Below are 108,245 nucleotides of genomic sequence, written 5' to 3'. Positions count from 1 at the left end.
GCCACCCATAATAAAATTTAGGCTACGTTACTAGAATGCACGCGCACACACACACACACACACACACACACAACAGTGCTGGTAGAATTTCCCATATAACATATTTCGCAATTAATTTTATAGTTTAGCATTAATGCAGCCTCTGTATCAAACAGCCTCAGGCAGTTCCAGTTTTGTAGCAGTAAACATGATCAGAACGTCACCCTCTTACTCTGGCAGCATCAACATAAGCTTAATAACATCAAAGTTGTATGGTATAATGGTATCACTGGCCTATCCATGCTCCACCTTCAAATTCAAATTCGCCCCCCCCAAAGGGGACGGAGGGCAGTTCTAGGCTGGAGGTTAGGGAACCAGCCTTGTGACTAGTAGGTCGCTGGCTCGATCCCCTGAGCCAACAGGACATGATTGTCTGCAAGTTGTTTTTTGGATTCGTGCAAACAAAACAAATGTGGCAGATACAGTCTGTTTTATTAGTCAAGTGCACAAGCAGCTAACAGCTCCCTGAGACTGTCTGATGGGTTTTGAAGTGTTAGATTAATGAGATAATGGACAGAGATGCTCTTTAGGTCTGATTATTATGAAGACACTGTAGCTTCTCTTCACAGCAAACCGCCCCCAGATTTATCAGTGCAGCGTAAAGGAAGACAATAAACTATAATCACAATCTTCACTAAACTGTACTTTCTAATGATTATTTTTAACTGAGATGAAGACGCAGTGCGGTCGTTTAGCCCTGTGTTTGGTCGTGAGTCAAGCTGAGATATTAGAGACCATCACACAATTACAGGAAGAAATGTTTAGCGTTTCAACATCCTCAGATTCTAAACTTTATTTAGATCTAATCTATAAATCTATTAAACTCTCACCATTTGACCTTACGCCACATGAATGTTTCTTTCTTAATGTGAGTTTGTTGAAACGTTGCCGCTGAACAAGCTGGATAAAAGACCTCATGTACAAGACGACAAGAACTCCTCAGTATCTAATGCTGCACCGATTAGCTTCAGAATTTTTCCATTAGGTTGAACTGGATTTTTCCCAACATTATCAGTAAAGTTTGTCCAACCTAGCAGCTATGAAAGAATGCTTCTGTGAGTGGAGCATGTATAGTTAAATTATTATGAGGGATACAATATTAATTTCATTTTTAACAAGAACACTTATTTTATCAGTAGGTTAACACTGAGCAAGTTATGCATAGCTGTGTTAGATTACAATGTAGTTAGAAATATGCAAAGTAACAACTACAACCAGAAATTGTATATAACTGTCCACTGATTGGAACATGATAATCAGCTCCAGCAAAAGAAATGGTGTATAAACAGCACTGGTTAGCAAGGTACTATGGGTGGGATAATGGCCCATTGTGTTTCAACAGGACAGTGGGTGTTAAAGTAATGGTTTGGCAAAGAAAAAAAAAAAAATTCCAAATGTACACAATTCCTCATTTGTAGCTCAGACATGTTTGGTGTTTAAATTTTGCTTCTTCAGTTCTTCACTGGAAATAGCATTTAGTTACACAGTGAAGTCTTGTTTGTTAATGAAGACCTAGATGAGGTTTGAGCAGGTCGATGGAAATTTTAAGGATGTATTTGCAGAAAAGATTTAGGTTACTATTGACTCAAAGTGTTTGTTATCAATGTTAGCCTCACAGCTCCAGTTTAAAACTAAAAGCAAAACTGCTTTAAAAGCAAAATTAGGACACCCAGCATGTCTTGGCTGCCTGACTATTGGGGTAGGTGGAAAATAACGTAGTTTGATTTTTCGCTGGACCATTCCTTTAATAATGGTAATGGTATGAGAGCGCAGTACCCACATATGCACACCAGTGCTAAACGCCTGAGCCTGAGTTACAGGCGGAAAGAAAACCAGTAGAGCGTTTTCCTCATATTCCTATTGTAAATCTACTTGGCTGCTGGGAGTTATGTAGGTCAGAGGCATTGTCATCACACGACAGCCAGGCATGGTAAACAACTTTTCCTCAACAATTTGAAATTAATTGTGTCACTGTTACTTTACATCAGACACCCATATCCTTTTTAATTGGGAGTGCTGTAAAAATACTATGACACTGGAGTTTTAATGAATATAATCATGCTGAGTTAGTGCACATTAGGTGCTGCACAAATACTCAACTAGGTTTCCAAAAAACTAGTCATCATTTACCACAGAAAGAAATGAGAGAGTTCCAAGACTGGTGTTTCAGAATTGGTTCTTTTGAAAACTCACAGCTGAATGTTTCATTTTAAGGTGGTTATGTATAACAATATTTATGTATGAAGTATTTATGGCTCGTGTATGCAACCCTTACTGCACATTTTACCAGTCCGGAATTAACAGACCATCACAGCAGTTCTAGCGCACGCTTAGTCACTGTGGCGGGTGTGGAAGCTCAGGGGGCGAGTCATCATACTGCGGTGGAGGAGTAAGGGGTTCGATGCTGGACACAATGACTTGTGGGGAGTTGCTGGACATCTTCCTGCCCAGCTTTTCAGATTTGATGCGCCTCACTTTAACAGGAAGCAGTTTGAGTCCTGGACGTCCGTTCCGATGGTTCGATCCTGGAGGGTGTGTGTGTGTTGGGTTCGAATCGTCCGCTCCGTTCTGTGTTTGGGTGGGTTGTGTGTGTGCTGGTTCGGGCCCATCCAACCCGCTCTGGGGCGTCTCCATCAGTTCTTCGTAGGCCGGGAGCTGGGTGGTGCTGTCTTGTCGTGCAGTGAACTGTCGAATGGGGTACTGTTCACTGCCAACCACCTCTTCGTAACTGGGCACAGCATAGTGTTCCGGTTGTTCCGCTTGCCTACGTGGAACACAAAAATACAAACATCTTTTAACCTTCTAATCTTTGACATGTGAGAGTATATTACCTTTTCAGAATATGAAACATCTCTTGGGCCTAACTAATTATTAACTAGATCATTCCCTCACACTCGTTTAAAATTCTCCATAAGCTGGAACTATTAGCATGCAAGTAGCTTTGCGCATAACTGAAAGGGAGGAAACCAGCACCCACACCAACAGGATATCAGAAATGCATGTGTAAATTGTGTGTACATGAAATGACTTTTCCTTGTTCTCACTCCCAAGTCCATTAAGTACACATATGGAAACTGAGCTGCAATTTTCATTTTTTCCATTTTTAATTGTGTTTGTAATGCCACGAAAATCAACACATTTACACATATCAGCCTATTCAGATTACAGCATTTTAGCTCCACCCTGTCATGATGAAGTTATACAGCGTTTCAGCCCAGAATGTTTTTTAAAGGGCATAGGGGCAGCCAATCAGAACACAGATAATTTACATTTGTGAGTCTTAATGGCAGTACCAAAAACAGCCTGTTTAATTCTAAAGGACAAAGAGGCGTTGGAAAATCTAAAAATCTAAAAATGAATTATAACTGTTTTTATTTCATATAACCACACATATATTACAAGAAGGACCAAGAAAATGTAACAAAAATGTAAAACATGGGCCCTTTTTAAAAAATGTCAAAAATGAAAAATAAATTTTGAATCGGAAATTGCACTAAACCTGAAAATATGCGAATTGTTCACCCCCCACAGATGAGTGGGTAAAATGACATCTGAACGTGCGTATTCTCACCTCTCTTCCGGCTGGCTTTGGTCTGTCTGTGCGTTTCCATTGGTCTGCTGCTGTCTCTGTGCTCTGCGTTTGTTGCGTATGCCCAGACAGAGGGCAAGCAGCAGCATGGCCACTCCTATACCAAGCATCACAAAGGCTGCTACTGATGTGTTACTACTCGAGCCCAGTCCCTGGCCAGGCCGTGAGCTGTTTCCGACTGAGCCCGCTGGCACCACGGTCCACACGACCATCACGATGCCCAGGGCCACCAGCCCCACACCCAGCGCAGCAGCAGCATATTGGGAAGCAGAGTTAGAGCTGCCTGTGGTATTAGAACTGGGTGGATTATCACCACTGTAGGACATGTTCAGCTTGTCAAGAGAGAACGAGAGCTTATCTCTCACCCCCTCATGAACTCTGTCTTCCGCTCATTCATTCATGCCTCGTCTCTTGCTCAATCACATGCTTACATATTGGCTCCTGCGTTGTTATCCTATGGTGCATTTCTACTCGAAGTGTGGACCTTCTGGCTTGTTGTAAGGAGCGTTTGTGATCTAAAAACAAAGAAGACACAATTGCAGTCACAGTCCAGATCAACATCATCTCAAGTAATCCACTGTGAAACATGAAACCTTCAGCTCACATGAAGACACATTTCTTTTTAGATTGTATTTAATCACAGATAAAGAACATGTCCAAAAGAAACTTGCTCATTCAACATTTCTTCTGAAATCAGGGGTATTGAAAGGGAGTTTGTTCACGCTTCTCTGCATTAACACGTTTCTTCGTCTCTGCTCTTCTGGGAAGACTACAGTAGATGCTGTAACATTTCTGTGCGGATTCACATTCAGCCACAACAGCATTATTGAGGTCAGGGACTGATGTTGGATGCTTAGTTTTGGATCACAAACAGCACTCCATGGTAAACTTATACTCAAGTCCAGTCTCTCCAGAGCATGCCATTCTGTAGGCAACGCTTTTCTATGAAGGTTACACAAGCTGTGTTTGTATTTGAACATCTGTGTCAGCTATGGGTGAGCCTTAGAATAACTGAATTTACTAATTAGAAGGAATGTTTCGATACTTTAGGACAGGGGTGCCCAATCTTATCCACAAAGGGCTGGTGTGGCTGCAGATTTGAATTCTAACAAAGCAGAAGCTCACATGATCAGCTGGAAGGCTGAGCAATTGAGTAAACAAGTGGAATCAGCTGTGCTCCTGCTCGTCTTGAATAAAAAAACCTGCCGCCACATTGCAGATAAGATTGGACACCACCACTTTAGAATGTATACTGCACTTATCTAAGCCAAACGGCTTAAAGCACAAAGGAAATTATGGGGGTGGGAGATTAGAAAAGTTGTTGTGACCAGCACCAATGCCAATAACTGATCATTTATTTTGAATTTTGAAAAAACAAGTTCACACTAATCCATATATGAAGTGCTCTCTCTGTAAGACAGATCAAAACCCTAAAGATAACTGATCATTGATTTTGCATAGCCATGACACAGCTAAATCAGACATGACAATTGTTAGAAAGAAAAAATTGTTAGTGATGTTGATTAACTGACAAACACATAAAATGTTCGACCAATGTTTTTGCTTAAAAAGTTGATTTAATTTCCAGTAAAGAGTTCATATTTGAATAGGCAAGTTTTTGAAAATCACACATAAAGGCACAGGAGTGCAAACTGTTCCGTTAGCCCTGCTTAGTGATGCACAACTCTATAGCAGAGATTAAACCATCTTAAATGTACACTCTTAAAAAAGTGAGTTGTTCAGTAAAGATAATCGTTCTATATTTGCACAATTAAAGGGTTCTTTGCATCATGAAACGGTTCTTTAGATTGATGGATAATGTGCATGAATGCGCTATAGACTGTTCCATATAGAACCTTTTCGAAGTAGGTTCTTCTATTGTTACAAACTTGACACTATAACAATAGAAGAACCCTTTCAGGTGCTATATAGAACCATTATCAAAAAGGTTCTATATAGGACCATTTAACATTCTCCATCAGTCCAAAGTACCCTTTCATGATGCAAAAAACCCTTTTTGACCCTTTTGTCCATGGTTCTATATAGAACTATTTTCTTTACTAAAGAACCCTTAAAGCACCATCTTTGTTAAGAGTGTAGTTTACACTTTTTGAGTAGCTACACAGCGTTATGATGACAATCTATGTTTTTTCGACACCTACTCCCAGAAGCTTGTTGAAGACTGACCCCTGTTCATGTGAATATTTCTCCACTCAAAATTGTCCAGGACACTTAGCCATATGGCACACTGCAAAGGTAGACTACAACTGACTATTTAAAAATGTCATGCTGCTTCTGTTGAGTGAAATTGAGTGTAATCTTAAACTACTGTCTACAAGTATGTTTGCTAGCTAACAGTTAGCCTATGTAGTTAAGCCTAAAAGCTGTGAGCTACCGACTGTTGATTCTTGTTAAAACTATGCATATGAACTTTGTTACTGTCATATCTGTTACACGTAATAAAGCCTAAAGCCTTGTTTATATAAAACGCAGTACTGTGTTTGATGTTTTCATTAATCGTGTCCGTGGTTTTAGGTTTGTCTATTAATAGTTAATTACCAACTAATAACGCTTGATATCAGGCAAAATAATTTGCTGAAATTCGTATCCACCCACATTATTTAGCAGCCAGTCTTTTCCAGAACAACATACAATGATAGAATAAAAACAATTAACAACATGTTTTGGTACATAAACCCCAACAAATATCATAAGTAGACCTCATTTATGTTGTATAAACAAAGTAGGATAAATGTAGGATATGGGACCTGTAATAATGGGCTGTGGTATTATTAATTATACAGTTTATCTGAGTGATTTAAAAAGAATGGAAATGTCTACTAACAGTATTTACAGCATGTGAACTGCCAGTGGATGTGGAAGCTAAAGATAGCATGCAAAATTATTTTTTGTAATTACTGACTATAATTTAAATATCAGACTTATAATAATAATTTAATTTTCCCGTTTATCTGAAAAGCCGTAAGAAGCAGTATCTGCAAACTCTTGCTGGTGAATCGCTGTAGTTCTTGGCTATGGAAAACGGCAGCATCTAGAGTCAAGTCGATTGAAAAGGGGAAAGAAATCAAATATATTTTTCACTATGAAAAGGAAATGACTTTAATAAGATTATCAGACTTAAAATGAAAATTAAGACAATGAATTGAAATATTTATTCATCTACTCCAATTAGAGTTTCTTATAAAACAATGCTGCTTACAAATCAAGATCCTTTTTTCTAAGCATTATATTCCAACATCAGTGACACAATTTCACAGCTGAGGATAAAAACTGTGAAATCACCCTGTCATTAAAGGCTGACCAGATTAAATTTACTAGGGTTTTGTTTCCTCCTCTCCTCCCTGTAAGTGTAGATAAATCTGGTATTTATTAAAAGGTTTCATTCCTTCCTTCATGAACAGAGGCCTTTTTTCTCTCATCCCTAAAGGTAATGGGAAACCATAATCCTTGATAACTTACAGCTGCTTACCTCCTTGAACTCTGACTGTAGGATCTCGGTTTCTATCTTGGCAGAAAGACTGTAACTTACTTTACCAAAGTTACCTGCGAATGCTGTGACTCACTTCCATCTTCTGTAAAAAATAAATGGTCTATATAATGGAAAAACTTTTTTTTAAATAGAAGAGTTTAGAGTTCAATGTTAACATTGCTAAAGTTTCAAAACTGTTCACTCCCCAGTGCAAATATGTATGCTACAATATATTTACAGTACAATCAGCTTCTCTGGTCCTGGCAAAAATTGTGTTAAATGTTGTTTCACATCCGAATCTCTCACTTCAATTCCCTCATACATGCGTTCATACACTCATGCTCACATCTACACTCCCCTGCAAACAAAATGGGCCAAGCCCAAAGTGGCAATAAATTAAGCTCTTAATGTGACATCAAATGTGCTTGTGTGCAGCTACTCAGCCATAGAAACCCAATTCACAAAGCTTACGAAACACAGTTCTTGTGCTGATGTTGCTTTCTGGAACTCTGTAGTGAGTGATGCAACAGAAGATAAGTGATTTTTACGGGCTACTTGCTTCAACCCTCGGTCGCCCTGGGTGGTCTACCGCAACGTGACTGAGCTGTTTTTGCTTCAGACGTTTCCATTTCACAATAATAGCACATACAGTTGACCAGAAGGAATTGACTTGTGGCAGAGGTGGCATCCTGTGACAGACGTTTAGTCACTGAGCTCTTCAGTACAACCCATTCTATAGCCAGTGTATGTCTATGGAGACTGCATGGCTATGTGCTTGTTTTTTCACTCCTGTGAGCAATGGGTGTAGCTGAAACACCTGAACTCAATATTCAGGAGGGGTGTCTACATACTTTTGGTGTCCACATATTGTGGTGTGTATTTCTTTTTAATGTCCGCTCCAGCAAACTGGCACAATTTTTATTTTTTTTTTTTTTTTTTTGACAAACATCTCTGACTCAACTCAACTAAACAGGCTAACTGAAGCATGCTCTGCGCTTTATGTACGCTGCATTATCTGTGCTTGTTTGTAGCATACCAGTATAAAGATTACAGCAAAACTCATATAGTTTTAGAAGAACTTCAACCCACTACGCATATCACCCACGATGAGAAGCCAATTAAAGCCCAAACTTTTTAAATGATGCATAACATAAGGCAGCGATTTAGAATAGAGGTCATTTACATACGTTGGTCTTAAAGGCACAGTGACAAAATTAGTTTAAATCTAAGTGATGAACCAGATGAATGATGTCCAGATGAACTAAGAAACTGAACTAATTATAGCTGTAGAATTACAGTCAATAAAATAAACTTGTCATACAATTGGTCAATACAATAAATAAATAGATATGAAACAGAAAGACAACTCTTCAGACTGGACAGAAGATAACAGTGTTGCCTGCCACTCATCTAAGTTATTCCAAAAATAAGTAACGTTAGTTATCTGGCTTCTTTCTATTTTTTTCTTTTAAAAGTTCCTCTGACCTCGGGAACCAAGGTCTCCTAGTCTTCAAACCTGAAAATCTAACTTTAGAGACTATTGTGGGGGCAAGCAGGTATGTTTTGAACAGCACACACACATCCGTGTACTGCTGATTCACCACTCAAACACACACACAGCTTCGGGAAGGAGAGGTGACTGTAGGCTTTCCCATAAAACAGTTTCCTATGAATTAGTTCTGCTCTCACACCCCTCTCATTCAGAGCACAACTGATCTCTGATCAGCAAGAAAATGTACAGTACATCAGTGCATTTTGGGGCCAGGTCTTTAAAGCTCCTGTAAATGTATATTATACATTTAATGCTGTGAATGACTGGCAACTTTAGGGAATGTCTGCCATGTGCCAGAGTTTTTGTACTTTAGTGTGAGAAGGTATGGTGTCCAACTCTGCCAGGATGGCCTGGAATTTCCTGGCTTTGAATAACTTAAAAGGTGCATACTGACAAGTACTACAGTGCTTTGTCGGATACAATGCAAATTATGGCCCTTAACATCAATGCAAACTTTCCACTGGTGCCTGACATGATGCCCATGTCAGTAAAACCCAAGTACTGACCGACATAACAGCGTGAGTGTGCAGTATGATAAAGTGTAAGAGGACGTGTTGAGAGCACTGAGTAGACTTTATGTAAGATCTGCAATTAACATATACACATGGAGCCTAATTTCCAGACAATAATAAAAAAACACATTTATGAGTGAATTTCGTATGTATGAAATCTGCTTTATTCATTTGCACCCTAAGCTTCCAGCATAAGACCACAAAACATGCCATTTATTTGTGATTTAACTCCTTAAACAAAAGACACCCATTATTCAGTAACTACTATGAATTATTTAGTAATTACTACAAAAGTAGTTAATATGTACATTATGTAGTTATGAGAGTGAGGAATTTAAGTGTCCACATATAGGACGTTGCAGTAAAAGTATAACTTTAAACTCTGAGAACCCAGTAAAATATAGACTGATATGTTCTAAAACTCCTTGTGCACTGAAGTCCAACAAACATCAGCCCAACAAACTCCAACAAGCAGTCATGTTTAGAGAACTGACAAGCCAAATGAACAAGTGTGAATGACCATACCCAGCAGAAAAAAACATTTCTAATTTTACAACACATGATTGCTCACCTTGCGTATAACCGCATAAAAACCACAAGGTCTACTCTTTACAGCACTAGTTGTAGATGTCAAGGGTGAATGGTTAAACAGTGTAGTGTTCTCTGCATTTTATCACAGTATTGAACTATGTTTTCTTTACTACAGCCAACTACAACACATGCTAGCTAAGTAGCCTACAGAAATTAGCAGACCTAATATCCCACGATCAGGATAAATCGTCAAGCCAGCTAATGCTGTATTTTTATGTTGACATTCCATACCTTACTGCAGAATTGGTGTAAAACAAAAATGGTACATGGTCATGTAAACACTGTCATGGTCATAGCGGCTGCCAAAAATTGATGCTCATCTAAAAAGAGCTTTAGCAGTATTATTTAAGGTAGAAAAGGGTACAAGGATGCCAGAACTCATCAACAGAGATTAGACTGTTTAGTTTAACATGATGACTGTTTAGTTTACTGATGGTGTGTCGTTGCAATAGTAATCCTGCCAACACAAGAGGAACCGCAGGTTCAGACATCTGGTGCATGTGCTTGGCTGCACAGCCACTGGTGCAAAGCCACCATCTGTGCAAAAATGACCAAACACCTCTAAGTCAGACTCCTACCTAAATGTAACAATACTGCACCAAAGGATGTTTCCGAATAACGATTTACGTTCATGATCATAACCCTGTTTCGCTTTGTGAGTGTATGCTAATTTATTGATTATGTTATCTTGCTGACTTAGCAAACACACAGGACTTTAGTGTTAACCGTCCAATATAGACCCGTCAGAGACATCTAAGCAACACATGTTTATCATAGACTTAGCATACATATCAGTTTTGTATCATTAGACCAGTGGTCGTCGACCCTGGTCCTGGAGAGCTACCTTCCTGCAGAGTTCAGCTCCAACCTGCATTTAACATGCTGCCCCTCCCTTTCATAACACTAATACATCTGATCCCACTTCTGAAGAAGATAATTAGCTGGAGCAGGTGTGGCAGATTGTGGTTGGAAATAGACACTGCAGGTAGGTCGTTCTCCAGGACCAGGGTTGGAAACCACTGCTTTAGTCTGATTAAAGTCAGAAAACGCAGAGCTCCAAGTTGAAACGTCACCCATGCAGCCTAGTAATTGAATTTTTTTCAAGAGCTTAGCCAAGAACTGACAGCTTCAGTCACAAAATGGATGCAAACATATGTCCGGAGGGCATTTCATGTTTCCAATTAAACTGAAATATAGAAACTAACCAGGTGTTTATTTGCCTATACAATCAAGGGCTTGAAAACATGACTCACTGGAAACCTGGCATCCAATGACGGCACATTTTTTCTTGTTTGTTCACTGTGAAATCACATTAGAAACAACAGAGACAGCGGTGGAGGTTAGGTTAGTGGGTGTGGCTCTAGTTGAGGCACTACTTTGCTGTGACACAGAAATGGGAAGAAAATCCCAAAAACCCCTGTTGAAACCCACATCTTTGGAAAGAAAATATGCCAAAACAGCAGAGACTTCACATTTCAGAATTTCTTAAATGGAATACGCAGTAACGAGTAATGCATTTGTGAACTGGCAAGGAAAATGCAGGTTTGTTTACTTGAGCTTCTTTACATGTGCAGCCTAGTCAAGTTTTGCACTTTTTCCAGGCCTCGACCCCTGCACTTTTCAAAATGCTACACCCACGTCTATGTTTACAAATAAGAAGCCAACTTCAGCTTGCTCAAGCAACCCATGCTGGTTTGTTTACGTGACTATGACCCAGGCTGATGATAAGAAAGTGTTCATATGTTTGTGCTACTATTTAGTAAACTATATAGTTCATCCCTATATAACACAATACTAATGAGATAATAGAGATCAGCGTTTCCCAATTATAAATCACAGGTATGGCACACTAACTGCCTGAACTGGCAACCATCCATGTGAATACATCTTTAGGGAACAGGGCTGAGATACAGAAAGAGACAGGAATAGCTGGAATATCACAGAAGGGAGAACAAGCCTCAGCTTGCAGCAGTACAGAAATGCTGCAAAACAGCTGGAGAATTTGAAGAATGTGCCTCCAAGAGGACAACGATTGTTACCATATATCTGACATTGGGATCTGGAATGCATTTGTTACAGTTATCTTCTCAGTGAACGTCTGCTTTTAACTGGAATTTACTTATTTATGTATTCACTTTTTTATTATATATATATATATATATATATATATGTAAATATAAAAATAGTAGCATTAATAGTAGAGGTAGAAGATAGAAGAACAGCAGTAGTACAAGATTGTTTTGTCAAAAACAAATGAAGAATTCAAATATATTTTCCAATGCATTTATACATCTGGCATAACTGAGAACCTAATTATTAACTGCTGCTCTGCAAACACCCCCACTGCCTCTTCACAGCATTCGCTCTTCAACTGTTCATACTCACTCATTCCACATGAGTTAACATGATGTCAAAGAATAGGGTTTTAATTCTGAGGGTCTTAATCCTTATCCTACACATCATTTACATATTACTGGTTGACGTGAAGATCAGTGTAACTGTTGAAATAGGTAAAACATTTTGTATTATAGTCAATTTAGAATATGTTTCTAAAACACTCTAGGATTAAAATATAAGGGAAATTGAGGAAAAATGTCTCAGTAAATTCCTGTTTACTGTAAAGCCAGATCACATCCATACATTTAGCATGTATAGGACGAGTTTAGCATGTATAGGACGATGAAGTATGATATCCCTGTCAGAACGAAACCATGTATATCCATGTTTGTTTTTACTTTTTTGACAGTTTACATGGTGTGATGCTCACTCACGTCACTCACAACAAGTGGCAGAAAACAGACTAGAACAGCTGCACACTCGTATTACGTGCCGGTGTGTAGACCAGGGGTGGAAAGTAACAAGTATAAGTACTTCGTTACCGTACTTAAGCCAATTTTTTTACGTATCTGTACTTTGTATTCCCCATATTTTTATTTAACTATTCTATTTAGCTTTTTTCTACCATCGCATATTGTACTTTTTTCTGATGCAGATCACAGACTGAGTTAAAAAACGCTCACCTTCAGTGGAAAAGCTCTGCTCGTCATGTGTCACTTTTCATGAGGTAACCAATCAAAAAAGAGGGTGGGTAAAACTGAACCAGAGAGCGAACGTGGGCTGAACAGAACAACAGCTTTGCTTGCATTCACTGGCATATGTACTATCCTCTATATTTCTATCACCAATTTACTAAAAGAACTTGAGAAACTGACTCCAACTACTGCAGCTTGGTGAGTAGTTAACTTTAATGTAGAAATACGGATTTTTGGATTTTTCTGTAACACGTGGTCTGAACACAGCCTAAGTTACAGAACCCAAGCACAGCAATAGTAGCCTGTGCATATTCTGAAATATGTCAGAAATCCATGGCCTTACTTACTAATAATACAACTGGTTGGTTAAAAAATAATTCTTGACTTATGTTATACAAAAACAAATATTAACATACCATACATAATTTATGCTTTATGTCATGGTTGCGTATGTCTAATTAATACTCAGTAAAGAAAATCCTGTTTCAAAAAATGAAACAGAAATAGAAATGATATCTAGGAGCATGTACATTTACACTTTTACCTGAGTAAAAAAATTTAAACCTTACTTCAACTTTTACAAGAGTATATTTTTACCAGAGTACTTGTCCTTTACTTAAGTAAGGAACTTGTGGCCTTCTGCCACTTCTGAACAAACTGTGGCTAGTTCAAACATAGTAGAAACACGACTGCTGCAGATGTTATAAGTTTTCATTTCCACCTTAAAGTAGTTTCACATTGCAGGCATTTAGACCTCTGTGTTACCTTCTGAAAATACTCCTCACTGCTGCAGATCGTGAATTATGTCTGTTCACAGCAGTGAAGTAAACAGAGAGCAAAAACAAAAGAAAGGATTAACCTATGCCTGGGCGTCCCTAACTGTAATACCTCTAATTGTACAATATAAGACATCTTTAGACATTTTCATCTTACATTTGCATGTAATGCTACTGCTACCTAGTCAATAAGCAGTGAACAACTTGTGTTTTCACAATGAAAAACTAACTAATTAGTATATTAGCATCGTGCTAAAGGGGTCCTTTTTCCTCTTGTCTGGAGGACCAAAGGTCCAACATTTTCATTTTCACTTTAAAAGATTTTTTTTTTCTCTTTTTAAAACCAAATAAATTATCTCAACAACCTCCCATAATCATATATTTATATATTTTTTGCACAACTTAATATAAATGCCCAGATCACTATTATCCATAAATGCTTAGAACACTGTTATCCAAAATTACACTAGCTGACCTTAAAGACTTTTCTGTGGGAAAAAAATCTCAGGAATGCGGACATCCAGATAAAATTTCAGAATTAGTTAAGGCATAAACATTTAACAAATGTGCTGAGATTAGATTTGGCCCTATCATTTGACCAGGATGTAAAACTAAGGAGTGGGTGGGACATTACACTAGGGAGCCTCTTCCCTCAAATCACCATAATTTCACATAATTTTATTTGATTCACTAAATTTTTTTTAAAGAGACACTTCAAGGGACATAGTTTTATCGCCTTTAACACATAAGGCCCACACTTTACTTCTTCACTCTCATAACCACACAACTTGCATATTAGTTTCACAGTAATAAGCCTTAAGATTAATAGCTGAATAATAAACCTGGTGCTAAAGAGGTAAATTACCAAATTAAACCATGATGTCATGCATATAATACACTCTGTAAGTAATAAGACAGTTTTGTTGTCTTGACTCTGTATTCTAACAAAACACATTTGAAATGAAGAGAGGCCTCTGAGGTTAAAGTGCAGAATATCAGCTTTAATCTAAAGCTACTCAAGGTGGCTGAATCATACTGTGGGTCACATGTGTCAGACTCCAGTCCCCGTGGGCCAAAACACTGCAGGCTTCAGCATATTGCCACATTAAACACACCTGATTCAGCTCATTAGTTAATCAGCAAGGCCTTCATTAACTGAATTCAGAACATTAGATGAGGGTAAACGCTAATATCCACTGCACTTTGACCCAGAAGGTTCCCAGTTTGACATGCCTGCTCTGGGTAAACCATATAATAAGAATCACATCCTGTTTTATATATAGCCCTTCCCCATTTCAGGGGATCATAAATGATTGGTCACATGGACACGGATAAAATCGTCATATTTAGTACTTAGTTAAAAACTCTTCACCAACAAAGAATGTTTAATGTCTGCAACCCACATATATCACCAGATGCTGGGTATCTTCACTGGCGATACTGGACCAAGCCTGAGATGCAGTTGTTTTCAGTTACTGCCTATTTTGTTGGATTTTTCCCTTCAGTCCTGTCTTCAGCAACTAAAATAAAAGCTCTGTGGACTTCAGGTCAGGTAACTGATTTGGTCAGTTCAAAACTCTCCAGGTTTTTTATCTTTAGCTCTCCACTTACTTTAGCAGGGTAAGGTGCCATCCATTGAAGTTTGAGACATTTGGTAATGTTTGGTAGGATTTGAGCAGGGAATTCCACTGATTTTTCACGATTTCTGCATAATCAAATGGTTACGTTGTAAACTAAGTCCTGGTCTAGTCTGGTAGTGACAGGAAGCAGACATCTGAAGAGTTTAATGACTCAAAAAATAATGTCTAGTGACTGTCTAACATCTGGTACGTTGTTTTATTATACCCTTGAGAAGGTAAAACATATATATTTTTAAAATCCATTCACTGAGGAGGGGTACACGGGAGCTGAGGGTGTGGTTAGGCAAACAGTCCCCAAAAAACTTATTTTTAATATAGATTCATCACTAGTTTACCATTATCACCATTAAATATAAGAACTCAGAAGGCCCCATTACAGCCCCTGGTTCATATCACCACCATTGTGAATAAAATCAGAGAGGATAAGTTTCTCTACAATAAACCATTTCACATCAAAACCTCTCTGAATGACTATGCTCACATCTCGACCACTGAATTTTGAAGAATAAATCGGAGATGTTTTTATAGTTCAGAATAAATCCTACAGGGGTGTGGTGGGTGTCAGACACCTACAGCCAACAACTCAGACATACAATATGGCTATTTTTCCACTTCATCAGTGATTTGCATTTTGTGATGAAATTTCTGAGCTTGTGCTGCTTTATTGTTCTTCTTATGATAGTCTTTTACAAATCAGTGCCTAAAGCCCAGACAGCATTCTTGCTCTGTTTAGAAAAGTATTCTTTGATCATACCGCAGTCAGATGTGATCTGACTGTGCATTCTTGCTACCAAACAGCTCATTTGACATTTTCAGTGCTTTGGCTGCATCTGTGTGTGATTCATTCTTATTTTAGACTAGAACAGCTGCATAGAGTAGCCTTTGATTCCAGAAACAAATGCTACACTACTCTGTTTTTTATCTCTTTTTGCATGAATTAATACTGCAAAGATACACAGCTGGTCAGGAAACAACCAAGCAGCCAAGGCTATATTCAGACTGCCAGCTCAAATCCGATTTTTGCAATGTCCAGGTTGTATCCAGATTGATTTTGATAGTCCGGACAGCTAAAAATAACATGAAATCCGATTTTTGCTAATCAAAAATCAAAACATGAGTTGGAGGTGGTTTGAAATGCGATTTCAATCTGATTTTTACGGACGCGTCTCTGTCTGGACGCTCAAAGCGGATTTCAGAGCGTCCTTTGCGTCACTTGCAACATGACAAACGGAAGTGCTGCGAGAAGAGCGGCAAAGATTCTTGCTTATGCCAGAAAATTCTGAACAGTTTGGAGGGCAAGATGATGCACCTCCATCTCTGCTGCATTGCTGTTTGAAATCCACGTCATCAGTGTAGCTACGTAGTTACTGACACCTACGTCGATACCATGGCAACCCATGCAGATCGGTTGGTGATGTCTGGACACACAAATCTGATCACTTGCAAATAACAGTGCAGACAGTCATCTCAAAAGATCTGATTTGAGTAACAAATCCGATTTGCCTGCAGTCTGAACATAGCCCAACTGTCCAATTACTAATGATTTCACAGAACAGAGATTTTATACAAAAAATTGCTTTGATTCCTTAATGATTCACACAATATAGATGTAAGTAACACTCAACTTGCCATTCTGCACTTTAACTCCATAATTATTGATATATTTCAAGTTTAATCTGCAGGAGAGACAGAAAACAACAAATTATGTCACTGTACAATAACCTACTGACTTACACACTGACTGATCTATAGAAATGATCTCTGTTCTGATGCTTTGTATTGTACTTCAAAAAGCAGCCCAGGCTGAGACACTCCTTCAAAATAGACAGACAAATGTAAATGTGACATCACAAAAACAATTCAATCAAAACAGGCTTAAGTCTAGTTTAGTTTATGGACTGTATGGACACTTTTTGAAACTTTAACAATATCCACATACTATTTTGAAATATTTTACTTCAAAAAGCCAGGGTGAATTAGTTTTTCCTTGGTAAGGACCCTTTAATGTGTAAAAGAGGTCTCTGCAGGTCTGCGTGGTAGAGCTAGACACCCATCACCCATAACATTAAAACCACCTCCTTGTTTCTACACTCATTGTCCTTTTTATCAGCTCCACTTACCATATAGATGCACTTTGTGGTTCTACAATTACAGACTGTAGTACATTTTCTCTGTAGCCCCCTCTTACACTGTTCTTCAATGGTCAGGACCACCACAGACCAGGTATTATTTGGGTGGTGGATCATTCCCAGCACTGCAGTGACACTGATGTTGGTTTGGTTTGTTAGTGTGTGTTGTGCTGGTACGAGTGGATCAGACACAGCAGTGCTCTTGGAGTTTTTAAACACCTCAGTGTCACTGCTGGACTGAGAATAGTCCACCGCTCAGAGGATGACCAACACAAACTGTACAGCAACAGATGAGCTACTGTCTCTGACTTTACATCTACAAGGTGGACTGGCAAGGTAGGAGTGTCTAATAGAGTGGACACAGTATTTAAAAACTCCAGCAGCTCTCTGATTCCACCATGTTAGTGTCACTGCAGTGCTGAGAATGATCCACCACCCAAATTATACCTGCTCTGTGGTGGGCCTGACCACTGAAGAACAGGGAAAAACAGACGGACTGCAGTCTGTAACTGTAGAACTACAAAGTGCCCCTATATGGTAAGTGGAGCTGATAAAATGTACAATGTAGAACAAGGAGGTGGATTTGATGTTATGGCTGATCTGTGAACGCCTACAGCACAACAGGTCTATGAGTTTAGGAGTTTCCACAGTCCTGTCATTGGGGTCGGTTCTAATTATTGTTTATTTTAGTCTCCTGGTGGAAGTAATATTTTACTTAGTGTTTGCTGTGAAGTTTCTTGTGTCCTCAGAAAGCCTTTATTAATCCACCAGCTCAGCTCAGCTGTTATGATACCAACATAATAACGGCTGTGTTTCTTCCGTAAATGATAGTTCCGTGCTGAGAGTAGAGTAACTTCCCACACCCCGGAGTTCAGGTAAGCACAGTCCACAAACGTAGAGACTGAAAATATGAAGCTAGCTGAGCGTAGTAAAACAGTTAACATCACTTTTAGACGAACAAGAGTGCTATAATATTGCTTGGCTAACAAGGCTGAAGTTGGCTTCTATCGCCAGCTTCTTGTTTGAAGTTTCCCGTTCCACCTTAAATGATGCAACAGTTCCATTCTGGCGCCTCAGGCAGACAGGCGCCAAAATATTACTGCAGCGCCATTTAAGGTGGAACGGGGAAAATCGAACAAGAAGCTGGCGACAGAAGCTGACTAACTTAACTAAAACCACCCAACAGTCCTAACTGAATGCAGGAAGAAAGCAAATGGCAAATAGGTGACCAACTCAGTTCCTTCACAACAAGGCTAGGCTAGCAAACGAACTCCACAGACTCCTAATAAGACTTAGGCGACTAACATACCGGCTGTGTTCAACAGGATAATCACGTTACCGAAAACCAAACCGAATCACAGCCACACAGCTGCTGTGCAGGGTCCCAACTGAAGTGGTCAGCTTAACAACATGCAAAACTGACTTGACCGCGAAATATAAGCAAAGAAGTTAGAGTCCGTGTGTTGGTAGATGAACACGGCTAAAGACGTAGCTAAAACGTTGAAGAGAAACTCCTGCAAAGTGAAGAGTCCCTCAAACTACTTAACCTACCTCGTAACCATCGGTTCGGTCAGAATCCGCGGGACTTCACCGAGTCTGTCTGAGCGCCCGGTGGAAGAAAACAGCGCTAAAATACTAGACAACACTTTCACAACAGCCTAATTATAGACTTACACAGGTACAAATAACCTAACACTGCATTTACGCGTTCGTAGGCAGAGAAGACTTGAATTTGTGCAGCTTTTAGCTCAGTCCTGAACAAGACTCATCTTCCTGTCCCCTCCTAGTCAGGCTTTAACCCTTTGGTGTAATAAAGACTCGCTTCAGCCAGTCAGAACAGAAGAGGCCAACCTTATAACAGCTCTTACAGGAATCTACAGCACGATTACTACAGTTTACTACAGGATACCCAAGTGTAGGTATAAAAGAGGGCTACAAAGAGGGGTAATTAAAGAGTTAAAGATTCGCTTAAATATAAAGGTTCTTAAAGGAGAATTCCACCGATTTTTCAAAATTTCTGTATAATTCAGTCATTGAGATGTAAACAAAGTCAGTCAAAGTGGTTTGATGTGAAACGATTAATTGTAGAGAAACATGACGACGGATTTCTTTACAGTGGTGGTGATGGGAACCAGGGACCACTGCTGTTCCCCCCTTAGACCACCCAGATCACTGTCCTGTATATAAGGTCTAATTGGTTTATAATCTCCTCAAACCGGAGAGGCCTAATCTAAAATGATTTTGTTGAAAATGTTGTTGCTGACACTGTGCTGGATTGAATATAGCTTAGTAACTATTAATGATATTGCTATTAAACTCATCTACAAAGGATAATAAAACGAAAGAAATGAAGGAAAAATAAGTAAACTGGACTGTGAAGGGTTAATAAGCGATTACATTGAATAAGTGAAATTTTGTCAAATATTCTGCTTAACAATTAGTGGGCTGCACTGAAAATGCTGAGGGAAAAGCCAGTGGGCTTCCAGCTTTGAAATCAGTGGGCCAGCAGTGGCCTGCTATCTTCTTGCTATCCTTACCTGCTGGATATTGTCTACAATGCAAAAACTGACATTTTATTTACTGTCCAAAAATAGTAAAAAATAGTTTTATGTTGTCTTTAGGAACTATTTTGCATCACAACACCTTACATGTACCCCTCCACCACGAAGGGCTTTTAAAATTATCCTTACCTCAAAACTTTAGTGAAACAATGTCTCAGACATTAGGAAGCTTATTCATAACTACATAAGGCAGTAATGTTTCGTTAGGTAGTTTTTAGAGTCATTAAACACTTAAACACTCTGGTTCTTCACCACCACTGTAGACAAATCTGACTCAGCAAGTTTCTGTAGAATGGATCATTTCACATCAAACCACTCTGAATGACTCTGTTTACATCTTAACCGTTTAATTATGCTCAAATTTTTGTGGATTTTGTGGATATTGTAGTACTGTTATTTTTCTTAGTATAAACATGATTTATTATTTTTCTTTTTCCTACTTTCTTTCTTTCCTTCTCTATAACTCCCACAAAATAAGGTTTTATTGTGTCTAAACTGAGGAAATGATAGTTCACAGAACTGCAGCTCATTGTTTTGGTTACACAACAACAGACCAATTGCCATGAAGCAGTATTATCAGGCTGCTTCTGAAAAATAATGTCCACTAGAGGAACAGAAGCCAAATCATAGCTTTCCCTCAATGCTGGGAATCCTGCAATGTTTAACTAGCTTTATGAGCAGGTGTGGTGTCGCTGGACAGGTGAGTCATATGGGTCTGTACTTGGAGGGCAGAGGTTCTAAAGAGCGATTTCATTTCACTACTGCCAGCATCATTCACAGGGCGGATGGTATCACATGTACATCAGCTGAGACAAATTGTTCCTTTTCTGTTACTGTACTTTTAGATGAACTTCTGTCAGAAAAACTGTCAAAAACACTGTAACACTGAGAAATAGTTGTAAATATCTTTGTGGTTAGAGAGTAAGTTTAGAGAGCTGTTTAAGGGCCCATATCCTATATATTTGTTGTATTTTATTTCTCATCCCTGAGTCCCTCACTATATTTATGAGGGTTTATGTAACAAAAACAATTAAAAACTTTTTACACAACCATTTTCCAACCTCTCTGTGCCTATAAGACAGATATATGTAAATGAGCTCTGTTCTGATCGGCTGCCCTATATTGTAGCTCATTCAAAAAGCAGTCTGGTGTGAAACACTTCATATATAATTTAAATGTGAATGGGCAAAGCTAAACTGCTGTGGGCTGATTAGACATGCAGTCGAAAGCAAAAGTTTTGGCACCCTTGGCTAAATTGCTGTTCATTTGCTGAATTAAACATAGTGGAAAACTTAAAACATAAAATGTGGCCCATGCAAAAATGTACAGCACATTTTTTGTATTTTATCTTTTATATTTTAAAAGAAAAAAAAAACAAAACAAAAAAAAACTAAAAACTAAAATTTGAAGATTTAAGTTTGTTCCCAGTACAGGATGTGTTAACATTTTTGATTTCGAAAATTAAAAGGAATGGTTTTTATGACATTTTAAAATAGGCCACATAGGCAGCTTAGTTTCTGACTGTACAGGCTTGGGAGTGAACAGCACATTTTAAAACTTTAACAATGTTTACATACTGTATCAAACTCTTTTATAAAAAAAAAATGATATGGGCCTTTTAATGTGTTATATGAGGCAAAGATGAGTGAAGCAAGACCATTTATTATGATGTGTAGGACAATGTAGGCTGACACAGCTACTGATTTACGAAACTTTTTCATGGTTTTTCATTCACAGGTTAAGTCTAATCAGCTAACTTTGGACTGATTGTTCATGTGGTCTTGTAAAGGACCCATATCACGTCAAACCAAAGATTCCTTTTGAAAAAATAAAGCAGCAAAAACAGCTTGTTTGAATTCGTTGTTTTTGAGGCAGCACATAGTTATACGGTTTCTACTCAGCCAATCAGAATAGAGATCATTTACATATTTGAGTTGCAGAAGACAGAGTAACAAAAACAGCCTGTTCAATTCAATGGGATTATCAGAGATTAGAAAATGGTAATGTAAAATGAATTAGGCCTGTTTTTAGTACATAAACCCATACAAACATCATAAGTGGGTTCGTAAAACACAAGAAAAATGTTTGGGCCTTTAAGTCTAAGACCAGGCGTATGCTGTGTCTACAGAACCGCCCCTTAGACACACTTTCTGAATGCAGATTAAGAATGGAGTTTGGCTGTGCATTATGTCAAGAAAGAGTCATTATTAGAGAAGATAATCCAGGTTTAGGCTTCTTTATGCAGAATGGTAAACGTAAATATAAATGGTAGCAGGTTCCAAATATTACAATGATTCATAACGTTCAGGTGCATTGTTATTCAAAGTTGATGCATGAAGTTGCTGTGCAACAATTTTTGTGAGAGTCCAATACAAAAATACATTTAACAACATCACAAAAATCGGACAAAAAAAGTGTTTCAACTGGTAAACATAAACTACTGTAAATGTCCACTAGCTCAAAAAGTGCTGTTTCATCAGGAAACGTTCATTTCTTCAATGCTTTGCACAACATCCTGGCCTGTTTCCTTTAAGGTGCAGGGCTTAGACAGTATCAGCATCAGAGGCAGAGAGCTGTCTGGTTGGACTGTTCTCTGGCTGGGCTGGGGCCTCCTCATATCCATCTCTCTGTAATGAAGCAGAGCTTAGAGAACTGATGTCCCTCCCACTGTGGTTCTTCAGACTGAAGCTTACTGGAGGCTGGGGAAAGGAACATAAGACAAACCTTAACTTTCTTCTCAAACTTTTGACCATTAAACATGTGACCTCGGTTGCAGAACAGATTACAGAGGACTGTAATGGCATTCACCACTAGTGGGCAGTAGAGATTAAACAGAAACCTCTTAAATTCTGTGGACCTACTGGAGGAGCCAGGCTTCAATTCCTCACACTTACAACTTTGTTGCCCTTTACACTGGGTACAAATTTTATGATCAATGGCCCAAATGCCTTGGGGGGGGGAAGTCTAGTTCCATTGACTTACATCTAAAATAAAGTATATTCTTCCTTCTCCTGAAAACGTAGCATTTTGGAGATTGTATTCTATGTCTTACAGGGTTCCACTGTAAATGCAACCTTGGTTTCAGTGGGTTATCCTCTCATTTAACCCCCTGAAACTAACTTTAACCCCTAAATAAATATATAATTGTTTTCCATGTAGTTACTGAATAATAAGCCTGAACATGTAATGTGTCTTGGAATTTAAGGGGTTAAAATATAGATGAAAACATATTTTAATCATCACAGTTACTGTTGCAATGTAAGGAATAAGTCAGTGTCACACCTTGGCTGTGAGTTTTCTGAAAGACAGTTGGTCGTCATGGCGACCGATGGTGGAACGTCTCAGAGAACTCTGACGAGACAGAGTGGGCGGAGTTCCCAAAGGCTCGACTTCCTGTTCAATGCCCAATCTGCAGAGACACATAATATGGGACTCTGTGATAGCACCATTCAGACCATATATGCAAGCTCCCTCTCTCTGTCCCTTTGTCTCTCTCTCTCCCTCTCTCTCTCCTTCTGTCTCTCCCTCTCTTTCTCTATTTCTCAGACTCTATCTTCTCTGTTTCCCTCCCTGCCTCTTTCTCTCTCTCGCTCTCTCTCTCTCCCTCTCTCTCTCTATCTTTATCTCTCTCTCTCTCTCCACCCACCCCACCCTATGTCTCCTTTGCTTTCTCTCTCTCTCACCTTGCAGGGCTGAGGAGGGCCTTCATTTCTTCACTCAGGTGTTGACGGACCATATGCTTGTTTCCAGGGATACCTAGAGCCGTTGCCATAGAGTCCGTGGTGAAGGAAGGATCCAGCACCATGACTGCACCATGGACCCCGCTGCTCTGAAGATTGTCAGCAAATTCCTGCAAATGCACACGTTCACATCCGAGACAATTGCTTTTCCCTCTCCACATCTTCATGTATCATCTTTATATTATACTTGCACTTGTTTCTGTAGTTCCTCAGTGTGTATCAATAATGTACCTTCAGGTCGATGTCTCTCAGCCATTTAATGATACGCTGGCAGGTCCACACTAAAGGGTCTGTGTTCTGGCTCTCACAGTCCGCTCGTCTTGCCTGCAGCACCTTCAGCCACATATACAACATGAATCAGCATGGACCACACTGCCATTTTACATGCATTTTAGACCAAAGCTGATAAAAATATGCATATTTGGAAGTTGTGTAGACACTGGCTGCTCTCATTAGAACAAAATACAATTTTGTGCCCGTGTCCTGTATATTATTTGCATTTTACTTTTCCTCTGACGTCCACTTATACCATTTGTGCGGGGTTATGTGCTAAAAACAGTCAACCAACCCCTTTTTAACCCTTAGAATTAAACAGGCTGTGCCTCTAAGACTGATATATGTAAATAACATTTGTTCTGATTGACTACTCTCATTCAAAAAGAAGTCCAGGATAAAACACTACTCATAACTTCAGCATGAATGGTTGGGGCTAAACTGCTGTAGGCTGATTAGGTGGACATATGTTAATTATTTTCTGTGACATCACAGAAACTGTGGAATTTAAAACAGGCTGTTTTTGCAGCTTAGTTTACATGAATGAGCTCAATGGACTGGAAAGTAAATGGTATGTTTTGAAACTTTTACAGTGTTTAAATACTACAACTCTTTTTATTTCATAAAAGTGTGGAAACTTACATCTGTGGTATGAATAGAATCCCAACATTGTAGATTTTATAGGGTATAATAAAGACCTCAACATTTGCTTTTGGTTCCTGAGACAAAGGTTAAGGTTGGGGTAGAAGGTAAGTAGCACAACAGCACTGAGTTGCAGTAACACAGAATGTTCCCAGCTTTATGGAAAAGGCTGTGGACACACATACTAAGACTTATTAGTCAGTAACTACAGGGGCTTCAATGCAAACTAGTTGAGCTATTCTTAGGTTATAGAAGTGTGTGATAAAACTTTGGGCCTGCTGGTGGGCCCTGGCCATGTAAGAGGTTAACACATCCTCTACAGTGAACACACTTCTGAACATTTTAATGCAAATTTAATGTTTATTTGCTGAAATTAATGTATTGGGGAAAAGAATAAACCATAAATTGTGGCCTGTACAAAAGTTAGGGCACATTTTATATGTCATGTTTTATTTTTTTCTCCAACACATTAAGCTCAAAACATATAATTTGACTGGAGGTGTACAAATTTTCCATACTGTATATTTAACATAACCACTAAATGTAATGTCAGTTTTTGCAGTAATTAATATCTGCGCCCTTTGGCTTTAATATAGTTTCCATTCTGTTTGGTAAACTTGCTTTGAGTTTTTCAACGAGATCTGCAGGAATCCCAGAGTTCAGTCTTAGAAGAACACATGAAGTTGGGGTCTGGGTGCTGGGGTGACTGGATTTGCAGAAATATGCCAGATTTAAAAACCAGAAATGCAGCTTTTATCTTAAGTTTCTTTTTGGCTCCTGGGTTTATGGTTGCGTTAGGTGTTGCAGAGCAACATTTAGCTATGGTACCAAGACCCCCACAAAGACAGCAATACAAACTTGTGTGTGCGTGTTTGTGTACCTCTTTGTTGAAGTTGAGCATGTGCAGTAGTTGTATTCCCAGCAGGAGGCTGCTCTGATGGGCTTTTTTGGACACGTGCAGGTGCTTTTCCAGGTCGCTGCGAGTGAGTGTGCTCAACAGGCGTCCATCCACTAGGTGGGTGTGGAAAAACTGGGAGTACTGTGGCAGTCCTACATCACTCAGCCACGCCTGCGCCACCCAGTGGTGGTCCAGATCCGCTGCTTTTGATAGCCTGACAGCAGACACACACAAAAACTTTCTGTTTATCTGCTTTGAACAGGCTTTTATACAAGGTTTGTGTGCTGCCCCTGTTGGGTGCGTACATTTGGAACGTTTTTGTATATTTTATATGTACAGTGGATAACACTGTGGTCAGTCTGGTTGCAGTATGTAGCCTCTTTCTGCAGGCCTTCTAGTGGCCACTTTTGATTAATACAATCAAATATTTGTTTCCTTATTCTGGCATCAGATTAACTAGGACACTGCTGGCTCTCTGTGTGACTCAGGGTTGAGCTGCTAGTGAGCAAAGAGGAGAGAAAGGGGAGGGGTGAGAACCCCCTGCTGTGAAAACAATGCACACCTTTCACCCGCACAACCTCTGCTTTCTTAATATCAAAAAATAGAGTACAACTGCCACAATAAAACAGCATTTTAAGAAATAAAGCATTTTATAAATGTTGAGCTAACAAAAACAATGTGTAAACAAGACAATTACCAATAAAACAGCATTTTTGCACACAATGCAAGAAAGTAGTTTGGACTGGACTTTTGTTTAAGTGTGTATACATCTCACCCATGTCCAGACTCAGCCTGTCTGTAGTCTTCAATGGCCAGGCGCAGTTTCCTGCGATGCATAGAGTTACTGATGCCCAAACCAGCCTCAAGATCTGCATCAGTTAAGGCTAACATCACCTAGCACAAACACAATGATAAACACATGAAAAGTAAGTCACAAGTAGCTATAGAGGTGAGCCATTGTCTGAGATCTGACAATAAGCAGTTTGGTGTAAAAGCTTTCAGTGTAACCAGAGTCATTTCTTGCTAGCAATCACTTAGGGCCCCCAAGCCACATGGGGTCCTGTGAATAATAGGGTCCTGTAAGTATGAAACTCAAGTATTAATTCATATTCAAATAATCAGAGAAGAGGCATTGGTCAAAACAGCAGAATTGCGTAACGTGAAAGTGAACAGTCTCAAAAATCATGGCAGTGTAAACACAGACAAACAACATCGGCAATAATGAACATCAGACACAATCAAAAGCTCATTAAGTGAAAGCAAATCTCTTAACAGACAGGATCATTGCTAAACATAACCTGAGTAATGGAAAACTAGTGATATAGTCTGATGCATCTTCTTCCACCCTTTGTCTACATTTGCAGTCGAAGAGTTTAATTCCAAAATGCTGTATATCCATTTGGAATAATTTTGGACATAATGAGTTCTCAAAAAAAAATAACAGCTGACATGTAATGGAAAACACATTTTTGCTTCTCCAATAAAGGTGGCATCAATCATAATATACCATTGATATTTGTTGTGTGTGTGAAGTATATAACAACATATATAATGAAAAAAAAGCCTTGAAAGTGGTCTATAATGTGTTTTGCAACAAAGCCATTCCGTTATATTTAGAGAATGCTAAAGGATGCCGTCAACCCACAATGCTTGTGGCCACCTCTTTGACATACTGAACATGTAGTGAAATCATACTAAAATATGACTTAATTTCATGATTAGATCTTATGATTGCTCTGTATGACTCTATATGAGACCATTTTACAGAAGCAAGTGCAGCATATGGTATGGACCCTGCTCCCTCACGATGGCCCCATCCAAATGTGTTTTTGATGAAACCAAATTACTTCCATGGCCTCCGCAGTCACCAGATTTAAACATGTGAACTACATTTTCACCTCCTTCATCCCATCAAAACTTCTGTGAGAGCGTTCTCATTCAGTACTGAAACTGGCCTAAATGCAAAGGGTGGCCCTGCTCCTTATAACGTACTTAATATTTGGATATTTTTAGGTCTGTTATGTCCACCACAGCACATGCATACATGTTGTATTGTGTCATATGTCATAATCTTTTCCAGATTTCACTCTAAGCTCTAATAAATAACCATATTACTGTATAATATATTGTGCAGTGCATAGCATATATTGTATAGCATTTTTATACTGTAAAAAAGTAGAATAGGCCACAAATTATCAGCGTTTCTGTTAATATGGCCATCTGCTATGTATATTTCACAAACGTATAACCGCATTATATTGTATATTATATGGAGTGCAGTGCATACTGTTCTGTTTTCATAATACAGTAAGCCTACATATAACGTTGGACTAGTATAGTGTAAGTTAGTTATAGTTTATACGGTATGTTTTCTTTACAGTGTGCGCTGTAGCTGTTCTGGTGTGTTCTCTGACCTTGCCGCTCTTGATGTTGTCTGCACAGGCGCGGATGTACATGGGCATGGCCATGATGACCTCAAGCCAGGCCTGCACAGTGCCCGCTCGCCACCGGGACATGGGCACCGTCCGCGCCAGCTCCACCTGCTGCAGTCTGTCCAGCTGCTCCTCACAATCTGATAGGCTCACACTCAGACGGGCGGGGCTCGAGAGACTGTCTGAGTCTGGATTGGTGGATGTAGGGAGAAAAGGCAGGGCTGTTTGCAAGAGACCTTTAGGGTGTAACTCTGGTCTGAATCCTACTGAACTGTATATAACTACATGCATTTCCTGGGCTGGGTTTAATACCAGAGTTACTACCGCTAGTAGCGCTAGTATCACTTCCATCCACATGCTTACGGTTAATGGTTAAAATAAAGAGGGTGCATATGCTGTTTATGGTGTTTGTGTAGGAATATGTACAAAACCACTCATAATTCATTTCAATGACAATTTTCCGCCATCTCTTTATCCCATGTAAACAAATAGGCTGTCTAATTCTAATGGATGAAGGACTGAAACACTCCTTATAACTTCAGTGTGAATAGGTGGAATAGGTTATATGTAGGCTGAAGATATATTAGTATGGTTTATGGCATCACAAAAACAATGTATTCAAAACAGGCCACAGCTTAATGTCCATATATGGATCACACAGTCTGGAGAATGAATGGCATATTTTGAAGCTTCAACAATGTTTACATACTACTTCAAACTCTTTTATCTGAAAAAATCAACAAATATTTGGTTTTCCATGATATGGGCTCTTTAATTCCACTGATATTTGGAAATGTCTGCTTAAGATATAAACGAAGTCACTTAGAGTGGTTTGATGTGAAATACTCTTCTATTTAAACCTAGTCATGAATTATTTACAGAAATAGTAATACAAACCAAACTAAAACATGCTGCCTGGCACCTGAGACTTTGTTTTATGACAGTTCTGAAATGAGGTGTTGGCCTAAGGCCTAAATCCATTCAAGGTGGAGAGGTACATTCAGGCGTTGAAAGACAAAGCAGCCCCCAAAGAAAGCTAGACCACTTTTGCACATTTTACCACTATCAACATCTCACATAAAACCACAGAAGACACGTGTAGGTTGTTCGGGATAGTGAATAAAATAAATAATATAAATAAAATTTATAGACTCTGGTTCCTTCCACCTCACCATGAAGAAAATTTGAGTCAATAAGTTTATCCACAAATGCACCATTTCACATCAAAACACATCGAATGACTCTGTTTCCATCTCAATTGTTGAATTATGCGTATATTCAGAAAAATCTGAGTTTCCCCCTTTAGGACTAAGAGAAAACTGCACCCCAAGTGGTTTCTGAGGGTGAACCTACGTAATGCCACCAGCAGATGGCAGTATAAATGTATTATTTCCCCACTTCTGGTCCATCAGTTCTCTCTAAAAAGCTGGGCCTGACAGTATCACAGTATGGTACCCTACCAAGGGTAATGTGACATGAGCTCACAGAGGTATTCAAAGTGACTTCTTGTACAGCAATGAATATGTTCCTCCTCTGCTCCCTTTTTAATCTCTAGAAAGTTATTCTAGACATCCTTGTGCAGCTACTACATACTACCCTGAAGACTCATGGAGGTTGTGTGCTGACTCTAACCTTTTGCAGACGTATACTTCGTGGCTGAATTTGATCTTTATCGGTTAATATATAACTGCATAATGTCACAGCTGGCCCCTCCCTTGCCCGCATTAGAAACAAAATAAAACAAACATTTATCTCTATTAGATTTTAGTTGGTTTGTTTTTTCTACACCGTGTGAATGCAGCAGAGCAATAGAAATGCTTTGAAATAACTTGGAATAAAAGATCTTTTCATTAAAAGGAGAATAACTGTTTGGAGGGAGGACTCTATGCCTGAAGCCCCTCCTTCTTCCAATCTAATATCATAAAAATGTCCTGTGACAAAGCTTTTATACCCAAACACCATCTTATCTTCTCCCTGCTCCTCAGTTCTGTCAGTGCTACTTCCATTCATGAAGGTGGGGGGTGGGAGGTGCGGGTCCAGCCTTCTAGCTCAAAGCAGAAGCTGACCAAAACCCCAGACCAAGTTCTCAGAGTTCTCTTCCCTCCTAGAATCACGACCCCCTCTCATACTACCACCATACGTTGAAGACGTGGTCCAAACTCGCAAACTTATATTAAAAGCTAAGAATGTTTTTGCCTTCTCTTGAAAAGTTACTATTCTGGAGATGCATGTTTTGATATGTATGTAACACCTTTGGAATTTGAACTGGAATGTGGAATTTTTTGCTAATCTCTGAAAAAACTACCTGATGAAAGATGACATCAGTGTGTTCACTGGGTGTGAAGATGCCGAGGATGATCACCATCACTGTGCATTCCAGCTTTTTAGCTTCTTGGATTGGTGAGTATCACACAAACACAACAGAAATGTACACAGCATTACCATCACTTGTGTCAGAGTATTAGAGGTGTTCAGGAGGTCAAGAGTTACAGTTAGTCACACAGAGACTCCACTAACTGATGGCAGCTAATTTTCACCTCTAAAGGAGACAACATAGCTGCCGACAGCTCGGGGAGGTGCAGAGCTTTCACACCAGACCACACACATGCAAAGTGCTCTCAGCCTCTTCCACTTGTGGCACTGAATTTATTTCAAAATACTTTATTTATCAATAACTTTAACATTTGTTTCCATGCCATTCAGATCTCTAACATGTAGCTAATCCCAGACAGGCCATACAGAGGTTCTTCACTATTCAAAACTACCTGACTCTTCCACTGACAGTTCAATCAGTACTGTATTCACATTTACACGTTTAAACATGGAATCAAAAAAGAACTTCTGTTTTAAAAAAAAGGGCAAAGAAATAGAAACTGTGGTCACAAGTTCTGAGATGTGGGGCTTTGTTAAAGACAGGCAATTCTACCTCATCTGCAAAGCAGTAAGGACAACGGTTTCCATGACACCCCTCCGTATGCAGGCAGAGGAGAATGGAAGCTTCCCTTAGCTACCGACCTCAGACCAGATTTGTAATTGTGCAGAAAGGACATGAAGGTTATTTGTGCAGCAAAGCTGGTCCTGGATCAGCGTTCAAGGGAAACCTCCTGTCCAAGTGTAAGTGTTTTAGCGGCAGTTCAGAGCGCTCCTGTTGGCATGGCAGGCAATCTCAGCCAGTAAACTCACACTGACTACTGTTTCTATAGCAAACACTGACAAAACTTCTGTAGCAAAAACTTTTGTTTTGAAATGTGGTTGATTTTAATTCCTCAGTATCATAAGAGCAAACCATACATGGCAGTTTCATACATCACTGAGGACTGTACAACTCTGACCACACTGTCTGAATGGTTGTAAAATGTTCTACCTGTGTTATTAATAGGGATAAATGATGATATTGGAATCATATTAATATTGGCAGACTGTACTGTATGTGCAACCCTACAGAAATGACTGTTATCTTTCTCTGTAATGCTCATCAAAGTGTTTCTAGTCCTAATTTCTACTTGTTGTACATGTTTATGAATCAGCATCAGCAGATATGTACATGAAAAATGCTGGATGTCAGCACTGGCCCAAAATTACCATATTTGTGCTTCCCTAGTTATTATATTTGACAACAGCATTTTTTTTTTCATATTATTCTGATGAACAATGGTTACTAAATTACAACAATGGTCGAATGGTTGAGCTGCTGGATATACTTTACTAAGTGGAAGAAATCAGTAAATCATTAAAACACACTACTGTTCAAATATTTTTAATAAAGTAAAACTGATTTTGTCGCAGATATATTTGTAAAAAGTTTCTAATCGGCTAATATTAAATATTCTATGGGTTTTAAACAATTTGTAGCACGCTGTAAACATTAATATTGAAATGAGCTGTAGATGATTTCATAATAAAGGAGAAAGCTGTGCAGCATCCAGAATGAACTTACACTTGAACTTTGATATGATAATTTTGGTGGTTACTAGAGTGTTGCTAGATGGTTGCTATGGTATCCTGGGTGGTTGCTAGTGTGTTGCTAGGTGTTTGCTATTGTATTCCAGGTGGTTGCTAGGGTGCTGCTAGGGGGTTACTATGGTATCCCACATAGTTAATAGGGTGTGGCTAGAGTACTTTTATTGTCATGATATAAGTGAGGTACTTTTGACCACATACTAAGCCTGCCATTCCGCCTGACGAACACTCCGGAGTTAGAATGGTGTCCATATCAAGGGAAAAAGGTTAGAGGACAAAAATCCAGCAGAAAAATAATAACGATAAGAAGAATTATATATGATGAATAACAATAGTGCTGCACATTGCAAATCACGAATAAATATTATATGACAAGTGATTCCAAACTTGCATACTTGCTTTAAATACTCCATCTCATGTTCTGCTGTTTATACATTAATGTTGTTTTGTTTATGCAGTAGTTACTGAATAATAAGCCTTAATAAGCCTTAAGATTAATAACTGAATGCTAATTCAGGAGTTTAAGGGGTTAAGATGTTCAGAGTTGTGTTACTGTTGAGGGCTGTGTTTGCATGTTATTGAGAGGCTCTAAATCTTTTATGCCTGTCTGGCTCCGTGCAGCCTGCCACTTCCCAGCAGGGAGAACTCTACTAACATGGTCAGACCTAGCCAATGACCCACACAGGACAACAGATATGGTTAAATTAATTAAACAAAAGGCATTTAGGACAACAGACAATTTACAAGCACAGATGTGTACCACAATGGGTTTGTTATTTACAAATCCAGCAGTCCTTCAAGTTTCCAGAGCAAGTATAGTAAGTGTCAGTGTAAAGGGGGATGAGAAGGTTAGGAGATGTGCTGCGGTTCACGGCGTGACAGATCCAAATCCACTGAGGATCGCCCTGCAGTGCAGGACTCGCCTTATCAGTTAACTTGTGCTCTTGTAGTCAACAGCAACACACGGAGCAAACACCTACTCCTCTGAGGCTCAACCTGACACCCACTCTTTCTCTCACTCTCTCACACTCAGTCTGTCGCGCTCTTGCTCACACACACAGGTCAGAGAGGCTGTCTGGCTGCATCACCAGTCAGCGTCTTCCTCTATGTAGTAGTCAGGTGTGTTGGTACCGTCGAACAGGCCGGGATCCAGAGACTTCCTCTGCTTTCCTCGGGCAAAGACGCGGGACAGCGAACCCAGGCCCATCTTCTCCTTCTTCTTCCTCCTTTTCTGGTCCTCCAGGTCCTCTAAAGACTGCAGCCACAGAAAACGGCAGATCAGAGAAGAGCTGACTGAGCTTTAAACCACTTAAATCGTAGGCTTATCGTTCTATTATTAACCTTAACCTTAGACCAGACAAGGAAAAAGTACATAGAAACTGTACTTATGTTAACGTGCACATTTTCTTTGGCTGCGAAATGGATCCCTAATTGTGCTTTAGGGCACTATGATATTACGTTAATAGCGGCCAGTGAGTCACAGATTCTCTTCATTCTCTGAAGTTAACACTGTAAAAAAGCAGCGCTGTACATGCAAAAACAAAGACTTCAATCCATTTACACCTGCCACTCAACATGTAGGAGAAACACTGAATGGTAACTGTTGTAGATGACTGTAATTGTGGACCAAGAATGTGTAGCCTAGTCAATTTTTTATTTCTCCTCCACCACTGCACTTTTCAGAACTTTATTGCCATGTCTAGGGCCATGAATAAAAAGCCAACTTCATCCTTGCTCAAGAAAATTAATGTTGGCATGTTTATGCAGCTGGTGAATACTGAAGCAAGAAAATAATCTGAAATAATTTATAAATTCATGCATTTTTATCACTACTTATTAAATGAAATAGATTGCCAGTATATAGCACAATTCTAATGAGGGAGTAGAGATTCATTTCGGTCGCAGGCTTTATCTGGTGGTGTGAGATGTGGTGCAGTGACTAGTCCTTGCACGTTAGCAAATTAGCAAAGCTGTGTGCAGTAATATTTTACCCAGGTATGAATTTGGTTGGATGTTTTAATAAGAACAATAAATTCAAATACAATAAATTCAAATGCACAAGAACTTCTCTTGGAAATTTGAGTAAAAGTACAAGCATTTAATTTTAGTAATATGTGAACAAATATTTTGAAATAATACTATAGTATAATAGTAAAATGCAATGACTCAAGTATATATATTAAGTCTTAGCATTCAGCTAATAAAAAATTTCAGTAACTACTAGGGGTGTAAATCTCTGACTTCACAATTTATTTACGATTCTTAAAAAAAAGATTCAATGAAATCTCAGATTTCACTGTGATGTGCTTAATGATTTTATCTGATTTTCTGTGATTTAAGTTGAATGTTTTGATATAATTCAGACATTTTGTTTAACCTGAAGATCCCTATTTGACCAGAGTTACGATTTATATAATACTTATAATAAAAACAATATACAGTTTGTTGTTTTGGATTTTTACCAAATTTCTTTCAATTTAGTCATCACGATTTCACACCCACATTTGCCAGATCTCCCTACTTTACTTTTACAAACCCAATTCCAAAAAAGTTAGCACAGTATGTCAAACGCAAATAAAAACAGAAAGCAGTTACTTGTAAATCTACTTTGACCTGTATATAAACAAAAAAGTACAAAGAGAAGATATTTAATGCTTTACCTTATCAACTTCATTGTTTTTGCAAATATACGCTCAATCTGAAATTGAAACCTGCAACGTGTTCCAAAAAAGTTGGGGCAGGGGCAATTTCAGAAAAGGAAGGGTTTCAGTGTCACAACGCTACTTGCTTATTGTCCGCTACAGCAGTCTGTTCCGCATGTGGGCAGAGTGAGAAATCCAAAAGAAATCAGAGTAAGAGTATATATACACTGAGAAATTTGATTACTGAGCTAAAATCCAGCTCTCCTTATCTGATTTCTTAATCAGATTTTTGGATCGGAGTATGGTGTTCACATGAATAATCGGAAATCGGATAACTGCAGAAATCTGATTACGATCGGATTACTGAGTGCATCAAAATGCACTCATTGTTAAATGTTCAGAAAATATCTTAAAAAAAGGTGATGTAATCATGTTTGGGTATAAAAGGAGCATCCAGGAAAGGCTGAGTCCTTTATGACCAAGAATGGGTGAATCACATTTTGCAAAAAATGCATCAGCAAATAGTGCAGTTGTTTAAAAACAACATTCCTTAACCAGCATTCGCAAGGATTTTAGGTATTGTACACACTACGGTGCATTATATCATCAAAGGATTCAGGAAAAGGATTCAGAAAAATTGTTACCAGCCTAAAGTTCCAAAGTCGGGGGGGTGTCATGGTATGGGGGGTATTAGTAGGTAACTTGCATATCTGTGAAAACACCATTAACACTGAAAGATGTGTAGGGGTTCTAGGTGATGTAACAGTGGTAAACCGGCATAAAGTTTAGAATGAGTGTACGTTTATAAAAAAACAAAGTTCTTAAGGTAAAACATTGAATATTGTGTTTTTGTACTGTTTTCAGTTTAATATAGGTCAAACAGTGTTTACTAATCATTGCTTTCTGTTTTTCTTGGCATTTTGCATACTGCTCGAACCTTTTTGGAACTGTTTGTAATTAATTTAATTGAATATTACTATAATTAATTAATATTGGTTCTACCATTACAAAAATTGATGCAGTTTAATTGCTACTATGAAACTAATATGTAACTTATGTAATTATGAAATGTGTGACCACTTGAAATATGGTCCACATGCCCAGCATCTTTCTTTGTCTTACTAATGAAATGAAGCCAAAAGCCCAAATCCCTATAAGACATTCCAATTGCAGTGCAATAGCAGTGAAATATGCAGCAAGACAAATATGACTAAGGGTCCTGACAATGTAAAAGGACTGTGTTGAGCGTATGTGTGTGTTCTCACGTTGCAGAGCGAGTGTGTTCTGTGTCGTGGTGAGTTAAGCTCAGATGGTGTGGATGATCGCTCTCCCTCCAGTGCCGAGGCGTCTGACAGAAGTGAAGGTTGCCGTGAGTGACAGGGGCTGAGACGCAGACTGCCTGAGGAGTGCGCCACACACACTCCATCAACGTCACACACACACGGGGGCGCGGCCTTTAACACTGAAGCACACACAAAACACACAAGCTCATTATACCATAAAACAGAATCCTGCTTGGCAAAAATACTTTAAGGTTCATCCTGCAATGAACCTCATACTGCTGCATATGTAAATATGAGCAGACTGCACACATAAACACATACAGCAGTGGAACTGCACATGTGTACGTGTTCCTGTCACCTGCATGACAAGCGGTGTGTTTGTGTCTGTGTGTGTACTTAGCCTGAGTGGATAATTCAGGCTGTGTTGACTCTGCTAAATGTTTGTGTGATTGTGTGTCTAACCTCTTCAACAAGTTACAGGTGGTGTTGACTTAAAGGGAAACTCCACTGAGTTTTCAAAATTTCTGCATTAGTCAATTGTTGAGATGTAAACAAAGTCATTTAAAGTGGTCTGATATGAACGGTGCATTGTAGAAAAACGTATAGACTCTGATTTATTTGTAGAGGTAGTGATAGAAACAAGGGGCCATAATGTCTACAACACATATATAGCCAATTGATTTTCTTCCCAAAATGACCAGCAAACCTATCAAATCTTCCAGCACTAAACTGACTATAAAATCAAAACATGTTTATTGTCACATCACATTAACACAGGGGCGAAGGTGAATGAAAATCTTAGGTGCGTAGCCCCCTTGTAGTACTTAAATACCAATATATATATATATATATATATATATATATATATATATATATATATATATGTATGTATACACACACTTCAGAATCTAATATACACATTAGTATACACCAGTACTGCACCATTCCCAATGCACAGTTTTGTAACAGCAATATAGCTTATGAAATACAAGCTATGGCATGTACATTTAGTCTGAGGCAGATAAATGAAAAGCAGGGTATACAAAGGATAGAACATTTATTATATATTTTCTAGATTATACAAGATTTGGCAAAAGAGTTTAGTCTTTAGTTTTGGGCCTAAAATTGGGCCACACCTCTATAATAATGCTAATTTCTGCTAGAGCCCCTATGGAATTCGAGTAGTATGCCAGCATTAAGCGTTAACATTTTGGGCCCTTATTGATTAAACACAGATATTTGAAGCTCATAAAAGACATATCATGTTTATTTGAAGCTTGTAACAGACAAATTAGCATATATTCTTGTAGCATCTTTACAGTGACTCTGTCAGTAAAGAGTCCTGCCACAGCGCTGCCACAGTTTTTCATTTTTTAATGTATGACTGAAATGCACTGTTTATCTGTTCACCACTGGAACAAAACTGTCCCCAACAATTGGAAATCAAAACATGACTGGTTGATTCTGTTGTTAGTTCCGTATTATGTCTGTGGTTAATCAGACAAGTTAGACCTTCTGTTCAGCTCCTGAAGTCATAAACAATGTGTCTACATACATACCAGAGAAAATTAGTTCTGTTTTGGACATTTTCTGTCGGGAGTTTTAAGAATTTAAACCCTTGTTTCCCATCATAATTTAATAATATAATAACAGTATTACTACAATATTTACAGGTTTAAATACAGTAAACATGATGATTATATTAAATAAAGATGAACTAGAAATTACAGACGTTTTTTTATTTTACAGAAATCAGAAGGACCCGAGCGAGCCCCATTGGAGTCTGAGGTTTTATACATAATCTTGATAATGGTAAAATGGTGCTAAATCTTAAATAAAAGTTTCCTTGGGTATTATTTTGCCCCATAGTGCCCTGTGTGCACTTCTCCACTGTGAATGTATTTTTCAAGCCAAAACCTTATCGCAAAGCTATCATACAACAATGTATCAGGTATCAGGCATCAGGCAACACTGATAACCATTTTGTGTAATGACTTAATGTGAGGTAGCGTTTAAAGGCATAAAACTTCGACACCACCACTACGAACAATACAGACTCTAGTTTCTCTAGAATGGCTCGTTTTACATCAAACTACTTTGAATTATGCAGATATTTAGAGAAATCGGTAGAATTTCCCTTGAAGAGTGGAATGTGCGTGTGTGTGTGTGTGTGTGTACCCTGTCTGTCGAGTGTGTGGTACAGGCTGTGTTGACTCTGGCGTATGGCTGCTGTTAGAGGCAGCTCTGCATGCATCACCCACTCCTGGTTGCCATTGACGACGGCCTCTGTGGGCATGGCCAAAGAGTGGCGCTTAGGAACATCTTTAGTGAGCGTAGCCAAAGACTGCTTAGCCTGCAACACAAACATGCACACAAACAAAGGCATTTTATCATAAATGAGTAAGAGGGTGAGATCGAAAAAAAAACTGAAGCCATCTGTAAGATGTCTAAACAACCATGAGCGCATAAATGTGTGTCTGCAGGAATACACGGGAGACAAATTAAAGAAAAAACCTGAATAAATGAGTGGAGAAACATGATGAGTGCAGATGCTTCCAGACAGGTGTACTGCATGATACAATTAAGCAATTAACATCCTACCATGCTCTGTGGAATACATAAAAACGCTGAGCTGGCCTAGTTAACCTCGATTTTGAATCGAGACAGCAAGAGGGAAAGATCTAAGTGACTTAGAAAAAGGGTTCATTATTGGGGCATGGATCGCAGGGGCTTCACTGTTCAACTGGCTGGTGTTTCTATAGGAACAGTTACTAAGGTGACATCTGCTTTTACATCTTAAGGAAAGACATCAGTAAACAGGGATGGAAATTGTGGTTGAAAGCGCACATTTTACAACTATAATGCTTGTGCATTTGTACGACATGTAAGGAAAAACAAAAGAGCAACTGTTTCTCAGGTGATGAGAATGTGAACACAGGATGTGATCAGACTGTGTCACCAAGAACAGTCTATCAACAACAGCAGGTATTATATTACTGATATTACAGCAGGGTTGCAGTTCATAAACCCCTCATTACAAAGACAAATGCAAATTTAAGAGTTCTGTCTTGTCTAAAATTCATAGGCGCTGGTCTATAGGTCAGACAAGCCATCCTTCACCATGTTCTCCACAAGTGGGCGAGCGCATGCGTGGCATACACCAAGAGAATAGTATAGAACAGAGAACAAGCCTCAGTGCTTGACCCCTACAGCTAAGGGGTTCAGTGGCCCTGCAATGCTGGCATGGTGTGGGTTCACTTGGGCACCTTATCCCCTTTTATCCTATGATGAAACATGGATGGAAGTGGTCTCTTGTAGGATAACAATACCTTCATCCACAGGGCACGAGAGGCCACTGAATGGTTTGCTGAGTATGAAAATTATGTAAATCATAATCTATGGCCTTCACAGTCACCAGATCGCAACCAAACTGAACACATATGGGAGATTTTGGTCAGACATGTTAGACAGCACTCGCCACAACCATCATCAAAACATCAACTGAGGGAATATCTTTTAGAAGAATGGTGTTCTTTCCTTTCAGAACAGTTCCAGAGATTTCTAGAACCTAGGCCAAGGTGTACTGAAGCTGTTCTGGTGGCCCAGCATCTTATTAAGACACTTTATATGGGTTTGTCCTTTAATTTGTCACCCATGTGTATATGCATGTGTTTGTGTGAAAGGTACTATGTAGATGTGTAGCGCTGAAAAAAAAATTGTATTTAAGACAAACATCAACAACTGTCAGTTGCAATACAACATATTAAAAGGATCATGAATTAAAGTATAGGTGCAATCTTTTTTTCAGCTCTTATTTAACTACTTTTCCATTTTTTGAGTGGGTGTTACATGAAATATTTACAAGATAACTAGGAATAACCCCTCTTGGGGCAACACCTCAGACTAGCCCTTACCGGATAAATGGAAAGAATTAGCCAGGAAGGTTCACTGCCACTAAGAGACATAAATATAATATGTTTGCCTTCTAAATAGAGCACATCAGAATGCATAGGATGTTGTAGACTATGTAGGCGTTTGGGATGGAATGTTTATTGAAAAGCAGATTTATGATTTAACATGTCAGTCACACTGCTTCTCCAAAATACTTGCCTGAGAAAACACACACCTACCTAACTTCCTTTGCACCTGTACTTTAATCAATTTCAGTCTACAGTCAGGTCAGGCAGCAGGCATCAAACAACTACCACATACAGAATTATGGAGATTCTCAGTGCTATCCACTGTAATCTCACATACATACATACATATACACACAAACACGCATACATTAGACTACAAACAATGATATGACGGCAAGCGAAAAGATCTTGAATGTTAGTAATTCAGTACAGTGCAAAAATCAGATAATTCCTTCATTTATTTAATTTCCAGTCAAAATGGCTAATAAATAACAGAGATTCATTTTTCAGGAGATATTTTTGAGGAGATCAGACATAAAATAAACCGCATGCACAAGGAAAGGGAACGTTAAAGTAAAATAAGTGAAAAACAGGAGTTTCCAAAACCAGAGTTGAAAAAATTATTAGAACATACCGAGAAAATGGGACTCCTAACAACTGTGCAAGACCTGGTAGTCCACCAAAACAGACATCACCAGATAAACAGTACTTAAAGCCTTCATCTTTGAGAGATGATGAGAAAATCAAGCTCCACCCTTGCTTAAAATTTGAAAAATCCACAGGTGTTTCTGTCCATCCTTCCACTGTGGGAAGACAGCTCAACACTATGAGTGTGGAAGATGTCAAGAAGCTGTTATTAGGAAAGATGTGGGAAAAATATTCCTGCAGATTTCTTTGAAAAACTGAAAGCAAGTCTACCGAAAAGAATAGACGCGGTAATATAAGCAAAAAGCGAATACTGAACAAATCACACTATATTTAGCTGTTGAAACTTCTGTGTAATGCTCTGTTTTTTCCTCACAATGAAAAACGTCATAGCTGTTTTGACTGGAAATTAAATAAATGAAAGGTGGCTTTTTGCACAGTACAGTACATTTAACATTTCTTATTACAGGATTATTCTTCAATTACGAAACGATTACTCAGCCTATATAAAGACTTACTTATTTTAAACAATAATATCAGGAAAATTTAACTTCTAACAATTTCACAATAATCTCAGAATAAGAACTGTTAGATATATATATTCATTTAAGATCTTTTCACTTGCCAAAATATCACTTTGCAAACTACAAGGCATGTGCTATAGTGAAAAATTCACAAGTTTTCTTCGTGCAGTCATTTGAGCCAAAATGATCTTAGTGCACACTGTTACACTCTTTGTCTTCTGTAGATCTCAAAGTAGATGGAGAAAGACAGAGAGAACAACAGCTAGAACAGATGCAGCAAAGACAATCTGAAGAAAAATACTTCTTTTGTGCACTGAAGTGATCACATTTTGGACTGGCACTCCATTTTATCAGATATGCACCCTCTTGTTTTTCTAAAGATTAACTGCATCGATTCCAGTGAAATTAAGGAGACATATCTGCTTAAAATCCCAGATTCAGATATTTGATCTTCACTCTAAAAAATAAAGGGGCCAAAATGGGTTATTTGTACAATGCAGTCAAAGAACCACTTTTGCTTCCTTTAAAAATAAGCCAATGTATGGTTCTTTAGAGAATCATGTTAGTAAATACAATGTGTGAGTGTGAAGAACCTTTTTAAAATGTAATGAACTTCCACAGAATGTAAAGATTCAAGATTCAACGAAGAAGCTTTTAACCGATAGAGAACACTTACATTACGTGATGTTCTTTAACCTTTATATTTTTTGCGCCCATACATCTCTTTATGGTTCTTCAGGGCCGTGGTTCTTACACCAGTCCACAGGGCCCCCCAGACAGTCCAGTTCTGCTCAATTTCAACTCCAAACATATATGGATAAGGCAAAAATGTGGACTGTTTGGGGGGCCCTGAGCACTGGTTTGAAAACCACTGCTTTAGGGAACTGAAAGTAGTTCTTCTATGGCATTGCGCAGAGAACTCTTTCTGGCACCATTTATTTTTTAGGAGTGTAGCACTGTGTTCAGAATCAATGTAGAATAACAAATTTGAAAGGCTTGAAGTAATGACAGACATTATTTGTTCTACATGATGCAAAATAAACAACATGTACAGACTGTATTTTCTACAGAACTGATGTGTTAACCCTTAGAAGTCACAGTTATTGTTGATGATAAAAGCATTTCTTTATCACTCATATAAACAAAGAAATCTCCTTCATAGAAACTCACAGAAGTCTTCAATCGATAACTTTGAATCAGTACCATATTTGTACATAGAAGAGGATTAATATCATATCATAATCACTTTATTAACTGACTATAATAACTCATCTTCTAAGGGTTAAGAGGGTTGACTTGCTGTTGCTTTACAGTGATACAGAGCATGAATCTGGTTAGCAGCACATGTCTAACACACATAAACACAGATAAATAAAAAGCTATTTCCCATGCCTCCAGCCACATATGCAGATTTGTTCTACTGTATGTTGGCTGGTTCAAAGAGTTTACAGACGTGCAGCCAATCAGATCACATCCGCTAACTCTGAACGCACACAACAGAGGGGGCGGGGACACTGTTGGCCAATCAGAGTGGGAGTTTGTCTTGACTGGCAGGCCTGGCTGATCTTACCGACATATTTCTGGGGGAGACTGGCTTTTCTGGATCTCGAACGAACAGCTGACACTCGAGTTTCTGGGCCACATAGTTACTCATCTGTTAAAGAGGCACACACACATACACACCAGCGCTCCAGCGTCTGAGCTACACACTTACTGTTTGAGGGTGTGTATAGTAACACACTCGAAACTCTCCACACCCTAGAGTTACACACAAGCACACACACACTACACTGAACCGTAAGCAGATAACTTTAATAGTGATATAATGATATAAAACAAGCAACCGACCGGCCATTTCATTAAGTACACCTTTTTGTATCTCTACTTACCATATATGTGCATACTGTCGTTCTACAATTACAGACTGTAGTCCATCTGTCTCTCTGCATACTTTGTTATCCCCCTTCCACCCTGTTCTTTAATGGTCAGAACCCCCACAGGACCACCACAGAGCAGGTATTATTTGGGTGGTGGATCATTCTCAGCACTGCAGTGACACTGATGTGGTGGTGGTGGTGTGTTAGTGTGTGTTGCGCTGGTACAAGTGGATCAGGAGTTTTTAAACACAGTGTCACTGCTGGACTGAGAATAGTCCACCAACCAAAAATATCCAGCCAACAGTGTCCTGTGTGCAGCGTCCTGTGACCACTGATGAAGAACTAGAGGATTATTAGCACAAACTGTGCAGCAACAGATAAACAGATGAGGTAGCTGTGTCTAATAGAGTGGACAGTGAGTGGACACAGTGTAAAAAAGAACTAAAGGGGGACATACCTAATAAGAAATTCTGAAAGTCATGTAAATATTTACGAGATTCTAAGAGCCCACTAGAAACAGTATAAACACACTCAGCCATTCAATTCAGCAGACAAGAAAACTGTAATATTTTGGGGTCCTTCTGTCAGAAAAACTCTGAATGTGTATGTGTGTCTTACCATTGTCAGTTCGGCCTCCAGCTCTTTGATTCTGTTCTCCTTCAGGTCCTGTGCGGAGCGTAGTGCAGTAGCGAGCTCTGTGGCTTCTTTAGTTTGACGCCGCAGATCCCACTTCTCTCTCTCCAGCAGGTCCTTCTCTTTAGCCAACACCTTTACTGCATCCTCACTCTCCTGTTCCACACACACACACACACACAGACAGATATACCTGTTACCGATGAAGCCAAATCATTTTTTTTCCTAAGTATTCTTTTTGATATATATTCTTTTCAAAAGCCCACCCAAGCAGATGTTTTAATGCTGCCTTTTGTCTGTTTGAAAGCTTTGTGGACGTGGGTGTTTTTTTATTTGAGATGAGTTTGTTAACTATGTCGAAGTTTCAAAAAAATTCATCCATGGAAATTAAGCTGCAAAAACAGCTTCATATTGGTTGTGATGTCACAACTATGAATGCATTTATATATGATCAGTCCTACAGCCTATAGCAGTTTAACCAGCCCATTAACGTCAAAGTGATAAGAAGATTGCTTGTTACTGCAGATAGTCTGAAGTAGAGTTATTGGAGTGGACATTGTGAGGAATTATGTAAGATTTGGGCTATTTGAAGACCCCTCTGGTGGAAATGTGTAACTGCACATGCAGAAGAACATTTTGTAATATCACAATGTTGTGCTTCGGTCCCCTTCCCCGACCAGAGGGGCCTATTAAAAGAGTATTCAACGAGAACTCAGTCAAAACTTACTGAAAGACGTAATTCCCAAAGATGTAGGTGAATTATGTACTATTGTCATCTTATCTTCATCAGTTCATGTTGATTTTGCATTTGAGACTTAAACATTGAACTGGACATTTTTTGTGCATGTGATTTTACTATGTTAAGATGCATGACGAGGTCATTCCACGGCATCCGACCCAACACGCCTGGCTTTTAAATGACTATTTCAGGCATCACAGCAAGACCCAAAGTGGCATATGTATACAATATTTCAGCGTTTTTTTTTGTCCTGACTCAGTAATGCCACTTCTTTCAATTAAAACATGTGCACAGCTGTAAATTATGAATCAATTTTAGGCTGTCAGGACATTTCAAAAGCAGTGACTGAAGTGCAGTGTTGTGTCCCTGAGGATTTCAGTTCAGAATTAACAGTTTATTCTCAACATTTCAGCCCAGGCTGCTTTTTGATTCACAGCAGTAGAACAGAGATCAGAATATAATTACCTCACATATCAGTCTTAAAAGCACAACAATAAAAAAACAGCCTGTTTAATTCCAGGGAATATAGAGATGTTTGAAAATGGTCATGTAAAATGAATTATGAGTAGTTTTGGGCCATAAAACTACATTGACTTTGTAAATGATCTTCAGGCAAAATGATAAAAGACAAGAAACATGGAATATGGGCCCTTTAATTTACTAGTGCATTAATGGTGTTTTTAGCCTGTTTGGATGCGAGTATGTCTTACTTTGCGGTGCTGTTCATAGTTGCGGATGAAGTCTCTGAGTTGTTCTTCACGGCTCTCCAGTGTGGCATAGAGCTGCTGCATCTGATTCACTAACTCTGCTTTCTCCAACTTCAGTCGCTTACGATCCGCCTTCATCGCTACAGAAAGAGAGAGAGAGAGAAAGAGAGAGAGAGAGAGAGAGAGAGAGAGAGAGAGAGAGAGAGAGAAGGAGAGGTATAAAGAGAGAAAGAGAGAAAGACAGAGGATGATATAGAGAAAGATAGAGAGAAACCTCAATACAGAAACAGTCATACTGATGGAGGAAATAGAAACATTGTATGGACTAGTCAGTTTGACATGGTTGCCATGAATATATAAGAGATGCTATCAATCAGTTCCATTACGATGCTCTTGGAGCTCATTATCCTATCTCTCCCTCTCTGTCTGTCTCTGTCTCTCTCTCTCTCTCTCTGTGGCCTATAGAGTGTGGTCAGTGAGGTTTTAACTGAGTGTTGCTCTTAGAAGGCGTTTGGAGCTGCTAGTCTGACTTGCAAATTATGCAAGGACATTCTGGCCATTTTTCCCAAATAAAGACTCATTATGTGGAAGCAAAACGCTAGCCAGCATGCCACAAAGGCCCTCACACACAGACGTGTGCTCACACACACCCACACACGCACAGGAGCACCTGGCAGAGGAAGTGGAGGCATGTACTGTAGACAGAGTTCAGCCCTGCCCAGCTGCTCTGCTATCAGACACCAACAAAACTCGTGAGCGGCATTTCGAGTAATTTTGTTTTACTGAACCGGTTTAGTTCAGTAAATAAACAGTGATTACTGACACATACAGGAAATGTATTCACAGCACCAATTTAATAAAACAGAGGGCTTTCATTGCGATATTGTTATATGGAAAATCAAGTGACTCCTTAATATATATATATACACACACACACATGTGTATGGGTCATTGTTATGAGTCCAAGTCTATTATTTTCCCAAATGTAACAAATGCATGACATTTATCAAATTATTCAGCAATTCCTCTATGTGAAACAATTTTCCATGTATCCATATAAAATTCATTTTAGTTTCTTTTTGCCTCCAAAAGTCTAAAAATGTTAGGTGGTGCAACTGTCCAACCATATGTGTTGATAAGGTAAACTATTAAAATGTAGCAATTTAGTTACATCAAATTTTTAATAAAATAGTTTGGCATGATTTTATATTTGATACTTTAAAATAAAGACCACGTTGCACAATAAGCCACAATAATTAAAAGTGCTCAACTCACTGAAAAACTTGTCTGTAAGTTCTTATTTCTTCAATGTCATGCGGCCCCTCCAAAAAATTTCATTTTGAGATGCTTTTAAAAAAGAGGGGCCAGGGTTTATTAATTGAAAAAAATGTAAGTATAAACTCAAGTTCAAGGACAAAGGTTTCTATGGGTTTCTAAGTAGATGCATGCTTAATTTGAAATTAGTCTGAAAAGTCAGGTGGCACAACCAGTAAGTCATATGGTGCAACCGGACCCATACAGTTTTAATAACTAACGTAGGCAATTAAAGACTTTCTGTTAATCTATAGCAAGCAGTTGCCTGCTCTGCATACTCTGACAATGGACCAGTTTGTTTCACAAAGGTCACCACCTACACGTCACCCAATGATGACACTCCTGGTTGTTTTGCATGTCAGTCAAATGGCCTTTTTCGATCAAAATAAGTGGCTGTTGTAAACAGAAGATGACTGATGAAACATATGTAGGACACTGTTCAATTTTTTGTCATGGAGTAAATGTCATGGAACAAACAAGATAAGCCACAAAAAATACTGGAAAAAACAGAAATCATATCTAAATCTGAAGTGATTTCTTTACTATATATTTGCTTTGTCTGGAGAGCTTATTTATTTTGTCTTATTTCCTTCTGTACTAAGACCAATTGATTTGGACTTTAGATTATAAAGAACAGAAGATCCCTCCCTTCTATGAACACAATGATTTGTATTCAGTATTTTACACACTGCATTACATCAAATAAAACGTCTAATTATGCTCTCTCTGTAATAAAGCATGCAGTTGGTCAGTGTTCTTTACTAACTGACTAACTGCATGCTTTATTACAAAGTAGTGAATACCGTCAGTTCTTCAAGAAACGATGATCTTCACAATATGTTCAGAAAAGCATACTGTGGTGTATAAATTATGGCCATTCCCATGAAAAACACTACCACAGTGTGTGGCATATGGGTTTGTGTTTGTGTGTGTTCCGAGCAAAACACAACAGAATCTAATACTTTAATTAAAAACAGCACAGCACTCATTAGAAATGGTAATGGGAAACTGAATGCATGTTTTGTGGTTTGTAAATGGAGCTTCTTCTCAGAGACTTTAGTCTCAGTGGGACTTCCATGTTGAAATGAGGGTTAAATAAAATATAAATAATCATTCTAGACCATTGCTCATTAACAGGTGCAACCAGCCAGAAGCAAAACACAAAATAAATAAACAGCAACATCATCACCCGCTGATATGCAGGGAAGATACAGTGCATGACTGAATATGAAATTACAGAACAGAGCTTTATTTCTCTCCAGAGGAAATTGACTTCCACATACAAAAAAAACACAGCAAGAGACAGGAGCAGATCAAAACTCTGATACATTGATAAGAACAAATGAACATGCATAACACGCCTCGGATGATTTTACACTGTACTGTGACAACCAGCTTTCTGAATCTGCTCTGAGTGAGCCATTCTCTGTGTAATAAATAATGACTTTTATACAGCTCAGATGAAAGAGTTCACAACTCTTTATTATTTTTAAATGAGACAGCTGATAGTGGCTCAAGGACAGATATTGCGCATAAGATTCAGTTGATGGGATGAAATCATGTTAAGCTGCACTGCCAGAGATTAAGTGAAAGTGTCTCCATAAAGTTGGCTGTAAAATGCCAGCATAAATAAATGTACATATGGCAGCAATTTAATGGTCAGCTTCATTTCTGAGGCCAAAATGATCTATTTCTGCCTTCTGCTTTAATGTTGCAATTTCTCAATGCTGTTCTCATGCTTACTATGATAGGTAAAGAGTATGATTTTACAATGGCTAGCACACTGAGGGTCCAATTCCACATGCTGATAGTAGTGATGATGAAATTCAGGACACAGTGACAGTATGTGACATGAAATCCAACATCCTCAAAAACAGAGAACGGTTAGTCATCCAAGGCAATGAATTGCTTTCATTTTTAGCTATGCACACTGTCAATATCACCTGTGCTTTTTTTGTACTTCCAAAAATTGTGGCTACAGATGACATTGACAGGACTTTTGCTTCAGTCTTTTTTCAGTAAAAAAGTTTGGCCACTTTTCTCTTTTGGCCAAAAAACCAAAAGCACCATTTTTGACCAGTGTGGACATTGAACCTACTTTGGGAGCAGATTTAAATGGATTGAAAATGATAAAGCCAAAGTTTTTCAGTGTATTGCCAATGATACATTAATATAAAAGCATTTAATGCAATAAACTAAAAGAGGCATCATGGTTTAGAGTTATTGTTAGGCATGACATGGAGTAAAAAAATCAGTGGTAAAAATTACGGAACCACAGGGCCTTGAGTGGATTATTGCTGGTATAACACAGTGTTGACAGGGTACAACATGATTAAATACACCCATGTGTAATAAATAATTCATTAACAGTAACAGTCCAGTAGCAATACTGTAAGTTTTGAATGAGTAGAAGTGCCATTTATGATCCAGAGCTAATCATCCAACATCAGTACTTGACCTGACTAATGCTCTTAAGGATGAATGCAGTCAAATCCTCACAGCAATGTTCTAACATCCAGTGTAAAGCCTTCCTAAAAAAGCAGATTTCAGAAGAAACAGACGAGCAGGTGTCTACAAACCTAACAATGTATGTGGACACTGAATATTGCACAGTTGTTTAAATGTAACTGAAGCACTCAGACTTCACAACTGGACCTGTCCATTTCACAAAAATCCTTTTATTCTGGGTATCTGTTAAGAAGCATGAAAATAAACAGGCTGTATCCAAATTCTACAAATTCTACTGCAGTAGGGTCAGTGAGGGCCAGGGAAGGTCAGCAATATATACACATCGCTCTAGGCCCAAAATGAGATACAGCTACTCTTCAAAATCTCCACCACATGGTCTGTGCAGCATAATAAGGGGTAAAGGTCAGTATCAGTGTCAGGGTTAATGAAGATTCACCTTGTGCTGTCTGAGGTAAGGGTGAGAGATAGGGGTGAAAGGGACAGACTTGGGGTGAGAGGTTAGAGGTTACAGACACTCGGGCTAATTATGAATGATGTGAGCTCAGGTGATTTGGGGTCAGATCTGAGGTTAGGTTCAAACCTTGGGGTCCTTGATGGGTCAGCTGAATGTGAACTCACCGTGTAGAGCCTCTTTGGCACGGTCCAGCTCCTGCTCCCTCTGGGACAGCTGCACTCGGAGCTCAGCAGCAGAGAGAAGCTCTGCAGAACAGCCTCCCCCGCTCTCCTCCAGCTCCTTATTCAACATCTCCTTCATCCGCTTCAGCTCAGCCACTTCCTCCTGGAGACACAGCACTTCCTCACGCAGCAGCACTGTGGAGAGAGAAAAGAGATTAAAAATCTCATAAGGCAGTATAATAGAGCTGCACAATACGGACAGATTACCGTATTGTGACTTTATTGCAACACGCTGCGTTTGGTATATGACGTGCAGCATGCTAAAAATACATTTGATGTAACATGATTTAAGAGCCCATATCCTATATTTTTTTTTGCATTTGATCCCCCCCCCAGCTCCCCCCGATGTTCGCTTATGAGTTAATTTGCATACCAAAAACAGTCATAATTCATTTTTACCTCACTATTTTCCAACCTCAATTTAACTGCTTTCGCTACTGTTCCTTTAACACATTCAGTGCCGCTGTTGACAGTAGATCATGTTCTATGAATTTGGGGATAATTTCGTTTTTTAGTCATTTTAATGGATTTCACTGTCCAGTATACTGGATACTGGATTTAGAAATATTTAATCTGAAAGATTCTGAAGCACAGAAACACTATTTCTGCTTACAACACTGGACTAGCCTTTAAAATGTATTTAATATGTGTAATATTACTTAAACATCTATGTAAAATGTAATGTTTTCTGATTTTTTTATTGTTTCAGCCTTTTGTTCACTTTAGATCTAGTAATGCAAATATGCATATATGCTTTATGTTAAAAAAGCTCTGTGTTTATTATTATGATATACAAATTATCATAATAATTATTTAATATTTTAGGAGTCATTCATGCTGACATCCTGGTAATTCCAAGAGTTCCGAAACTTTTCCAGGTTACTGTACATACAGTGACATGCATCAACAAAGCATGTGTATCAATTAAAAAGTAGTTACTAGGGTTTACGAACAAACTGACAAAGAAATACACAAGCTGAGTGGCTGATCTGTTTCACATATCTGATCATTTACGTTGCAGGTTGTAATCGTGATTGAAAATATATGGTAGAGCATTTTCTCACTGAATTACTGTGAGAATGACGAGAGTCTTGTAATTTGTGTGTATTTAGCTGAGACAGTGACAGTCAGGGCGAGTTTATATTATTTAAAGAAGAAATTAAAGAAAGTTTCTAAAGTTTTGGAGGAAAGAATCATTCTAAACAGACTTCATCCCTACATATTTAACAAAAGCTTTAATCCAAAGCGATTTATAGTGGAAGGTGACCATACTGTTGGGAGTCTTGTTCCAGGGCTCTTATTGGGATGTTATAGAGTGGTGTTTCTAATTCCTGCATCAATGAGGCATCAAACCTTGATAACTCCTCCACTGACAGAAGCCTTGCTTTAAGCAGAAAGCAGAGGCCACCTTGTAGACTTAGATGAGAAATTAAATTTGGTAATAAAATAACAATAACAACATGTCAACGTGTGGGCCTCTGTGTATGGATACTACTTGAAAACCCAACATTTTATGATATTATAATGTACGTAATTTTTCTCCCACCACTACTAGCTGCACACAATAAATAAATGTTAGACTTTTTGTGTTTTTGCTTTTACTTATATATAATATAAAACTTTTTCTTTTTGGCATATTCAAATACTATAAGTTTATAAACTATTTGTTAGAATACCAAAAATCATATTTTAAAATAGCCTAGATTTCCATCTGAAGTCTGGGTTTGGGTGTAGAGCTGTGTACGTGTGGGATAGGACTGACTGTAATAGTGTCTGTTTTGATTTTGGTCAGGACTGACTGTGTGTGTGAAAGGGATATTAAAGACTTCAGTAATGGTGTTTAGAGATGAAAGAGACAGCGATTAGAACTAATGATTAGTCAAAGTCAGCTACTTAATGCAAATTGCTTCAATCTGCAGAGCAGCTGAATATGCGCATACATTAACTCTTTCCCTGAATCCCCTGAGCTCTCACAATTCATTCAAATACACATTTCAATACGGTATAGCGGCATCTCTGCCTTATGCAAAACAATCCTTTAAAAAACATGAGTGGATGCATAGAAGAGAAATTTCTCGCCTTGAACACTGAGAGACGACAGGAAAATGGTGTGTGTGTGTGTGTGTGTGTGAGAGAGAGAGAGAGAGAGAGAGAGAGGGAGAGAGAGAGAGAGATTAGTGAGTCATAAATAAGATTCTGAAAGTATCAAAAAAGTATCAAAAACCAACCGGGGTAACCAGCCCACTGTAGGCGAGAGTAGCCGAGGCATACATGAAGAGAAATATCGCAAATTATAGAATAGCCTAAGTAAAGTAGAATGGTCACTAAATCATATATATAAACAATATAAAATGATAACAGTAAAACAGTTAAAATGAATGAAGTCATTTTAAAGAGTTGCGAAGTAATCTGTCATCTGAACAACACGCAAATTCTTGTAACTTACAGAGATGGCGGAGCTTTCAGTCCGACGGCCACAGCTGCCAAGCCCAGCAAAACACTAAAAATAACCGTTCTGTGGTTTAATTCCTGCTTTGAGTTTATAGGGAATAAGTGCCGTTTGGTGAAGTTGCTTCACAGTGAGCCTGATGGCCATGACTGCAGTGTTATTTCAGCAGAGGATAATGTATTAGTGAATAGACCATGTCAAACACTGGATGTCAGTTCGCCTTGCAGGAACTGTGCTGGTGGGCATGGGACAAAACGTTTTGGTTGCAGGCGGGAGCGGGACAAATGATTCCGATTTTCCATGGCAGCAGGTGGGAGCAGAATGAAGTACTGCAGGTTGAGATTTCTAAAATGAAGTTTAAGAGGTTCATAATTACACTAATTTGTTCAAATTTTAAACTTGGCTTGAAAAAAAAAACGCCTCATCCTGCTCTCTGAGGCAATGCCAAAAACAGACCTCCACTGAAAGGTTATTCTGTTTCACTGTGGTTCAAGGCTTTTAACCAGCTCTCTATGCTATATTGTTGCTCTTATTATTGGTCATCGGCTTTTCAGTTCCTGCAGAAATAAGAGAACTTCATCTTCTCTTTCCTGGAAAGCCTGAAGACCAAGTGAATAGCACTGAATGACCCCATCACAAATAAGCAAAAGTGAAAAATGCCATATGCCACAACATGTACAGCGGCTTTTGTCAGAGAGAAGGAATGATCTGTTCAAACGACTGAGCTTTTTGTAGAATAGAAAACCCTTACACTCATTCTTCTTAATCAGCAGCATGCTGAGTCCCTTTACTAAAACATGCAGTAGTCAAGAGGTGAAGGATTCCAACAAAGACCACATAGTAACAAAGAAATCAAAAGCACACCTTACAAGCAAAAAATACTGTGGGCACACAAAACAGTCTGAAATTGCATCACCTTGAATCCTGAATCTCTGAGGGCTCCATTACAAATCAGGTAGAATGTGGCTTACTGCCTCACCATATAACAGCACTGAATCATGACAGTATAAATCCTTTCATGAGAGTCTGTTTGATGTGGGAATTGTTATCATGAGGCCTTGACAGCTCGGTGTTGACAAAGACAAAATGAAGAAGTAGCATAAATCAGATCAGCACTGCAGCTCTGACAAACTGTCACACTTCCTTACACATTCAAACCTTATCTTGTGCATGTGTGTGACTGTGTGCGCTTTATGGAAGTGTTCTGAATGCTTGGGTTTGTTTACATGACCTAGCAGACAGCCAGATTGGCTCTACTGCCAAAATTCTACCAACTCTGCTCTCATGGTCCCTACACCATATTTTGCAAATGGCATTGCTAAGCGTGGGAGATGCAGAAAAAAAGATGAGCATGATATGAGAGCTGTTGCTATTAATTATATTATAAGGGATGTCACTACCGATATAGGGGATGTCACTACCGATATTCACAATCAAGTAATCTAAAGGTTTTGACGATTAATCAAGTACTCATACTTGATGACCTGTAGTTTATTACAGCAAACATTTAACTTTCCTTTATATACATAAAACTTTCAATCAGACACACATTCATGAGATCCTGTTGGTGTGGGTTTCCTCTTTTTCAATGTCTGAGTGTCAATAGCTCTCCTTTGTGGAGAATCCTCAGACTGATAAACATGGCTTTAGAATGACATGCAGATTCCCTGTTTGTCATTCAAATTGTCAGCTGATCATTTTTTTAACTAACTGAGTAAAACAAGACATTGTAAAATCACGCCAAATAATTACAATGGAACAGAAAAAAATCATACCAAGCCCTTCAAAAGATAAGACAGAAAGCCTAGAAAATATACGTAAATAATACACTACATGGCAAACAATGCATGTATTAGGCCATTGCTTACTATAAACAGATACAGTCTTTGTCTTTACCCTGTTCTTCAATAGTCAGGACCCCCACAGGACACCACAGAGCAGGTATTATTTAGGTGTAGGTTCATTGTCAGTACTGCAGTCACACTGACGTGGTGGTAGAGTGTTAGTGTGTGTTGCGCTGGTACGAGTGGATCAGACACAGCAGCGCTGCTGGAGTTTTTAAACTGTCCTATGAGAGTTATGACGACTGAAGAACAGGGTAAAAGGGTAAAATTGTAGAACTACAAAGTGCACCTATGTGTTAAGTGGAGCTGAAAAAATGGACTATATATATATATATATACACATATGTAGTGTAACACTTTATGACTATAGTAAGTATAAATAAACATACATACAGTAAAACATTACAGGTTTCTTTATTGTAAAAAGTTATTAATATCTTAAGATATAGAAAAATACAGTTGCATAAGTTTGATTCCTGACTTCTTACTGAATTTTCTATTGCACAAACTCATTAGCAACACACCTGTAATTTAATGAAGGATCGATTAGGTAAACTAGGTATCGGACGGTAACTGTTAATACTAGGCTTCCTCAAGGAGAGGTCTGGAAACAAGCTGGCTAAAGTCAAACTGAAATTACAACAAACTGAATGATGGAGAGAAGACCTGCATAGTGTGCAGCGTGTGCAACAGAATGAGGTTTATCAGCCACTGTTACAAAATGCCCACATTAATTTCTATGTTAATTAAGCACTCAAATGTCATTATGCACAATGCAGCTCTTAGTGGATAATGCAGACACCCAGCTGCACAATCACACAAGCAGTAGATAATGGGCTACTTAAACCAGCGCGAGTGCAGCAGAAAATGAGCTGGTCAACTGCACTTTCAGCGTAACTCAGGGTAAATGATATGTGCTTTGAAGTACCTAATTCATTAAAGAAATGAGCCATTCTTTGAATAAGTTGTACATGGATAATGTGCACAAAAGTCATTTAACCTTTAACGGAATACAGTCATTATTGTTACTTTGCTATACAGTTGACTTACTTTACATAATTATTTATTTAATATTGGGCTGAACTGAGGTTTTTTGAGGTGGGTTTGGGATGTAATTGTCAGAATGGCTTCAAAAAGAAAAGAATAACAGTACAGAGCATCACTTAGTCAGCTGTAAAAACAAAGGGCCTCATTTACCAGCCGTTCTTAAGAAGAAATTTCTTATGCAGTTCTCATAAAGACTCTGACATTCACCACTGTCTTCTAATTGGTATTTGTTCTTAGGTAAGAGCAGAATCTACACACACTCAAGAGCACAAAACTGTGAACAGTTCTGTTATGAATCTGATATAGACTTTTCTTAGGACCTTTCTAAAGCACAAATTTCAGAAAAACTTAGGAAGATATTGGTGAACGAGGCCCAGTGTGCGCAATAGGGCTGTGAAAATAATATTCCACTTTCAAATCTGATGAAAAAAATGCACATTTGAATGTAGAAAATGTCCATTCGGTTGCTGTAGCTCCTTGTATGTTTCAAGCCAATTAGTACGAAGGGAGCCGATTCAAATGAAGGGAAGAATATGGCACTGCTGACCCCAAACAAGAAAAAACAACAAAAATAATTTTGGCCTTAATTAGAGTTTTAAATTGGGGATATCTGCAAACATCCGACAGCCTGTTAGCAACCCAGTCATTCTGAACGAAGCAATATGTTTACTTTATAAACTGAATAACACTAATGGGCCAAAATACGTTCTTGTGTAAGGAAATCAATGATCTGCTTTAGATAACAGATGTTTTTTGACAAGGCAACTTTCTAAAGGTGGATGCTGTGTAGCTCAGTGAGCTAATAATCACGTAATATGTATGAGCTGAACTGAACTTCTAGTTTAGCTGTTGAGGCTATGCTGCTAGACAGCTTCAAACACTCGCTCCACATACACACCTTTCTTGCACTACTACTGGTGTGCTCACACTTTTAGCACAGTCACTCTCTTTAGTTTAATGACAGCAGAAAATCACTGCCAGGGAAATTTTATGAGTAAGTCATTCTCAAGGACACATCAGAATAGGCCTGGCTTTTACTGTAGTTATGTATCCTACTTATTTTTTTGCATAATAATAAAAACGTTTTTTTAATTCAAATATTTTCAATGGGAAATGGGAAAATGTGAATTTGATTTGTGCACATTAAATGTGTAGTGTTTGGGGCCAACGAAGCACAAGAAAAATTGGTGTCCCTTTATTTTCAGGAACACCTAAAGGGACTTTATTAAGGCTCTTTTGTCAGCATTTATTAGACTTGTAAGCCTTATTAGACGCTTTCAAATGGTTTATTCACTATGCATAAAGCTTTATTCAGTATAACTTGTATTAGTACATGATTGGAGAGAAACACTAATAACTGCATTAAATTCAAAATTTACATCTTATTAGAGTGTAACAGGCAGCATTTGTTTCTAGGTAGTTTATAACTTTAGAGTAAATAAGAGTTTAATAATTCACTACTCCCTCAACATGTTCTATATTCTAAAGCACAATTTCAGTCATCATTAATTAGATGCTAAAAAGTGCATAACAAGTTTTCAGTAAGTCAATTCACATTACAAACTGACAACTTGGTATTTTGGTTGTTATACAAGAAGTCAATGGCTAAAACTGTACTTCAGAATATGGAGCACATCTTGTGTCTTTTCATGACTTTCATCAGCTCTTAAGTAATATACCCAAATAAAGCAATAAGCATGACACTACCTAGAACCCAAATGTTCCCACTTGTACACTAATAAGAGAATTTGATCATTTGTGCTCACATAAAAAGGTATAAACAAAGTGTATATTATACATTTTTACAATAGATAACACATAACAGATCTCCAATTATATATTAATACAGGTTACAATGTATAAAGCTTAATGCATAGTGAATAAACCATTCAGAACTGTCTAATTGGAGCAAAGAACCTTAATAAACAAAGCAGACCTCAATAAAGCCCCAACAGGTGTTCCTTAAAAGTTTCAAATAAAATGATACAGAAAATGTATATATGACACTGTCCTTCTACACTCATTGTCCATTTTATCAGCTCCACTTACTATAAAGGTGCACTTTGTAGTTCTGCAATTACAGACTGTTGTCCATCTATTTCTCTGCACACTTTGTTAGTCCCCTTTTACCCTGTTCTTCAAAGGTCAGGAACCCCACAGGACCACCGCAGAGCAGGTATTATTTGGGTGGTGGATCATTCTCAGCACTGCAGTGACACTGATGTAGTGATGGTGTGTTAGTGTGTGTTGTGCTGGTCTGAGTGGATCAGACACAGCAGTGCTGCTGGAGTTTTTAAACACCTCAGTGTCACTGCTGGACTGAGAATAGTCCACCAACCAAAAATATCCAACCAACAGTGTCCTGTGGGCAGCATCCTGTGACCACTGATGAAGAACTAGAGGATGACCAACACAAACTGTGCAGCTACAGATGAGCTACTGTCTCTGACTTTACATCTACAAGGTGGACTGACAAGGTAGGAGTGTCTAATCGAGTGGACAGTGAGTGGACACAGTGTTTAAAAACTCCAGCAGCACTGCTGTGTCTGATCCACTCGTACCAGCCCAACACACACTAACACACCACCACCACGTCAGTGTTACTGCAGTGCTGAGAATGATCCACCACCCAAATTATACCCGCTCTGTGGTGGTCCTATTGGGGTCCTGACCATTTAAGAACGGGGTAAAAGGGGGCTAACAAAGTATGCAGAGAAACAGATGTACTACAGTCTGTAATTGTAGAACTACAAAGTGCACCTATATGGTAAGTGGAGCTGATAAAAAAGGAACAATGAGTGTAGAAACAACAAGGTGGTTTTAATGTTACAGCTGATTGGTGGTGTCAAGTAATTTTTTTTTCCCATTCATTGTAAATCAAAATGTGACTGTTCACTCAGTAATACAACAACTCACAAATGTGAGTCATTTCCAACCACTGTAATTTCAAACCATTGACCTCAGTAAACCAGTATAATTTCACCAGTGTAGTGTCATTTTGCCAGTATAATTTGATTCACTAGAGCAGTTGGACAGTGGAAAGAAATGGACAGAATTTAGAGAGCCAGGAGTAAGACTAGAGATAATCAATAATGTGTTCTTCAGACAAAAGCACTGTGACTGAAAACGAGGGATGAAACACTTAGTTAGAAAAAGACAGAGGGCCAAGGCCAATGACAGATTACTGCTCTTGTATATTTAATGGAGAGGGCACTGGCCCAGAAAGAGATCAGCAAGAAGAGAGGCTAGTTTATAAGCAATGAACGCCTGGAGCTCAGGCTCAATATTAATTTATATCCTCTTCCATTTTCAAAAACTAATTTCAAGCCCTGAAGACTCTGGAGCACATGAACCTGAAAATGTCAGGCTTTGGTGTGACTTTATGTCATTTTATTATCAATGTACAGTACTACTGCAAAATGAGAGACTGCTGATTTAATTTTCAGTCAAAACGGCCTTAAAGTACAAGCCATTTTTAAGGAGACATTTGTGAGGAGATAAGATCTTAAGAAAATCCACTTGCATAAGGTAGAGGAAAGTCAAATCAGTGAAAAAACAGAAGTTTCCAAAACTGAAGTAAACAAATGGTTACAGATATAGAGAAAAATGACTCCTAACAACTGTGCAAGAGCTGGTAGACCACCAAAACTGCCACCATCAGACAAACAGTGCTTAAGCTTTCATCTTTGAGAGAGAGGAGAAAAATCCAGAAGTGTTTCAGTCCATCCTTTCACTGTGAGAAGACAACTCAACACCATGAGTCTAAAAGGACGTGTAGCTGCCAAAGAGCTGTTACTGAGAAAAGAAAGTGTTCTCTGAACAATGGACTGGCCACTCCAGAGTCCAGACCTCAACTTCTTTGAGAAGCAGAAAACGCAATCAGCTTCTAAGACTGAACTTTGGAGGAGTCGTAAAAATATTCCTGCAGATTTCTTTGAAAAACTGAAAGCAAGTCTTTCATAAAGACTGGAAGCTGCAATAAAGAAACAATACTGAAAGTCTTCTGTGTCATTAAAAAAAAGGATGGTCTCTGACTTGTACAGCAGTGCATGTGTGCAAAGAAGAAGATGCATAGATCTTAAACAGGTGATTCGACCAGGCAGATGTTGAAAAGTTAGAATTGATTATCATTGATTATAATAGAAACTGTTGAAGTATGTGCTCATTTTTGGGCCAAAAAAGTTTTTCAAGATTTTCAGATTTTTGATGCTGTTTGGTGTTTTGCTTTTATGGCCTATAGCGTATTACTGTGCAAATAATTCCTCCAATCACATTTTCTGTGATCTGTGTATTTTTAAATAGAATCTGAACTCTGTTTCAAAATAATCAAATCAATTTGTGGTGAACTTTGATATTTCATGATGCGTTAAATAACTTCCGAAAGAATTGCATTAAAATCAAATCCAATTTAATTGTTGCAAGGTCACAGATTTACACCCGAGAGGCCGTGTTTCTGCTCTCTTGATCCTTGTTTGAGCGTGAACAGGACTGGTTTTGAATGTCAACAGTATCTCCTCTTGCTGCCTCAGTTTGAATGTAAACAGGTCCAAAGATCATAACGGTTCTGCAGTCCCAGCGCATTCAACAAACACCTAAACCCCCCATTACTGACCACCACACCCCACCCATTGAGAGGGGAACCAGTCATTCAGGTCTTTAAACTTTCCTTTAGCACTAAACGATTCTGTTTTCCCTCAGGAAGACGACCGGTAACCCCAGATACTCACCGGCTTTCCCCTCCTCTCGATCCGACTTCATTCCACACTCTGTCCCCAACACCTGTCTGCTTCCAGCAGCAGCTACTGATACTTCATATTTAGCAATGACAAAGAAAAAACATCACCAGCTCCAAAGTTTTCCATCAGCCAAGCACTAAAACTCTGAGCTCTCTCTCTCTTACTCTATCACTGTCTTTTGTAGGTCTCTCGCTCTGTCAGCCTCTACACGGTGAGCGTAACAGCAGGTTTGCTAGTATTTCATTTCCCCTCTCCCTGCTCAAGCAAACTGGGCGGGGACAGCCGGGACATAATGCCACGACCTGAGCTAACCTACCCCCCCGCCCCCACACGTTACCACACGCATACACACACAGGTGAATAGAGGGGAGGAGCTAGGGTCAAGGTGCAGTATTTCCAGCAAGTGAATACATACTCTCTCCTCTTTCTCTCTCTGTTTAACACTCTCTCACTCTAACACCTGATTTTCTACTTAACACCTCTTTACTTCAGTTCCCACACACATTATCACAAACCTAAACACAGTTTACAATACACATTTTAATACAGGTTTTGGTAGCACTTTATTTTGCAGTGTGATAAGTAAATATACAGGACTTACAAAGAGTCTGGTACATACTTTGCGTGCTGGATAATAAAGTATGTAATAATTGTGAAAAGTACCAGGTATATAAACTACAACTTGGTGCTACAATTAAAAATAACTCAGAATTTAATATATATACATGCAGTACTTACAAAAAATACTTGGTGCAAACTTTTTAAGTTGTATATAGTCTTAAACAAAAGTTTGGACACCCCTGGTCAAATTACATGCTTTGCTTTGTTGATTTTCTAAGTGAAAGTAAGCTAACACCTCTACAGAGAACATAGTTCTACACAATTTAACCCCTTAAATGGCCAGGGTCCACCAGCAGGGCCAAAGTTTTATTACACACTGCTATAACATAAAAATAACTCAATCCGTTTGCACTGAAGTCCCTGTAGTTCCTGAATAATTGGCCGTAGCATGTGATAAGCCTGAGATTTTATGTGGTTAGTGCACAATTTATTGATTTTATTAGTAAAAAAATTTGTTTTGGTTTGTTTTTCCCCAATACGTTAAACCCACGAAAAAGAAACTGTAAATTATAATTTGCAGAAAAATACCTCATTTAAAATTGCTTTTTTCTTCCATTATAGTCAATAATGGAATCATTCAATTGCCCTGCGATGGACTGGCGACCTGTCCAGGGTGTATCCTGCCTTTCAGCCAATGACAGCTGGGATAGGCTCCAGCACCCCACCGCGACCCAGAAGGATAAGCAGTTTAGATGATGTACGTATGTAGTCAATAATGACAAAAAGGAAGAAGCACCAGCCTGCTCTGAAATAATTTTCAACAGCTCTTTACTGTAATGTAACAGTTCGCTGAATATGCCACAACAGCCATACATAGTTCATTTTTAAGTAATATAATCATAGGAATCATTATTGCAGTATTCTCCTAAACATTTATAGCAAAATGCAAGAATCTTAGATGCATAATGTAAAAAAATAAAAAATGACACTGAAATAGGCAACAAAATTGAATATCTATAACGATTATGTATGATATTATTATTCCTGCTTATAATATTATGCATTTTTGTGTTTTAATGTTTATATATAAAGCATGAGATATTAATATGATACGTGTAATTGTAGGCATACTTTGTTTACACAATTTTACATCTGAACTGCTGTAAGTTATAGCCTCCTGATGTTGGTCCCCCGCCACCCCCAACCTGTCAGATTAAATTTGCACCCCTCAGTAGAACACACAGTATCTAAGACCATTCTCCATATCAAACATATTTTTGCATACTGTTCTGTGTCCTCTGTTTACAGTGTGAAAATATCTGAACACTGACTGGCAGCCTTGTGACTGGCCTCAAGTTGTGGACTGCTATGATTGTAGGTGTGTATGTACTATGGGGCCAAGCAATAACCCACTTACTGTATTTTCTGAATATTGTCCAGGGTGAAGAATTTGAATCACAATACATGAAACCAACACAGACCAATGTGGAAATGAACCACTCTCGCCCACTCTCTCCCCTCCCCAATTTGTCAGAGACCAATTTGTGGTGTGCCAAGTTGGCTGAAGCTACAGGATTCCATCTCTCTGACTGACATTATAATTAAATCGGAAAACATTTACAAATTAATAGACTCTCTCAGAGAGAGAGAGAGAGAGAGAGAGAGAGAGAGAGAGAGAGAGAGAGAGAGAGAGAGAGAGAAAGCTCCACTGAAAAACACCTTTAAAGAAAAACTACATTTTTCTTGTATTTTATTTTGTCACCTAAGGTCTTCTTATATCTTATTATCTGTGTAGATTTATATGACAAAACAACCATTATTCATTTTTTACAGACTATTTTCCAATATAACTTTATCACTTTCAGTGTAACACGCTGTTTTTGTTACTGCACTTTTAAGAAGGTGGTAAAAGTGGGATAAGAAAGTAGAGAACTGTAACAACTGTAGAAACTGTAGAACTGTAAAATGCACCTACAGTGTCCTCCACAAATATTGGCACCCTGATAAACATGAACCAAACAGGCTGTAAAAACATTCTTTATTGACTATACTTTTGATCTATCATTCAACAAATTAACAAAATTCTAACCTTTTTCAAGTACAATGAAAAAAATAAGGAAATAAATATTTGTTATAATTTTTATAATAATGTTCTCCAATAATGCTTAATGAGACAAGAGAACACATGGCAAAAGATCTGAGACCATTCCTCCATACAGAACCTCTCCAGGTCCACACTGTCAACTCTCCTCTTCAGCTCATCCCACGGGTTTTCTATGGGGTTTAGGTCAGGGGACTGGGATGGCCATTAGCATTTGACCATAGAAAATGATCCCACTGAAAGTTCCAGTAATGGCTGGCGAACTGTAGGCACTTGAGTGTGTTGGTTTTCTTTCTTTTCCTGGCAGATTCTTAACATGTTTACAACACTGCTGTTTTCTCTGGTCTTTCTCATAAATGAAGGCAATTTGGCCTGTGTTTCATCTCATGTATACTCCCCAGTGAAACAGGAAGTCCTGGCTGACCAGTTAAGTGTTCCTAATCACCTGGTGAACTTAAAAACATAAAATATGAACGGCAATATACTTCATTTAGATTTCGATCTTAAGAGTTTCTAGGGGTGCTAATAATTGTGGTAAACATAGATTTAAGAAAAATATTCTTTTCATGACAAGATTTAGTTTTTACTATCAGTCATCTTACCTTAAGGCTATATTTTTGCTAACATTTTGAAAGAAAGATCAAGAAGAAAAAGTAATTAGGAATATTTTTACAACTTATTTTGTTCCTAATTACCAAGCATGGCAATATTTGTGGAAGGCCCTCTATAAGGTCAGTGGAGCTGATAAAATGGACAATGAGTGTAGATACAAGGTAGGTTTACTAGTACTAATAGTATTACTAATAGTAATACTAAGTGCTCAGTGGGTGTATAATATTTAGTTGTTGATACTTCTGTGTAATTTTCTGTTAAATATGTTTTAAATTGTTTTTTATGTTACTTTTTTTCCTGAATAACTTTTATTTAATATCCATCCTGACTGGAAATGAAGTAAATGAAAGGGTGATCTCTGACAGTGTCACACTGCTTGAGTTTTGTCTATGGAAAATAAATAAAGGAGTAATTTCATACCATCCTTCAAGTCATTTGGTTTTATCAGCTGCAATTACTCCAACATGCATGTAAATAAGCCTGAACTTGGCTGACTGAGCCACATAAATGTGTTTTGCAGATTTAATTTAACAAACAGCAGATGCTAGAACATCTAAATGTAAATACAACTTTTCCTAGCTGAGGTTCCAGCTATGCCTGCCCAGCTTTCATTCTGAAACAGCAGCACTGCCAGATTTCTTCAAAATCAGCCAAATTTAGTGACATTAAGACCTACAAATTATAGGCTGTACTTGTTTGTTTGAATATCTCGTCAACTATTCAGTCAAATTGTACTCTACATACTAATTAATAAAATGATTCATTCCTTCTTTTTGATATATAAATAATTTAAATGAACAGATTTTCTTTATGTATTTTAGAGAACAGTCCTATACACACTCATACACATCCAGTAAGCATTCCTCCAGTCATATTATTGTGCCAGATGTATCTGCACTAAAGTCATTAAAGAAAAACCAAGGACACACCCTATAAGACATGTACTTCACTTTAATGACTGAATGAAAAAAAAAGCTGAAACCCCTTTTTTATAATTTTTAATTTGCTGTCTGTACCATTGCTTAAATTATGTTCATTTACTTTGCCTTTTCATGTATGCCTTTAAATGCAGTGTAATTGAAGTACTACAAGGTAATAATAAACAATTTCTCAACCCAGATCATGCCAGCCAGCAATCCAGAGCAGCAGAAAAACTCATTTGGACTGCCCCGACACTGTCACCTCAAATTAGAGCTCTAAAACAGGTAATCAGGAATTAAGCCTCACAAGCCTTACTTCTATCGAGACAACCTGGCCAGGAACTGCTGTGTAGAAGCAGATATTTTCGAACCAGTGCTTTTTCAAAAACAGACTGCCAGAGCTCAGAGCTCAAGGTTTCTTTACCTGTAACACCAAAGAAAGTGACTTATGACTATGTCAGCGACTACAGTACTGTGCGAAAGTCAGACACCATCCTTCATTTATTTAATTTCCAGACATAACAGCCATTAAGGACAAGGTCTTCATTTTTCAATGTCAATAAGAAGCAGAATTCTTCCATTCTTTTCAGGAGTTCAGTCTTAGAAGTTGGTTGCATTTTCTGTTTCTTTCGATCCAAATAATCCCTAACATATTCAATGATGCTGAGGTCTGGACTCTGGGGAGGTTAGTCTATTGTTCTACCAGCAGCTTCTTTGTTTGGCCAGCTACGCATCATTTCAGACCCATAGTGCTGAGTTGTCTTCTCATAGTGGAAGGATGGACAGAAACACCTGGGGATTTTTCAGATCTGAAGCAAAAGTGGAGCTTGATTTTCTCCTCTCTCTCAAAGATGAAAGCTTTAAGCACTGTTTATCTGATGGTGACAGTTTTTTGGTCTACCAGGCCCCATTTTTGGATCCACTTATTTTCCTTTGACTTTGCTCTTTTTATGCTAGTTGTTTTATCTAATTTGTAATCATATCTCTACAGAAATATCTCCTGAAAAATAAGTGCTTAATGGCTGTTTTGACTGGAAATAAATAAGGAGTGGTCTCTGACTTTTGCACAGTACTGTATATCTTGCTGTTGCTCTCAAAGACTAGCATTTAGTTTCATATACAGATGTTTATTTCTCATCGAACTAATAGACGATGGTGCCCAGAAGGGTACGGTTTCATAAAATGAACGGCTATTTCAATTATGTTAATTCTAAAATTTATCAAATGTAACTCAATGTTCGAGTCAAAAGTTCACACTCATGCTGACAAAGTTATACGTAGACAGGAGTCGATCAAATGTCTCACCATTCTTGTTAGATTTTTCTAATTGTTATGCTATTCCAACCAAGTCAGATGTTCACAAGAAGTTGTTCTGTATTTAAATCAAAGTTGCACTGCATGTGATTAACAGCACTGGGCCTACAAGATACTGATTAGTTTTCAGCTTTAGTTTTCCTATAATCCAAACACCCAGAACCCAAGCATCACATCACAGCAGCAAAGGTTTCTATCAGCATGTGTTTTTGATGCAGGCGCTGCCTATGTGAACAGTCTTACAAGGGTTTGAATTCATTAAGCATTTTGGGTATTTGAGTTCTTTCATAGTCAGACAGTGGCAGAACGGATTCAGCTAAAATGCTCAAAGCAGCTTGCAATGATGAATTTTCATTTATATGAATGAATCATTCATTTGTATTTTTGCACTAATGAAGTTTAATTTCGTTGGTGTTCGTCTTTAAGTAAAGATAAGAAGTAATTTGATAAAGGAAAGTGAGCTACAAACAGAACAATGAAGAAAACCACTCTGTCATTGCTGAAAACAAACAGCAGCGAAATTACAGTCGGAAATTATTCTTTTCTAAATCACGCTGCGAGTGAGAGACGCAGGAATAAGAATGGACTAAGCACTGCTAGGAAAGAGTGGTTCTCTAAATATCTCATGAAAGGTACACAGCAGGCAGTCAGGCTGCATCTGTGGATGTGCAGACCACACACACTGACCTCTAAACCTGTTCCCCTCATTAACACAAAAGAGAAATATCTGCATCAGAAAAATTAAAACTCACATCCCTCCTAAGGGTGGGCAAAATCGAATATCACTTAAAGGCACTTTGGCAAATGATACGCATTGTGATATTTAGTCTTCTCCTGAGCTTTGCAAACAAGAATCATGTGTAGAGTCAAACATAAAATAGGTTTTCTCACGAGAGTGAAGAATGTGAGCCAAAACCTCATATTTTTCATACTCTAGCTACCAGCATACATGCTAATAATGCTGACATTATAGTAGTGGTGGGCGATATGGCAAAAAAACTTTCATGACACATGATATGTCACAACATCTATTTCTTCTGACATCTGATAAGTTGGAATGGACAAAAAAAGAATGTGTGATGCCACATTTGAAAAAACTATACAAAAAACTATGAGTATAACTTCTGAGACAGCTAACATTAACTTGGTAAACTATTCACAAATAGATAATTCTGAAAATAGTGATCAACACATCAAATACTATTCCAGTTTGCATTACGATGCACTTATTGGTCATGTACTAGTAGCTGGACCTTCAGTACATAATAGCTAAGTAAGGCTGCTGATACAGCAAAGTGATGGAAAAATTCCTACTGAAGTCAGCTCAAATACAGTTAATCCCCCTGGGTGTTATTTTGCTCCTTTTTAAATTTCTGCTTTCTTCCATTATTTGTCTGCCTTATATTGTTAGCGTTGGTAGAGTACGAGGGTGACATTTATTACTATATGGCGAAAATTGCTGCTTGTCTCGAGCAACACTTGTGCTTGCACATTTCAACAATGATCATCAGTCAGTCAGTCAGTGACTAAGTCAGAGACATCAACTCTTGTATGCAGTCTTGTACCCATTATAGTCACCCAGTGGCTGCCCCATTGGGTGACTAAAATGGGTACAATGACTTTTCTAAATCAGCTTTCCCAAAAATAGGAAGGAACAAAGAAAAAATGGTAAAACTAAATGAATAAAATAAAATGGAATAATGGGCTGCCATCAGCTATGCATATTGTGCCATTACTGTACACTGGTTGGTGTTGTATCTGTAATTGGTCTGAATCTGTCTTTTTGATGATGCACACAGTGATGTTCAGTGTTTTAGAAGTACTGATGATACCCACAAAAGCACCTCTTTCATCATAATACTGATAACATGCAGTCATATTGCCCATCTCTCCCTTCCGTCATTTAAAAACACCACTGTGGCTGAGAAATAAATTCTAATCAAGATTAAAAGATTAAAGATATTATCAAAGCCCCAGAGCTGTAGTTAATGTTCTATTTCTCTTTCTCCCTCTCTCTCTCTCTCATAATGTTCCTCATTGCTGCTGTACAAAGAGCAAAATGCCAGAGCAGTTTAACCAAAGAAAGCCATTACAGCCTCTAACAGAGGGAGGAAGAGAGCCTTGAGGCGACATGGCAGTGAAGACTTCCTATAGCACACTGTTCTTCACAGACTACAGGAAGGAGCTGTATAGCACATGCAGTCCAGCACCACAGAGAGCACACTATTCATACAGCAAACAGATGTGCAATGATACTATGGATATCAGATTACATCCACTTTCTCACAAACAATTAGTAGCACTGAATTGCTATTACTGCGATGGACTGGCAACCTGTCCAGGGTGTATCCTACCCAGGGGGATAAGTGGTTTAGAAAATGTTTGTGTACGTGTGTGTATGTGTGTGTGTGAATTGCTATTAATAATTGCCTTCGTTACATAAGAAATACAATTTAGCATATTATTGCTATCCAAGAAAAAAAAACAGGTAATTTCACAGTAGAAGTCTGTCCTTCACTTTTCATGTTAGTTCATGTAAAGTGGTTTTATCTATAATAATTTAGAGAATTTCAAGCAATCCTTTCATTCTGAAATTTTCACACAGTGTAAAGGGCAGCTGTTGTGCTATTATGTGGAAAAAAAAAGAATTTTAGGCTGCTACAAAGCACACTCAGAGACCTTCAAATGTGCAATTTATGAGACTAAATTGCATGTTCTAAATTGCTTTTGTTTTCAATGACCCTATACTTTAATTATGTTTATTTTGTTAACTGATTGAATATTCCATTTTTTTACAAATACAATAATAATGCCTCTAAAACTTTAACAAATGTTTCAGAAGTGGCTGTTTTGGTAGTGACAATTTTAGCTCATTTTGAACAAAAAGGTTAGCGAGTTCAAGTCTAGCAAACACACAGTTATTTGAACAGTTATACTCAAAAATATTTTTCTTTAAAACACAAAAAAGTTCACTTAATTGCAAATAATATGTGTTTTGGTGACAATTCTTAATGTTCCACACTCATTCTCAAACTTTGGGACACCTTTACTTAAAAAGAGTGGGATCTAACTGCTCACCATGTGGCCATGAGGGGATGCAGTCTCACTTCCTGCTCTAAAATGCAGGGGTGTGGCTAAAATAAGGCTCTATTCAAGTTGAAAAGTTGAACAGAAGCTACCCTATAAAGGATGATTTTGTATGTATTTAGCTTATTGCTGTCTTAATTAAAGCCTTTGGTTTAAATAGATTATAATATTATCCTTTTAAATATCTAAGGTCTGAATATCTAATTGTTTTTTTTAATAGTTTTTTTTTACTGTGAATACAATTTGAAGTAATTTGGTAGAATGGTCCTTTAATACCCGCACTGAGTACTTTATTAGGAACACTATACTAATACTGGGTATAGCCTCCTTGACATGGTGCATTATCAAGCTGGAAACAGCCGTTACAAAATTGGTAAATTGTGGCCATGAAGGGATGCACATGGTCAGCAACAATACTCAAGTAGGCTATGGCATTCAAGTGATGACTGATTAATCAAGAATTCCCCGCACCATTACACCACCTCCACCAGTCTGATCTTTTGACACAAGGCAGGTTGGATTCACCCTGTTGGTACCAAATTCTGACCCTGACTTTTGCTGTTGTAGCCCATCCACCTCCAGGTTTGATGCGTTTTGCATTCTAAAATGCTTTTCTGCTCACCACAACTGTACAGACTATCTGAGTTACCATAGCCTTTCTGTCAACTCAAACCAGTCTGACCATTCTCTGTGGACCTCTCTCTTCAACAAGGCATTTCTGTCCACAGAACTGCCACTCACTGGATGTTTTTTTCTTTATTGCATCATTCTGAGTAACCTCTAGAGATTGTTGTGTGTGAAAATCTCAAGAGATCAGCAGTTACAATGAAACAGCCTGCCTGGGACCAACAATCAAAGATCACATTTTTTCCCCATTCTAATGGTTGATGTGAACACTACCTGAAGCTGATGGCCCGTATCTGCCTGATTTTATGCACTGCACTACTGCCAACACATTGGCTGATTAGATAACTGCATGAATGAGCAGGTGTATAGGTGTTCCTATTAAAGTTTGAGCAACTAATGGTGGCCGCCTTGTAAAACCAGGCAGAAATTAGTGATAGCATCTCAAAAGCATGGTAATAAGAGACTTTCTGTCATAACAGCAGCAAAATAATGACTTGGTGGAGGCACGAGCTTCAAACACGTGTTAAAGTATGTTTATCAACAGAATTACAGTTCATCTCTCAGGGTCAGATTGGACGTGTGTGAAAAGACGCAGTGTAAAATATGCTGTGATGAGCAGATGTTTTATTGTTTCACAAATTCTATTTTCTTAGCTGGAGTAGTATTGCAACCCTGTTTTAGCTGAATGCTTTGGTGGCAAAGAACTTCATTTATTGACATCATTATCTCTTTATCACTCTGCTTTCATTTTCTCTTTTGTCTTGAGCTTGTGCCTTTTAAACCCTGTGCCTCACGAGCGTGCACAAATAGAAGGCAGTCCTGTGTACAGTTCGCAGCCCTGTGTGCAGTCTTAGCATATTGAATGTTCATTTCAGGCGTATTCTGAGCAAATATTGCGGTTTGAACTTAAAAAAGGCCTCAAAATTTTTGTTTAATTGAACTTATAATAGTAAGGTAACCCCTTAAATTAGCTATTCTTAGGTTATACAAGTGTGTAATAAAACTTTGTGCCCACCGGTGGGCCCTGGCTATTTAAAATATTTTAAATTATGTTCATATCTTTATACGCATTGAAAGACCAGCAAACCTCCCTATATGTTGCCTCTCTACATCACATGCAGCCTTCCACATTACTAATCACTGCATGTGTGCATATTTGCGCACGTGTCTGTGTATGATACAGTGCTATTACCTTTATCCAGTGATGTGTCATGGGTGCTGTGGTCAGTTAAGCTGCTGACCTCTGTGCCTTTCTGCCTGAGGGAGTCTGGGAGAGAGAGAGAGAGAGAGAGAGAGAGAGAGAGAGAGAGAGAGAGAGAGAGAGAGAGAGTGTTAAACAGATAAACACACTATCAATGCAACATCATGACACTTCTTCTCAAAAACAGTAATTACTGCAGGATGAGGCAGGGACAGCTGTGAGGAAAAAGCAGTTAACTCTTTTCACTCGTCAGCTCCTACTTTGACTCCAATTAGCCTTGAAGAGGGGACAAAAAAAGACTTCTGGATTTTGTAAAGTACTGCACAAATGTACATTTACATTAGGACTACATGATATGGAAAAATACTAGTATTGTGATAACACTGGATTGCTGGGGAGGCACAGATGGGCTCATCCCACCCTGAGAAGAGGTCAAGCTCCTTTGGTCAGAGCGGTGTTAGACGACAATAAATTATTATGATAAATATTTTAACTTGTTTTCATTTTAATATATTTGCAATACTATATATATATATATTTATATATATATATATATATATATATATATATATATATATTTATTTATTTATTTCTGTATATTATTTATGTGGCCAAAAGCAGATAAATGTGTTGGCTGGGTATAAGTGAAGCCTGTATTCTCCTTGATGTGCACACAGTCTTGTTATTAGGACTGAACAATTTGGTCAAAATATCTAATTGTGATTTTTTTCTGACAAATGTTGTGATTGTAATTTGAGCTGTGATTGTTTTCTGTACATTCAGGTCCTCATGCCAGCATATCCACTTTTTCTGGCTTGAGGCTTGAACACAAAATGTAGTGCACCACAGTGCCAGTTAGTTGTGGCTGTCATGTAGACAGCATGTGGGTGTTTGGTTGCTTCAGACTGGTTTAAAGCCAGTACTATATTTCAGACAAAAACAACATTTTGAAGCAGAGTGATGTCTTTTTGGCCAAAATGACACAGGGTTTTGAGTCTGTAGGGCTTGGTGTGCACTGCTTACTACGCAGAACTCTTAATCACTGCCTTGTTTGTTCAGAGACCTCCCCCTGACTGTGACCGGTCCTAATTACCGCACTGTTTACTCTGAGACCTCCCCCCAACTGTGACTGATTCACTTCTCAAAACAGGCTTTTAGTGGTGCTAAGAAGTACACTGAGTTCTTTTTAAAGTATACCTTTCTTTAAAGTACCTTTCTTTGGCTTAACTCATCCACAGATGGTTTGCAAACCTTATTAGGTTAAATTTCCCTGCTTAAAATTTTAAGACAATATTTTTGAGGCTGTAATAAAAATTGCAACAAAAATCGCAGAAATTTTGAAATGAAATTTTCACGCGTTTAACTTGCGATTCTGATTTAAAAATGATTACTCTTTCAGCCCTTTGTGTTAACGTACTGCAGTTTCGTAATAGGTACGTAGGTAGCCTGCCAGCAATAGTCTGATGTCAATACATGGGAGACTGCCTTGACATCAGCAATCCCCTGAAAACCCTTAACTTGCATTATTTTGATGAACATTTTTCACTTTTGTTGGATTAGATGAACGTCTTGATTCATTAGACCCCCCACAGAAACACTCATCTGGAACTGCGATTGGTCAAGATGACCAATCCGGTGTGACTAGTTAGAATCCCAACTGCACACTGTAACTTTTAAGATTCAGTACTGCAAAAGCCAAAGTCATGATTAATAAATAACGGATTGTTCACACATATTCAGACATAACACACATACACACAATGCACACAGACAGAGCCTTCGCATCTTCAGTGATGCACAAACGACACCAAAGAAGCTGACGCTTCTCACAAGACTGGGTCTGTGTAAGGACATTTGGAGGGAAGTGCTGTATCATTTCCGTGCCTTTAACCACATAAACATCGCTGACCGCCCTCACATATTACAGAGTCATCAAAAGACACTGAATTAAAGTGCTGTTTAAGCATTTTGTTAGTGACCATATTACACAATCAAACCAACCAACAAGCATTTTAGCAGTTTTGGTTTTACTGTGCTTTCCAAATATGCTTAAGTTAAGCTTCACAATGAACTTTGTTTACATTTGATATACATCTGGTGTGAAGAGCTCCAAGCTTGCACCTCTGACATCTTAGTTTGTTTAGACACCAAGAAATGACAAAAAGGGACTTTTCATCAAAGTCAAATCATAACAACACAAATATGCACTTCCGACAGAATTTCTTCACTTGCTTCAAAGTAAGAAATTCAAAGTAAGAAATAATTAACATTAAATTACACCATGTTTTTGTTATTGTCACTGATAACTGTGACTTCCAAGGGTTAACTGTAATTGGAAGTCAATGACACAGTCACAGAGGCTTAAGATTCTATAGTTAGTAGGGTTTTTGGCTCAAATCCTGATTGGGTTGTTCCGACTATTGCTGCCCTGTTCCTGACCCCTGCCTTTGCGGCCTTCAACAAAGCATTTAAACCCACACTGCATCAGAGTGGAACTGTAGCTGTCTGTAACCTAGTCGATAAACTAGGACTGTCACCATCAATTATATGAATAAATATAAGCAAAATAAATCTACTGCAGCTAAGCAAGTAATTAGAGCTTTAGAAAGGCTAAAGAGTAAAAACAGACTTAAATGAGCTATACATAGCATGCATAGGATTTCAAAGGTATTCTTTATTGCAGTGGGTCTCAAACCAGTCCTGAGGGTCCCCTAGACAGTCCACATTTTGTGCCAACCTAACTCATAATGCATAAGGATTGGATTACCAAAAAAATCTTTCGTGAAAAAAAAAGGTTTCGTGAAGAAATTAAGTCTTATTTTTTGGGCTCATATCCTAAATTTTCCTTGTGTAAATTTTTCCCCTGAGGCCCACTTATATCTTTTGTGTGGTTGAAGTACCAAAAATCGGTTAATTCATATTTCCATGGCGATTTTCCAACCTCTTTCCCTTAGAATGAAACAGATTGGTGTTGTTACTGTTTAAGACTGATTTATGTAAATGACCTCTGCTCTGATTGGCTGTCTTGTATCGTGCCTCATTCAAAAAAGCAGTTCAGGCTGAAACACTCCTTATAACTTCAGTGTTAATGGGCAGAGCTAATGTGCTGTAGACTGAACAGGCAGATTTATATAAATGGTTTGGTTTTTCATGACATCACATAAACAGACAACAACAAAACATCACCAACAACAAATGACAAAAACTGAAAACTTAACAACCCCAGAGGTTGTATAAAACTGCAGCAGGCAGCAAGTGCACGGGCCACTGCATGACATGATTACCACCATCTGAGTGAAAGTAATGGAACATGCTGTACGGCTGTGAGTGCTAAATGAATGAAAAGTTCAAAAAAAGGGGAGAAAAAGAGAATGACAGAAAAAAGACAATGTGTGAAGATGCAATTGGGTGTGAGAAAATGTGTGTTTGTGTGTGAGTGAGTGTGTATGCGTAGTAATGAGAAGCAGCTGAACTCCTCTCGCTGTGTATTTTAGGTCTGATGTAACTGTAGACAAGTATGTGAAGCACCACTGACACTATCTCTCTATTACACTCTCTATCTACATATGAACATGCACCTCGAAATTCATCAGTACAGCACCAAACATACAGCTATACATAATGCCTACCTGAAGCTCCTACAATATCCAGCACAACCTGAGAGAACAGTACACATGAGGGTCAGTCTGTTCTGCATACACGCATCCGGGCGCTGCTGTACGGCTCAACGCTCACATATCAACGGATTAAGTACTGACGTTCTGATACGCACACACATACATGCCTTAAGAAACACACATGCAGCAGACACACACACACACACACACACACACACACACACACACTCTGTTACCAAGTACAGGTGTCTATAAAAAGCTGTGCTAATTTCAATTGCATCCTGAAAGAGACACCAACCCTGCTGCACTCTCTCTCCTCAACTACTGTAGTGTCTGACTTACATACCCTCTAAAAAAGGGTTCTTTGGGCAATGCCAAAGACGTAGGGATGAATGATTTATGAATAATATCCAATTGAGATTTTTCTGACCAACACTGCATTTGTGATTTAAATGCAATCATTTTCTATAAATTAAGCTCTGGGTCTTTTTTAGCACATCTGTTTCTTAAGGCTTAAACGGTGTCAAAATGCCAGTTCACAAGCTCTGTGTTATTGTGTAACTTCTCCACTTAAAACTTGAAAACATTTAAAAATGTACAATACAATTAAAACCTTTCGTGATTTGAAAACTGCACTCTTCAAATTTCAATTTCTATATAAAAACAATGATTCATCTTTCAGCCCTACATAGAAGAACCACTTTTGGTTCCCTAAAGAACCATGTTTTAAAAAGACATCCTGTGAGTGTGGAGAACTGTTCAAAGGCTTTAAAGAACCTTCTCAAAATGTAAAGGTTCTATGCCAAATTAAGGAGTCTTCCTGGAACCTTTACCTCATCTGCAGGTTCTACAAACTTTAAAAAGGTTCATCACACTCACACATCTTAGTTACAAAAGTGGTTCTCTAAAGAACTATTCATTGAAATGTTCTCTAGGGAACTAAAAGTGGCTCTTCTCTGCCACCATGCAAAAAACCTTTATGGCACCTCTGTGTAAGAGCTTACAAAGCTTACAAAACATTGCTGTCCCATCACATTTATTTATTTATTTTACTTTTACATAAATTGAAAACATTTTATGATAAATGAACGAACAGAGTTGGTCAAAAATTACTAAAAGTTTGTTACATTGATGAACATTAAAGTTAAGAATATCCTAAAGAGTTACCATTTCTCAGATACAAGATTATACATAAAGTAATGAGTTTTAGAGACCTGAAAAAATCCTGCTTAAAAAGCTATTTGATTGGGCAGTAGGAGCTAATTTGGTCAGAAAAACACTAATATTTGAATAAGCACAAATCATTTTAATACAATAAATAGTGATTTTATGTATGTCAGTGTGTTAATTTAACTATTTGCACTGTCTTCAAGGCATCTCAGTGTTGTCTGCAATTATCATCCTATACCTAGTTTAGGTAATCAGTACTTCATTAAATTAAATAAAGTGTGCTGGTGATGGAATTTAATAAATCCACATAATGGCTGGGGGAATCCAGGAGAAATCTGGAACCAAACTTTGTTCTTTTATCTAGCCCACAAGATGTCAGTTACTTTTTTTAATGAAAAAGATACTCTGTATATACTGTCCTGCATTATATATGGGTGACGAATTATCGGAAAAACCAACATAAAGTGTAAGTAAGTAAGTACAAGTTTTTGGAACTGTACTGGAGGGATGAACCACCATTCTTCCAAAAGATATTCCGTCAATAGGTGTTTTAATGATAGTGAATGAGAGTGCTGTCTAACACATCTGTGCTGTCTTTGTCGTATTTTTCTTTTCATAATGTGCCAAATGTATTCAATGGGTGACAAATCTGGAGTGCAGCCAGGCCAGTTTAGCACCCAGACTCTTTTAATACAGAGCCATCCTGTTTTAAAACATGCAGAATATGATGAAAATTGTCTTGTTGAAATAAGCAAATCCTTCCCTGAAAAAGACGTCATCTGTGTGGCAGCATATGTTGTCAAAACCTGTATATATCGTACGACATTAATGGTGCCTTCACAGATGTGCATGTCACCCATGCCATGCGCACGAATGCTCCCCTATACCATCATGAATACTGGCTTTTGAACTGTGCACTGATAACAAGCTGAGTGGTCTTTAGCCCAGAGGACACAGCGTCCATGATTTCCAAAAAGAATTTCAAATGTTGATTCGTCGGACCACAGAACACTTTTCCACTTTGCCTCAGTCCATTTTAAATGAGCTCAGGCCCAGAGAAGGTGGCAGCATTTCTGGATCCTATTTATATATGATTTCCTCTTTGCATTTTAGAATTTTAACAGCATTTATGGATGCAGTGAAGAACTGTTTGACAGTTGTTTTCAGAAGTGTTCCTGATCCCATACAATGATTTCCTCTACAGAATCATGCCTGGCCATGGTCAGCAAATACTGTTTTTTGGCCTTGTCCCTTACATACACAGATTTTTCCAGATTCTCTGAACCTTTAATGGTATTATGTACCGTAGATGATGAAAAGCAAAAGTTCTTTGCTATTTTACACTGAGAAATGTTATTTTTGAATTGTTTCATTATTTGCTCACACAGACTCTCACAGAGTGGTGAACCCCTCCCCATCTTTACTTCTGACTCTTTTTATACCCAATCATGTTACTGACCTGTTGCCAATTTTTTAGCATTACACAACTTTACCAGCCTTTTGTTGCCCCCATCCCAACTTTTTTGGAACATGTTGTTGGCATCAAATTCAAAATGGGCATATATTTTTCAAAAAACAATAACATTTCTCAGTTTTAACATTAGATATGTTGTCTTTATACTATTTTCAATGAAATATAGGGCATAAATGATTTGCACATCATTGTATTTTGTTTTTATTTAAATTTTGCACAGCATTCCAACTTTTTTGGTTGTACATGCTTTGGTGATTTTTGATGTGAAAATTAATCCGCTACAGGAAACAACAGAAAACAAACATTTTAGTGTACAATTAATGCTAAACAAACATTAAATAGACTAAACAGACGTGTTAGTAAATTAATAGAAAGTAGTTACTAATTTACTAATGCAACCACTGCTGTAATAAAAACTGTCTGTCATTTAGTCAGAGTGTCTTGCTTTTCAGTATTCTAGAGTTCATAGACACACACAAGCGCATGCGCGCATGCACACACACACACACGCACACACACACACACACACACACACACACACACAGGTATAAATGGGGCTTTGATGCATGGATACAAGCACTGCCTCTTACACTGTGAGGAAGGAGGCAAAAGAATAAAGGCTGTGATGCAGCAGAGTGACATTTCAAAGTGTGGAGGAGGCGACATTACACCAGAGAAAAACATCTCTGTGAAGCATGTAGAAAGACTCACACATCTACTGGATGTCTCTGACTCAGAACAGTCAAAAGTCAAAGACCTAGCTGTTGTACCTTTCATAACAGTGGTCTAGTGGTCATTATTTCGACACATCACCTTGTTTTAACAGGTCTCAACATTTAGAGTGATATTTAATAGCAGAAACCAACAAGATATAGAACTAATTGCTAAGATTGCTAATTATAGATGCGTGGGTGGGATTTTAATATTCAGAATAAATTAACATGAATTGGCTGGAAAGACTAAGACTGACGGAGGTGATCACCACAGCACTAAACGCAGAATGTCAGAAGAAGACATTTTGTCGGGTTCCGGCTTAAGCCACACTGAAACTCTGCATCAAAAGCAAGACAACCAGTGAATACTTGAAGACAAAATGTCACAGTTCAGTTCTGCATGACAGGGCAGCCCTGCACGACATCTTAAAAGACTCAGAGCTTTTGGTTAGGGATGTGCCGACATGAAATTTCTGGGTCAATAATGATAATTGGTCATTTTACATCTTGCTGTGACTTATATTGATACAAACCACTGATCACTTCATACATTACAAATATTGAGAGATGTGAACATGGGACAGGTTAAAAGGTCCATATCAGGAGAAACACAGTTCTTGCTCTTTTGAAATGAAAAAGACTTAAGAGGTACATGAACACTGTTAAAATTTCAAGACATACCATTCATCCTCCAGTTCATACAGACCTAAACTGCAAAAGCAGCTAGTTTAGAAGTCGCTATAATAGTGATGTCACAAAAAACAGCACAGTTACAAATATCCACCTATTCGGCCTACAGCAATTTACTCCCACCCATTCACACTAAGATTAAAGAGTGTTTTGGGTACATAAAGCCACAAAAATGTCATTAGTGGAACCAAACCAAAATACCTGAAAATGGAGGATATGGGCCATTTAAAATTCTAAAAAGTCTACATTAAAAGGCCCATATCCTTCATTTTCTTGTCAGAATTATTTTTACATTAATACTTTCCAACCACTTTATCCCTTATGACAGTTTTCATTACTGTGCCTTTAAGACTGATCTATGTAAATGAGCTCTGTTCTGATTCGCTGTCCTGTAGGGTGCCACAATCAAACAGCAGTCTGGGCTGAAACACTCCTTATAACTTTAATGTAAATGGGCGGGTCTAGACTGCTGTTGGCTGAATAGGCATTCAGTATAAGTTCACGCGTATGAGTTGTTTTTGTAGAAGAGTTTCATGAATTCTTCGCTCAAAGGCATTTCTAAATTAAACTACAAATCTGTACAGTTTATTCCTTCAGAGATGGGGTTAGTTTTCCATAGGGAAGAATTTCAGGTAGTATATTATCAGTCTAGTGGTGGTGTGGTGGAGGAGTTTTCACAGGTTTTTGCCTGATTGTGCTTTGACTCCTAAGGGAAAGCAAAAGTAATTGGAACTACTGTTTTACTATATTGCTGCTGTGTTTCAAAGTTGGATAAATCTTCATCAGAGCAGCTCTGCGGGTTGTACTTTCAAATTTGCATTATACAGTCACATGCGAAAGTTTGGGCGCCCCTAGTCATATTACGCTTTGTTGATTTTCTGTGTGAAAACAAGTTAATACATCATCTACAGAGGACACACTTCTACTCATTTTAATGCTTTAAGTGTAGAGGGGGGACCAGTAAGCCCAACAGGTCTATAATCTAAGAATAGCTCAGCCAGTCCCTGTAGTTACTGAAAAATAAGCCTTAGTATGTCATAAGACTGGGATTTTAAGGGGTTAATATATAATTACTGTTTATCATAAAATGTGGATTGTCCAAAATAATGGAATTTTTTATATGTTTCTTTTTTCCCAATATGTTAAACTCATGAAATAAATAGAAATTGTGAATTATAATTAGCAGAAAAATACCTTATTTAAGTTTGTTTCCTGTAGAGAATGTGGTAGAAAATAACAAAACATGTCATTTGAGCAGGGGTGTTCAAACTGTATAGCCACAAACAAATAATATAGCACTAAGATACCGGAAAACACATTAAATTCATTTGCTGTGGTAACTGAAGGTACGGTACAGGTGTGGCAGATTATGCTAAAAAGCGCTGGAATATTCACGATGAGAAGATAAAGAAGTAAAGATATTATGTCTAGGGTCAAAAGAACTGCAGTGAAGTGCTTTATTAAGAGTGGAAAAATGACTGCTCCAACTTCTTCCCCTCTCTGCACAGTAATAAAAGAATCTCCTCCTTTCCTGTCTGCGCTGGTGTGTAATTGGTGCTCTTATGCTGTGTTTAACACCCGGCTTCAGTTGGAGGGGAGGGGTCACCCTGGGAGCTGTCAGAGGCAGACAGGAGCTCAGTGCAGCAACCTTGTCTTCACACTTCACCTGTGCACCATCACCAACTGCTGCCATCACCCTCACTCACTGCGCTGCTTTTAGACTTGGGCGCAGGGCTGGATCTGAGACTCGACAGTTTTGACAGAATAAAGCTAGCTGAGTGTGGCATGTTTACAGGAATATCTGCTAGTGACTAATGAGCCAAACACATTTCTGCAGTCAGAGAAACAAATGCACAGTGAACTGTCAGCCTGGATGTAATCCTGAATTCACTGCAAAGAAACAGCGTTGGATCGTCTTTCAACAACAGCCGTTTTAATATGGGAAGGAACTGTGTTTCAGACTAAGAATGCTCCAGAACTAGAGATGGCACCGATCCAATATCCAGTGCCAGCATTGGTTCGATACCAGCTCAAAATATCACAGAACGGCTTATGATGCGACATAAACTAGGGGTGTAAAGATACCAACGTTTTCTGTTTGGTGCAATGTTCGATGAGGTAGATATTCGATTAGATTTTTTCGTAATTTTATGTTTTAAAAATGTCTTGATTTTACAGAGCTATAATTAAATAATGTGAGAATGTGTTTGTCAGATAAACAAAAATGCAAATCTGAGAACCTCTAGAATTTCTAAGCCCAGTCTTCTGAGGATGTGTGGATGCATGCAAAGCCCCACGCCCTATACTCTGATAGGATGCCTAGTTTTGATAATTGACAGTAGATTTCACGAAAGACGGCAGGCTAAAGTTACCATAAGAACAACAAATATCTAGAATTAATGGTAAAACAATTTCAATACAGTATCAAAAAGTCAAAAAGGAAATCTGAAACAGTGTATCAAATTTTAACACTATATTGTCGGTCTCTTCTGAGGGTCTCCCACTTTACATCTTTTGACCAAGGCAATGACAAAATTAGACATCTGGATGCATCCTATCAGAGTAAAGTGAGCGTAAGTGGAGGGGCTTATGCTCTGCACACAGACACACTTGAATGACTGGGATCTTTTCTGTAGTTACTCACATATTCTACAGAGTTCTTATATTTATGGCATATTTTGTTAGAAGACTGGTGTGGAAAGCATTTAAAGCATTGAGAACTTAAAATTTTCTGAACCATATCAATCAATGTATTACAATGCATACACAGTGCCACCCTAGCAGAAAGTATGGCCACCCTTCTGGTCACCCCAGTTATGAAAAGTGAGATAGTCCGTCATACACATCATGATGAAGATCTGCCATCTGGTTACTTAGCAGTCTGTTATAAGAGTCTGACAATGGAGCATTTAATAATTAGCATGTCTTGTTGTGATAGGATAATCATTAGTATATGTACAGTGTATGTATAGTGAGGGCCTAAATTAACAACTTCTATGGCCTGCCTATAATCTTTGATAAATTCGATAATTAAAGTATTCAAAAATGGAATTACCAACATGTGTACTTTTGTAATCCCACGCATTTCTGTGGGGAAACAAAGGTTAGTGTTTCAAGCCAAATACTAGCTTGTCACCAGTAGCACACAGCTGTCAGCTCTGCACACCAGACTCACTGTAGATTGTGATTTGGCACAGCTTGCGAGACTCAATTTGAGGCGACGGTATCAATTTAAATTCCAGGTTCAGTCAAAGACGTTTCTTACTGCTCTGGATTGCTAGCTAGCTAGCACATTCTCAGTTGTGTTAATTACTGAGCATAAACGCGAGCGAGTGTGCCGGCTAGCCTGCTGTCCAGAGCTGTAGGAAAATTGCTCAGACTGCACCGGCCACTGAAGCCGACATGACTGAGCTCAGCGCGTGCTCTGGTATAAAGTGGTTTTGAGCTGCTTCATTGATCTCTTGTTCACTATGAGAGTTCACCAAAAAGTTGTTCTTCATTTTTAAGGTGATGGTTGAAGATGCTGTTTCCTCTGCCCTTCAGCCTTCTCACTGCTGTTCATATGGAGACAGGGTTCTGAAATGTTCAGGATGCCAGATTGGGCAGGACCCCATTGTATAAAAATCTTTTTTCTTTACCTACACTATGTAATAATAATAATAATAATAATAATAAAAAAATAATCTGCTTATTCTTACAGAACATTTACATATTTAAGACAATATTTGATAAAATATTTGAAAATGAACATAACTGATAGTTGCAGCCCTAGTATCACTGCAAGTAAGTATACTAGAATTACAATTCACACACATTTCACTATTGTAATATTTCTGTTTCTGTTTCTGACTTGTCTTTTGTGAAGGAATTATGGATAATAATAAAAAAGATACACAATCATATGCACAAATTTGGCACCCTGGTCAAATTATGTTTTGTTGATCTTCTAAGTGAAAATAAGTACACATGCTCTACAGAGAACACATTTTAATGCATATTGTTTATTTGTTGAAATTTACATATTAGGAAAATGACACATTTTATGTTTTTCCAATATGTTAATCTCAGCAAATAAACAGAAATAATGCAGTAAAATTACAGAAACATTTCATATTTAAGTGTGTTCTGTGTAGAGCATGTATTAACTTTTTTCACTTAGAAAATCAACAAAACACATAATTTAACTGGGGACATTCAAACTTAAAAGCGTTTGACTACAGTGCTTTTTGATGGCGACGTTAAGGGAAGTGCTTCAGTTAGTAATAGCTTATTTTAAAGCTTAATAGTTTGTAATAAAAATAATATCACATTTGTATGGATATCAACAAATACTCAAAGTTTCTGTGATTCTCTATTCTAAGCTTATCTAGTCTAAGACTAAACTTAATCTATGTGTAGTAAAGCAGCCTTTGAGACCTAAAGCTAAACAGGTCTCTCTCTCTCTCGATGTAACATCATACTGTCCTTCTGCTGCCAAACACACACACACACACACACACACACACACACACACACACACACACACACAGACTCTGGTAACTCCATCTTGCCATTCTGATGCCAGACTGTAAATAGATATTAACTCCTTCTCCACATCTGTGTTTAACATCATGACACACTGCCTAAGACTCACACACACGCCCTAAAACAGCACGTCATTCTGACCTGAACACATTAACACACTCTACATGTGCCCGAACACACATACCAAACTATAATTTCTTGCTTTCATTCATAATTACCCATCATTACCTGCAACATTTTAACACAGCCTCCATAAACACACATCAGTAAATGCAGGTGCACTGAGCTGATATCAGAGAGAATAATGAGGGCAGTAAAACCAAAAAACATCCCAATGCAGAACTAAGCAGAAATCAACAACACAGCATAGTAAAATAAGGTACAAAAGGGAACAGTGAACATATGAAAATGTGTCCAAATTTTAAATATATTTAAATATAGTGACATAAAGTAGATACATTTCAATGTGATGCTTGTAGAGCTAAATATATTTAAATGTGATGTTTACAGAGGTAAATATATTTAATAGCCATGTTTACTGTATTGGGCCACAGCTCAGTGCACAGACATTTTGGGAGGCAGGGGCTCAATAGGAAAAAGAGCAACCTGAACGTAAATCAAATTTAATCTACAGCATATTGCAACCACTCGTGTCAGTCACAGTCTTTTACAGAGACAGTGTGATCATACTTTAGAGGAAACCAAATGTAGTGTTAGTTTTTCAAAAGGCAGCCAAAAAATGCTAGGTTTACTGCCCGAGCAGGGATTTGAACCCCAATGTCCAGCATGCAAGGCAAGAAGATAATCCACTATGCGATCTAATTACAAGCAGTCATCCAACTCCACTTAAGAGCTCCACAGAGCCTGATATAAATCACTATGTGTTTACAATAACAAAAACATGCTGTAGTGAGTTATTAGTGCCCATCATTATCAACCACATTATGAAATGTGATGCTAGTGTATTATCAGTATTTTGTTTGTGAGATTTCCAGTACTGTGGTGATGTGAGCAGTTAGCCATAAGAGCCAGGGATGCCAGATTGCTTCTACAGTTTCAAACCAAAACAAAACAAAAAAAAAGATTCACAACCTGCCAAAAATAAACATTAAAAAAGAGTATACAGTCATTCCAGTCATGACACTAAATACAGCATTTAACCAACACAACATTAATTATAAACTTCTGGGTACATTAGCCACTGATGTCACTGCTAAAAAGAACCAAAAGCTTTCAGTGTAATTTTTAGAATCGTGCTTTAACATGTATGTGTATCTTACTTACGCAAATATTTTCAGAGCATTAACACATTTCATTTTTTCTTTATACATGGCATATGATAGGACTCCCATAGCCCCATGCACCCCGTGAACAGCAATAATATTGCAAGTATAACTATTCCTCATACACATTTTTAAAACTTGCTTACCTTAATACACACAACATGATGGGCCGTTCCTATTTTCCAACTATTGCAGAACTGTGTACAGTCAGTTATACCATGTGATCTGTATAATATATTCCGTGTTCAGTCTGACAGTATGTCCATTACATCAATAATAAACTGGATACATTAACCACTGTCGATTGTTAACTGTGTTTTTCTACAGGAGTAATGAAAATGGACATTATTTGAAGTTTTGATATCTGATTGGACATGGGGCCTTTCAAATTTCAGCCTCATTAATAAGTAATGCATTTTACACAGTTTTCTAAAACCTGCCCAAATCACAACTAAATAGCCCACAGTTTATTAACCTGTCAAAGCACACTTTAACACCAAATCCACCAAATTTGGCAGGAACCTGCCCAATCTGACAACACCGGTACAAGTAGACTATGGCATTTTCTATAAGATGTCTGGCATTCCAGCAGAGAGGGCAGCCCAAGGGCGATGAAGCTCATGACCCACAAGCTCTATTCCCGGCGCGACGTTGACCTGAGCCTTGCTGAAACAGATCTTGCCTACATAAAAGACATACTACACACGCTGACCAAGAGGGCACTTCTACAGTCTGAGGCCAAAAGGCCAGGGGCTCAAGCCCTCCCATGGGGTCTATCTGAGCATATGCCTGCTGGGTCCTCTCAGTGGGAACTCCTTGAAAGAATAAATTTAGGAATAAGCAAATTAATTAATTACATTTTGTGGAAAGGTCAGAAGCAGGAACAAACGCAGAACCTGACACTGAAGTGACACTGAAACACTCAGTATTACACAGCACACATAACAATGTATACACAGACAACATGGACATTCTCAGTTACTCACATATGGCCCTTTCTGAAGGAAAACTTGTGCATTCCAAATAGGAGAGAAAGAGAAGGAGACCACAGGAGCGAGAGAGAGGGAGCTGTCTTCTCAAGCCCTCTAAACCTCTATACTGACCGCAAATGTAATCTGATGCTTCCTGATGTGCTTGTGCGTGTGTTTGAGTGTGTGAGGCAGAGAGTTCATATTAATATTTATGTACCTTTTATATGTAGGCAACCAGATGACTTAAAAAAAAAGAATAGAATATTTAAATATGAACTTCACTATTTAAAGTGGCAGAATAGTGTGATTCTGAAAAAATATTACTACTATTTGTCTAAAACACCTGAGTTATCTTAGTGCAGTATATATTATACTGCAGCTTCTACTGCACTACACCCTTCAAGGGCAGCTCTGATTTTTCAAAATATCTGCATCATGAAATGTTTAACATGTAAACAAGTCATTCAGAGTGGTTTGATGTGAAAGACTCTGTTTTAGAGAAACTTACAAAGTCAGAATTGTTCACAGTGCTTGTGACAGGAATGTGATGTATGAAGAGTGTTACGCCTCTAAAAGCTCCCTCACAGAAAGTTATTCTATGAAATGCTTATGAATACACTGCCTTTTAATATGGTTTTGAGTTAAGATTAGATTTAGATTTCAGTCTAAACATTCTTAAAATCCACTATTACTAAAATACACTTTTACCATTATCAACATTTCATTAACGTTCCTTTTTTTGGAGGGGGAGGATTTTTTTTCCAATTTTTCTCCCTAATTTAGGCATATCCAATTCCACCCATTACTTAGAACTCCCCCACACAATACCACCAGCACTGGGAGGGTGAAGGCAAACAAAATCTTTTTTGAACTGCCCCTAACACAACATTATTGGACAGCTGAACACACTTGGAGGAGGACACTAATTGCCAGCTCTGTTACGTCGGCTAACAGATGCCTGCGCTGGCTAGCATCGCCAGTGACTGGGGAGAAGGAGGGCCATCCTTGCCACCCAGAGAAAGCAAGGCCAACTGTGCTCTCTTGGAATCCTGGCCATGGATGGCTGTAGCATCACTGGGGCTCAAACTCTTAGATGGTTAGATGGTTGTGCCACAAATTAAGGTTGTATGTGTTTCTAAAAAAAATCTTTACACACATTATGTAGAGGGTCTTTCAACTTTAAGGATGTTCTCACATCTCATTTACAAAATGTGCCATCCATTAAATTGTTCTTTTTGGGAACCAACAGTAGCTCTCTAATGGCACTGATCCAAAGAGCCCTTTTTGGCACCTTTATGTCTAAGAGTGTAAGAAAGTTATATTTTTTTGGAATCAGGGCAGCAGTATAAGTAAGACAAAGCACAGTGTAATAGGTCTTTAACTGCAAAGATAACAGTTTCAGCATTTGTTCATATCAGTTGGCTCAGTAGAGCTGCTTATGCATGTAAAAATAATTATGTTGTGCCTTCCACTGGCCATTCTATAAGATAAATTATTATTTATACTTATTCTGCTTTATAAACTCTTAAAAATAAAGGTGCTTAAAATAGTTCTGTGGAGCACTACCATAGAAGGTCCACTTTTGATTCTCAAAAGAACCTTTTTCTAGATTCTTTATGAAAGAATCACTTTTAAAAATGGGATGTGCATACATGGAGAACCTTATAAAACCGTGACATAATGAAAAGTTTCTGTGGAGCAGAGTTTGATTTCCTAAACAACCATTCAATGGATGTTTCTTTAAAGAATAAATGAGATAATAATAGTAAAGGTTCTATACCAAATAAAGGTTTCTCCAAGAACCATACAACCAAACCTAGAACCATCCAGAAACTGTTATTTTTAATTCAAACTCCATCTATGCATGTTCGCATGATGCTTTAATTTCCAAGAGCGTATTAATGTACATGTAAGACCTTCCTCAGATTGTGTCTGTGATCTTGCGTCTGCTAACTAAAACAGCACCCAATAAAAAAATGTCAAACTTCTCCCTTCAGGTTTACACACATTTTTTCCTTTGCGTGTTCCACATTCAGTGACATAAAGCACCATGAAGGACATGGAGCAAATAACTGTTGGGTTTATGTTATGAGAGAAGTGCACGGAGGCCGGTGGGCAGCCTGAGGGCATTGGCAGCTTGAGCGAAGGTGTGAAGGACACCAGGGGCTGGGGAATGTATGTCAAAAGCATAAAATTCTGATGAAACTTCACTGGAAAAACGCTGTTGCCTGGAGCGAGCTGGACATGGAGAACAATGTCTGAATAAAAAGTACACGCATTCTCAAAATACTGACACTGATCAGAATCACTATACATTAATTATGCCACAAACTTTGACTAAGATATTGGATCTTCCAGAAATATATTTTTGTTTCTACTAAAATAAATAAATAAATAAATAAATAGTCAATGGGAATTTAATTCTTCTCAGTAAGTCACACAAAAAGAGTTCTAAAAACACAAAAAAGATGCTTCTTCGGGGTTCTTTAGTAAAGAAAATGGTTCAGAACTATGAACACTCAAAGAACCCTTTGCATGACTAAAGGGTTCTTTGCATCACGAAAGCATTCTTCAGATTGATGGAGAATGTTCTGTAGATTGTTCTACATAGGACAAAACTGCTACTGTTACGATGTCAAGCTTCTAACAGCAGCAGAACCCTTTTTGTTTCTATATCGAACCATTTTTAAAAGGGTTCTTTAGGAAACTACATACAACTGGCTTGACAGCATAGAGAAGAATAATTTGACCGTCCAAAAGACATTTATACATTCAAATGGTTCTTTGAGTGTTTGTGGATCTATTTAGAACCACTGCCTTTACTAAAGAACCCTTGAAGTCCCATTTTTTAAGAATGCACACTCTTATAACCAGCATGCATGAAAAGCCAGTTATATAGAGTTCTTTAAAGAACCCTTTTAAAATGGTTCTATATAGTAACAAAAAGGGTTCCACTGTTGTTATGAGTTGAAGAACCCTTTTTAGTGCTCTATGGAAACATTTTAAAAGAGCCATGTACAACTGGTTTCCCATACACAGTTTTCAAGCATGTGCACTCTCAAATAGTTCTTCAAGGGTTCTTTAAGTGCTTGTGGTTCTACATAGAACCACTGCCATTACTAAAGAACATTTGAAGAACCATTTTGTTGTGAGGTTTTGAGATAATGACGATGTGCATATAACAATGAGGATGTGCGTGAAGCAAGGAAACATCTGCTGTCTTCACAAAAGATTTGCACTGGCTGAAATTGGCTACACCAAATTCAGTAGCACACTCAACTGAACTCTGAGTGACAGCTCTGCCTGAAATGCTCCACCTCCCCCCCAAATACTTCAGTTCTGTTTAAAATGCAGATACACGACTTCTGTTACCATTTATCTCTCTCTTCCTCCCTCTCTCACTCCATCTCTCTCTTCTCCTCTCCCCCTCCCTCTCTCAGTCACTGATAGCCAAAGGCTCCCTTGGCAAAAGCAGCCAAGATGAACAGTCACCCCATTGACCCACTGACAGACACAGACAGAAGTGTGTGTGTTTCTGTGTGTGCATGTGAGCCAGAGTGTGTGTTTCTTTAGAAGCTACAAAAGATCCTGGGAAGATGCAGGAAGCAAAATGTGATCACTGGGCCTAACTACATCTCTCTCTCTCTCTCTCTCTTTGTCAGCACAAAAACAGTAAACAGCTGTTTGAATCATAATTTGTAATAATGAAGCACCGACTGCTGTAAGATAAACAGGTTGCATGGTACGTAAGTGTGTGTTGGTGGTATGCGTGTCCATCATTCTCACACACCCAGAGACATTACTATGTACAGCCCACACTGACTTAACACTGTCTTATCTTTTAGAATATTTTAGCTTCTTTATGTTTTATGTTTTTATATTTTGGGTCTTTTCTGTTGGTCAATTCATCATGATATGTTCCCACAATGTAAACAGCATCTGGCATTTTCAGATGATGGAAAAAAATAAAAAAGAATGCAATGAATGAAGCAATAAGCATGCATTATGCTTGTAAAAGCACCGTATCATCATCATGAATCATCATGAATGCAGTGAAAAGGTAACAAGAATGGCTTGTAAATAGTAGACATCTCATGAGCTAACAAAGGTTTGGTTCCAGATTTCTCTTCAACGCCCCCAGCATTCACTGCTGTTCAGTTAATGAAGGACTGCTGTTTTGATAGTGTATAATATTATTTTGTATTATTAAAAAATTGAGTGAAAATGAGTTGAAATATCCTTTACGTGGGAAACGGAGTATACGGCATGTTTCTGCAAATGAAAATGCACAATTTCTATTTATTTGCTGAGTTTAAACAAACAAACAAAAAACATTAAATATAAATATAAAAAGGTGCCATAACTTTTGCACAGCCCCCATTATATGTTTTATTTCTTGTCCAACATGTTAAATTCAGCAATGCATTTACGTATGACTGCATATTCTTATATTTGCTTACATATATCTATATCCTGTATGCATTATAATATTTCTTTTTATATATATATATATATATATATATATATATATATAAAAGGAGAAATACACACACACACATATATATATATATATATATACATATACACATATATATATATATATACATATACACACATATATATATATATATATATATATATATATGTATATATATACAACAAAATATATATGAACAAAATTATTGGGACACCCCTCCTAATTATTGAGTTCAGGTGTTCCAGCCACACTCTTTGCTAACAGGTGTATAAAATTCAGCACATAGCCTTGCAGTCTCGATAGACAAACACTGGCTGTAGAATGGGTCATACCGATGAGCTCAGTGACCTTAAACATTGCACTGTTATAGGATGCCACCTCTGCCACAAGTCAGTTTGTGAATTTTCTGTCCTGCTAGATCTGCCCCTGTCAACTGTAAGTGCTATTCTGGATGATTGGGCAAAAAGTCCCACAGACACATGACAAAATCTTGTATAAAGGTTCACATAAGAGTGGAAGCTGTTATAGCTGCAAAGGGCCGACCAAATCCATATTAGTGCCTATGGATTTAGAATGGGATGTCATAAAAGCTTGTCTAGGTGTAATGTGGTGGTGTCCCAATACTTTTGTCCATGTAATGTGTGTGTATGTATGTATGTTTGTATATATATACATATATATGTATACAGGTAGACAGATAGATAGATAGATAGAGAAGGAGAGAGAGAGAGAAAGAGAGAGAGAGAGAGAGAGAGAGAGAGATGGAGAGAGAGAGATTTCCTCTCTACACACCTGACTCTCTGACTCCACTCCTCCTCCAGCTGCTTTCTAAGCCCTAAGCTGAGAGAGTAATGATGCGCTGTGGCAGTGAGACTCTGCTCTGTACTCACTCTTACTGGAGCAGCAGTGCGCTTCTTCAATGCTTTGTAAGGACACACGGATACGCGCTCGTGCTCGTCCCCGTCAGCACGCGCAGGTGAGTTAGGCAGGTGTTAAAGATTCTTACCGTGGCGCCGCCGCCGCTCCGAAGTGCCTACGTCGCGCGCTCCCGCTTCTCCAGGCTCATCGAGCTCAGCGTGTCTACTACGTCCTGTGGCCGCGAGCTCCGCGCGCGCGCTCGCCACGTCTTGACTAGCGCACTGGATCGTGCCGTCGACGCGCTGCGCGAGATGCTTGCTGTCGTCCATCATTTCCAGGATCCTGGTCTGACGAGAGAAGGCAAACAGCGCGGCGCGAGGCTCATCACAAACGCGAGCGCGAGAGTCTGAGACTGACTTCACAGCGCAGAAACACAGACGGTGCGCAGAGTGAAAGTGCAGAAAACTGCGCGGAGTTCCATGACGACAGTTACCTCTGCGTTCAGGTGAGAGAGAGAGAGAGAGAGAGAGCGAGAGAGAGAGAGAGAGAGAGAGAAATGAGGAAAGAAAGAGAGAGAGAGAGAGAGAGAGAGAGAGAGAGAGAGAGAGATACAGGAAGAGAGAGAGACAGAAAGAGAGTGCCTGTGTTAGCGCTGGGTGTATAAGAGGCAGCGCGTGCTGTGCGCCTCGCGCGGAAAGAACAGAACAGCGCGAGGAGCGATGACGAACGTCTCCCTAAATGGACCGTACCATCTGCCATAGTGAGGGGGGTGAACAGAAAATTAAGCAAGAACACAAACCCAGTTTACATTTTCACTTCATTTCAAAATGAACTGTTAGCCGAGGTCAGCTGAAGGCGCTCCCGAGTCCCTTATCAATACGAGTTATTTAAAAGAGACAGAAACCTGCGTAATCTGTCTATGACACACACACACACACACACGCACACACGTACATACACACACACACACACCACATCATATCTGCTATTAACTGTGCTTATACCGCAAGGAAGCATGATGGAAACCCCTGGAGACTCAGAACTAAAAAACCCAGAGTGTCTATCAGACACTATAGAGAGAAACACACTTCTTTCAGTTCTGACACATCGGCAGTCTCTCTCTCTGTCTCTCTCTCTCTCTCTCTCTGTCTTTCTCTGTCTCTCTCTCCATCTCTCCATAATTTCTTTCTCTCTCCCCCCTCCATCGTCATCTCTCTCTCTCTTTCCATCATTTCTCTCTTGCTCTCTCTTTCTCCCCACCATTTCTCTTTTTCAATCACTTCTCTCTCTCTCTCTCTCTCTCTCTCTCTCATTTTTCTCTTTCTCTTGCTCTCTCCATAATGTTTGTTTTTCCATCCTTTCTCTCTCTCTCTCTCTCTCTCTCTCTCTCTCTCTCTCTCTCTCTCTCTCTCTCTCTCTCCCGCTGTCTCTCCTATCTGTCGTTCCATTGTTTCTTCTGTCTCACTCTCCATTGATTGTCTCTCTTCCATCACCTCTCTCTCTCTCTCTCTCTCTCCCTCTTGCCATTGTTTCTCTCTCTCTCTCTCAGCTGAATCTGAAGCTAATCTTAACTTCAGTAAAGCAAAGGAAAGTCTTTTGGCTCCTTTTAATTAAATACAAGCCGTATGGGCAGCTAAATGCCTCCATGATGTCATGTTATGGGGGATATTTAAAAGGAAAAAAGTCTCTCTCTCTCTCTCTCTCTCTCTTTCTCTCTCTAGAGCTTGACACACATGGACTTCAGGTGCAAGCACCTGAAATGTATATGGTATAATAAGTGTGAGTGGAGAACACATAACAATATAAGGGCAGTTTATTTAGTCTGTTTTTGACTATTAAGGCCTGCATATAAATTTATATTCTTAAATTTTTACATGAGCCTCAGATAATAGGCACTGCCTGATGGTCTACTGAGCAAGAACTGTGCATGGCTGAGTGAGTTTGGAGTTTTTTTGAAGAGGGAAGGGGTTAATCACTGTCTTGTATTTGCATGTGTGTGTGTGTGTGTGTGTGTGTGTGTGTGTGTGTGCGCGTGAGTGAGGGAGAGAGAGAGAGAAAGAGAAACGGGACTATCTCAGTCTCTCTATCTCTCTCTGTAAGGGCCTCGTATAATGAAAGGTCAATATGTTGAGTGGTTTCATTATTTCTGATGGGCATTAGCCTTTTTTAGCTGGGCTGTCTTTCTCTCTTCCTTTTTATCCTTGCCCTTTTTCTCCTCTAATAGCAACATTACACTGAAACAGAAACTGACACAGAAGCCTCGACAGCTAAATATAATGCCACATATTTCAGTATTTAACATGTTCACTCTTTGCTTGTATTACAGCTTCCATTCTTTTTCAGGAGACTTGCTTTCAGTTTTTCAAAGAAATTTGCAGAGATGTTTTTCCACACCTCCAAAGTTCAGTCTTAGAAGTTGGTTGCATTTTCTGCTTCTCACAATTAAAGTAATCCCAAACACATTCAGCAATGTTGGGGTCTGGACACAGGGGCGGTCAGTCCATTGTTCTGAGAACACCGGCAGCTTCTTTGTTTGATTTACAAATGTTCCTCTTTTTTGTCTATTTCCTTTTCTCAGTAACAGTTTCTTGACACCTACACATCCTTTCAGACTCATGGTGTTGAGTTGTCTTCTCACAGTGGAAGGATGGACAGAAACACCTGTGATTTTTTTTTAGATCTAAAGCAAGACAGGAGCTTGATTTTCTCCTCTCTCTCTGTTTATCTGATGGGGACAGTTTTGGTGGTCTACCAGGTGCCATTTTCTCTGCATCTTTTAATTATGCGTTAAACATGTTTTTCAACTTATTTTACTTTGACTTTTCCCTTCTTTATGCACATGGATTATTTTTTATCTTCAGAAATATCTCCTGGACTTTTACTTCACAGCCAGTTTTGAAGGGTGGTCTCTGACATTTACACAGTACTGTAATTTAGTCATATTTAATGTAGTAAGCATGCAGTTCTGTAGAATGAATATGATGGGGTATGGTCAGAGACCCCACCCTTTATTAAGCAAGTGTAAGAGACAAAGTGAGAGAGAAAGAGAGCGCACGAGAGAGAGAAGGTGTGCAACTGCGCAACTGCCAGCTGAACAATGCAGAGTCATTTATTCTAATTTAATATTTATCTGCTGAAAGAGGTGAGTTATCAGCAAAGAGTAAATGGAAACACAGCCAAGTGTGACCAGGGGTGTGAGAGAGAGAGTGAGAGAGAAAGAGAAAGAATGTGTGTGAGAGAGAGATAGGGAGAGAGAGAGAGAGAGAGGGAGAGAGAGAGAGAGAGAGAGAATGGGTGATGTCCATTAGTTGAAGCGTTATAAAATAAAACTCCTACTCTGTTATCATAATTAAGGCTACTCAGTAGAGTTTTGTCTGTCAAGGGGAAAAAAGCGCTATTCACAGGCCTCCTCCGCCTTCAGCAGGCTTTTTAAAAATGCCTGAGACTCACTCACTCTGGCCTAGCACTGCTCATACTGAACAAAAACCACTCAGTAGCTGCAGTGATGAAAGGGCTTTGCTTGTGTCCAAGAATTCAGAGAGTGTTGCATTTCACTGCTGTCGGAACAAAACCTCGTATCTCCAAAATGAGAACTTTACAGGAGAAGGAAAAACCATCCATCCATCCATCCATCCATCATCTAAACCGCTTATCCCTCTGGGTCGCGGTGAGAAGGAAAAAGCTTTACTTTTAATGTAAATCAATGTAATCAGACTTTTTTTTCCAAGTCATTTTGGATCATTTCTTTTGGTCCATTCATCATGAGATTTACACCCAATGTGAAGTGCAAGATTTTGAAATTATGTCAAAAACTGAAAAAATGGAGATGTAAGGTCTCGTCTTATACATTATCTTTTAAAGAGCTCATATCCTACATATTTCTTGTATTTTATTATTCTTTCTCTCAGGTCCACTCATGAGATTTGTGTGGATTTATGTACCAAAAACAGTCAGAAATCATTTTTATATGAGCTCTCTCTATTCCTTAGGATATTTTTGTTTCTGTGCCTTTAAAGGGGAATTTGGCCAATTTTTCAATTTTACTACATAATTAAACCATTAAAATGTAAACAAAGTCATTCAGAGTGGTTTCATGTGAAATGCGTCATTCAAGACAAACTTACCAAGTCAGAGTTGTCCACAGTGGTGATAGGAACTAGACATCCAAACAGTTTAGAGCATCTAAAAGCCTCACTGAAAGTTATTATTATTACATGAACGCACTGCCTGATGCCTGAGACACTGCTTCATAATATTTTTGAGACAATTTTAGCCTAAAATGCATTTTTAAAAGCCCTTTCATGGCAAAGTGGTTAATGCAATAGTCCTTTTTTCCTTTTGCTATCGTCAACATTACATCTATAAATTCAGAAGACTCATGTAGGTGCACTGGTCACTTTATATAGCCAATATCATGGCTATTTTTGACTTGTAGACATCACAAGCTCTGGTTCCTATCACCACCACAGAAAACAAATCTGAGATGGTACATTTCTCTACAATGAACCATTTCACTGCAAAACACTCTGAATGACTTTGTTTACATTTCAGCCACTGAATTATGCAGGAATATTTAAAAATAGGTGAAATTCTCCTTTAATACCAAACCTAAGGTGTACATGAATATATTTGGCTCTCTTACAACAGATAAGATAGGAAATTTCTAAAAACTGAAAGTGTTTTCTCCAACACTTCACATCAAAACAGTCATGGTTTAAAGACATCTTATAACTTAATCAATGAGTGGGCTAATAGTGTGCAGTAGGCTGAGTAGCCATGTATAAGTAAATGTATGGGTTCTTGTGACATCACAAAACCAATTAATCGAAAATGGCCTGTCGCTTAGTTGTCATATACAGGCCAAATGGGCTGAGGAGTGAATGGTATGTTTTGCAAACTTAACATAGTTCAAATACTACATCAAACACCTTTATTTGGAAAAAAGTAAGGAAAATTCAGTTTTCCATGATGTGGCCCTTTAATAGTATTATACCATGCCTTTCATTCCATCAGCCTTCAAATATTCCATCCATTTTATTCACACTAACATTCCAGATCATTATCACACACAGTGTGCTCTACATTCTATCCAAAGGACGGGATCATTATCAAACTCACTCAACTCTAATTGCACTTTCACTAAAGAATCACAGCACAAAAAGTGAATACACTGTATGCGCTGAATAAAGGAATATTAAAATCCACTGCGGGGTTAATGATCCGTTCTGCCTTAACCTCATTCAAGAATTACATTCACCACAGTAAAGCCTGCCTCGAGGAGAGAAACAGAGAGAAGAGTGTATGCGTTTGGGAGCGTGGGTAGGTATGTGTGTGTGAGTGTGTGTGTGTGAATGTGAGTGTGTTGACTGTTGTGGTGCAGTTCCCTGTGATGAAACCTATCATTAATCCTCTTCCAGCTCCAGAGAAATCAGACTGTCCAATCTTTGCTCAGACAGCCCAATCCTCTCCAGACCACTATTCCATTTCTGGCAGACAAATAACCTGATTGGAAACATTAGATAAACGATGAGGTGCTCAGCAGTGCGTGAATCTCCAGTCTGGTATTATTTCATTAAAGGCCCATACAGGATTTTGCAGCACTGGCAGGCATGGAGAAAAAAAAAAAACTTGCTAAAATATGCTGTGTGTGCGCTGCTGAGAGTCACCCTGTAATGCTTGAAATAATAATTTAGAAGTCAGAGGTGTCGGGTCAGATTTCGCGGCAGTTTTTTGGACCACATTGTGCATCTTTACATATTAATGCCACACACACAGACTCAAAAAAAGGCAAGGTTGTAGGTCTCAAATGCAAAATCAACATTACTGATGAAGATACAATGAAGATACATCAATAGATCATTCAGACACATCCTCAGAAGACACGTCCTTCACCAAGTTTTGACTGAGATCTGTTTGAATACTCTTTCAACACGCTCGCAAATTTGAGATGCATCCATTCTGAAGCACAGCCAGTGTCACAAAATGTTCTTCCGTATGTTGCATACAATTACACATTTCTGCCAGAGAGGTCTCCAAACCCCCAAAACTTACATAGTGCAGCGTTAAACTGCAGGCTTATTATTCAGTTATTAAACTTAAGACTTACTGTTGGGTAACTACTTTGAATGAACCTTTCCATGCTCCGCCCACAAATGCGTTCTTTTGCAACATCTGTTGTGAGGTTGGACAAGCTTTACAGAGCGTTGGCAAAAGTCCCATTCAACCTAATGAATTGGATGATGGACAACAACAACAGACACACACACACAAAATAAACTGGGACAACTAATTCATTATTTACTTACACACACACACACACACACATATATATATATATAAAGAGATGAAAAAGAAGGTGGTTATGATGATTACTAGAACAGTAATAATAATAAAATAAACAAGAGAAAAACTATATTTAATTGCTAAGTGCAGCTGATTGAAAAACGCAAGTGAGTATTGCGCATACGCACATCCAAATTCATCAGTCTGCACTAATTTTAGCCAAGCAAAGCTAATAATCATTCTAACTGCCTATATCTTGGGAGGACATCCCCATAATCATATACTTTTAACACATTTTCTTGTATAACTTAATAATAATAATACAGTGTAATATGAATGCATACATCACTATTCTTCGATGAAAAAAATCAGATCAAATGACCCCTAAAGTTTCAGCAGGCATAAAGCCCAGTAATGTGGTCATACAGATAAGATTTTAGAATTAGTTAAAGCACATACATTCACTAAATGTGCTGATATTAGGTTTGGCCCTGTCTTTTGGCCAGGAGCAGGAATTAAGGGCTCATATCACAGAAAATTGGGTTTCCCTCACTTTTTTAAATAAAGGAGTTGGAAGTAAACATTGTTAAAGTTTCAAAATGTACTGTTCACGTCCCATTCATAGACTTCATATTTGGAAATGATGCTGAAAAACAACCCATCTGAGATTCACTGTTCCTGTGAAGAACACATTAACATACATCAACCTATTCAGCCTAGAGAGTGGCACAATACACAGCAGTACAGAACAATCAGAACAGAGCTCATTCATCTTATATCAGCCTTAAAGGCACAGTAACAGCAAAAGCCTGATTAATTCTAAGAGAGCTTGAAAAAAATGGTCATGTAAAAATTAATTATGACCATTTTTTGTACCTTAAACCACACAAATGCTATAAGTGGACTTAAAGGAAAAAAATAAATGCAAGGGAAATGTAGGATATGGGCCTTTTAAAGGGTGGGTGGGACATCCCAATACCCTGGGGAGCTTCTTCTCTCATGCTGTCTTGCCATTTGAAATGAATAACATACTTTAAATGTAGGCATTTTAACAGGAACGCTGTTATGGGCTACAATTTCTCATCATGTATTGTCAGTGTTCTCTAAACCTTGTCCAGCCTTGCAGAAGAAACTAGAAATGGATGTGTTTGTGGGCGGAGAATGTCCAGGTCAATTTTTCAGCAACTGAAATTAAACGAATATGTGAGTTTTGTAGTTATGATAGTGAGAAAGTCTGGGCCCATGTACAGGCCCTCAGGGTCTAATGGGTTAAATACATCAGTGCACTGTGTGACCCAGTCTGCCTCTCAAGTCAGGATTAGTCTTTTCCCTTATCTCACCTCTCTGCCTCTCTCACACACATCATACACACACACACAGTTTTGTCTCTAATCCCCTGAAGACATTCACGGACGAGAAGTGTACATGCCACTTTTGAACACTGCCCCCTCCTCCAAAAAAATGTGGCCCTAGGACTCTTCTCATCGCTATGGTAACGGCTGGTCGTCTGGTGTCAGTCAGGTGTTTCCGTGGTAACTGCCAGGTTGTGATTGGTCAGAGGTCTTCTGGGATATGAGAGCCAGATGGCATTATGGGATATGTAAGTCATCCGTGACACGCGCCCCCGGAGAACCAGCTGAGCCTTACACACTGACCAGAGAGGCTGCAGGTACGTGTTTGTGTGTGTCTACGTGTGTGTGTGTGTGTGGTGTTTGGGTGTGTGGTAAGACCAACTGAGCTTGATGAGGAGTACCTAATTGACTCTGCCAGGCCTTATGACACCTCATCCACTCCCCAAAGGACTGGGTGGTGGAAAAAGCTGCACATTTTGTGTGTCATGTGTTTGTGTGCAGTACATTAATTGACAAGTTGTAAGTTCACTATGTGCCAAATACAGATTCACTGAAAGCACTTTAATTAACTTTTGTTCAAAAGTAATTATCAGGAAAATTGACAGAGCTCAAAGAAAAAAAAGCCAAAAAAGAACCTCTCAGACAAATTAACCTGTGTATGTGTGTGTGTGTGTGTGTGTGTGTGTGTGTGTGTGTTTAAGGGATGATTAAAGCAGAATGTGAGGCAGCAGGATGGTGTCCATTATGAATTGTAGTGTAATGTGGTTACTATAAGGTGGGAGGGGGCAGCTCAGCATGATCCAGCCCACCAAGGACAGATGGAGAGAGAGAGAGAGAGAGAGAGAGAGAGAGAGAGAGAGAGAGATAGAGGGTGAGAAAAGAGTATGGAGAGAGAAGATAAAGAGAAAAGGTGTGTAAGGAGAAGGATAGAGAGAAAATGAGAAAAAAGACAGTGAAGAAAGAGAGAGGGAGAGTAAGGGGGCAGGAAAGGAAGACAGACTCTCTCTCTCCGTCTCTCTCCCTCACACACACACTCAATCACCCCAAAAACACACACACACACATACACACTCACACACTCAACGAAACACCCAGACTCACTCAGTCATACGGACTGTTCTCTCAGTCAGCTGGGACAGACCATTAGGAGGTGCACATTATCTGAAGGTCATGAACAATTCTGCACATTTTAGCCAAACCTGACCAGTATTAACTCTACAATTACACTACAATTCATTGTCTGAATTCAGTGGTCAGCAACACTCAGATTAAGATTGTTGTAATGTTGACAACACTTTACGCATCACATACGTTTTGGCAATGGAAACCCATTTCATGAAGCTCCTGACGGGCAGTTCTTGTGCTAATGCTGCTTCATGAGGCAGTTTGGAACACCATAGTGAGTGATTCAACAGAGGATAGACGATTTTTACACACAACACACTTCAGCACTCAGCGGACCTATCGGCCTACCCCTTCATGACTGAGCTGTTGTTGCCCTCTAGACTATTTCACAATGATAGCACTTAAAGGTGACTGAGGAAGATCTAGCGGGGCAGAAGTTTCACAAACATTAGAATTTGCCGTTCTACTTCCAATGTTTGTTATGGCAGCTCACTGTCAAAGAAAAGCCACCAGCACACTGTCTGGGTCCTTTTTCAAAGATATATTTCAGCGACAGACTGAGGAGTCTTTTAATGGACATCCATGGCACGTTTCTCCAATAACACATTTCAGACTATGTGGTAACACCTCAAAACCTGCTGAGGCTGCTGACACTGGAGAAAATAAACATGCTTTCTGCTCAGACACTTGAATGCTAACTCTGTTTTTTGGTCATTTGGTCATTTTTGGTATGTTTTGGCAGCTCTTGCCTTAGCTTTAGTGAATTGTGTATTTACAGCCTATAAATTGCTTCTGATTAAAATAATAAAAGGGCTGGAACTTTACCATGTGAAGTAGCACAAAAGCCACTGCTATTGAAGCTGTATGTTGTCTTTTTGTGTTTTGGTAACTGATGTAAAAATCTCTCAAAATACTTTTGAATGGTAGTGTATCATGGAGTGCACAGGTGATGTGGATTGTGTACTGTTGTAATCAGTGGAGTGTGTAGTACCTGCATGTGTTGCAGTAAGTGTGTTGTAATCTCTGTAGGCCTCGTCTCTCACCCAGCAAAACTGCCTGCTCTTCATGAAGTCTTCCTCTCTCCAGACTCAATAAGATGAGCAACATGATCATACCTGCTGCTTGAAGGCTGCGCTGCTGACTGGATCAAGCGCACACACACACACATACACACGCACTCACTCAGCATGTGGTGAGCAAATCGATTCTTAAAGACTGCTCTGCTGGATAGAAGTAGTTCATGCACACACACACACACAAACACACACACACACACACACACACACACACACACACACACACACACACAAACTCTAAAGCATATTTTACGTATAATGGTCCCCGACAGCAATATCTAACCCCAGAAGCATATGAGTAGCACTTTAGCAGTTACAGTTTTATGCTGTGCTCTGTAACAGAACTACTACAGCATTATTCCCTGTTAAATAGTTAATGACGAAGTTACTAAGTTACACCACTCAGCTTCTTCCTGCTATCACTCATTAGTCCACTGACATACAATATTCATATTAGCAAATCAAACTCTATTGAGTTTCTTATCCATCACATTCATCAGCTCTGACTTGGAAATACACACACACACACACACATGCAGACAGAAACATATAGAGACACACACAGTAATGTGTTTTTAAGTGAGTGTGGCTGATGGATTGGGAGTCTCTGCTGCTCTTAACAGCTCCTCATATCTGCCACACACTCACACACAAAGCTTTCTACAGTGTGTAAGAAAAGAGCTAGAGGACTCACAGTAGGAGCTCCCTCGGTACAATTTCCATTTACTTTAATATTATCTGATTAATTTAGTTTTATGCCTTTGAGCCCATCCAAGGCCCTTTGTTTTCAATGTATTGGATACCAAATGAATGTTTTGCTCACTCTGCCTCTCTGTCTCTGCCATCTCTGTGATTAATATCATCTTATTCACTCCAGTGAGTGGCCGACCGCGCCCCACCCCAGCCCACCACTGACCCTCCCCTGCTGTCTCCAGAGAGGAAGCAGGTCAGACTTTGTCATTACTGGTGCTGGTTGCATTTAAAACTGCTGCAACTGTTGTACGGTTGGACAAGCTATACAGAATGTGAAATCCTGTTCAGTTTCCTACATATGTGAGTTTCCAAATAAAGGTCACATATTTTACATGTTTTTTGTACTTTACTTTTTCTCTCTGAGGTCTGCTTATAATGTTTGTTTAGCTTTAAGCACCAAAGATGCATTTTTCCTGACCATTCTCTAACCAAGTTTTATCTGTCTTTATTCCTTGTTCCTAATCTTTGTTCCGATTGGCTGCCCTGTAATGGGGTTGTGCACCATCGTCTGATCATGCCACCAACATAAATGTGGGGTGGGCAGTGTGTGTGTGTGTGTGTGTGTGTGGGGGGGGGGTGTTGTGTTTATGGATGTAGGCAGGTCACTGTAAAAAAAAAGCCCACCATCACGCTGTCTGGGTTCTTTTTCAAAGATATATTTCAGCGCCAGACTGAGGAGCCTCTTAATGGAAATCCACAGCAAGTTTCACCAATAACACATTTCAGCTTATGTGGTAACACCTCAAAACCTGCTGAGGCTGCTGACACTGGAGAAAATAAACATGCTTTCTGCTCAGACACTTGAAAGCTAACTATGTTCTTGGTCTGCTTTTGGAAAGTTTTGGTATGTTTTGACAGTTCTTGCCTTAGCTTTAGTAAACTGTGTATTTACAGCCTATAAATTGCTTCTGATTAAAATAGAAAAAGGGCAGGAACTTAACCACGTGAAGTAGCAAGTCCACTGTTATTGAAGCTACATGTTGTTTTTTTCATGTTTTGGCAACTGATGTAAAGATCTCTCCTTTGGTTGCATTGAAGGCTACAGCACGGCTTTATCAGTTTACCAAGCACTACAACAGGTAAGGAAAATCAAAGTCCCTGTAGTTACTGAATAATAAGCCTGAATATGTAATAAGCCTGAGATTTTGAAGGATTAAGCCAGACAACATATCAAGATTGATTCAGGACATAAATCGAAACTATTGGTGACTGATGATACAGTTATCAACCGGCTCTGATTTGCCCTGCATTGCGCTTCATTCAAAATGCAGTTCAGGCTGAAACCTTCCTTATAACTTCAGTGTGAATGGGTGGTTTAAACTACTGTAGGAAATGCATTGGTTTTCAAGACATCACAACAACGATTAATGCAAAACAGGCTATATTTGCAGCTTAATTTTCACATATACATACATTACATATAGCTATTTTATTCCAAAAAGTAAAAGACACATGGACCCTTGCTATGAGCTGGACTATGTTCTTGTAGCTAGTCTAGGCAGGTAGGAAAGGACAAGGAATTTGCCACCATGCTTATTCTACCTTGATTACACAACCAATATAATGACACTCAATCTATCCTGAAGGTGTGACCTTGCACATGCATTCAAAATTAACAAAATTCATATAATTAATAATACACTCTAAATTTAGGTTGTGCAGTACAATTTCTCATTAGGTTAAAAATCTGTGGGCGGAGCATGGACAGGTCATTTGACTTGGACGCTCTTGCGCCTTAGCTGCCCCAAAGAGCCCCTAATTACACAGAATGATGTTTGAGAAAATTGGGCTATTTATCTTCAGAATGCTGTTTATATCACAGGTAATCTTAACTGGGGCGTTCTAAAAGACTGTGCATTATAATTATGCTCATAGTAGTCGTGGCTAATAATCCTCTCTATTCGTGCTGCTGCCGCCTGCTTGGACCATTAACGCCTGTACATACGCCCAGATCCACCATTAATGAGAAGATCAACACTGCTTCTTCTAAACAGCTTCCAGTCTTACCACATCCTGTTAAAAAGCAACAGCAACCCACACACATGCTAAAACAGACATAATCAGCTGTGCTTTTCAGCCTGGTTTGTCTGTGTGATCAAAACCATTCCCAGAGCGCAGCACTAAACTGATCTCCATGCTTCTCTCCTCCCAGTCTGTGCCAAGCAGAGCTTCATTAGTGCTGCTGGGATAAAGAGCAGTAAGTGTGTGTGTGCATATAAGTGAGAACAACTAACAAATACTCAGAGGAAAGCCATGACACATCTATATGCTTGTATTTTCCAGTACTATGTTTAACTGTCTGTAAAAAGATGGCAAATGTTTCAGCTTCTTGCTATCATCTGTGCTCATGAAGCAGCTCTATCAACCTAATCCTTTTTTGAAGACCTAAACAAATTATCCTCACCTGTGTAGATTCTTCTGGGCCTTCTTAAAGTTACAGTACAACAACTACTTTAAAAGAGCTTCTTTCCAATACCCAGAAGCAGTCAATTCACTGCACTAAAAACCAGTTTTATTCTGATACAGCATCTCAGTGGGCCAGACTGCCAAATAGCAGTGCTACTTCCTGCTGGAATCAACATGGACAGAATGTCCCTGAACCACCAGAGAGCCATAGCATGATTCTGCCCATTAGAGCTAAGCAGATTAATGAAACCGAGCTGACCAATCCATCACCAGCAGCGTCTGTTGTCCGCACCCCTTTTGGAAGCTTTGGAAAGACGCTGTAGGCCATCCCAGTGACCTACAAGACACCAGAGCTGAAGAATACTGACACCTTGTGTTCAGAGCAAGGACACACGTCTACAGTTACTGTTAAGCTCATTTCATAGAGACTATTTTACAAGGTAACTTTCAAGTACAACATTATGATTAATCTATTGCAGGGGTGTAGCGAGAACCTTCAGAATGGGGTGGCCAGGTAAGACCCAGAGATTTTATTGGGGTGGCACATTGCTAAGAAAAAAAACCTAAATAAAATGGCGTTACTGTATTAAAAATATGTAAAAAGCGATGCATTTGTTTTTCTATGTACATAACTAAATCTAACCATCATTTCCACATGAATAAAATATTACATTAAAACAAAACTGATACAATGCATTTTAATAATTCATAAGGAAATCCTGTATTTGTATGAGGTAAATTAAATGTATCACTTTTCTCAGTGCACCGTGTTAACTAGTCAGGCCATAGAAGTTTATGTTTATTTAGGCCAGGGGTGTCCAATCTTATCCACATAGGGCCAGTGTGGCTGGAGGTTTCCATTCCAAACATGCAGAGCACACCTGATTCTACTTGTTTAATCAGTTGGTCAGTCTTCAAAGAACTGATCATGTGAGCTCCTGCTTTTTTTTGGAATAAACACCTGAGGTCACACTGCATAATAGACAGAGATGGACAAATCACTGTCCTTATGCCCACTGTACTTATGTGCACTTTTGTCTTTCCATTTCCAGATGGAAAGATAAAGGAGATTTGTCTGCTCTGGAGTTTTGATAGAGATCTCAGTAAAGTCACACATCATGCTCAGATTTGACAAGATACTAACACTCATCCTTATCTACACCTGAACTCTCACCTCTCCTTTATCTCTCCTCTGTCTCATGTCACCTTTATATCTAACACTATTTTTCATAAAAAATTTTAGGAGAACCTTCATTACGTCTCCTGAGCCATCAAAGAATATTTGAGCCATAAAATCTTCCTCTGGGTGATGTGTTATGTGTAGGAATGACAAACTAAACTAACACCAACCCCAGACCCTTTGTATTGTGATTAAAAAGTCCAAACTGGCCCCAGGATCTGACAAGATGTATAGCTATGAATTGCCAGGATTACTATGAAGATGAACATGCAGAGGTTTCCATTAAATCACAGAGGCAGGAACTGGCCCCGAGGCTGCGGAGGGAGAAACTGCTTCTGTGTGAAAGCACAGGGTAGCTACAGCTCATTACACACATCACATAACAAACACAGCACAACACATCATAAAGCCCTCCAACGCCAACTTAGTCCTGAGGGGTATTTCATGAAGCAGGATTTCTCAGTTCATCAGATCGCTTAAGACCAACGTCTCCAATACAAAAAGAGCTGAGGGACATTTTTTTTTGGACAATCCTCACTTTTGGCTTAAGTTATCAGGCTAAGCTAAAAAAATCCTACAGTCCCCCATGTGTACTCCCCCAGTTATTAAGATAAAAGTGAGTGTGTCACATAGAAAAGTCCCCTACCTCTTCTCCAGCTAATGAAGAGATGGGTAAATAGCATAAAAGCTGAATTTAGTGTCTAAGAATAGTCTAAGAATTAACTTGTCTTAGAATCCATTATGAGAACTGTGTAATGGAACTCTGACTAGACACACACACACACACACACACACACACACACACACACACACAATATGGGCAGAAATATTGAGACACACTCTTATAATTACTGAATTCAGGTGTTTCATTCAGTCCCATTGCCACAGGTGCGAATCAAGCATCTAGCCATGCAGCCTGTCTTCACAAACATTTGTGAAAGAATGGGTCGTTCTAAAGAGCTCACTGAAATCGAGCGTGGTGCTGTAATATGATACCACCAAGTTTGAGAAATTTCTTTCCTCCTAGATATTCCACAATCAACTGTGAGTGGCGTGATTAAGAAGTGTAAGCGTTTAGGAACCACAGCAACTCAGCCACAAAGTGGGAGACAAGTAACAGAGTGGGCTTGCTGACGCGCACAGTGCATAAAAGTCGGTATCGTTGCTGACTCAATAACTGCAGAGTTCCAAACCCCCCCTGTCTTTAACATCAGCACAAAAAACGTGCACTGGGAGTTTCATGAAAGGGGTTTTCATGGCCGAGCATTTGCATGCAAGCTTCACATCACCAATGTCAAGCGTTAAATAGAATGGTGTAAAGCACACTGCCACTGGACTCTGGAGCAGTGGAAACATGTTCTGTGCAGTGACGAATCAAGCTTCTTTATCTGGCAGTCTGATGGATGAGTCTGGGTTTGGCGAATGCCAGGAGAACATTACCTGCCTGACTGCACTGTGCTAGGTGTAAAGTTTGGTGGAGGAGGGATAATGCTATGGGGTTGTTTTTCAGGGGTTGGCCTAGATCCTTAGTTCCAGGGAAGGGAAGGGAAATCTTAATGCTTCAGTATACCAAGACATTTTGGACAATTCTATGCTTCCAACTTTGTGGCAACAGTTTAGGGAAGGCCTTTTTCTGTTCCAGCATGACTGAGCCCCAGTGCACAAAGCAAGATCCATAAAGGCATGGTTGGGTGAGTTTGGTGTGGAAGAACTTGGCTGGCCCACAAAGAGCCCTGACCTCAACCCCATCAAACCTTTAGAAAGAACTAGAACGGAGATAACGAGCCAGGCCCTCGGTAAGGCCCTTGGTAAGTTGACAAAAAGTGCAATGCTGCAGTGAAATATAGTGTAATTTTCTTTTAGCTTGCTATAGTCATCAGCTAATGGTACACATCACCATTTAAACATCTGAAACCAGTACCTATCTAGACAGCTCATTTAATTTTTGCTGCAGCTTGAGATATGTTCTCCAATGTGATGCTGCTGGAAGAGCTATTGATGGGTGTTTTTTTAGACTTCCCATTCAGTAATATGCCCAGCCACCACTGCGTACTACTCTGGCCAAATATTCCAGTGAGCAGGCAGAGCTATCTCTGTGATAAACTCTGCTGCAGGCCACATGCAGACACACTCAGAATTCTGGTGGCAGCGTCTACATTGCTAGAATCTGAACTGCAGTTAGAGAGAGTGTTTGTGGCCAGCTGTTGCTGAAGCCCGCAGGAGAAACGAGAATAACGCAGTGAGGCAAACGAGTGGGCTGACACAAGCCATCCACACTTCTCGCAATACTGCAGCCTCAGAGAGACAGCACAAGGGTGTGTGCATCCCAGCAATGCAGCAATGTGCCTGATCATCTGTAATCGCACACAGCTTTGCACGCGCACACACACACACACACACACACACACACACACACACACATATACACCGATCAGGAAAAACATCATGACCACCTCCTTGTTTCTACGCTCATTGTCCATTTTATCAGCTCCACTTACCATATAGGTGCACTTTGTAGTTCTACAGTTACAGACTGTAGTCCATCTGTTTCTCTATATACTGTTAGCCCCCTTTTACCCTGTTCTTCAGTGGTCAGGACCCCCATGGACCCTCACAGAGCAGGTACTATTTGGGTGGTTGATCATTCTCAGCACTGCAGTAACACTGACGTGGTGGTGGTGTGTTAGTGTGTGTTGTGCTGGTACGAGTGGATCAGATACAGCAGAGCTGCTGGAGTTTTTAAACACTCACTGTCCACTCTAGACACTTCTACCTTGTCAGTCCACCTTGTAGATGTAAAGTCAGAGACGATAGCTCATCTGCTGCTGCACAGTTTGTGTTGGTCATCCTCTAGTCCTTCATCAGTGGTCACAGGGCACTGCCCACAGGACGCTGTTGGCTGGATATTTTTGGTTGGTGGACTATTCCCAGTCCAGCAGTGACACTGAGGTGTTTAAAAACTCCAGCAGTTTTGTGTGTGTGTATGTGTATACAGTAAAAACTGTGTATGATTACAAATAATCAGGAGCATTGCTGCATTGCTGGGACTTTCTGCAGAATTTTGGAGTGTTTATTTATCTAGAAGAGCATTTGTGAGGTCAGACACTGACATTGGACAAGAGGGCCTGGCTCACAATTTTCATTCCATCCCACCCAAAAGGTGTTTGATGGGGTTGAGGTCAGGGTTCTGTGTGGGCCAGTCAGGCTGTTCCACACCAAATTTACCCAGCCATGCCTTTATGGACCTTGCTTTGTGCACTGGGGCTCAGTCATGCTGGAACAGAAAAGGACCTTCCCCAAACTGAACTCAAGAATTAGGAGGGGTGTCCCAATACTTTTGTCCATATAGTGTTTATTTATATATATGTGTGTGTGCTTATAAGGATCTGCTGAATTAACTGAGTCTAGTGGAAATCTTAACATCACTAAATAAATAAAAATAAATACTAATAAACAACAAAGACAATATTTTTACGAGGTCAACTATGTAGAGCATTAACACAACACAAAGCTCATACACTTAGATACTGAGTTACCGAGAGTGTAGCTCTTAGCTGATGTCTTGGTTGGATGTGTGGATTAAGTGTTATCTCACTTGTTAACTCTTTCTCTGTCTCTTTCACACATCCAAGAGACACAAGTTTAGTTAAGTGATAATTCAGTCATGTGCAAAAGTTTGGGCGCCCCTGGTCAAATGACACGTGCTGTTGATTTTTAAAGTGAAAATAAGTTAACTTTCACATCCTCTACAGAGAACACATTCTGCACATTTAATGCAAACTGTTTGCTGAATTTAGCATATTAGGGAAAAAATAAATAACATAAAATGTGTGCAAAAGTTATGGCACATTTTACATATATATGTCGCTGCTGTCGGGGGGCAAAACATTTTTCAGTTTTGACATAATTTGAAAAGGCCTGTTTTCCTTTACATTGTGGGTAAATTTCATGATGACTGGATATATATAGTTTGTTTGCTTGTTTGTTCCCCAGTTTGTTAAACTCAACAAATTAATAGAAATTGTGCACAAAAATTGGCAGAAAGTGCCATTTTCAAGTTCTTATGTGTCATATTTACTTCAGAACTGGTGCAAGAATTTAATCAAGAGGTCTCATTTCTCCAATAATTGCCGACCAGAGTTATAAAATGGAAGAAAAGGATTTATTATTTTCACAAAGCCAAAAATTAAAAAGTAACAGAAAGAAGTTATAAATCAAAGCAGGAGATCACTGTTGTACACAGTGGTTCAAAAGCCTAGTGATGTAGCTCAGAAGGGATAATGCAAAAAAAAACAATGGGTAACATAATATTTGACTAAAATGCTGTTGGATGCTGAATTACATCACTGGTCGATAAACTGAGAACTGAAACATGCTAAAAGATAACTGGCTGCCCATAACATAATTGTGGGAGTTAAAAATCTGAATTTTATGCTTGTATACAGAATTAAATACTGACAGACAGCACAATTAGTATATTTCAAAACAACATCAGGAAACTAAAGCTAAAT

At 38.7% G+C, this 108,245-nt stretch overlaps 2 protein-coding genes across 4 annotated transcripts; both read right to left on the bottom strand.

The window, feature by feature from the left end:
• Positions 1-1,184: 1,184 nt before the first annotated feature.
• tmem51a (transmembrane protein 51a) lies at positions 1,185-19,222 on the bottom strand. Its single transcript, XM_036579172.1, has 3 exons — positions 18,902-19,222; positions 3,611-4,143; positions 1,185-2,803 (listed from the first exon to the last, which is right to left on the bottom strand). The coding sequence occupies exons 2-3, from the start codon at positions 3,952-3,954 to the stop codon at positions 2,374-2,376; spliced, it is 774 nt and encodes a 257-aa protein (XP_036435065.1). The 5' UTR covers positions 3,955-4,143; positions 18,902-19,222; the 3' UTR covers positions 1,185-2,373.
• Positions 19,223-22,131: 2,909 nt separating this feature from the next.
• kazna (kazrin, periplakin interacting protein a) lies at positions 22,132-84,347 on the bottom strand. Of its 3 annotated transcripts, none has more exons than XM_036579171.1 (15): positions 84,241-84,347; positions 69,775-69,849; positions 49,228-49,419; positions 44,830-44,966; positions 43,366-43,536; positions 37,960-38,134; positions 35,764-35,960; positions 32,988-33,111; positions 27,879-28,084; positions 26,240-26,358; positions 25,447-25,678; positions 23,883-23,984; positions 23,595-23,761; positions 23,194-23,320; positions 22,132-22,610 (listed from the first exon to the last, which is right to left on the bottom strand). In XM_036579171.1, exons 3-15 carry the CDS (start codon positions 49,361-49,363, stop codon positions 22,455-22,457), a joined length of 2,049 nt encoding a protein of 682 aa, XP_036435064.1. In that variant the 5' UTR covers positions 49,364-49,419; positions 69,775-69,849; positions 84,241-84,347; the 3' UTR covers positions 22,132-22,454. The 3 variants fall into 3 exon arrangements, with proteins under 3 accessions (XP_036435064.1, XP_036435062.1, XP_036435063.1); XM_036579169.1 differs by lacking the exons at positions 69,775-69,849; positions 84,241-84,347 and adding exons at positions 42,441-42,524; positions 59,352-59,645; XM_036579170.1 differs by lacking the exons at positions 69,775-69,849; positions 84,241-84,347 and adding an exon at positions 59,352-59,644.
• Between the last annotated feature and the right edge of the window lie 23,898 nt (positions 84,348-108,245).

This window comes from Colossoma macropomum, unplaced genomic scaffold (genome assembly GCF_904425465.1).
Source record: "Colossoma macropomum unplaced genomic scaffold, Colossoma_macropomum, whole genome shotgun sequence".
Classification (NCBI taxonomy): Eukaryota; Metazoa; Chordata; class Actinopteri; order Characiformes; family Serrasalmidae; genus Colossoma; species Colossoma macropomum.
Note: the sequence above shows the minus strand (reverse complement) of the source record. Positions and strands in the feature narration are given on the sequence as shown.

What these genes read in the sequence shown, in the direction of transcription:
- tmem51a (XM_036579172.1), bottom strand. Translation starts at nt 3,954, where the DNA reads ATGTCCTACAGTGGTGATAATCCACCCAGTTCTAATACCACAGGCAGC. An exon ending in CAAAGCCAGCCGGAAGAGAG is followed by an intron (nt 2,804 to 3,610) that starts GTGAGAATACGC and finishes TGTTCCACGTAG; the next exon opens with GCAAGCGGAACAACCGGAAC.
- kazna (XM_036579169.1), bottom strand. Translation starts at nt 59,382, where the DNA reads ATGAAGTCGGATCGAGAGGAGGGGAAAGCCG. An exon ending in CAGGCTGAGTCTGGACATGG is followed by an intron (nt 25,679 to 26,239) that starts GTGAGATGTATA and finishes GTCTGCTGTCAG; the next exon opens with GCTATCAAAAGCAGCGGATC. An exon ending in TCAGAAAACTCACAGCCAAG is followed by an intron (nt 22,611 to 23,193) that starts GTGTGACACTGA and finishes TCCTTTCCCCAG; the next exon opens with CCTCCAGTAAGCTTCAGTCT.